The sequence below is a fragment of the Vidua chalybeata genome, chromosome 5 (assembly GCF_026979565.1).
Source record: "Vidua chalybeata isolate OUT-0048 chromosome 5, bVidCha1 merged haplotype, whole genome shotgun sequence".
Classification (NCBI taxonomy): Eukaryota; Metazoa; Chordata; class Aves; order Passeriformes; family Viduidae; genus Vidua; species Vidua chalybeata.
This window is the reverse complement of record NC_071534.1, coordinates 68,427,173-68,571,351: the sequence shown is the minus strand read 5'-3', so window position 1 is coordinate 68,571,351 and position 144,179 is coordinate 68,427,173. Positions and strand designations below refer to the sequence as shown.

The 144,179-nt window shown below is 44.0% G+C and overlaps 1 protein-coding gene across 1 annotated transcript; it reads right to left on the bottom strand.

Annotated features, from left to right (window-relative positions):
• Positions 1-25,243: 25,243 nt before the first annotated feature.
• Positions 25,244-130,113, bottom strand: SFMBT2 (Scm like with four mbt domains 2). Its single transcript, XM_053943881.1, has 21 exons — positions 130,050-130,113; positions 117,605-117,765; positions 112,856-112,950; positions 109,915-110,155; positions 85,570-85,658; positions 82,192-82,438; positions 77,210-77,307; positions 65,542-65,643; positions 64,739-64,886; positions 60,035-60,117; positions 56,819-56,945; positions 52,558-52,671; positions 51,237-51,279; positions 50,561-50,631; positions 48,760-48,899; positions 44,319-44,428; positions 37,230-37,405; positions 35,642-35,814; positions 33,651-33,899; positions 33,371-33,499; positions 25,244-31,383 (listed from the first exon to the last, which is right to left on the bottom strand). The coding sequence occupies exons 2-21, from the start codon at positions 117,708-117,710 to the stop codon at positions 31,243-31,245; spliced, it is 2,682 nt and encodes an 893-aa protein (XP_053799856.1). The 5' UTR covers positions 117,711-117,765; positions 130,050-130,113; the 3' UTR covers positions 25,244-31,242.
• Between the last annotated feature and the right edge of the window lie 14,066 nt (positions 130,114-144,179).

The window sequence follows — 144,179 nt, the reverse complement described above, 5'->3', positions numbered from 1 at the left end:
CTGTATGTAAAATATGGATTTCAGCATTAGATATTTTCTAGTCTGTGTCATTCATTTCCAACCAGGAAAGGAATAATTTCACACTGGAGTCAAAATTGGGTTGAGCTAACACACACACAGTTATAGTTGTCATGCTAAATGAGGCAGTGTTCATGCTGCATTAAATAGGATAACAAACTTCCTTTGAGTGGAGAAGGGAGAGTGGGACACTCTTCCCTTCTCAAATACTTCCAGATCCACCAGGCATTTCAGAGATATCTGGAGTAGTTGAACTTGTCACGGTGTAACAGTGTCCTGCTGCCAGATAAACACCAACACAGGCACTGCCAGGGTGTCAGGGGGCTGTTAATGGACATCAGGACCTGCCCTCTGAAGTCTTAATTAGTACTAATGGGGGTGGTCCTGAGCCAGGCCAGGAGCTGGACTCGATGATCCCTGTGGGTCCCTTCCAGCTCAGGATATTCTGTGACTCTGTGACCTGCAGGCTGAGGGAGGGGATTCTGCCCCTCTGCCCCACTCAGATGAGACCTCACCTGCAGAGCTGCCTCCAGCCTTAGGGCCCTACAGCAGAAGGACCTGGAGCTGCTGGAGCAGATCCAGAGGAGTCCATGGATATGCTTCAAAGGCTGGAGCCCCTCTGCTCTGGAGCAGGGTGGGAAGAGCTGGGGTTCTCCAGCCTGGAGAAGAGAACGCTCCAGGGAGAAGTTGGAGCAGTTTCCAGTACCTAAAAGGGCTCCAGGAGAGCTGGAGAGGGACTTGGGACAAAGGAATGTAATTATGGAACGAGTGGGAATGGCTTTAAACTGACAGAGGGCAGAGTTAGATAAGATATTGGGAAGAAATTCTTCCCTGTGAGGGTGGTGAGGCCCTGGCACAGGCTGCCCAGAGAAGCTGTGGCTGCCCCTGGATCCCTGGAAGTGTCCAAGGCCAGGCTGGATGGGGATTGGAGCAACCTGGGATAGTGGAAGGTGTCCATGGCAGGGTTTGGAACAAGATGATCCTTAAGATCCCTTCCAACCCAAACCACTCTGGATTCTATGATTTTGTGCACGTACGCCTTGCCCTGACAGCCCCCATACACTTAAACACACCTGGAGAAAAATGGGATTTGTTTTGTTTATGATCCATTTCAGCTTTGCTCAGTGAAGGCTTTTCAGGTCTCATAACAGACTTCATGAGCAGTCACTATGTACTCCTGGGTGAAAATGGGCAGCACGTGGCAGAACTCTTCATTGTGTGTTTTACAAAGCTGGGTTTGTGAGATTTTACTGCTGCAGTGATTTTTCACAGAATAAGAAAGATATGATCCTGTTTGCCTACTTGTTGACCATCTAAAAATGCAGTATATCTTCCATGCAACAGGCCATAAACCAGGTTAAAGATAACATGAGCTTGCATTTGAGTTTCAGACCCCTCACCTGACATTATCTCAGAGGGAATTTCCATGACTCATAGCACCAACAAGACTCAAAACATGAAAACCTCAGTCAGCTTCCTGAAATAAAATTTAGGCTTAAGAAATTATGTGATTTAAAAGCTATGAAACTCAAGGTTTTATTTCTGTATATTTGCAGCCAGGTGCTCTAGGTTCCTGCTTTTCAGCTTTTTCCTGTAATGAGAAGGAACACAAGGAAGATGGAGAGAAGCAACTCTCTTATCATTTCCACACTTGGAGATTTGCCAAAAAAAAAAAAAAAATCCCTCACCATATTCTGTGGTACTGCAATATACCCCTGGGACTTGCCAAGATCATGTCAGACAGGCAGAGCAGAGAGCTTTTGCTGTCACCCTCCCTGGCAAATATTGATTTTAAAAGTGAGCTGAACCTTTGTGAAGGCCCAGATACGTGCAGGTTGGATTATTTGGACAATTAACAGAGTTGCTACATTAAAACTGAGTCACCACCTGCTCCCCTAGAGTCACCAGAGGACAGGGGGCCCTCTGAAGAGCACAGTGTAACTCCCTGAAATCCAAATCAAGCCCAAGGGACTGTATTTCTCTTTGGTGATTTCACAGTAGAGGTTCCAAGCCCTTCTTCGAGTGCCAGACCTTGTAGATATTTTACACTGGAGATGAAGACCCTGAGGAGCAAATTCCCATCTATTGACTGCGGGCTGGAGCAGCTGTGTGTTACTTTTCCTGGCCCTGGTTGGCTTCCGAGCGCCCGGCTTGGGCACTTCTCATCGGGGTCGGTGCTCGCCGCTACTCCCGGGTGCTTCTGTTGCTGCGCCCCAGGGTGGGCTGGCCGCGCGTTGCCGTCGGTGTGTGGGAAGAAAGGAAGAGGCAGGGAATTCATCCAAATCCGTCCGCGTGGCAGCTGGATGCTTTATTGGCCGCGAGAGCTGCAATGGAGAAGTTGCAGCCCGCTCCCAGCCTCGCGTGGATGAATATGCCCCCGGGATTGGGGGGAGCGGGATGATATAGGGGTGGGACAGGGAGAGCAGGAATCTTCTCACCCAATGAATAGAGATGCCGTGGCGGTGATGTGGCCACAGCGACCAACAGGAACACGACAGGGGTGGATACGGGGCTTCGGGACAGTGGGACCGCAGGAATGGGGTGATGGGCATGGAACTCCCAGGACGGGATGGGGGAGTGGTCACAGGAGTGACAGGGGGAAACTCCAATGGCAGGCAGCCTGGAGCTAACCACGGTGGCACGGGGAGAACGTGGGGGACACACGAGGGTACACAGAACCGGCAAATTTAACAAAGATCAGAACTCCTAATCTGAACCCAAACCCAGGATGCAACGATTCCCCGCTTTAAAAAATATAAAAAAGACAGTTGCTTTGGGTTGGTCTCTTCTCCCAGCTTCTTCTGCTGCTGTGACTGCAGTGACTGCTTTGCAGATGGAGAGGGCCTGGAGATGATGCTGGAGCTGGTCACCACGGCTGGGGGGGAAAACCCGGGGGATGCACGAGGGTACACAGAACCAGCAAACTTAACAAAGATCAGAACCCCTAATCTGAATCCAAATCCAGGATGCACAGGCTGGCTTTCCTTAGTTGTCTTTTTGGGTTCCCTGGGATGGCTAAAAGGTGGCCAGCTCCTCCCTGACAGGGAGCCCAGGATATTTAGCTGTGCCTCTGTGCATTGTGCAGGATTATATGGGATGGATCCCAAGCTGATTGCTCCCAAAAGGATGCTCACTCTGACAACTTCCCAGAGAGGCTTTATATGGGAAAAGTTACACATTTTTGGATGCTCTTCAGTGACAAAGCTTCTTTCCAGACTCTATAGAGCCAGGAAGCTTGGAGCCAAGGAGAGGTTTCCAGACTGGATTGTGAATGTTTAAGATGATTTTGACTTTGACTGAGAGGCGTAGATGAGTTATGACAAAGGGATGCTCATGTGTCAGTGGTGAGAGGAGAGATCCATCAGCAGTAGCTGTCTTGGAAGTCATCTAGGAGACAAAGTGAGGGTGCATAAGGACAGAAGGCTTTCCTTGGTTGGGGTGAAAGAGGCCAGATTATAGCTAAAATTGGGAAAATCACTTTTTTCCTTGTTGCGTTTGGAGGAGATAAACCAGCAGGGCTTTCCTCTTTGTATGATGACAGAAGAGGGAAGGGAAGGGAAGGGAAGGGAAGGAAGGGAAGGGAAGGGAAGGGAAGGGAAGGGAAGGGAAGGGAAGGGAAGGGAAGGGAAGGGAAGGGAAGGGAAGGGAAGGGAAGGGAAGGGAAGGGAAGGGAAGGGAAGGGAAGGGAAGGGAAGGGAAGGGAAGGGAAGGGAAGGGAAGGGAAGGGAAGGGAAGGGAAGGGAAGGGAAGGGAAGGGAAGGGAAGGGAAGGGAAGGGAAGGGTTCTATTGATAAACATGGTAAAAATCTTGATACCTTTGACCCCTAAGAGTCTGGCTTTGAAAGAGATGGAATCTCTTCAGTGTTGGTGAGATGTTTCCCTGTGCAATGCCTGGGAACTGTTACTTCAGTGGCAGCTGAAGTGCTCCTGCAACAGTGAGGCGATACAGAGAATAATTTGGGTTTATTTTTCAGGTTGTATCTGCAAACCTTTTGTTGTTGTGCAAACCTTGTGGTAAGAATCAGATTTCTCTATTGACTTTGATACTGGCTGTTGGGTTGATATTTATATATTGGCTTGGGTGTGTAAGAACAGGCTTATCTTCAGCAGTGCCATTTGTTTTGGTTTTTTAGTGGAAGATGTTCTTTGTCAAGATGAGAAAAAAATCAGGTGGACATGAGAAGTTTTCTAGACTGGAAAAGTAAATATTTTGACACGCACGCTCACTTTTGAGAAATGCACATCTCTAGCTGGAGCAGCTGTGGCAGCCTCCCAGTTTTCAGCCTGTTCAATTATTCTCAGATTTTAGAGTGTAGAGATTAAATCAGGAGTTTGGCAGATGTGGCTCTGTAAAGCAAAACCACTGCAACCAGCCCCATTGCTCCTCCTCCGGGGCACACAGGGGATGGAAAGTAGAGGAAAGCCATCTGACTCTGCAGCCCAGGCAAGGGGGAATTAAACTGTTTCACTTTTAGACTGCCAAAATATTCATTTTTTCCCCCCATCTATTTCCCAGAAGCACAAAGCATGGTAGATGAGAGAAAAGCACTTTTATAGCTAGTTTAATCCAAGCATGACACCTGGAAACTTCTGTGAACAGCTGATGTTACACCACGATTCCTACTGAAGGTTGATTCTGAAATCTTTTGCTTTCCATTTTCGTGTCCCGTCAACAACAGCACAATTTGCTTTTTTATCACTTCCAAGGCTCTGCAGTGCGAGGGTACATTCATCCATGAGATCAGCACAGTCCAGCAAGATTATAGAGTCTGTCCAATCTCTTTTGCCGCAACTTGCATTTGAGGAGAGGCAGGTGGAGGTTGTGTTTTGATTTGCCAACTCTTGGATGCAGCAATTGATTTAATAGTTTAATAATTAATCAGGGAGCGAAGACTGAAGGCATTTTAAAGGGCTGGTGGGAAATCAATGGCAAGGAGAGCATGTTGCTGCTCAGAAATCAGGACTGGGCTGGGAAAAGTAATCTTGTGAATGTTCAGAGAGGCTGGAAATACTCAGTCTCACTCATAAAAGGGCTTTTTACCTTTGCAAGCAGAAGTGGCTGAAAAAACCTCTGGCTCTGTGAGGTGAAAAGGGGAGGACATTTGGCTCTGCAGTGCCCTGCTGCTGGTGATGGAGGCATGGCAAGGCTGATCCTCTCCCATGATTTTCTTTCCCTCCTTTCTGTGCTTGGTACCCTGAGAGACCGTTCTTTCCCAGGCATCCCATAAAGCAGGTTTTGTTAGAAGAGAAAGAAGACATTCTGTAGCTTCAGGAAAAGGACTCTGCACTGCCTTTTTGGGTAGAAATCACAATCAAATATCTCTAAGCTAAACTTTTGCTGCCTAATCCATTGTGATTTGGGGAAGAGATTATTAATGAATTTAATTTTAAAAACCCCCAATGCCAAATAAGAAACACAAAGGAAATGGTTTTATAATGTGCTCTGATTTTTCTTCTGCCCAGAGAAAATGTGTTTATCTGACTCATCTGAGCAACTTCAGCTGCCTCTTGGCAACTGAACTTGACTACAGTCAAATAATTTTATTTCTTTATTTTGCAGGTTTGCTTCCAGTTGCACTTTTTGGGGTTAAACACCAGCCAATGAATAGAACATGAGAAGCAGTTCCCTGGATTCATTGTCATTTGAATAAGACACCCAGCAGTCCTTACACTAAAAAAATGCACCAAACTGTTAATTGATTTTTAAAGGAGAATTATGGTGCTTTTAACAAGCCACTTATCTTGCTAAGCATTGCTGGGGTAGTGTATCTTCCCCCGAAATGGCTGTTCCACAATGTGAGTCCCTAATTGCTTATAAAGCACACTGTTTATTGAGTATTAGCTCTGGCATAGTTGTTTATTACAGGAGTGCATTGCTTAATGCTTGTAAAAAGCCATCCAACTTAAACATGCCCTGCCTTGTCTCTTACCCTCCGATGAACACACGCTCTCCATCCCTAAGTTTGCAGTGGGAAGGGAGGGAAAAGTATTAGCAGAGCTGTGGAGAGCTGGAGGAGGTTGCCTGGTAACTGTGAGGAAAGGATCTGACTCGGGAGCGTATCGACTATTTATTATCTCCTGCGCTCTGCCTACAATTAACGGGTCAGTGACCCGGGGAAACATTTCAGATGAAGTCAAACCGTCAGCTGGACAAATGTGCCTCGAGTGCTGCTGTGTGCTGGACCCCTCCAGGAAGGATGAATCAGCGGCACACTGGTCCTGCAGCCTCCTGGTCCAGGGCCACGTGCTGTGTTATCATCGTGAGACATGAAGCCTTCAGCTTGTGTGATCTACAGGCAGCAGGGATGCATTTGCCTTCCTATTCCCTGGGGATTTGTCACTCCTTTTCCTGGGATGGGTGGTATTTTCAGCTGTAGGGAGGAAAATGCCAGCAGAGAGAGAACACAAGGGCAAAGATATACAGGCATCATTTAGTTATAGCTCATTTTTCAGACCAGGAATGACTTCTCCGATTTGCTGCTCCTGTGATGAGTGAGGAGGTGGATTTATCATCCCCTAGTATCCCCTGTAAAACTGAAGCAGGCAGGTAGGAGGATGGCCGAGTTTGACACTCAGCTTCTGATTTCTTCTTCCCCATAAAGTTAGAAAACCTCTTTTCCTGTCAACAGAACTGCCTGAGCTGTAGGAGTAGCTGAAGTGTTTTCTGGGTTTGACTGAGATTGGTGAGCAGTGGGGTGGGATTTGCTGAGTGAACAACTCTAGTAATCATGTTTTATTGCCCTCTTCAGTTGGTTTTCTTGATCTCAGGATTCAACTTGCACTGGTTTTGTGGTGTTTTTGTCAGTGGCCATGTCCCAAGACTCTTCACAAAGGAATGTAACAAGGTGGGGGTTGGCTTCTTCTCACTTCTCACAGCTAGAGACAGAACAAGGGGAAATGTCCTCAAGTTGTTCCAGGGGAAGTTCAAGTTGGATATTAGATAAAATTTCTTCACTGGAAAAATGGTTAAGCATTGGAACAGACTCCACAGGAAAATGGTGAAATCACCATCCGTGGGAGTGTTCAGAAAACAAATGTATGTGGCACTTTGTGGTATGGTTTAGTGGGCCTGGAGGAATTTGTTCAAAAGCTGGACTTGATCTTGGAGGACTTTTCAAGCTTTAATGGTTCTGTGATTCCCAGAGATCAATCCCTGGTTGTATCCCCAGACAAAGAGGGTCTTGGGGGACTTGGCACTGGAGTATAATTTTGCATCTTAGCGTCTGTGTGCTTCTTGCAAATACAATTTCTCCATTCCTCTGTCCAGTGAAGCCGTTACACCATTGTGCTGGGAAAAGGAGACTTATATGAGACTGGTGTGTCAGATTCAGGTTTAAAGGCATCCAAGTGAGGTTTGCATAGAGTTTTCTGCTTTTTGAGATCTAGTCAGATCTTTGTTGATGAGCTGGATGAATTCTTAATGTTTCATCTGTCTTGTCAACCTATTCTAATGCAAGATTTCCCCCGACTTAATCTCTCAGACACTTTATTTCGTTAGCAGCAGAACACAGTATCGTGTTCCTTTGCAGTATTCTCAAGGGCTTTATGAATCCTCCAAAAGACCTTTAAAATTAGAAATTACCAGCCATCTTTGTACCACCAAAGCTGTGTAACAGTCAATTTCCCAACTGTTTGAAATCAAATACTGTTGCCCCACTTAATGCCATGATTTGGATAAGTTGATTTCTAAGGGAGCTCAGGAAGCTGCAGCAACTTTCTTTTAAGTGAAAGTCGCTTTGAAGGAGACCATTTGGGATTTCAAATGGCCTTAAATGGAAAAATCCAAATCCACAGTAAAACTAAACAGGAAGGTCTCTGGAGATGATGTGCTTCAGTGAGCTTCACTCACTAAGCTTATTAAGAAAAATGTCAGCAAATACAACACTGAAAAATCCACAGTGCATTTCTGCTACCATCAGAAATGTTACAGTCTGAGACTACACTGCTCTATATTTGTATTGACTGGTTAATTAAATTACACAGTGTTAGTTTAACTCACTGGGAAAAGATTTTCCTTTGGTACAAATATCTGAGTTAAATGCTGTGACTGCACCACAGAAAAGACAAGATTACACAATTTATAAATATAGAGAGATACCTAGATAGCTATTTTATTTCAGCTATATATATTTTTTACAGTTATCACTGCTCCAGATCAACAAGCTGTGCTAAACCACATCTCATGTTGCAGACAGATACCAATTCTTGATGTTGGAGTATTGTCAACATCAAGTTGACATCAAGTTATTAAAGTGAAAAAAAACAAGTATTTGACTGTGTACTCTCAAGACCCCACATTTGTAAATATTCTAGTATTTATTCACAACTTTTTAACATTTTAAAAATTAATTAAATTGTTGATCTGGAAAGGATTGCGGTTAGGTTGACTATGAAATCAGCCTGGAGTGCTCACACCTGTCTTGATCAAGATGCTTCCAGTACCTACAACCAAACTACTTGTCTAGACTAGTTTTACAGATAGTGGGGCACTGCACTTTCAGGAAGATCATTCATCTCATTGTAAAATAATTGTCTACAATCAGTCACATGGATTCTGAAAATGAATATTTGTGTCCATCGGCCCTGCTGGGAGCTGGGGGTTAACAGCTCAAATGTTGTGCTGCGCCTTGCATAGGTGGAATTAATCTAACACACATGGGTTGCATATCTGATCAGCTGAATTCTAACCTGTGCCATCTGCAGCCACTGGAAAACAAAGGGCTCTTCACAGAAAATCAAGTCACCATCTGCTGATGCAACCACAGCTTGTTGCCTTGGAGGTTTAGGCCTGGTAGAAGAAAAGTAGCAGAAGAAAGTTGGTGAGTTATCTTTGTGCTTGTCTCCTTTGCACACTCTGGCTCTTAAGCAACTGATTCCTACACCAGTTCTGACAGAATCACCAAAGACTTTTGAAGCAGAACTCAGAAAACTTCAAGAATCTGGGTGGCTGAAAACACACAGAATAATTTATCCTTATTGCTTCTTCCATCCACACCTCGTCTCCAGCTCTTCTCTATTGATGCTGTGTTGCTTGGGCCCTGGTGTCATGCTTCCTTCTGAAGCCATAAATGGTTCCTGACTAAAATTTTCAACAAGATCATCAGACAGGTAGGGAAGGACCTTTTAGATCAGTTTGGTTGCATTCCGAATTGATTGAATTGATCTATCACCTCCACTTGTGTAAAGGTGAAGTGAGTAAAAGAGGTTGAGAAATACAATTTTTGGGTTATCTTAGGTCAGAAGATACTCTGATTAGGCTTGTATAACTTGGATAACATTACTCTGTGCAATTACTCTGATCTGCACAATCACAGTTGGATGAGCTGATAATTACCAGCAAAAAAAAAAATTAATTACATGGATTTATTTGAGCTGTGGTCATAATAAACACTACCATGTGATGAGATATTAAAGAAAATCCCATAAGCTCAGCAAGATGAGTTGGGATGGGCTGCAGGTGCCTGCAGATGAAATAGGTTGGAATTCTCTTCTTCCTAGATGTCACTTGGCAGAGTAACTGTGGCTCTACTGAGGAGCTCTTACAGCCACTCTAAATATCATGAGCCCATGAAGTTTTGGTAAGCAGAGGAATATCTTTGAGTGGCATGGCAGTAGAGGTTGGGTTATGATATATTTGCCTATGTCCTACCCTGGGTGATCTTTAAGGACCCTTCCAACCCAAACCATCCTGTGCAACCTATGATTCTACTTTTACCAGAAGAGCATGGGATTTAAACCACAGATTTGGGGTTTTGTCTTACTATTCCTCCTTGAAAATGGCCACCTCCAGGCATCCCTGAAATCCTGTCTGGATTCATTTTCACTGAGGGAACAATAATGGAGGTTTCTTCATCTGGACTGGTCACCTATCCTCTTTTCTGAGTGGAGGCAAGGAGATTTTGTGCACACCTCATTTCCTCCTAAACTGACCATCCAAAACAGTTCATGCCTGAGGAGTATTTGATTCCTTCCATGATCTGTAAGAGCAGGGGCCGTTTCATCTCTACATTCATGTTCTATTTCAGTGCATGGCAGCGCTGCAGTACAATCCTTTTGGTAAAATCCTTTCAGTAGAATCCTTTTCTAGCACAATCAGGTGAACAGAGCAGCATTTACCAGCTCCAAACAACCTTTTCACAAACCAATCCCTCCCTTCTGCAAGGCCTTGCTCACGCACTGGGGCCTCCAGCCAAAATTCTCCTTCTTTTACTTCCTTAGGAGTTGCTGAAGTAACTTGTTTAGCGAGTCTGCTGTCAAAATCATGCTTTGATCTGCCTGTGCTTTCCTCCACAGTGTTTGCATGGATGTAATCAATTTGTAAGAAGGTAATCATGCTGCTTTGCTTCTTTTCCTAAGCCTGCAGTAGATAAATGCATTAACACTGTGATAACAATCTTGGAGCCACTTCTAATCCAGTATTAACTCTCCCACTGACCTGTTAGCTGTATTATTCATTGTTTTCAAAGGAGGATATTGAAGCACAAATTACCATTACTTTGCCTAAATCTGGACACACATCACTGAGAAAACCATGAGATGGGTATGGGAAGTCGGTCACAGGATGAGAAGGAATGGTGGGATGAACACAAAGGAAGAAATCCTCACACACAGGGACAGAAAACAACCAACCCAATAAACCCAACCCCAAGCGCACCCAACAGAGTTCCATTTTTAAATGACCTCAGAAGTGGTAAAAAGGAAAAACTGGTAGAGCCATCCTGAACCCAGCTTACCCCATCTGAAATGTTGTCCCTCTGCATTCATTCAGATGTAAAGCCAGAAAAAAAAAAAATAACCTTTCTATTTACAAAGAGTAGCTTTTGTAAACACACTTTTCTGGTGATGGCTATTTTATTGTCTGACTGATGCACTGTGGGGAGCACAATTCTAAGTTTTCCTGTAGGCTACATTTTTTATTTTACAGCCAGATGTCACAATAAAATTGTATAAGAAGAAACGATACAAATAAGATGCCAAATTGAGAAAAAATAATCAGCTCAGGGAGGAGAAAAACACATTTCAGTCTTCAAAACATCAGCAGAAACTCTTATAGTTCCATTATAAAAATAGATTACATTCTTAATGTAAAGGTCTGATATGCTCTGTAATATTATATTGTCCTGCACAGAGTTGTTTTGTGAAAAAGCTCTATTATAAATATTCTCTTGCTAAATCTTTTCCACTGTACCTTATAAATACATAAAATCTATTTGCAACTCAGTTTTGGTTACCATTTTGATGCATTTTGGGGAAAAGCACCGTAAGGGTTGATCATTCTCCATCATATTTGAGGGGTGACTTTTATGTGTTTACCACATATTTTGATAAAGGGGGCCCCAGAGGCAGCTGAATTACTGAAATTCTGCTGAAGTCAGAGCATTAAGAAGGTGCAGTGTTTTAGGCTTAGTATGTGATATTTATATCGCTTAAGATATTTAAATCACTTAAGGTGGGTTTTTTTGTAATCCAGCTGTGAGGTGGAAGACCAGGATTCAATTTCCTTGACCTGCAGGAATTTGTAATCACATTCATAATTTTTAATGGAAAGCCTGAGGTGTAACACAAGGAGGAGTGTTGCTCTCTCTTCTTGGAGACATACAATGCATCTTGAAATCTGTTCAAGGGAAGCAAAAATAAAAATCATGTAGGTTGCTAAGTTGAGGATTTCTTTTCTGGAGCCCTAGGCCACCATGAAAAGCAGGTTTGATACTTTTTTGTGCAATATTTATATGCCTCTACCCGATTGTAGAAAAACCTGTGAGAGGGAACTACTGGAGAAGGGAGAGTCCCTTGTGCTCAGGAGTCCCTGCCCTCTAGGTCACATCTTCAGCCCCTCTCCAGTGCATGTTTGAACATGTTGTACAAAGCAGAAAGAATCAGACCACAGAATTATAGAATTGTTTGGGTTGGAAGGGACCTTTAAGGCACAATTCAGAACATCACCAATCATTTATGGTGCTGGGTTAATGGTTGGATTCAATGTCCTCAGAGGTCTTTTCCAAACCTAATGACTCTATGATTTACATGCTCCCAGGCAGAGAGAGGTAGTGAACAACACCTGAGACTCTGGAGTCTCCAAAACCTGAGCTGTTCCCTTCCCTAGGTGATAAGAATCACCTTAGTCTACTCTCCTGTTGTCACAAATTATCAAAATATAAATGAACCACTTTGAATGAAACCTTTCTGCTAATTCATAGGAATGTTGAGTTAGGTGCCCCCCCAACCCTCTTTTTATTTTTTTTAATTAATATGAAAAAGAAGTTTATTATTTCTATCTTCAGTCAAGTTGAACTGGATGTTTGCATTATCTTCAATTTTGAGGGTGGACAAGATTTCAGCCTCCAGACAGTTTTTCATTTTGCACAGCCAACAGGATCAGGCACATGGTGTGAGTTTATAAACCAAAGCAGTGCCACGGTGAGTTCTGCATGAAAACCTGTTCTGAGAGAGCAAGAACACATTCCACTCAATAAAAGAATAATAAAGTGTCAGGTAGAAAATAAATATTGAAACGCATTTCCCACCAGGGAAATCTCTTTGCAGTAACTAATTTAGATGGAGAATAAAACAAAAAGGCCCCATATCTCAACCTTGGCAATAACCTGTCACCAAGCACCACTCACCTCTTGTCTCTGCTCAGACCTGACGCCTGCATGGGAAGAAGAGGTGATAACTGCTTTGCTGTCTCCCTTTATAAATCAAATCAAATCATATAAATCATGAATGAAAGGAGTTCTTGCAAAATAATAACAGTGCATTAGGGTCCCTTGGACATTCTTGAGCAGCAAGGACAAGGTTTTTCCTCTCAGTGCTGTCAGCAATTATGTGAGATGCCACAGGTGAAGGGATTGCTTTGGAAATCCATCAAGAAATTAAACTGCTTCCATGGTGAAGGCAAAGCCTTTCGGTTGCTGGTGGTGATTTTCTTGTTTAAACTTCCCTGGAGATTAAAACTGAGGCTGGGTGAACTTGTTAACCTGCTGGGTTCCCGTGGTGGCGTGGGCTGGAGACCATGACAAAATGAGTGATGCTTGCACACTTGAATATTCTGTTTTCTGTATTTTCCTTAAAATATTAATAGAGATGCTTGCACACTTGAATATTCTGTTTTCTGTATTTTCCTTAAAATATTAATAGAGATGCTCATATACCCATAAATATTAATATATTCCTACCTTAATAAAAATATCAATATGCTTATAAAATAGCTTCTTGCTGATGATGCATGCCTGAGTTTCTACAAAGAGCAAAGTTCATCCATCCAACATGAGATAACATATATTTATTTCTACAGTCTGAAAAATAACCTCAAATAATTAGGGTGCTCTGGAAATGAAGGAAAACAATTTTACTGCACAGGTAACATCAGTCCAGAAATGTCCATGACTGCAGGTGGAAACACCTACACAGGAAGCTGTTACAGATATGCTCTTGGCTACCATGGGAAATAGGGAATTGTAAAAGTAGCATTATTGATCTCACTGATTTTAAACATCTGAACCAGTGCAGGAAAAATCATTCTATTGGAAATGTTGCACCTCTCCAGTAAAAAGTCCAAATATCTCCATCAAGAAAGAAATGTCCTGTCCATTCCTGAATTCCCAGTGGCAATGCATAGCAAGAACTTCTCTCACCACCCTCACCTACACCTGGAGTGAGAGATTTCTTCATCTCATGTTCATTTTGCTCTGGCATCTCATCAATAATTCCTTATAAGTCCCAGGGATAAGGACACTTGTCTTCCTGCTACACCTGGAAGCATGATGTAATTCTATGTGAATGATGCATTAAAATAAACAACTGTGTGTTCCTGTGTCTAAGGGTCTCAAGCCCAGAAAATAAATTGCCCATCTCACTTTACAGCTTTACCATTGGCACCTTGAAGAAGTGGCTCATTAACAAGTGAAGGAGGATGCAGAAGGGGGGGGAAATCCAATTTCTAGCTTGCAGTATTTTGCTAAAAACGTTGATAACAATTTCTACTATTAGTCTCTGTCAGAAATGCCAGAGTCATTACTGAGCTGGTGTGGCCAGAGGGCACCCTGCATCACAGCTCACTGTGGAGTCTGAATAAACATTACCAAGCACTGAAAACCGTCTGTGCTTGGAAGTTTTCAAGTCATTAGAGGAGCATTCCTCTCTGTTGGTAGCAGGCAGTTAAGCTGAAAGGAAATCTCACCTTCTGCTTTCCATTTCTGAGCTAAATCAGTGTGGTTTTGTTGTTGTTGTCCCAGCCTGCCTCTGTGCAGGTGGGGCTGACTGAGACACACCTGAGTGTCTGATCCAGGCAGCAAATTCCATCCACACAGGGTCCCCTCTGAGCACATCCACTTTGGGGTGGGAATTCAACAAGCTTTCTCCATCAGGCGGTCAGGACTTGGATGTGAAGACAGAAGAGTGCTTGGCTGGCATGCACTGAGCTGTCAATCCGCATCAAAAGTCTTGCCGCCCCAAAGCACAGTAATTGTTAGTTGTGAGTGGCTGCCTGTGCCTCCATCAGGACCACATACCTGAGAGGAGCAGGAAAACATCTTTGAACATCTTTGAAAGTTCCCAGTATTTCAGACAAATCATAGAATATCCTGAGTTGGAAGGGACCCACAAGGATCATCAAGCCCAACTCCTGGCCCTGCACAGGCACCCCAACAATCCCACCATGTGCCTTTTTCTTCCCTTTGTGTGGTTTAAAATCCCAGAGCTCACATTGCCCAGGGATTTCCATAGGAGCTGGGTACTGAAGGGGCATTGTGAATATGGGTTTATATGTTCCTGAGCACAAAAGTACCCATCAGCTGCAGCATCCAAGAGGCTTGAGATCTACTGTCTTTACTGCTGACTCTCCTCTGTGTAAGTGAAGCAATGATTCACCTTTTGGACATACTGCAAGGATTAGTTAATGTTTGGGGAAGCATTTTAATGATATGAAGTGTGGTAAAAATGCTAAGTATTATTATTGTTCCACTTTGTCTTCCACTTAAATATAAAGAGGGATTGTACAGCTACTTCCCAAGTGTCTCCCAAGGGTGTTTCTAAAGCAATTATGTTGGCTGACACTTTCAAGCCTCAGAAAATGGAAACGATTCAGAGGCTGACCAATCAGCCCCTTTACCAGCAGATGAATCTAACGACTTCAAAGCTATTCATTAAGCAGTCCTATGAATTGATTACATAAATTAGCATGCTGCTGACAAGGCAGGGAAGGGAGGAGAAGACGGCAGAGGAGGCCGACATAACACATCCCTCATTTGGCAAAGACAGTGGTTATTAGGAGCCCAGAGCTAATGAAAGAGACAGATCCATTAGGCACGTGTCGCTGGAGGGGATTGATTGCTCCCCCTGAAAAAGGGCTGCTCCTCTTGCTACTGGAGGATTATATTTGTTCTGGCTTGTTGATTCAGGGACAACCATCACATTTAGCAAAAAAAAAAAAAACCTGTAGTTTGTAAAGAGAGGGAAGGGAGATGATAAACTTGCATCAAAACCATTATTGAAATCTTCTAAGCCCAAGCACTGCAAGGCAGCTTGGTTTAGTTGTTAAAAGGGAAGACGTGTGAGGAGGATTTCCTGTCTGAAGCACCTGCATTTGGGAGAATTACAGTCAGAACTGCTGGAAGCAGGAAGTTTTTCAGTGGAAACTGTGAATGACAAAATCTGACTGGTGCAGAACTCTGCCATCAAAGAAAACCACTCGTCCAGGTCTAGCACAATGCAAAGTCCACTGCATGGTGCCCTAAGTTCAGTAAGTCTGGACCTAAGGTGGGTCAACCATGAACTGTCAACATCATCTCTCCAGGCAAAGCAAGCATCACTTCAGAAAGCCACTGCCTCCCATGAAAACTGGAGAGGGATTGAATAAAACAAACTGATTTCCACGGTTTATCCAATTTCTACATTCAGGACTCTCTGGACAGTCCTGCCAGTATCTCCCTGTTCAGTTTATCCCAGAACATGCCTGTGTAACTCTAACTATAGGCATATCCTTGTATTGTTTTTTTTTTTTTTTGTGAGAAGTAGGTTTTTTCATCCATTGGAGCTGCTTCTGGCTCTGCTTTAGGGGAAGATGAGTTGAGTCATGATTTGAGTAATCTCTAATTAGAAGGGCACAAGTGTGTTGTTCAGCCCTTCAGACCCTCAAGTATATGCTTAAATTAAGCACACGTTGAAGAGCTCTTCTGAATCAGGAGCCTGAGCTCGCTCAGGCTGAATTTTCTGAAATGTATCTGAAAATTGCTGTAATCCATTATTCCAAATGCAGCTCAGGCAATGAAACCAAACAAAAGCTCCAGGAAAAAGAAACTCTTAAGCAAAACTCACGTTCGGCAGACTCTGCTTGGTGAGTTTGATGCTGCTGCTTGTCTGCAGGAACCAACACCTTGTCATTTGGTGACTGATGTTTGTTAAAATATTTTGTTCTCTTTAAAGAAGGAATTGATCTTTAAAGAAGGAATTACTCCACAGTGTCATTACCAAAGAGGCAGGAATCCTGGATGTGACATCCATTCAGATTTCTTCCAAACTTGCAGGAAAAATGTTGTGATTTAGAAAGGAAACCAGTTGCGAGCTGGAGAGCAAACTTCCCCACAGTTCTGGATGGCTTGTTGGTTTCTGCTGGAGGAAAACCTGGGTTTGATGGATCACCAAGAAAATCCATTATGGCATCTGAATGCTGATGGCAGCTGCACCAATTTAGAACAACTGACTTCTCGTGTTGCAGTAAAGAATTCAGCAAGATCAGGAACTACCAGAGCATCATTAAATCTGGATATTTAATGGAGCAGCTTTGTGCAACAATTGAACTTCAGAGAGGATTTTTCTGTCCTTCACCATTGAAATAATTTGGCGGATTTGTTATTAACCAAGGAAAAAAAAAAACAACTGGGATAGAGTATTTTGCTAAGTCAAGCTACCTCGGGGTTACACAGAGCCTGCTGCATTATGCAGTTGTTCCTTTGCATATTTCATTGGCTCTGGGGAAATATTAAAATTTGTAATTTCCATATTGCCAGATTATCGTACACTCTCCAGTGATTGTTCTCTCTATTTTTCTATAATCTGTCAATTTTCACACTATTTAAAAAGACAATTTGACTGCCTTAATGCCAGAAAAAATCTCACAGGGTATTTTCTTTCTTTTCCTTTCCTCAGCCAAGGAAAGGCTATTTTTAGGACTAGAAACCTTTCATTACCATTCATTGAGCACCTTGCCTTGCCATTGCAGATAAACACTGAGCTTAACAGTTTTTAGCCCTGAAAAAAAAAAAAATTAAAATTTTGAATCTGCTTCCAGGAAGTTTTTGGTAAATATCATGTCACTGTGGAGTGCCACATTAATAGAGAGTGTGAAATACAAGTGTGAAGTCTACGATATATCTATACCCTGTGCTTTTATATGTCATAATATTTAGTTATCCACAGCTAAGGAACTCACAAGATTCTTGAAGTGCAGTAAGCAACACTTTGCACATTTTACAGACAAGGAGATGGAAAAAATACGTGAGATAGATGCAGTGGCTGGCAGGAGGTGAGGCAGCTCCTCAAGAGCAGCCCCTGGTATTGATTTGCCATCTTTTGTCCCATGAGCAGCCCAGTGCCTCCAGATTTCACTAAAATATGAAAGAAATAATAAGGCTGGATGAGATAAAAGGATTGATAAGGGGAGATGCAAAGCTTGTCAACAGACAGACACTTTTTGCACAATAATTAATTGTGGGAATGAAAAGTGAATTTTTCAGCTGCTCTTTGAATCTCAGTGTCAATATTTTCTCCAGGTGAATTGCCCTTAAATTTATTTGCACAAGAACCTGCTGTTGGGAGGAAGAACAGCAGAAGTGGGTGTCCTGAAGACCTGTTTTGGTGGGTTCTGCCCCATCCCTGGAAGCATTCAAGGCCAGGTCGGATGGGCCTTGGAGCAACCTGGGGAAGTGGAAGGTGTCCCTGCTCGTGGCAGGGGGCTGGAATGAGGGGATCTTTAATGTCTCTTCCAACCCAAACCATTCAGTGATTCTATGAAAGTAATAGCAAAATACTCATCATATTGTGAAAGAAATGGAACTCTTCCCAGTGATGTGCCCCTCTGGCATGGCTGAAAACACATGGCAGGGTCAGAAGCTCTGAGCATCCTTCTAAACAGAGCTCAGTGGAAAACTCACCCCGTTCCTGCTATGGAGGAAAAAGGTTGTAGAGACAGAGAGTAATACACCCACCCAAGCTCTTTCAAGGTTTCATTAGTTCCTAATGGAAACTTTGCAGATGGAGTAGGCAGCAATTAACAATTAACAGCAATTAACAATTATTCCTCCAACTTGCTTCCTGCTGGAAAAGGGAGACAATTAAAGTCTCTTATGCTGTCCTTGTTCTTGTCCCTATCTACCTTGGGAATTGCATTATCAGGGAATCATCTTATTTAGCAAAGTACCTGTCTTGGCTTGTGGCAAATAGTTGCTCCCTTAGGAACAGTGTTTTAGAAGTGCCTGAAGATACAGCTGAGTACTCCTTTTTCAGGTTTTTGGGAGAGGAAGAGGGAAATCTCATTTCAAAATCATAAAGATTTTTTTATTTTAATGGAGCAAAAATATAGTGAGCCAGGTTTCTATCAAAGTGAAAAGTGTGGACAACTGAGCTGTGTAAGACACAATTCTCCTGCTCTGCATGTGGTGTGAAGAAATGCCTGCCCTTGTCCTTAGGACTGTGGCAACTTCTGTTCCTGATTCCAGTGTAAATCCACGTGCAACTGAAAAAGATGACATTTTCCTTCTTTCCTTCCCAAGTGCTTCTTCCTCCCCACACCAAAATACTGATTAGAAAGCTTGTAGATAGATTGGGAAAATCTATCCCAGCCAGCTGAGAGCTTTTCAATTAATGGGTTAATCTTTAAACCAGACAAATTTCCCAACTGCCAAAATATTGATGTGAGCATGAGGGAGAAAGGAGGGGATGGGACCACTCAGTGAAGCAGGAATTGCTCCCTCCTAAAGCCACAGAGTAACCCTGGCTTGTGGGTTAAGAGAATTAAATTCCTCCTTGTTTACTTTCAGCCACAAACGTATATTCAGGTAGTTGTGACAAGTAGAAAAAGCACAGAAGCCCATCCTAACTTCTTCTCTTCCTGTAACTTCTTCACACCTCTCTGCCCAGAAGCTACCAACCTGTTTCCATCCAGGGCAGGCTGACTGAGGAAGAGATATTGTGGGATAATACTGCGTGACTCACTAATACTAATCTGGGAATGCAAGAAATCCCCTGTAATTAATCATTTAGAAACAGGCCATTAATACTCCAAAGTCTGTAATTTATACAACTTCTGTCAGATTTGTTATCCAGATCAGAGGATAAAAGATAGGGGTTGCAAGGATCTGAGGAGGAAGCAGCCCACAAATCTTCACTGCAAGCTCAGCAGTGAGAAAAGCAGCATTAAACTGCTCATCCATCTTAGAGGAGCTGCCTGGACCAGGGTGGTTATCACCCCACGTATCCCTTCAGAGACAGAAACAACAAAGGCAGTGTGGATCTTGCTTCTCCCAGAAAGGATAATGGAAGTCTCCATGTCTGGAAGTATTTCAGCATCTATGAATGCACCTGGTACAGCCAGGGAAGCTGCACAGGCAGAAATCCAGGCAGGACATGAATGAGTTGACACAAAATAACTATTTACCACTACCTGAGAGATCTCAAAATGCCATTTCTGCTGCTCTAAGAGGGTGTGACTGTTCCTTGGCTTTGCCATCCCATTCATGTCTTGGATGCCCTGGGGTATCACAGTCTCCAGCCTTGGCTGGAGTCAGGTGAGAAACTCTCTGCCCAGGCACCTGAAAATTAAATAACACTTATAATTATTGCCCTGCTCTGCATTAGTGGCTGCAACCCTCAGCCCTCAGGTATCCTTATCAGCCCAGAATTCCCTGTTTTCAGCTCATAAAAGACAAACCTGTTCTGACTCCTCTCTGGAGTCAGAAGGGGTGAGATTTCTCCAGAAAATGCACAATGCTGGGTCCTCAAACCTTTTTCTTGACAGTCCCATCAGCCAGGCTTGCCTGCTCTTTTCTGCTCCTGGCCACATCTTAAAACTAGGGTGGTCACAGAATCACAGAATGTTTTGGGTTGGAAGGGACCTTAAAGATCATCCAGTTCCAACCCTCCTGCCATGGGCAGGGACACCTTTCCACAGGTGTCATCACTTGGTGAAATATCTGAAAGAGGCACTACTGAGCTGCAGGCTGAGATGTCCACTCTCTAAATTAAGATTTCCACCAGTATTTAATCTGCATTGTAAGGTGGTGCCTAGGAAACATCTTATGACCATTTCTTTCCAGCTTTGTAGATTTTCTGAAATGTCGCCAAATTTTATTATTATTCCAAAATTTAAAGTCTCTTTCTGTCCACTTCTAAAAATTACCCAAATATCCACCCAAACCTGTCCAACCACATGCCTGTCAATAATACTAATAAAAAATTAATCTAATTTTTTTTGCTTCATGTCCCTAATGCCCTATCAGTAAAAAAATTAAAGATAGATTTGTCTGAAATAAGTTATAATTGAGAATGTCTTTTCCTATTCTACATGAAGGAGCTCATCTTCAAAGCAATCTGCACAAATCCCATTAACAGCAATAACAGAATTTGTGCAAGTAACTCCCCAAACAGCACTTTGAACATTAAGCCCTTTACTTAATTCAATATCAGATAAAAACCACGATCTAAGGCAATGCAAAGACTTGATATTCTGGTTTGTGTTTCACAATGGACTGGAGACTCTCACACACAGAGACACATCCAGGCACATTGATGCCACAGCTTAACAGCTTTAAATGAAAACAGAAAAGCTGCTTCTTATTAAAGGAAGTAAATTGGGAAAAAAAAAAAAAAGAAGAAGGAAGCAAAAAAAAAAGAAAAAGGCCCCCAGCATCAACCTCAAATAGCAACTTCATTCCCAGAAGAGAAATAAGAGAGAGAAAAGAGAGAGAACCTTCTTTGACTGGTTTTCTTTTCCTCCTCCACCTCCTCCACAATCTTCTCCTTCCTCACCTCATTCTTAATGAATACTTGGGCTTGGTCTGGTTCTTTTCTACCCTGCCCTCCCACACACAGATGCAGTGTACTCCCATAAAAATTCAGATTTCACTGAGAAATGCCATGACCAAGGCACCACCCAGCCATCCTCTTAGGGACACTGTGTTCTTAAGAACCTGAAGGAGAGGGAAGGTTAAACATTGACTTTTTAAGTGTGCTAGAGACCCTGGATCAGGGACAAGGAGGAAAGAGATTCCAAATTTTTCACTGCAACACTGCATGATGTGCAGGATCATCCTGGCCTGACTTAGTGGTTCATGTGATAAGAGAAGACAGCAGGACTTCCCCAGTGAAAAAGGATGTATGAATTTATTCCAAATTCTTGGTTGAAGATATTCTCATCAATGTATTTATCACTTGTACTAATAGAGGTTAAAAATGAAGTCAAGCTCCAAGGCACCAGCAGTTGTAGATACTGAGCAAGCACAGAACTAAATGAGGTTTTTTCCCCCTCAATGAGATGACATTCCAGGGCTTTAATCCAGGCTTAAGTAGATCCTTAGAGGCAGAGAAGTCGTCAGATGGTCCAGGTTCCTGTTCTTCTCTCCTTTTGTGCTTCTCTCTATTGTCTTCATGAGAGAGCACAAAAACAAGGTGTCAAAGCCTGGCACTCAGGGGCAGGGCACTGAGTGGCTGTGGCTGGGGACCCACTGTGCTCGATCCCTCCTTGGCCAGGGAAAGTCCTGCTGTGGAGGCTCTGAATAGAAAACTGCACAAAAATCAATTTAGGTCAATCATACATCCAGGAGCTCAGCAGAGCTTGCAGCTTTCCTGTGCAAACCTAAAGTTTCACAGTTTGGATGTTCGAGGTCCTTCCAGCTACGAACAACAGTGAATTTCAGAGGAATGTTTGCATTTAAATGTGATGATCTCCCTCAGGATACCCTTCCCTTAGAGACAAGTGTGATCTCACCTTAAACCAGTGGGAACACAGTCCCTGATTTCTGCAAGGTCCCCAGGTCGAAGTGACAAGTCCATGAAAGTGATAACAACACTTTCTTCCCCTGAACAGGTCCCTTCCTTTTGCTGGCTGTCACCACAGGGCGCTGCTGATTCCCTTGTCAAGGAATCCATCCTTCCTTCCTTTCCTTCCTTTCCTTCCTTTCCTTCCTTTCCTTCCTTTCCTTCCTTTCCTTCCTTTCCTTCCTTTCCTTCCTTCCTTCCTTCCTTTCCTTCCTTTCCTTCCTTTCCTTCCTTCCTTCCTTCCTTCCTTCCTTCCTTCCTTCCTTCCTTCCTTCCTTCCTTCCTTCCTTCCTTCCTTCCTTCCTTCCTTCCTTCCTTCCTTCCTTCCTTCCTTCCTTCCTTCCTTCCTTCCTTCCTTCCTTCCTTCCTTCCTTCCTTCCTTCCTTCCTTCCTTCCTTCCTTCCTTCCTTCCTTCCTTCCTTCCTTCCTTCCTTCCTTCCTTCCTTCCTTCCTTCCTTCCTTCCTTCCTTCCTTCCTTCCTTCCTTCCTTCCTTCCTTCCTTCCTTCCTTCCTTCCTTCCTTCCTTCCTTCCTTCCTTCCTTCCTTCCCTCCCTCCCTCCTTCCTTCCCTCCCTCCATTCCTCCTTAATTTCCTTGAAATCTAATCCATTTTAACCACAATTTTTCTGCTTTTACTTTTATTAATTGCTACATTAATCACCAGCCAGACTGAGCTTTTCAAAATGAAATGACCATTCCATGGCAACATCATCTCTGTGGTTTTGCCTGGGAATATCATGCTTCATCATCCAAATGCCATCACTTTTTTTTGTTTTACATGCTGTGGAAAGTGCTGGGGAAAGGCTTGTTGCTTGAGGTCTTTGACACCCATCTGAAGGTCAGGTTAAACAAATGCCAAATACGAACAAGATTTGTCTAATTGGTCCTGCCTTGCAGAGGGAAACAGTCAACCTGACACCTCAAGGTGTCCTGCAGCACTATTTTTTCTCTGGTTTTAAGATTTTATGACATATTAGAGAAGACAGCATAATTACAACTTCAGCTGAGATGTAGTTATAAAATCAACTTACTGTAATTGAGTACAGACACTACAGCAAGAGGTGTATCAGTCTTAAGTAAATATTGTAGCAGTAGAGGGACTTGGAGGATCATTAAATTTCACAGAAAGGCATGAATCTTGAAATTAAAAAAGCAATAAAACTGCTATCAACAGCAGCAGTAACAGCAACAACATGGATATTAAAAACAATAATTATTTGCCTTGAAAGTCTGTCCAGAAAGCTTGGGAGTGAAATATAACTACCTGCTTGTTTTGTTCATTCTGTATGCAGGAAAGAAAATGGTGTTTCCTCAGAGACCTGAAAATATAATTTTGTTTTGTAGGTGTTTTTGTTGTAGGGATGGTTGACTACATGTTGGTGTCTTACATGACTGCTTGATTGTGTCAACAAATCAGATCAAGTATCTAGAAATTTTTCACAAATTAATTGCACATGAAAAACACTAAAAATGGACGTCTCTTCAAAACCTTGGTCTGTGATACCAGAAGCAAGACTGGTTGGTAGGTATTTTCCCCCTCAGGAAATGATATATGGCAACCATATTTCATGTGTTGATCATTAATTTTGAGGAACTCAGTTGGAGTATCTTGCCAGGGTTTGACTAAAATCACTTCATATTCTTCAAAAATTAGCTCTTTGCAGAGCTCTGAGTCTTGCCTGAATTGGGGCAGAAATTAAAAAAAAAAAAAATAGTGTCTGACTTTTGCATTACTTTTAAATGACTATGTAATGAGTTAGGGGGAGATACATGGATTTTTTTTCACCTCTGGATCCTGAAGAATACCATAAACCATTCAAGTTTTTGCTCTTTTGGTTTTATGTCACCATCAGATTCACCTCAGAATTATCTCCTTCAACAAATCCTTCCCATTCTCTACTTCACCTTTCAGTGAGCTCTTCTGTGGTCCAGCAGGACATTTGTCAACAGAACCCAGCAGAACCCAGCAGAACCCACTGCTCTGATGCTTTATTCCCAAGGCTGTCTGGACAGGTCACATCACTGACCACCTGCACTTTTGTCCCTCCCAAATCCTGGGCCTTAGTACAGTGTCATAAGGAGTCAGAACACAGGATTATCATCCCAAGACATTGTAAAATAACTATTTGATGGTTTGATTCTTTTTTAAGTCACTCTACCCCCATCTGCTTGCCCATGGTTGTGTTTTTGCCAGTCTTGATGAAATTGGAGAAACGATGGAGCATAGAAGGAGAAATTTTGTTTTTGCTGTATCCACAAGAGGCATTTAAATAGGATTGATGGAGCAAAACCAAAGAGAGTCATCCAAACTCGTTATCCAGTTCTGTGGACTCCTTGCTCACTTTCTCCCATGCACACATCAATGGAAGCTGTCAGGGTGCACACCACCCTGCTTTCACTGAGGCACAGGGGACAGGTGATGACCCCAGTGGCAAATGCTTGGTAGCCAAGCCAGCCCAACAAAGAGACCTTTAGAGCAGGACTCAGGATGTCATCGAGATGTCTGAAAGGTGCCAGGACATGCAAAGCTGGAATTTAAGCTCAGCACAGCCTGTAAGTGCAGGGAAAACATCACACGAGGCACGTAAGGCACACAAGGTTTTGTCTGGCAAAGCAGGTATGTCTGAAGCCCCCCCTTTGGAATTCACAAACAGCTATTTTTTCCCCACTGCAGAACGGTTTCCCCCATCTTCAATGGCTGCTGTGAACCTGGGGAAATTTTATTTTCTGACTCCCTACTTCATGTGCTGCTGTAACTCTCATCCTGCCACCATCAGCTCCGCTGTCACTAAACCCTCCTTTGCCTGTTGCTGAGTTATTTTCATTCCTGTCCTTCACCCTGCTCCATCACTTTCTTAAAATGTCCTTGGATGCTGTTGTGTCTCCTCACCACCCACCACCTTTCTTGTTTCATGTCCTGCTTCTGGGAAGAACTTCAAGATGCATAAACCCAAACTATTCAGCTTGGCATCTACAGAGAGGGCTGAGCCAGGGAGGCCGTGTTGTACCTCTGGAAGTTTGGGGGCTCAGTGAAGGCAAAACTGATCCCAGGCAGCTTGGACACACAGATACATCAAAGCCCTGTCAAACAAAAACCAAAAAACCAAAAACAAACAAACAAATAAAAAAAAACAAAAAAAACAAAAAAAAACAAAAACACAAAAAAACAAACCCAAAAAAACCAGCCTGGAGAGATCTATGACTTATTGTTACTTTATTAACAACGTGGCTTACAACTGTTTCAAGTAAAAAGGGATTTCATTCTGAATAAAAATTAAAATATAACTCTGAATATAGATTTTCACTTATTTACATGGAAACATATATACAGAATAGAATCTTACAGCAAACTGACAACATGCCCTTCGCCCTGGGAACTTTAAAAAGTAAAAACAACAGCATTGATTGATTTATATGTATATATATATACACATACATATACACACACATATATATACATATATATATACACACATATGTATCAACACACCAAAGGGATTATGTACACAAACTTGGAGTCAAAACCTTCAGTACAAACTGGAATGCAGAACAATTCAAAGTTTTCCAACATGCACCACCACGAACAGAGCGTTAACTGCTGGCTGTGGAGCCAATTCCTGCTGCTCCAGGAGAGGCAGGAGCGTTTAAGTGCTTGCCTTGTCCTACACAAGGCACATGAAAAGACTCAACTCCCTTCCAAGGCTGCATTTGAGACTTTCACCTCCCTTGGAACACACAGGACACCCCTGCCTGTGCACGTGAAAGTGCACATTCCCCAGGTGAGTGTTTTCCAGAAAGCAGGTCCCTGAAGGTGAAGGCTGCTGGAACAACTTGGCACATCCTGACCAGGTTTGGCAGAGCAGGGATTGGGAAATGGAATGCACACATTTACAATGTATAAATTATGGACATTTGTATGTCCATGATCTCCAGTGAGGCTGGAGCAACGAGAAGCTGGTGGGGTGCCCTGGGAATGAGCATTTTCATCCTGTCACATCACAACACAGAGCAGAGGGTTCTGCATATCCACAACCTGAACTCAGGGCAGTGTCACCTTTTCCTGTAGGACAGAGCTCAAGTTTTAACCTGGTATTTCCTGTGGAGGTCTGGAAGGTGCAAGAGGAGAGTATTCAGCCCCCAAACTCCAGATGACACACAGGAGTTGGGTACAATGAAGAAAGACTGATTTTCCCTCCTATCCAGCCAATAAGTCAGATTTCTCTATCTCCACTGGGAAAACAAAATTAGAACCTTTCAGCACTGTAGCTCTTGAGTCTACTGCGAGCTTCTTTCCCTCCTCTCACCTGGCCCCTGCTGGGACTCAAAAACCATCTCTGCTGTGAAAAAGAAAAGCTTTCAGGGATGATGCTCACAGACCCCAGCTGTGCTTCTGTTCTGAGAGGTCCCTCTCCATAGACAACTCAAGTCCAGAACTCCAGGCTCCCTCCTCTTGAAGCCCTCTCTCCCCTCTCCCACATCCTTGGCAGTGATCAAGACTTACCTTTTTCACTGCAAAAATTAACATGATAGACTAAAAAAAGAGAAAGGCCACGAGTATTTGTAACTATGACCCAGATTTGTGCTTCTCCAAGAGAATTCCTGTCCATGGCACCAAATCACTGCAAAACCACTCTTATTCTGCAGGACAGCTGACATTTAAAGCACTGCTGGGCTATAAAATACTCATCTTTGATGACTGGCTCATATTCTGTATGCAGCCATTAACACCATTTACACTTCTTGCTGGAGTATTGTACCAAAGAATAAATGAGACCATTAAAGGCTTCTGCTCCTTTATAGGGAGTTCATGAGCACCTAAGGACACAAGCCCTCTCTTGTGAAGTCTGACAGACTGCAGCTGCACTGCTGCCTGCTAGGAGAAGGAGGCATTTAAATTTTCTGTTAATTAAGTGCAGACTTTTTGACTTCTACGTGAGAGAAACTGGTGAAGAATTGGTCCCACAGCCCACACGTCACAAGGGCCCTAACACTAACCTCAGTTATTTCTGGATCAAATCCTGAGTAACAGATTCCTTTAGTTCTGCGTCAGCTGATGTGATAAAGAATATTATTGAGGGGAAAATATACATGCATCCACATTTTCAAAGAATTCTTACACAAATATACTGTATAAAACATCTTCAAAACACCCAGGATTGTGGGTGAAGGAGTATTTGTTGAGTGTATCCAAATTAAAAAATGTACAGTCACAAGAAAAAAAAAATCTAATATTCAAGATGTTGCAGATTACAGAAAGTATTTCCTGGAGTTAAGGAATCAGCTTTGCAATCCCAAGCAGTGGAAAATACAGCGTGATGTATCCTAGCACCAAAATGGAGCCCTTGGGACTGTATTTATCTATGCATAATAAAGCTGGTTTTAATGGTGCTCAGTTGCAGCATGTTGTTCTCTTTTGGCACTTGAATTTGGAAACGAGAGGAACACTCTGAGTTCATCGCTCTCCAGATGCACTGCACCAGAAAAGCACAAAGTATTTGAAGTGCCCTGATTGTACAGAGCTTCTGAACCATTGAGATGGCACAGCAGCTCTGCCAAATTTGATTTTGTGTCCTGAAAAGACCAAGGCAGGCTTTAAGGTGACTAAATGTTGATGATGGCAGCCCAACATTGCTTGGTTTGCCTTCAAAAGGCTGAGATGGGGACACCACACAACTGGGACTGCAACAGGCTGAAGGTTAAAGCCAAGGAATAGTGACTTTCCAGTTTAAGGCAAATTAGCTGTTTGCCCAGAGTAAAATAAAGGAGTTTAGGTGTCCCACTGAGAAACTTTTTAAATCCCAGCAGGCATCCAAATACATCTGTCAGGGTGGGTCAGGCCATCTCAGCTAGGACATGCATCTACAGAGTACTTCACTAAGGACAGGGTGTGCCTGGATTTTGGTGTTTTCTGAGGGCACACAGCATTTTTAGGAGGTTTCTGCACCCTGCAGGACCAAACTATCAAGGGTTATGGAAATAGGGGTAACACAAGAGAGCTGTAAACCCTGAAATCCTCTTGGAGCTGAAAAGCCTTTGTGCTCTGAGAGGTAGGAAAAGCCAGGGTTTGGTCATCCTGGCAGCTGTGTTTGTGAGCTGAAAAAGGAAGAAAAGCCCTGAAATCAAAGATCAATTTTTCTTGAAGAGCATCCATGACAGTAGGAGGAAGGCAGGACAACCAACCAGGAAATCATGGACATTCCTTAAGTTAATGACTTAATCCAATTTCAGAGATGGATGCTTAGGGTCTGAAAAGTGGGAATTGGCTGATTCTGCCAAGATAAGGGTTGTGAAGGGAGTGGGGACCTGCCCTGGATCTTTTCAGCCTGACTGAGTGCAAGCTCCAAAGAAGCCAGTGCAGATAAAGATGAGCAGGCACCACACACTCTTCAGCCCCCTATTTTTGTTCCAAGAATGCCCATCTTGGGTTCTGTGCCTGAAGAGAGCCCAGTAACACCAGCACAGCATTCCTGTGGGAGGGAAGTGTCTGTGTCAGTATGCTGAAGGTCAGCACCCAACAGCCCAGAAAGAACAGCAGGGCTGCTCCCCAGCCCTTGGCAGTGGCCTGGGATAACCATGAGTTCAGCACTTCACAGCAGTGGCCTTTTGCAGCTGGTAACACAACGAACTTCAGGCCTGGATGCCAAATTCAGAACGGGGAGGGAGATGTGGCTTCGCCACTGTCATTAATGCATCTGTGAAACTGCAGCAGCCCTGAATTTAACTTAGTATCAGTCAGGTCTGGAACAAAAAATCCCACAAACTTACAGTGGTTTACACTTCTACACTGCAAAGTTAAGTGGCATTTTACTCCAGCAAGATTGGATTTCCATCATCTCCTTTGAAGTACATTACTCCAAAGCTTGACTGATGTTCCAGAATTGAAATGAAGTCCAGGCAAGAGTAATTAGTTCCTTCTGATCTCTGTTCAATCTGAGCATATTGTCCATTCTCCACTTGTGTAAGAAATGGCCCACGAAGTTCAGCTCCAGCTTTTCTGGAAAGCAACCAATGCAAGAGACAACAATACCCCAATCCTGTATCTCTTCCCAACCTGCACACTAAAAAGAAATAGCAAAGCATTTACCACCCAAGGTAATTTTAGCATAAAGATTTCAGGTTATCAACTTCTCTGAGAGGACAGAAAGTGATAAATGAGGCAACACTGAAGAACAATAAAGTGAAAGACAAATAGTGAGGAAAGAGAAATCTGCAGAAATAAAAGAGCTGGCGCAAGATAAAATTAGAACTTTTTTTTTGTTGTTTAATAGTTCGAGTTTTGAATACGATTTAACTTCCCTGAACAGCCAGTAAAGATTCCCATGTTTTTAGCTCAATGGTTCATCCATTCCTTGACTGGCCAGCACTAGAGCTGGTTGCTCTCGAGTCTGTGTGTGTCTGCTCCCCAGTCATGCCTCCACGAGGAATTAGCTGCCATAGGAATATCTACAGTTACAAGGCTGATGAAGACAAAAAATGACATTTTTGCAGTGTATCCCAGAAGGCATGAAATGTCTCTGACAAATCCCAGAGGTCAGAAACTCCAAGAACATCAGAGCAGCAGAAGAAGCTAGATTTGATGAGTAAAGGATCAGTGCTGGGATGCTGTTTAGCAAACAGCCTTTCTGCTTCTCTTCCTTGGAATGTCCTCATGTGCCAGTTCTCCTGACAGAATCCTCCCAGGAGCTGTCTCCTGCTGACAGATGCAACACCAGGACTGGGCTGAAGTGAGGAGGAGCTGGGAGAAGCAGCCTCCTTGATTTTCTCAGCTGTTCTCTCACTTTGCTGGGTGCAATCCTTCTGTCTTCAGAGACAAAACACTGAGCAACACTTTCAGGGGACCCTGAGAGGGATCCAAAGTAGTTATCAAATCAGTTGCTGACACATTTCACTGCCACTGTCAGCAGGAAATCCAGTCTAAACCCCAGTTTTTAAAATATCTGCGCCACTACAGAACCCTGTTTCTGGATTTCTAAGAACAAAACCCCAGCATTTGATGCAGAGGCAACTGATACTGCCTTGAACTGATTAAAACTTGAAGAAGATCTTCAGAACAAATCAACAGCTAAGAACAGATCCAGTCCTGCTCATCTCCCATGTAAGAACATTTCTGATGAAGTCTCAGCATCTGGTCCAGCCTGCAACAGTTGCACCAATCCCATGTGACAAATCAGGAAACTTGCTGAAAGGCAAACTAGGAATTCCCAAGAGATGCATGGCAGAGTCAATGTATTCCAGAGTATTTGTATGTGAAGTTCCCCCTTCTTCTCCAAAGAATTTAAGAAGGAAACCAGTGAAGGAGAATGCTCCAGCTGCACAGGGGTCAGCCGGAGTCTCTGGTCCCAGTCTGCTGTCACCATATGGCTCAAAGACAGGCCTTTAAATTGACTTGAATTTAAGAGTTAAGATTTTGACTATGAAAGCCTTCACATTCCTGTAAAGAATGGAGCATTGTACAGATCCCACCACTGAGATATTCAGCTGATTGTGCAGAGCCAGCATGGCTCAGGATGTGCTGCTGCCCCACCAGGTCTTGTGTCACCCCTGTCAGTCCACTGCAATTTTGTCTGGTATCACAGAGACAATGGGTTGAGTCCCCTTTCAAAATTCAGTCAGGAATAACCATCATATGCCTGGTGTAACACTTTTTCCTTTTGTAAAACCAGAGAGGCAGAAGGAAAAAAAAAAAAAAAAACATTGATCACCAAGATCAAACTTGCAGTTAAACCCCAGGTAATGCTACAAATGATGACTTACATTTCAATATGAAAGAAGAGTGTCAGAGCTGTCTAAAAGAAATGTTCGTGTCCAGACATTGTCCTAGACAAACCATGATCACCTGGAAACATCTGACCCTTCTCCTTGGGAATGTGTCTGCCACTGGTGGGTTTGGTTTGGTGACAAACCACCTGATCCGTGCTGGCCTTGCACCACTGGGCAATGGGTTGGAGAGGCTCGTGAGGAGAGATGCCAGCAGTCTTTCCATGTGCTTTACAAGTACAGAAAAGTTAGTTCCATTTGTAGCTGGTTTCTTTTTGTGTTTGTTTTTCTTCTCCCTACAGATTGCTCCCAGTACTTCCAATTCCAATTGTTCTCAGAAAAGAAAAAAGATATGGGGGAAAAAAACCCCTTGAACAAGCTGTAGTGGTAAAAAAGACAGGGAACGAGGAAGGGGACAGGAAGGAATGCAGAAGTGCAGTCAGTTGGCGTATTGTGCATAGAAAGCAACTTTTACTCTCTCAATCTGGTGGCACAGTTTGATGGCTGGACCCAGCTTCAGCTCCATGCACTCCTGCACCGTGGGCAGTGTCAGCAACAAGAGGGCCTGGCCATCGATGTCCTGGGGAAAGAAACACAGGGAAAGCAGTTTTGTTTCTGGACTCTGGAGAGCAGAATGTATAAGCAAGTTTGGAGGAACAAGAAGGGCAGCTTGTCCTAAAAATTAAGTTCTTTTATCCTCTGCTTTTTTCTCCCACTTTGACACTGCCCATACCTCCTTTCCCTGAGATACAACATGATTTTTCAGAAGTTGTCTAGTGTCTCTTCATAGGTTCTCACCTTAACCCCAGCTTGGAAAAAGCCTCCCAGCTGCTGAAATGAGGGATCACCTAAAGAATCTCTGCAGAGTCCACAGGCATCTGATCAGTCCATTTCATGCCTGAGGAACTGAAACAAGGGGCAGGCTGCAGAGAGACACCAGGAGACACAGCCAGCTGAATGGAGAAACTGATGCTGGTCCCACTGCCAAGTCAGACCCTTTCCCTATCTACTCTGACCCACGATTTACTCAGCACAGGTTTATGTCTGCCTTACTCCATGCCCTGTACCAGGTACACTCAGGACCTGTCTTGTTCCACTGCTGAATGACCAACAGAGGGGCCTGGACCACCAAAAGCTCTTGCAATCTCTAATATCCCACAATCCCAGAATGGTGTAGGCTGGAAAGGTCCTCTGCAGGTCATATCTTTCCCTCAAGCATAACTATGCACCAAACTCCATGAACCAGCACCTTGGGTGAGCAATTTCATTGGGAACCTCTGTTGGCTTTATGATCCTCTTCTTGGTAAAGAGCTCAAGTTCTCTTTATTCTTTAATGGACTGAAATGATCAGGCCACAAAACTGCTTTTTACCCTTTAGGGAGCATCAGAGTCTATGCACAACAACTCACAGCCAACATGAACTCCCCAGGACAGCCCTGATTAGGCAGCATTGAACACAAGGAGGATTTAGACACCTGAAGTGCTGCTTTGATCAGACTGTCCACAGCTCAGGTCCATCCTCCACTGAAAGTTGACAGCACGAACCACTGCACCTGGGCTTCACAAGGAAAAGCTCCAGTCATCAGTGTTTGATTCAAGCCACTGTAAAACTCTCTGGCAAAGGAGAGACAGGGTTGGCTTCCAAGCCCTGGCATGGCTCCAGGCTGGTTAACAAATGGTTGGAGCTCACTGTGACACAGCAGCTGCAGCATCCTGCTCTGAGGAGTTTCACTCGCTCCAGACTCACCCTCCACCTTCTCCCAGCCACAGCAGCTGGAGTCATGGTGAAGAATCAAGAGACAGTTCAATGAGCAGCTGGCCACACCACTGACCAATTAACCACACTTGCTTCTTCCTAACTACGGCTTGTTAATGCTGCCCTTTACCCTCAGCAGTGGCTGTGACTCATTTGCCAAGGAATGGCTCTTTCCACATAAATTGTACACATTCACACAGGCTTGAGATGAAGAACACTGGCTTCTGCTCCTGCAAACCTATCTGCTTAATGGGGAGAAGGCTGGCACCTCCTAAATGTAAGTCATCCAAGGCCTGACTGGCAGAGGAAGGTACTTAGGAATTAGGTGTCTACACACTTTGGACATCTAGGTGTTAATGGCAACATTTAGACAGGCTGTTTGGGCTTCAAGCTGCACTTTTCTGCTTCCCAGGCCAGTATTTTAGAACAGGATTGGACCCATGTGGCCTGGAGAAAGCCTGGTATGTACCAGGTAACCACAATCTGTTTATACACTGACATTCCTACCTATAGGACATCAGTATGGCACCATGGACCTTGGCATGAAAGGACTAAACCTCCTGCTTTCCACAAAAGTTTTTCACAAGGCTGTTGAGTTTCTGGATTCTCTGAGGATCTGGCAAGGCTCTGACTCAAGTTTCTAAGGGTTTTCATGCCTTGCCAAAACTGGTGTTATAACGTGGCCTGATGGACCTAAAGTCTGGTCATAGTCTCTGTACCAAAGCCCCAAGCCCAGCCAGCAAGGTGGGATGTCCTGTAACATGAACAGGCACCACAGACACAAAGGGACAAGTGACAAAAGGACTTCTACCTGCTCCTGAAATATTTTGGCAAGGGGTGCACAGTCGGTGAGTTTAATAAACCTCACGACATCAGTCACAGTCCACTCCAGTGGGTTACTGTCCAGGACGAGCTTCTCTTCCTCTTCTTGCTTAATTTCCTGTGAGGAAAAAAAATAACAAAGAAAGGTTTTCATAAAGCAAACTACCTCCTGTGGAGAGTAAGGGCAGGGATGCCCTCCTCAAACCAGCAAAGTTTGGCACTGAAGGTTAATTGAGGAGGAACCGTGCTATGAAATGGGACACACTCACCTCCTTGGGTGGTGTGCCCTTCTCTGCCTCGCTGCAGGAGTGGGGCTGGGGCCTGCGGCTCCGGCGGGCTCTCTCCGTGGGAGGAGGCCTGTCCAGCTCGGTGCTGCTCCGCAGGGTGACGGCTCGCCGGGGCCGGGCAGAGGGCACCTCGGCCGAGGACGTGTCCGTCTGGTCATCGCGCAGCTCCGAGCTCGTCTCCTCGCTGCCCGTCTCGTCCTCCATCGCGTCCGGCTCGTCCTCCTCGCTCTCCTGCACGCACAAACAGCATCCAGGAGGTGGACACAGCAGCAAATCCAAAGGCACGGGGTCAGACTGCATTCCCGTGGCCGTGCTGGTCCGGGGTAGCATTTATTTTAACTGAATTACCTCGTTTTCATTACAGCGCTAAGTGAATTAGCCCTCGATTTAGGTTTGTTACGAAATGCAGAAGGAAAAAAAAAAAAAAAAAAGTACGTGGCAGGAAATACTTTTTCTCCTCCCAACTAAAGGTCAGCAGCAATAACTCATCTGGCACAAAATGTTCCTCCTCTCTTGGGCTGGTATCTCAAAACTTGTGGCGCTGCGGATGCGCAGGAGGAGAAATGGAAAATACTAATAGGAAAAAATGAAATTCAAGTGGACTGAGATGAAATAAAATCGGAAACAAGCTTGACTTTCAACTTTCACATCGCTTCAAACTGGTTTGGGTGTTATTGCTCCTGAAAAAAGGGAAATTTCGGTGCCTTTTGAAAATGTCTAGATGTCCAAGATTGCACTCTTTTAGTGGCATTATTGCAAAAGGACAGAGGATTTCACCCAGATTTCCCTGCTTTCAGCCCAACACTGAACACTGAACTGCTGGAGGTGAAGCCCAAAGCTCCACCAGATCCTTGTTATTTCTGTCACACAGGGCTTAAAGGCACTCACCAACTGATGGAAACTGTGCATTTTGAACTTTATATATGTATAAACTTGCCCAAATGGCTTTAACAGCTTATCTCTGATCCAAGTGTGAGCAGGCACCCAAAGCCATATGGTCAGGTCTTGAGTGAAAGAGCAATTTAGACAAAGATAGTTGTACTGGCTGAAAGGTTGAAAAACTTGGCTAATGATTGATTTAGGTTTAACATAAGTTTAAGTTCCTTTGAAGCAGGTATAATCTAAGGAAATGAAGCAGAACTACACCTAAATGAGGACCAAGCCATGAAGATGCAGGCAATCAACTGAAAGCTGAATAAAATAACCTACTCTAGCTGAAGTAGAGGGAATTTAAGTAAACTAATTTTATTTGACATTGCACAAAGCAGCAATCACTGGCACTCAGCTGAGGAAGTGAAACCACACATGAGGTCTCTTATTGCCACCATGGGAAAAGGCCCCAGAAAACAGCCCACACAGAACTAAGTCTATTCCAGGTTTAATTTGGACATGAATCTTTGCTGAGGCTCAGACCCTGTTGTATCACACAGCAGACTGGAAAGACTGAGCCCTCAAATTCCATGTATTTGGGACACAAACCATTTGCTTGCATGCTAAGGCTTGATGCTGTGAGCCAAAAATATTAGGAATACTTAATGAAAAAAATAAAATTCCTTGAAACCACAATGGCTATGAGCTATTATTATTTATTACAATACCTGGAGATCTTAGACATGGATCACAGAGCTCCTTCACTCTGCTAAATGCTGTGCAAAGCATCCAACAGGCTTATCTGCCTGATTTTAAGGAAGGAAATAAAATAAAGAGATATTAGGCAGCATGTCAGCCAGTGAGCATTGGGAAGGTGGGAACAAAAACCTGCTTGCTACCTCTGAAATCGACAAAGTAAAAATCCCCAAAGTGCCTCAATAAAACCAGTCTGATCTTAGAAGAACAGAGCAGCAAGGAAGGATCCAAAATAGAAACTGGAAGTGTTCAGGTGTGCTGAGAAGGCACTCAAATGAAAATGCAGAATGAGGGGCAAGAAGAAGGCACCAAGGGGTTTTTGCTGATTTATCCAGTGTGACACAAACCTCTGCAGAGCCTGCAGCATTCGAATCCACAGCTGATGATCTCCTTTTCTTCTGCACAAAGATGGATTTCCGCCTCTTTCTGCGTCTGGCTGGCTTGACATGGCCACTTTTCATGTTGTTATTTTCCCCAATCGGTGGCTTAATGATTTTTTTCCTCTTCCCATAATAATAAGCTGGAGAAATGAAGCACAATGCCCATTAAAAACTTTAACCACCCAAAGAAGGGAACCTTGGCTTGCTCCTTGCTACAGGCTCAGGACTATACTCTAAGTGCAATTTAAACTTTAAAATACATTGATTTAGAAAAAAAAAAAAGTACAGTATAAATAGGTCATGTTGGACTAGCACAGAGTGTTACAGCTCTTATGTATCCAGATTTATTGATGATGAATGAAGACTTCAGAATTTAACAATGTGTTTAGGCAGAGCTGAGCAGTGATTTGGAGGGAAAGAGGTCAACAAGTTCCAGTGCAGTTCTATGTGAGGTAAAGTTGTTAAAGTTTTCATCAGAGAGGGGAGAGGGCCAGCTAGCCTCAGTCACGTACAAAGGAATGGGTTATTATTACTTTTAACTATTTTGTGGTCCAGGCTGAAATTGAGGACGTGAGAATTCTCTGACCTTACATTAAATGTTTGAATTAAATGCCTTTTGACACACTCTGGGGATGAAAGACACCGTCCTTGACCAGCAAGGGTATCCCAGGACAACTAAAACAGCCCTTGGTACCCATGGCAAAGTTCATAACTGAACTGAGCCTTTCAGCAAATCATTCAATGGAGTTCTGAGAAAAAAATCATCCAGTCATATAAACCATCAACTTTGAAATGGGACCACCTCAGCTGGAGCTTCCCCAGCTCTCCATTTGCTACCAGTGGGAGCCAGGACTCCAGCTCAGGAGCAGATTTCTACAGAAACCTATCCCCAAGGGTCTCAGTATCCCCCTGAGTGCATTCCTCCTTCTACTGGCACCAAACTCAAGAGACTTGCTTTAGATCAATTACACTGCTTTTTGCAACCGTTGTGGAAGAAGGACAACACCCACTTCCACATTCCTGACCTGTTTAAAAGCCAGTAATACCAGTAATATTGACAACAAAAAGCACTGAACACTAACAACAGCCTTCCTGAACAGGCATGGTCATGTTTAAATATTAAACACTGTGAGTAGAGATTCAGTGTTCAAACCTTCCAGCACCTCAGCACTGCGGTTCTGGCCTGTATGCCAGAAACTCTTTACCAAGAGGATTCATCCCACCTAACAAAGCTGTCTCAGATGTAGCATGTTAAAATCTCAGCTTCCCACTGCAGGTTCCTTTTACGTGCTCCTTGTGTTAACTTTAGATATGAAGAAAATTCAAGACTTCCAAAAAGTGATGACGTTCAAACAAGATGCATTAGGATGGAGCGAGGGGGACAGTTTTCCGGTACCAGATTCTAAGTGGTGGTCTCAGGATTAAATAACTGCTCCTAGATGAGATGAATCCTCATCAGGATTAACATATCACACAACTCCTCTTCTTCACCACACACCATCTCCCACTTCTCTGCTTCCCAGCCAGCACCAAGAGGCATTTTTCCAATACTCACTGTACTTGGTTTTGGTGTGGATGGAGCAGTTCTCGGGGCAGACTTCAGCCACCAGCACAGGGCTGAAGAGGTTGGGGCAGCACTCGAGCTTGGCACAGACCCTCCTGCAGAAATCTGCCACCTGGTCCGACGTCCGCACGATCTTCACGGTCGCCCTGTACGTCTTCCCCCTGTACCTAGGGAGGAGTACAGCACCCCACGTCACCCATCCGGGAAAATCCTGCGGTGCTGCAGACCAGACGCTCCTCTGCCAGGGAGAGATCCTCCCCATGGACTTCTGGGAGAGTGTCTCTCTTGAGAATCCAGGCAGAACAAGTCTAATGTTTTTACTGGCTCCATTTCAGATGGCTCAAGGAAGGAAAGGGTGAAATAAATTGAAGGTGTGGACATGATTTGGGAAGGAATCTATGTGCACACTGGATATATCAGTAGATACGGCAAGGGAAGGAAAAGAATCTCAGTGGGCTTGGTGAGGATACTACACAGGACAGCAAGCCCTTATTGTGAACTGATGCAAAGGTTTTGGGAGAGGGATGCTGTCTCTCTTCATATATTGACCCATGATCAGATGCTTATACACCTTGCAGAGCTTTCTGGTCACCACCCTGTCTCTGGACTGAACTCTCTAAGCCCCAGTGCACTTCTGGTTTTCTCCAGTGCCGTCTTTCCTGCTCCCATATCATGTTCCAGCTGCCAACAATCCCCAAGACTCATGGTGCCAGCTGTGGCTATCAGGACACAGTCATTGTGAAGAAGTATCTGGGTGAAACAACTATCTCTGCCACCCCAGGACCAGATGACTTCACCACTCTGAGACGTGGGCACTACAAAACCTGAGGAACTCATCAGGAGTCTCTGGAGTTACTTAACAGGGGCTGCAGCAACAGGCCCTAAAACCTGATTCCTACAGGGAATGCTTGGAGCAGAAACCTGCAATGAAAGGTTTGTCTTAAATTTGCTATGCCACTAAAACATTTATTTTGGTGTTTCATATGAAGTGTTTCCGAGTGATAAATGGCTGAGAAAGATACAGTTACATCCCTGCTGTACTACACCGTAGATGTGAACCCTGGAAAACCAATTATCCCCGTAATTTATTAAACAGCAGCACCAAGCTGTTGTAAACAGTGAGATAAGGCTTTTAAAACATCTCTTACGCATCCTGAGGAATGCAACATGAGAAACAACTGCGCCAGAGCCCGGTGCTGGCATTACGAATGTGTTCAGAGGAGGGAAAAGTAACACATAATGAAAGAAAAAGAGGGAACAGTGGAAGAAAGATTACTGGATGGGAGGAAAGGAAAGACAAAGATACAGGCACCAGGAAAAATGAAACAAAGCAATTCTCAGTGTATTAAGATCTGCAGTTTCCTAGCAGCTGCTGATAGATATGGGAGAGGAAGAGGAGGTGGCGAAATAAAGATGTGACCAGAGAGTTAAAACATTCAGACAGCTCTTTCTGAAACAAAGGGGTGTGGGAAAAGGTTTGAAACTGTGGCACATGAAGTGTTGTAAAGGGGAAACCCAAATGGAACTTGGGTCTGAGAACAGCTCAGTCCAACCATCCTCAGGTTGCAATCCAAATTATCACCTCAGCATAAAACCTGAATGAGCATTCCTGCAAGGTGCCAGGCTCTGATACCCCTTTTGGTGCCAAGACAATCCTGGATTCATTCACCTGAATGCATGAATGACTTAATGAGCCAATTTTTCACACATCCTTAAAGACCTGGACAGATGAAATAAAAGGGAAAAGTGTTCCTTTCAGGTACAGAGCACTGTTATGGTCCCAGCTTCCCTGTGAAACAGCTGCAAAGGCAGGCTGGCTGAGCAGGGTTTGGCAATACCTAATACCAAAACCACTAAATGCCACAGGCATTTAAATGCATCTACTTATAAAAGTTTTATATTTCTTTTCAACGTGTTTGAAAAGACTGCACTTATTACTTCTCCAGGAGCCATTAAGTTTAACAACAGCCAGGATGGTTTGGTCAGTGAGTCTGCTCTCAGAGACAGGCTGCAGAATTTCACTGTGCTGCTTTCACCTGGACCCAAGTAACTCTGCTTGGACTAAACCAGCAGTTCCAGACAAGCACCAGCCTCGAGGGTCTCCACACTGGAAGAATCATGGCACAGGGAGCACCTCTACCTACACCTCATTTTATGTCTGGATGCATCCGAATTTAACTCACATTTATTTGTCCTCGTTCTGACTTTCACCACTAGGATGAAAAGACTGCATCTGGTTTTGTTTCCCTGAAAAAGCACTCTAATCAAATTGCCTCTTGATCTTCTTTCTTATAAGCTAAGAAAGCTGCCTGATGGGTATTATTCAAGGATGGCTGACTTTTTCTAACTGTGTGCTTCCTATTGTGTTTGGCTACCCAGGAAGGACCCATTGTACTACAGCGCCTGCTGAAAGGAAAAGATGAATCTAGGAAAATGAACAACTGACTGATTTCATCGTCTGCTTTGAATGCAACACACACTTTAATTAACAGAGAGGATGGCAAAATGGAGATCTCCATGACTGCAGCAATCAGTCTCAATAACCCAAGGTGTTAGTACTGGCCACAGCAATATTTTTTACATCATTTTGGTCTTGGCAGCACCTCTTTCAACAATAAACCAAGCTCTACTAATATTTTCCATATTCCTCACACACTAAAGATTTTTAACACAGGCACCACCAAATGTAATCTGAGCTGCTTCTAGGACAGCCATGTGGAAGGAGCTCCTTTGTCAGAAAACCATTTCCATTAGCATCTCTCAAAAATTTACCAACTACTGATGCTCCTATTTATGTTTTTATACCAGGGCTCCTATCTTCTCAATCACTTGCAAGCAGCAAGTATCTGCATGCACAGCATGGCAGTACTGGAGACTTGGAAAATTGCTATGTCAAGGATAATATTTTTTGTTTTCTTAGAATTCACTGTTCTTAAAAAAAAAAAACCAACACAGGTTTTTCAGCTAAAACCAAAAGAATTTTTCTCTCCTCTTCCCCCTTCTTTGCCCTCAGATCTCAAACTCAGAGAAAACCTTAAGGCTAGAACTATTTCCATGAAAAATAACTTGCTGATCCATGAGCAAAAATATTAAATGAACAGCACTTTGCAATAGAATTCTTCTGTTGAAGCTCCTTAAAATAGATTAGAGGTTCATGAGAACATAGTGCCTTCCAGAAGCTCCAGTTAGGGACTGCTGTGTGATGACACAGAAAGTCTTGTGCTGAAAAACTTCAAACAGCAAGAACATTGAGAACTTCATTTTCAAAAGTCCCATTCTAAGACGTTCCAACAATTCTTGAGACTAATTTGAACAACTCAGTAGATAAAAGTCTCAATATCCTTTTGGGGGACTGAAAACTCCTTTTGTCTGTCTACCTTAATGTCTGCCAAACATAAGTAGTTAACTTCCTTCAAAGCTATGTAATCAGTGGCATTTTGTACTCTTGAACATAGGATTCAGAAAGGGCACTGGAATGCTCTGGTTGTAAGGCCTTGTCTCATTAATTCTCCTGATTACAGAAATAAAAGGTTTAAGTCATTCCACTGATCCTGGTTTGGAAAGCCTTGCTCAAAATGAACACAAATTAATTCCCACTGTTTCTTCCTAAACCCCAAACCAGTTACCTCATCACATCAGGCACAACTCACCTTTTGCTTCTTGCCAGTCCCCTACTGGTCCTGCATGTTCTCAGAAATGCCTTCCAAGCGGATCTGGCTAATAACCTTTCCAGGAAAGTTAAGCTGACAGCCTGTAGTTACTTGGCTCCTCCTTCCTGCCCTTCCTAAGGAGGGGTGTGATAATTGCCTTTTTCCAAAAATTAGGATTTTTCCCTCATTCTCATCAACTTCCAAACACGCCAGCGAGTGGCCTTGCAAGGACATTGGCCGGTTCTCCAGGCAGAGCTGGCTGCATCCCAACTGCTCCCATGCACTCATGCACATCCAGTGTTTTTAGATTCCTTTCCACCTACTGTGGGTAACACTTCACTCCCTCAAACAGGATCAGGGCCCTGGGAAGCCTGAGAGCAAACCCTCACTAGCAAAGGCTGAGGCAAAGAAGATTTCAAACACCTCACCCTCACTTATCACAAGTTAAAGGCAGTCTTCTATAAAGCAGCTGCAGTGAAAAGGCTTTCTTTGAAATGCAGCCTCATAAATAAGCAATGATGTCTGGCATAGGGGTAAATATTCCTGGAGTTTAGCTACTGGATTTGAGCAGCTCTCAGGATTTCATTTAATGAAGGCGTCCAGGAATACTCATCTTTATTATTTTGATCAACTGGGCTTCATACAAGACCCAGGAGACAACCTTCTGCACACACTGCTTTTGTTTATGTCCAAAGTCCTGCAAAAATGGGTAAATCCAAACAGCCCCATTATCAGAAATGAAAACCCTTGAAAAGCATGAAGTCCCTTAAGCATTTTATGTAAAACTGGGAAGGCAAATCAAGATGTAGGCACTGCACTTAAGAGCATCAGAACTATACGGGTTGAATGCCGACAGCTTCAACTGGCCCTTGTGGGAACCCAGGAGGATCAAGCCTGACATTTCTAACTCATCATCACCAATAAATCAGGTTTGACTCTTCTCACACGGAGCCAGCAGCGCTGATGGGAAACAGCTGCCATCACACACTGCAAACACATCTCTCTGGACAATCTAAATTGTTTTATCTTCTTTGCAAGGTGAGCGTAATTGATTCCACAGTGGCCACTCATGACAGCAGAGTGAACTAAATGCAGGCCACCCCAGGACTGAGATAATGCATTCCTGGCAGTGCCAAACCTTGCATCTGGGACAGTGGGAAAAGCAGCTTTCTCTTCACCAATCCCTATGCTCTACCCTACTGCAGGCACTGCAAACAAACAGCACTGCCAAGATCCAAGGAGGTGCCAGTCCACATCAGAAAGAAGGTGACACGATGTGTCCCATCACAGCTGGCTCTGGAGCTGTCACCCTTGGCAACAGGTACCATCCAGAGCCCATGGAGCTGGAAATTGCTCATTGCAGGTCTCTGTTGCTCATCACACACCCCTATTTAAGATTCTGGAGCACTGTTACACCTGGTGGAAGGTGTCATGTGCTGTTTGTATGTTCCACAGTATCTGGTTTCATGACTGTGTTTTCTTTTTTGCTCCTGAACAACCAAATGCAATTAAAACTTCTGGATGGAGCAACTCAAGCAAACTAAAAAGGAAAAAAAGAAGTCCTAGGGTAGCCAGACAGTCTTGGGGCATGTCAACCCTCTGCCATGCACTCTTAAAAGTCCTCAAATTACCCACAGAGAAGCTGGCACCACCACCAAGCACTGCTCAGTCACAGAAGCCAGGGAGCTGCAGGAACCAGGCGCTGTCCAGCCCCACGAGCTTGGTCTCCGCAGGAGCCACAGGGCAATGCCACACTGGAGGAGAGAGAAGTGCTGCTCTCAGAAGGCATTTCAAAACTTGCTGTCAGGGCTCTGAGCCTGAGATGATCCATTCTGTGGCTTAACAAAGTTGAAAGATGCTGCCTGACACCCTGGATGAGGTGGATCCCTGCTGGGGCAGCCAGCACACAGGAACTCAAACATGGATGGCGACTGCGGGGGGCAACGTAAAATACTATCATGGATGGTCATTTAAACATTTTCCAGGCTGTCTCCCATTAGAAATATGGATTGCAGCAGCCTTAAGAAATAGGTATTTCTGCTTTTGCACAAGGCAGACCCCCACACTCAAAGGGGAAACCCCAACAAAATCCTACTCACAGTACTGCTAATAGGAAAATTGCCTGTAAGCTCAGTTCTTTGCAGGAGAGGGTGTTAAGTAATATAGGGCCTTACAACTTGATTTCACAACTGCTAAGTACCTGTAGGAGTGAATTATCTGATATTTGTAGCACAAGATGTGGGATCCTGGAATCAATGAAAACCAGGTCATGGACAAAGACCTGTTTTAAATGAAAATCTGCATGCACAAAGTTGACTTTTAGACTTCCATCCACAGCAAACACAAAAGCCTGACATTCTATATGGGTGAAAGCAGCAAATTAAAAATAGGATGTTTCTAGTAGATTTTCATTTCAGTTTGCAATCCTCTTTCAGGAAAGCAGATTAAGTATACACAGAGTGAAAGTTTTTCAACTCCCTCCCTCAACCATGAACTCTCTGCAATATCTGCATGGGCAAAGATCAAATACAGTAGCCATCAACAGTGCTGTGTTTGGCAGCTATTCATATCAAACAACCAAGAGAAAATTGCTTTTCTTTGAAAAGGAGTTACAGAGTTCAGTACAAAGGGTGAGATTCAGTGCATTTAACTGCAGTACTTAAAAAGTCAAGGTGACCATTAGTCAACAAAGAAAGCTTTCTTCAAAGAAATATTTATTGAGATCCATCTTCAAGTGGGAAGAATTATTCTTCAGGACTCTGGAGAGAGCTTAGGTGAGACTCCCCTCTTTCAGAGAGGCAACAATTGTTGAAATACATCCTAGGTATAGTGGCCATTACATAAAGAAGACATAAACAGGAAGATTTTAATGCTGGAAGGAGGAATTCAGTGTTCTTTGGTGCTGTTTAGAAGAGAATTGAAGAACATAATCTAGAAAGGCATCAAATCTTGACCTGAATCTCTGATCTGTTACTACGTTGCCCTAATCACACTCCTGCTAAAAAATGTGTCCCTGTTAATTTGTTTGAACTTTTTTTGATACCATTCATTCTCACCATTTTTTTCTGCATTAGCCTGACAGGCACTAATTTAAAAGCAGCCATACTCCTCCATTTAGAAAGTCCCGAATTGAGTTCATTCAGTAATAGCCAAGCTTATAAGAACAGCTTATCATAAAACTCAGGTCTTGACTTCATCAAGAACTGGATGGCTGCTTGGAGAAAGACAATAAAAATGAACCGTTCAGGTGAATATTTCATTTCTGAAGTTGCTATGGAATGAGTCAAATAATTCAATGAAGCAAAACGATAATTAGAAAAGTCAAACTCTCACAATAGAAAAAAACCCCTTTTCTTATCTTTTTTTCCCCCCACTAGTCAGTTCCCTTTCTGAAACCTCCCAAACAGAAGAACACACATTGAAGACTTACTTTGCTTTAAGTGTTTCCTCCTGGAAATTCCACTGAGGGTCTTCCACAAGCTGCAGTTCTCGTAAAACACTCCCTGGCTTGTAAGCTGCATTGATCACCATGCTGAGAACCTATGGGGAGATAAAACCAACAACAATCAGGGTCTAAAAATAGTCCTTGACCACACTGAATATGGTGCCAGGTGCTGCACAGGCAGGAGCAGCTTGCAGGTGCTTGTTTCTGTCCTGGTTGCACAGATTAAGTGCTGGATGCAAGGAGGAAGTGTCCCAGAATGGATCACAGTTGCCATATTATAGAGAATACCTGAGTCTGAAAAGGAAACTGCATTAAATGCTGCTGCTTAACCCCAAAAATCTGATAACCAGTGATTTTGTCTTCGTGACAGACCCTCTCACCCAAAGCAGATTCCATTGCACCCATCCATCATGGACCACTTTAATAAAAAAATAAAAAGAGAAATAGTTCTGAAGGCACAACCAGGTACAGGTCACGTGCATCACCACATTGTGAACACTGAAGGGGAAATTCACACATTTGAGGTCAGCAATGTGCTTAAGAGCCTGAGAGCTGTGTGCCTTGACTGTATCAACAGAATAGTAATGAAGTCTCCACAAAAAGAGTTTGCAGGAGGTGTGCCTGGAACCCAGTGTGCGTCCACTCCGAACAAGAGAACACATGTGCCAATCCTTTTAATCCAAAGTCACTGAGAATAAAAATGATTCCTGCTATTGGCTCAGGAAATCCAAGCTTTAATAGCCTACACTTGGCGTAGGGAGATAAACACAAGGAAAACAAATCTCTTAACAGCACCAGACCGTGTGTTTGAACACTCTGCATTGTATGCACATGAATGATCCCACAGTGAATCTGGATTGGTTTTCATCTAATTTAGCTCGTTACCTAACGCCTGCTCTTAATTCCTTGGGGGCCTGCAAATGATTTCAGTATGAAGAATGTAAAGTTTATCCAGCAACCATGAACAGAGTTCATCAGAAATGAAATAATAACTAGGTCATACTGCAGTGACCAATGTGTTTATGTTTGTTTGGTTGTTTTTTTCTGGGTTGGTCTTTTTTCCCCCCTCTAAATCCAGCAACCTGAGGATTTGCTAGCATTTTAAAAAACCTACAGGATTAATCATTTTCAGGCAAGGGCTTCACTTAATGCTGCAGAGTACTCTGTAAAATGGCACTGGCTGGAGTTGCTTGGATAGGTTATTTACTAGAAGCAAAATTTAATTTATTGTTGGGCCCTTGGAAACATAACTCAAACCACTCTTCAAAAAAGTCCACTTAGAGACACCAAACACTGTCAGAGGATAGATTTAGACTGGATATGAGGAAGAAATTCTTCCCTGTGAGGGTGGTGAGGCCCTGGCACAGGTTGCCCAGAGCAGCTGTGGCTGCCCCTGGATCCCTGGAAGTGTCCAAGGCCAGGCTGGCCAGGGCTTGGAGCAACCTGGGATAGTGGAAGGTGTCCCTGTCCATGGCAGGGGATCTTTATGGTCCCATAGAACCCAAACCATTTTAAAAGAAAAGACAGTTTCTGAGTGAGACCTTCCAGCTGCTCGCCCACATCTTCTCTTGCTGGTCTCTCCCCACACAAACTGAAGGGCACTGGCCTCTGACAGCTGATGTCAGGAAGCCAGAAGTAGGTTTTCAAAAACATCAAGTGCCTGCCATACACATTCACAGCTCATCAGGTGCCTTGATCAGCAAATCCAGGGAGTTATTGAACCCCTCTGCAGGAGTTTGCTGGGAAAGCTCTCCTTAAGCACACTTCTACACCCACCCTGCTGGCTGGTGGGACATTTGGGGCAGAAAGCATCTTGCTGACCAATTTCCACCAACAGTGCTGTCCTGCCCCCTCACCAGTGTAATGGTGCTTGTATGAGCTGTCAGAATAGCTGGGAAATGAGCAAGAAAAGAAAACCCAACCCTGCAATACCAGTGTGGCCCTGTCTGGGCGTTCTCCCAGACACCTAATCAACTCCAGCCCTGCACAGGCACCCACAGTGCCAGGACTTTTCTCAAAGCTGGCTTGTCACCAGCAGGACTCTGTAAACTTCTAAACTCAGTTCAAAAAATGAGTGTTTTGTAAGAACAATTATTTCCTTTTCAGGAAAGGAAAAAAATAGAATTAAAACCTCTGGCTTTTACTCTTCTTGTATCTCAAGTGAGTCACTGGGTTTGGCATTTTACCCTACAGCAAAGGTCCCTCATCACAGTAAAGGTGATACCTTCTAGCAACAGTATCACTTCATATTGCACTCTATTAAATGCAAACAAACAGAATTTTGGGAAAAAATTAACTGTGATTTAAACAAAACCAGTAAAGAAACCTAGACCAGTTTCCAACTTTCCCTGGAGATGGAAAATTACATCAACCATCTCAGACCGGTCAAATTTCCTTTGGCTGGAGCATGACCAGTTGGAAATTTTGGTGGTTTAATTTCATCCCTCTGCATCATTAATGGCTTGGGTGCAGCCACCTGTGCCTTGGATTAGGCACAGGGGGGGATTAGGCAAGCTCAGCCTTTGCTGCTATCCATCAGTGAGGTTTTCTTTTGGTGCTGCTGACTTTTGGATTTCAGAGCTGAGTGAGCTGGAGTCACACCAGTGAAGACCATCACAAGCCTCTGCCCCACCTCACAAGCACCTGATACTCATAAAGTTCTCCATGTCATGTATTCTCATGTGCACAGGGGCTCTCTTTTGAGTATATCTGGTGTGCCTGGTGCCACTGGGCAGTTCAGCACTTTTCTTCCCATTACAGCTCTTTGGTGTTCACACATTTCCCATCTCCATCCCCCTTGAAACAGTCTCAAGTTTTGAGATGGTTGAAGTTTTCTTAGGAAAATTCCTAACTTCCTTCCTAACTTTCAGCTGTCAAGGTACAGCTAAAAATATGATAACAACTCTTTTCTCCTGTTTAAGACCTCAATGATCAGCATTCTTATGAGGAAAAACTCAATTTCCCTCCTCTATCTGAGATATAATCCCACACTCCTACCTAACAAGAGATGCTAAATCCCAGGGTGGCTTCAAAGCAGGGCAGTAAACCTATTTTTTTTTAAACTTGGAATACTGATGTGTCTGTGGGACAGAGAGAGAAGAGCAAAAGAGTTATCTGGGATTCTTTTGTTAAATGATCAAGGATCTTAAAGTCATCTTTTGTCATAATCCCTTTTCTTTTTAAACAGAGAAAGAGCAAAGTGTCTTAAAAATAGGAAGAGCAGTAAGCAATGAAGCTAATTAATCTTTACAGCATATTTCTCTAATATATGGGGGGTTATAGATCATCTGGGGTCTTAAGAAGACACCTTGTTTTGTTTTACAACGATGCTGAGGAGCTCTTGGCATATATGAAGAACTGTTTGTGCTTCTTAGATATACTGACCCCAGAACTAAAACTAAAGCTGACAAAGTATTTATTTTAATTTAACTTCAAGTCAGCTTTTATTATACAGAACAGCTACCTTACAGTCACCACTTTTCAGCCCAGGTGCAATGGCTGGATGACAGGAGCTGATGTCTCCATTGTATTTGGCTCCAGGTTTCAACTTGTTTTCCAAGAAAATACCTCAGAAATGAGAAAAACTTTGCAGCTGATGTCAAACAACAGGCACTGCCACCGCACTTGCCTCTTCCAGTGAAAGAAACCACAATAAACCAGTGGTCCCAGCAGAAAACTTGTGCTGGCACTGGGAATAATGAACAGCGAGGCTGTAAAAATAAGTTTGGTACTAAACTACACAAGAGTTACTTGCAACTCACCTAAGACTTTGGATTCAAGGGTACACACACAGGATGATGCTTCACTGCATCAGTGGTGGAGGTAAGGACAAGACCTTGGGTGGAAAGGGCTGAGGAACATTAGGAACTTCAATTGTGCTGCAATTTTTTACCTCCATCCTGGCCATGGCTCTCTGTGCCGCTGGCACCTCTCTCATCTCAGCAACAGCTACCAGGAATCAGGCACAGCAACCCCCTGAAATGTTTTCTCTTCACCCTTTCCATAATTTGGAACTGGTTCCTGTGGCCAGAATGAGCTTCAGTTTATAGCCATAATAAGCTTGAATTTTTTTCTGCAAAGTATCACAGACCAATGCTGGGCCACTGCCATTGTCCTGCTCCTTGGGAAGTTGTTTATGTCTCCAAAACGAGATGCCCATGTCTCCATGACACTGCTGTTTGCTCCTGTGTTGATGGCAACCCACACTGAAGTCGCCTCCAACCAAGAGAACTCCCCATGTTTCAAAAACATCACCTCTCCCATCAAAACCCACAATGCAAAACCTGCCCCTTCTTCCTGGCTGGCAGTTTGCCTCATGGAAACCACTCCAGGACAACTTTAGGTGCATTATTTGCAAATTCTGGGTCTGGCAAGCCATGACTCATACTTTCCTGTGAAATCCCCCCAAAAGACAGCTGGGCCATACCTCCTTGAGGACCAGCACACACTTGCCAGGCCCCACAGACTGAGGTAGCTCTGCGATCCTGCCTTTGTTTAAGTATGGACCTGAGAAGCAGCGGTGGTTGATGTAGAGCTGGGGGCAGCAGTATCTCCCATTGATGGTGCCTGCAAGGAGAAAGCAGCAGTGAAGTGCCTGCAGCACTTTTACATCATAATCGAGGGCCTTTCTTTATTATTATCATTGTTTTAATGGAAGGGATGGAACTACAGTTGGGTTAAAAATTATTTGTTGTTTAAATAAAGATTAGTCTTAGAGGCTGTGAGATTTAAGAGAGTAAGTAGTTGGCTATAGCTCAGAATGGTCACAAGTTTTTCATTACAAGATAATATATAACTTTCTAATCTAATGGATAGTTGCCACAAAGTTTATTTTGTTTTTCTAACGTATCACCTTTACTTACTTCTACTGTAATGTGTATACATTTATCTAATGGGTTACTATCACATGTACACACATATGCTTTTATCATAACTTCTGAAGTACTAGCTTATTCTATACAATTACACCCTTATATTATAAACCCTTCAGTATCTTATCAATACAGTTTCTCACTTAAAACATATTCTTACTTATAATTATAGAAACATAAGTTTATGGTTTTTCTGTTTAATGTCTGTGTACTTTTTTTTTACATTAATACAAGTATTTCCAAGGCTGCAAATTAAACCCTCCTGTGTCTGTGGAAGTTTTTTTCTATTTTCCACACTTCTTCCTCCTAGATGTGGGAGGAAGGGGAGGAGAATAAAGGAGGCACAAAATTCCACCCTGGGATAGAGGGTAGGGAAGCCTCTGCTATTCAAATCTGTCCAGCATGGGAAAAGGAAGTGTTTTTAATAGTGACTGACTTGGCTGCACACCCTGCTGAAAGGAGGACTGAGAAAGGAGTTAATCCATGACATGAGCCAGGGCTCTCCCAGAACTCACACTGCAGGGGGACACGAGCGACTCACTGCAACCTGCCAGGAGGGGATGTACGAGCTGAGCCTCAAAGACAGGGACTCAGCTCACAGAGAACATTCTCTCAGTGAGGAGCCTTAGAAACCCCTCTTCAGCTCCTTCCAAACCCACAAGTCCTGCAGTGCCATTCCCTGACCCAGCACGGGTCTACAGAGCAGGTTTTTTGTCTGGGCTAATTACCCTGGGCTCCTTTGCAGACCATGGAGAGAAATGGGAACTTCTAGATGTGATTCACACGCCTTCCAACTGGCTATCCACTTTTTTTGGTTATCATACCCTAAAAGACCCTGATTCTCCCCATTTGACTGTAATGGGGTGTTGGCTGCAATGCCAACATGTGTCCCACAGCCTGCTGAAATAAATGAGTTAAATCCTGTCCCTGCTGCTGGGTTTACACCATTAATTGGATGGATATTGCACTCAGAGCCTCCTGCCACTGCTAAAGGGGAGAGGAATTTGCCTTTAGCAGAAGCAGCAGCCAACACCACACAGTCCTAACATAACACAGGGGATCCATCAGGTCCTGCTGTACCCCATTTCTTTAGTGTCAATTAACAACCTGCACCCATCTTCACCAGAGAGATTCATCAGCCTTGTCTTAATATCATCATCTGAAATGGGCAAGCTCCAGGGGAACTCTGATAGCCCCAGCAAGACACGTGGAGAACCAGACCCTCATCTGCTGTTCACTGCACCTTACACCCTCTAAGGATGGGGTTCCACCTCCCCACCCCTATGACAACTCACTGCCTTTTTGGGGTCCTCCCCTTCCATACAGGACATGGGTCTTTGAAATAAGGATCCTTACCTGTTGTGTCTAGCTGAGGAACCGGGCAGAGGTCATGAGGTATTTTCTCAACAGGCACTGTGGATGGTAACCTGTTAAAAGAGAAATTGGGTGTATTTAATAGAGTTTTTGGTGTATTTAATAGCATCAGACAGGACAAAGGCCAGCACCAGTCCCCAGGCTGGACCAAAAGCTACACCAGCAACAGCCTGGGATGAGGAATGGAGATGCCTCCAACACAATTCCACTTCCACATGGCTGATCACAGACCAGGGCACTGCAGATGAAGGAGCCAGATCCACCCCTTCTCTAAAAATACACTCTGATGTGTCAGCTTTAGACCTCCAGGCTTCAAATATCCTCCCTTAAACCCCTTAAATTCAAGTTTCCACAAACTGCAAGAGCAAGACAGGGAAATGCCCTCCTGGTATATGTCCATCTTCCCTAAGCATCCCTTGCTGGCCATCAGACAGGGGCTGTACAGCCCCAGCCAGCAAAAAAATTGCTGTTACAGAGACTTTCTAATATGCTAACAAATATTTCAGGCTTAAAAGAATCCTCTTGTTGGCTGTGCTGCAGTATCTGAGCAGTAGTTACTGAGCCACATAGCTGCTGTGTATTATCCCCCCTGGAAGACCCGATGCATTCCTGTGAAAACACCACTTTAAATAACAAAAAAAACCCCAAAACAACTTACTGTTTTTCTGGCTGCACAACTGCAATTCTCCTCTTCCTTCGCACTGCAAAAATGAAGCAAGAAAGAAAAAAAATAGTTTTGTATCCTTCTGTCCTGTTAAGTACACCCAGAATGCATAAAAAGCTGTGTAAATGCACTGACTATAAAACGACTTTGAACACAATGAAATGGTACTTAATTACTATCACCATCTTTTCTTGGTATTTTTTAAGTAAGTCACTACATCATTAAAACCTACTTTAAGGATGTAATAATACACTTAATCTTTCCTCTGGAATGCTAATATTGTGTTTTATGGGATCAGCATAAAAGAAAAAAAAATTAAAATAAAAACACAAATATTTTTCCATACAGGAACACATAAGGATAAGATTACATTTTACAAGCATGATTACCTCCAGTGTAATTTATCCCCAGCAATAACTTGTGATAAGGCTGTATAATGTTGCCATAGCACTATTCTCCTAAATTAGGCTCTGGCTGCCTAATTTTTAACTTAAGCATATTTAATTCTTCGAAAGGGTTGATACATTTTAAAATTTGCCTTTTGGATTTTAATTAATATAAACAGTGAGGCCAATTTTTCACCTGGTGGCTTGAGATTGGATATGCTGGAACAGGAGAACAACACCAAGCCACTGGGTTCTGATGAACTGTCTTCAAATGCAAATAGAAAGAATTTGTCTTAATATGCACTGGAGGGAGGACAAAACACTGTGGGCTTAATTGTGCTGTGGGGGGATTTAAACTGAACACTCAGAAAATCTCTGAGCTGTCAAGGGCAGTGAAGTAAGGGACAGATACCCTGGGAAAGGGCAGAAATTCCATCACAGAATGGCAGCAATTATTTCTCCATTTAGATGGAGCAGATCCTGTTTCTGAAAGGGGCACCTGGATGGCCTCTGTATGTCCATTCCACATGACATTTCATGTTTGTTTTTTTTTTTTCCAATTTGAGGTCTTTGTCCCTAATCCACTCAGCTGCCTGAGTGAAGCTGGCTCAGCACAACAAAACCTGGTTTCCCTCTGACAACCCCACTGACCAACAACCCCTCTGCAAACCCACAACCCACTGTGCAATCCCAAACCACGGAACAGCCTTCCCCAGCACACACAACACCATTTTGGGAGGGGCTGATCACAGAGCAAAATACAAATTGCTTCATTTTGGTCACTAAGTAGATTTATTATGATTTATTGCAGTACACTTGCAGCCTGGTTATTGGTCTGCTGGGTAGGTTGATAGTGTCAAAAATGGGATTATAGACCTTAGGAAAAATCCCTGATATCATCTGCAATGCTCAAGTCTCTATGTACTTACAAACAGCTTTGTGTGGTGGGGTGAGGTTATAAGCATTTGCTTCACACCAGCCAACAGGGAAAATGTCCATAGACTCCACATCAACAATGTACTCCGGAGAGGGCATCTGTGAACCTATGAACACAAATTTATCATGGGATTTAGGCATGGGAACACCAAGCTCAGAGCCACCCAAGCATCCATCACGAGCCCAGGGAAGCGAATGATGGAACGTGTGAAAATGAATCTGCTTCCCTGCACCAAAATCAGGCACCATTTCACCTTCAGCTTTGCACAGACAGCAAGGATGGGGCTGCTGCATTTACAGTGCAATGTGGTTCAGAGGAAAACCCCATTAAGATCACTTTGAGGGTGTGCAGTGAAGCAGTCAAAAGCCAGGGAGGTTAAACATATATAACTTCCCTCGACAAGACAGCCTGGCTGACCCCTAGATATTTTGTGAAGTTCCATAACTGAGAAGGACTTGTTGAATGCTTGTTCTTAATAGTAAGAGAGTGTTATCCAGGCTTTCCCAGGCTGGTAGCTAATGTGAGAGAGAGGCTTTTATGTTCCAGTGCTTCCCTGAAGCTTTTTTGTGCAACTCTGCCCTTGAGTCCCATTTTTAGGGGTGAGAGGTGGCCACTCTTCTGTCCAGAAGTGCCACGAATTCTCCTAGGGTTCCTCATATGAAACAAGAGCTGATCACCCAAAAGGAGAGAAGCAGTATGAAAATCCCAAGTGGGAGACATGCACCAAGGTCTCTGGCACGATGCTGACTCCAAAACTTCACCTGCAGTCTCTAGTTAAAGCAATTATCTTCCAGTTTGGTTATTACAACTGCTTTAGAAGATAATCTCCTGTCTTCATTTATGTGGGTCCCACTCATAGAACCAAAGAATTATTTAGGCTGGAAAAGACTTCCAAAATCAAGCCTAACCACTAACGCATCACTGCCAGGCCCACATCTACATAACTTTTAAACACTTCCAGAGACAGTTATTCCACCACTACCCTGGGAAATCCGTTCCAATGCTTGACCACTCCTTCAATGAAAGAAATTTTTCCTGCTTTTTCCCCCTAATTTATCTGATTTCCAAAATCCAATGAAGATATTCCTGCTGGCTTTGAGTTCTTTCAAAAACAATTCTTGTGTCCTGAGTCAAGGCACTATTTAACTACTCCAATTCAAGTTCAACTGCGCTGGCACAGCTGGGCCAGCAACTTCACCTCCTCCCTCTGCCAATTCCACCCCAGGACAGACAGCTCCAGCACCAGCATGGGGTGATCTCCTAATAAAAGGGACCAAAGGATCAGCAGCTTCCCCTGCATCACCCTCGCCTTGGCATCTGTTAAAACAGCTTTGCCTCCTGCTTAAGGCAGCAAGTGTTTGACTGTGCTCAGCCAGATGACTACAGGGAGTTTCCCACTAATGTATGTTCATCAAGGGCTTGTGGTGTAATTGAAACAGTAATTGAACTTTGTGATGGGAACAGCACTGAGGCTGAGGTGCAGCATTTGGATCAGTAGTAAACCTGCTGCTCTGAGAGTGTTTGGCTGCATGAAAAACCCCAAGGAGGCAGGGAAATAGGTGCTGGTGATCACACTGCTGGAGGAAATAATGAAAAAATGCAATCATGATGTCTGTGTAGATCCATGGATGTCTTCAAGGTGTTTCTCTGAGCCCTGCATTGTGTTCATGCACTATCCTTTGAAAATACATACTGGAATATGGGGAAGAGAATGAGATGAAGGCATAGGGGAGGGACACAATTTGCTGAAGACAAGATTTCAGCAGCTGAAATTCCCTGAAAAACCATTTCCCTCCACAAGACAATACCATGTGGTCACTGCTCAGTTTGAACCTGATGAAAGCTCCAGTGGGGAGCTCCATTTTCACCTGACACCACAAATCCAGGCAAGGAGCCCACGTGACAACAGTGAGTCAGTGGCAAGACATGCACACAGTGAGCAAGCTATGGCTCAAGCCCCAAACAGGGCAAGAAATCAACACAGACCCCACTGAAATGTCACCAGATCTGGGAAAACCAATTACTTCATTATTGCAATGGTGTTATTCTGATGAAACAGACTCAATTATTTTAGAGGTCCTTTCTAATCTTAATTATTCTACAATTCTAAATTATTATAAAGTAACCAGATGAAATGTACTTTCCTGTATAGAAGCAGGGTAAATGAGACATGAAGGGTCTTTTCCAACCAAAATGGTTCTATGAACATTCTGCTTCTGAAGTTTACAGCTGCAGCCACCCTGAGGAGCAAAAAAGCAGCACAATGCCCATTCTCCTGCAACACCTTGTTCCTCTTGTAAGACCTATTCACAGCTACTCTGTCCTCCCTGGCACTGCTTCTGCCCTCTGGCAATTGATAACCCTGCTTTCCACTGCCAACATCTTACTGCTTCCTTTGGCCTCACTCACAGGAGTGGAAAACAGCTTTTTTGAGACTCATTAGTTTCATCTGTTGCGTTTTATGCCGCTCCCTTCTCAGAGCAAGAAATGTCCATGGGAATTGGGAGGTTAAAGGGCAAACAAGGAGACTAGAAACAGGGTGAGGAAAATGTCTACCATGAATTTTACAGGATGGGTAGAACAAAGCAGCAACTCTAGAAAACTGTAAAAGGGGAAATTACAGGAAACCTCCCTGGAGAAGTGATTAACCAAAGGGTTTTCCTCAAATTCCTGGGCTGTGCAGGAAGCGTGCATTATTACTTGTATAAATTCACACCAGAAAGCTTCAAGCTCTAAAATCTAAAATGAACCAGTAAAAATTAACAATGCAGATGATGAGTAATAAAGTAGCAGAGCATCCCATCAGTCCTGAGCTTCTCCTCCACCACGGGGGAACCGCACTGCTGCTCATTAAACGCTCGCCCTCGAGTTTAGGGTTTTGCTACTGTACAAAGTGTGATTTATCACACAATGTTCCCTCACGTCTAACTCAGCCCTGCTTAACTCCTGTGTTCCTGGTTTATGGCTGCAGCCTGGGCTGCCAAACTGGGAAACTGGGAGGGCAACAATGAAAGCTTCAGAGGCGCCTGTGATAAATGGTGGGACCTGAGGTCTTCCGAGAGGGGCTCCCGTGGAAGCTGGGGAGCCTTGCTGCTTCCAGAATATAAATAATCAGTTAGAAACAACACTACATTAATGGAGTAAAAAAAAAATAAATAAATGCCACACTTCAAGCCACATTTATTTTACAACTCTGCAAGCAGGGTTTTTTTTTGGTTGTGTTTTTTTTTTTAATGCCTGCTCTTTGCATAACACTGTGCATACTGTAGTGATGTATTCCTACAGCAGCAAAGATTTCTTTCTATTTTCTGCAGTCTTTTGCATCTTTTCTGTTTATGACAGATCATTCAATTCCTGGTATTGAGATATAAACCAAGCTTAAAGCATCTATATATCGGAGCTCAAAAGAAAGTAGATGCACACAAGGTTTTTTTATGGTAAGTTGTAAAAAAAACATCCTTTAAGAAATTAAAAGAGTAAAAGGCAGGAAGAAAGAGGTGAGGGAAGGAAGCAATATAGGAGTGTGTTGCCCTCTTCCTGCATCTATCCACATCTTTGGCATATACAAGTGAAGGCACCTGGTCGTTTAAGAAAAGAAGTTGCCAAAATGGGTCAAATTCCTTGATCAGATGGGTGTAAATTCAACAACAGCCTTAGAGAGAATGAAATTTCAAACAATTGTTGATTCCAGCAATTAAAAAAAAAATATTTGCCCTGTGTCCAGACCAGGCTCCAGATAAGCTTTTGCTACCTTGGGCTAGAAGGCAAACCATCATCTTAGAGTTAAAAACCAAAACCTGTCATTGCACACAGCTCTACCAAAAGCAAACACGCGGGAGGAACTATAATACTTTGGGTTATCTGGCAACATTTTTACCAATTTTAAGGGCTTTGATTAGAGACCTCTTTTCCTGTACAAACTGTCAGGTTGGGAATTGCTGTAGAAGTCTCAGCTGCACAAGTGAGGCAAACTTCTGCTCCTAGGATGAAGGTGTATGATGGTGGCAGGGAGGAGGTTGTTATGATGGTGATAAAGACCACGTGGATGGAAAGGTGAAGGAACTTGCAGCTCCTCCAGAGAAAGAGCACGTAAATGTAATTCCCCTGGTCAATGTGTATAAAACTGAAAAGTTGGAGAGAGCAATTTTGTGCAGAGAATAAAGGACAAAATTGAGTGAGTGAGTGAGTGAGTGAGTGAGTGAGTGAGTGAGTGAGTGAAGCAGACAAACACAAGCAGCCTTTACAGCATGTACCTTCCAGGTGCAGCCACATCAACCGTCCTTTCACCGAGGTGATGGAAGCCACACAAATCTCTGCAGGGTTCCTGGGGTTCACTGCCTCCAGCTTCATGTTCTTGGTGAAGCCACGGCTGAAGGATGTCTGAAAGAGGCAAGAGACAATGCTGAAACACAGCACTGCAGCACTGCACAACTTCAACCAGACTGTCTGCTGGGAAGCATGAATTTAGCATGGTTTGCTTTCTGCTGGAAGGGCAGAATACCCTGAAGAATGCAAAGGCATCCAGAGCCAAATCAGAGCTGTGCTGGTGCAGCCCATGGTGAGGCAGCTGTGCCCCTGCAGCACATGGGGGTCTGCAGGGGAGCAGAGACTGCTGCCCCTGGAGGATCCCTGTCAGAGGAGATGGACACCCACAGGAGGCTGTGACCCTGGAGAGAGGAGCCTATGCAGGAGCAGGTTTGCACCAACACCCAGATGAAAACTCAATGATGAAATGCATGTCATGTTCTACTCCTATCCCTAACTCCTGGAGGACTGGGAGGAGGTTGCTCCACATCAGCTCCAAGGATGTTTGAATGTTTGCCAGTGATGCATTTTCTGTTAATGTGATACTACCCAGAGGCTTCCCAGAACTCCTGTGCTTAAGCATCTCTCACCTTGCTAGGAGAAATCTTATAAAGCAAAAAAACCATCTTGCTCTGAGACCAGACCTCCTCATACATTCAGTCACCCAAGCTGACTGAAGCTGAAGATACCTGAGTAACTTTTTCAAGTATGTTTTTCTTAATGGAATTTTCATGGATGGGCCCTGAGCAACCCGATCTAGTGAGTGGCAGCAGTGCCCATGGGATGAGGGGATTGGAATTAGACAGTCTTTAATGACCCTTCCAACCCAAACCATCCTGTGATTCTATTTTAAACTCAATGAACAAGGCTTTCAGGTACATTGGCTGGAGTGCAGATGGATCCAGTTGTGTTCACTGCCACTGTTCCTTCCAATGTCCCCTCATGTCAGTCCCTTCCCAGTATCTCCCCCACCACTCTCCCTGAAAACACACTAATGCAATACCTGTGTGCATACCAGGGCTTCCTCTCCTTGGATTTCCCTCCCCTCTGTTCCACCTGCTCTGCAACTATCTGCACACAGAAAGGGTTCCCTCTCTGAGATGAGATTTTTTTGCTAATAATAACTGGGATGGGTAACAACTGCCACTGACTCCAAATGACACCAAACCCTCATCCTATGTGAGAAACTGGAAGCCAGGCTCAAATTCAACCCTTCTCCTACTGGTACAACACCAAGAACCATGGGCACTTCACCTTGAACAACCACTGAGAGCTCTTTGAGAGACTAAAACCTCATGGCTTTGGTCTCTTTTCCATCCAAGAACACGCTGCTACTCTCGAACACACCTTGGACTGCCTCAAGCCTTGCTCAGCACACAGATCAGCTTCACCCTGCAAAAGCTGCTAATGGCCAGGGCTGCAGGAATGCAGGCTGAGTTTGTTTAAATGCCTTTTATGTTGCCTTACAAGGAAATGCCATTTATCATCACCCCGGCTCCTTTCATTGCAGTTCAGTGCTGGAGGCTCATTTATACAAAATCAATGGCAAAACAGTTAGGTGGAGTTTATTTTACTAAGCATTTGGGCACGTCAATCCATTTCATAACTGCCTCTCCTTGTTAAAAATCCCTCCTGGGGAAACAGCTACAGCACCTCCACTGCCAGCACTACGTCTGGCTGCACGAGGTGGGAGATGCAGAAAAAGCTTCCATCAAAGAGCCCCTCACAGCCACAATTCATGGGGACCAGCCAGCCAGGAGGCTGCACAAGTGACAACAGAGCAGCTCCCTCTGAAAAGAATTGTGTTATTAAGAGTGGAAGAATAAGAGACACATGTTCATCTGGTGAATGTTTCCTTAAAAAAAAAAGAAAAAGGGCCAAAAAATGCCCAGACCTGACTTAATCTTAGAGGATATTATGCAGAGGCTTTTCTCAAGGCTGCCACTGCTGAGAGAAAAGATCCACTACTTGGCAAAATGAAAAGAGATATAAAGAAAAGGTGGGGATGCTTGCAGAAGAGAAATGCAAAAATAGCCCCACTGTATTGCTGTGATGCAGCTTCCCTCAGGACTGCTGGAAAGCTTTGCTTTAAGTCCCTTCAGGAAGAGGGACTTTATGGGGCAAAGAAATCCTCACTCTGGTTTGACTCCCAAGTCAGACTCTGCTCATGGTACAGTTCCTCTGAGTTCATCAATAAAAAAATCACTATTTCACCATCAAAGCTTCCAAGCCACGCTGCCCCTTGGCCACCACAGATGAGGAAGGTCATGGAAAATCACAGCTGGTGCCTGTCCCCATTCTGCTTTCCATAAACACCCCATCCCTCAGTCCTGTGACTTCTGAGCCCAGTGAAAAGCTGTGCAATTCCTACAGAAACCTGTCTGTCCATCAGTCACAACACCACTTTATTTTGCAAAGCCTTCTGTGCTCATTTTAGGTGCACCACTAACATTTAGGTACCACCATCAGGAGTATTTTCAGTTATTGATGGGATCTCAACCTCCATCAGTTGATGGGCACACGAAGGAGAGCACCAGGCTGCTGGAAAAAGCAGAAGGCTACATCTGCCTTTCCCCAAGCAATGAATACCTGTCAGATCAAGCCACACAGGGCTGTCATTGCCATAAAACAGCCTGCAAAAGATTATTTCAAAAGCTGTGAATCTTAATGGCATCCATCACTCTCACATCACTGTTGCTGGAAGGAAGGACATGAACTGTCCCAAGGCCCAGAGCATCCATGAGGGTTAATCATCCTCTCATACATTGTCAACATTTAGCATTTTAATACATGTGGTTTAGTTTCTCTGTATCCCTGGGATACAGATAAAACACCTAAAAGGTAAAAAGAAAAATGATACCATGCAATTTCTTTACCTAAATTATTTTTAGTAGCACTTGAATTAATAGCAATAACCAGTTGAGATCCTTTTAGTGCTGTAGAGAACCAGAGAGGGGATGAAGAGCAGGATAATTACAGATAAAACAAGACTAAAATAAGGGTTTTTTCTCTTTCAGGGATGGAGACTTGGAACACTTCTCCCAGTTTCCTTCCTAAGGCAGCCTCATGGTGCTCTGGAGGAACTTTTCAAAGCCTTGCAGCACCTTTTCTGTGCAAGCTGTTTTGTTTCGTGTGGATGGACAGGAGCAAAAGGAAGAACTTACATTTCTAAAGCACACGTGAGGTGCTGCCTCAGCTCCACACTGCTTCTGGTAGTCTGCCCAGTCAAAGTCCTGGCCAGAGTAACCTGCAGGAGAACAAAACAAAAAGAGCCATCAGCAACCAGTCCACACCACAGACAGAGGACAAAACTCACACACCTCCTGCATTTCACTGCCAAGTCTCCATTAAAAAGTAGTAAGACATAATTATTTTCCCTATTTTCCGTTTCCTGTGAGCATCTCCCAACTTTTAACAAACCCATAACTAATCCAAAGTGCCACTGTGCCAAATGTCCACATGGGGCTAGTTATGGACTTCTTTCTCCTGCTTTTAGCTGTCTAAAAGGTGGACAAGGTTATGGAGCTCGACGTGGGTTATTTGCTGCTCCCTCAGGAGTGGACAGGGAGGGGATCAGCACAATCAGGAGCTGATCCATCCTCCCTTTCAAAGCAGGAGATAAATTCTCCTCTCTTCATTCATGTACCCTTCCTGACTGGCTCCCCAGCAGCTCAGGGTATGTGAGCTGAATCCCATCACAGTAAAAATGTTACAGAAATCTGGAGCAGAGCAGGAAAATGAATGCAGATCTCCCTCAAACAGCCCCAGCAAACAGATCATCCCTTCAGCCTCTGCTTCCAGGTAAAACAAAGGGATTCCTTTATATGAGCATCTCTCAAGGAGTCTCATCACAGTCAGACCTCTGCTCATCCACTATTCCTACTTGGCAATTTAGGCAATAAATTCTTGGGACAGATTTTTTTTTTTGAAATTTGCTTTTGGAGGCCTTTTTTTTTTTTTTTTGCCTGCCTCTTAAGTCTCTATTTTTGCAGTGCTTGAAACCAGTGAGTGCTAATCCTGTCCAGGGGCCTGTGGATACTCTAATGACATTAGTGCAGAACTACTCTTACTGGAAGGTTTCAGGAGTCACCAAAGGCCAAATTCTCCCCTCAATCTCCCTAGAAATCTCATCCTGACATCATTTCACAGAACATCCCTAAATGCCTTTTGCATTGATAGTCAAAAAGGGACACTCAAGATCAAATGTGAATGAATCATTTATGACAATGAAAATTGTGACTTTTTTTTACAGGCAAGGACTAGAATACTGAGTGCAATCCCCTATCGGTCTGCCAGATCCCAAAAAAAAGGAGGTAAAATTTTTGAAAACGTGTCAAGCATCCTGCTAAGATCCAAGTATCTTGGATAAAATGATTTCTAGTCCAAGTAATTGCATTCATGACAAACAAATTACCGAGATAAAGCCTTGAGCTACAATGCCTGTCTCTGTGGGGCATTAAAGTGCATAATAATTAAAAAACTAAACATGCACAGGGAAGGAAAAAAAGGGCAGTTACTTATAAAGAATGTTCTTTTTTCATAAAAAAAAATCCTTGCAGCGTTTTTTAACAATTTCTGCAACAGTATTATCTTCACACTTCTTCTCCATCTCTACTTTTATCTCAATTTAAACCCCTCACGGACGGGTTTTGCATCTCGGTTTTAAACTACACAGATCTTGTCAGAGTGGATGGAAAAGGCCCATTAGAGGTGCTTTGGTGAGCTACAAAAACGTGACTGTGCTGTCACCACGCAACCGCCCCGCTTGGCCCCAGGGAACCACTGGAAGCCCTTTTCCTTTAGCCTTCAGCAGGAATGGAACCCGGGAGGGCAGCTGGGGAGTTCAAAATAACTCACTGCAGCAGCACAAGGAGGATTCCAAGAGGGGAACACCCAAGAATTGACTTCAAATTAACCCTGACTCGTCTGTGGCCTTTTCATGGTGAGGCTGCACCTCAAGGGCTGTGGCCGGTTCTGGGCCTTCATGGCCAGAGAGCCCTGGAGGGGCTGGAGCCGTCCAGGGAAGGGAACAGAGCTGGGAAGGGTCTGGAGTCCCAGGAGAAGCTGAGGGAGCTGGGAAGGGGCTCAGCCTGGAGCAAAGGAGGCTCAGGGGGGACCCTGTGGCTCTGCAGACCTTGACAGGAGGGGACAGCCAGGGAGTTCAGGCTCTGCTCCCAGGGAACAGGGACAGGAGGAGAGGGGTCAGCACTAAGCTGCACTAGGGGAAGGTCAGGCTGGGTATTAGGAAGAATTTCTTCACTGAAAGGGTTGTCACAGGCATTTGGGAATGGGAAGTGGTGGAGTGCCCACCCCTGGAAGTGGTGAAGAAACAACTGGACACCCAGTGCTGTGGTCTGGTTGACGAGGTGGCGATCAAAGGTTGGACTCCATGACCCAGCTTGCCTGGAGGCCTTTTCCAACCTCACAGACTCCCTGATCCCACTCTCAGCTGCCTCCCTCGGCACACATGGAGGTACCAGGTGCCCAGTGCCTCCACCAGCACACGGCACTCACACCCTGCCATCCTGGAAGGCTCAGCCCAAGGGACAACACTGAGAGCTGTGTTTGCACAACTCAGCTGCTGCTCCTCAAACATGCAACACCTCCACCATGTTTGCCATCTGGGCATGGAAGAGCCCAGTATTAGAAGCTAATTCAAAGCAAATATAACAATACAAATGCACTGGAGGTTTTGGAATTGGCTTTTCCTAAGTAAGCCTTACAACGAGGAGCCTTATCAAAATGTTTTTCCCCCCACTTAATAATAGCTCATAAAACAATGATTGTTACTCTAAAGGGAAGTAGTCTATAAATCCTACTCTAATAAATATAAACAGAGCTTGTTCAATGTTTATACAGCAGCAGTTAATGGGTATTCATTTTTGGCACTGTGCAGGAAAATACTGCTCTCTATTTTGAGTAGCAAATATTTGCACCTCCTGTTCATGACCCATTTACTCTTTGTTTGTCTTCAATAAAGCCCTGATAAGCAAAAAGGAAAGAGAATGGATATCAGGCAAATAAAGGACTCCAAACTCCAATAACCCAACCCGGCATATTGTTCTGATGAAAAAAAATCAGTTGATTTTGAGATCAGAAAATCTCCTTGTCAAACCTAAATTAACCAGGGGTTTGGATGCTTTTCACTTTCCATCTGCATTCTTTTTCTGTGAGTTATGGGTTTTTGTTGTATTTAGTTTGTGTTTATTTTCAAATAACTCATTCTAATATCTGATTACATTTTAGTAACTCAAAGAACGTGTCTGCCTAAGGTGCTAAAATTCAGTTTGGACATGCAGCCCTTATACACAGTATAAAAAACACAGCAATACATAGAATGCATCTATCTGCCACTGGCTTTATGTCTTTTTAAGAGCTTCCCCCCAGGACTTCTGATCTCACAGCAGAAAGCCAATTTGATTTTCTCCAGGCTTCACCAGAGACTTTCTGCCCTTCCTCACGTGCCCAGGTGGATCCCAACAACCAGGTGTCACAGGAGATCACAGAACCATAGAATCACAGAATGGTTTGGGTTGGAAGGGGCCCCAGTTCCACCCTTCTGCCATGGGCAGGGACACCTCCCACTAGACCTGGCCAAGCTGAAAAATATTCACATGACAGATGCTTCAGATACGTCTTAAAATGTTGCCATCTCAAATAGAGTTCACTATCCACACTTGATCCATAAACCATGATCTCAAGACAGGTTTTGTGTCAGCATGGATTGGAAATTTTTAAGCCTATGGTCCTTTCAGTTAGTTATTCTGCCTGGGCAAGCTGCATGTGAACTTGGGTGGAAAAACCCCCAAAATATTCCATTTACTTTGATTTCTAGCAAATTTTCTGGCCAGTATCAGTGAGTGCTTACACAGGCATTATCATTACACCTGGGTTTCAGCAGGAGAGAGCTAAAGCCCCAGGCAGCAGATTTATTTCATCAGAAGCAGCAGAGCAATCATGGATGCAGCTGCAGGCACAGGGCTCCAGGACTTTGGTGGGAATTTCAAATTACATGTGCTGAAGAAGCACTCTGGATATACATAAGAAGATTCTGAATCTGGCAGGGAATAACCCTTCCCTTCCCTGGGTTTGGCAGCATCATGCTTTTTCCAAAATGAAGGCAAAAGTTCATACATAAAACTTAACTTGATTTTTTTTTTTTTTTTTGTGGCATTTTTTACTACCAAGCAACATCGATTTTTGGCAACAGACCAACAACCTAGCCAGCTTCAAAAACCTGAAATTCCAGGGAACCAACACATTTTTGCAAGCAAAGAAATACTGCTAGGGCACCACAGGTGGTTGTCTGAAGTTGGGAGTAATTAACTGCACTGCTACAAAGTTGAGGAAGAGCAGGGCTGGAGGCTGCTTCTCCTGGCTCGGACCTGAACACTGCTTGCAGTGTGCCCTGGGATTTGTTGAGACAGCCAAGGAAAATCCCTCCACACTCCTGGGCAGGCAGCTGATTTTAGCTCAGACATTCAGATTTAGGAGCTTTGCTTGGCCTCAGTATTGTACTGAAGTGGATGAAACAGGGTTTGCCTCTACAGCGATTGGACTTTTAATGCTCCTTTTGCTCTCTAAACACACAAAGAACTGCTAGGATTCATCCCACAGGAATTCACGAGGATTTCACAAGCCTTAATCAGACTTCAAAGCCCAGGGACATCAATCCACCAGCTAGAAACATTTCTTGAGATGTTCATAGGCTGGTAGGAGCCAGAGCAGCCCCAATCACTCCAGAAAACTACTCTGGCTTGAGATACTTCAGCTGCTGCTCTACAGCAACCACCACAATTTAAAGGCAATAATAACAAAACAAATGTCCTTCAGAGTAAACCCAAAAATCACTGAGAAGGAATACAAACCCTTGGGAGGTGTGAGATTGACTCCGTTTTTAAGGCACCACTGTATTGGCAAGATCCCCAAGGAATCTGCATGGCAAAGCATTGAGATTTTGCTGGATTCAGGTCTCAAGTCATCAATGGTCACTTGTAAATAATGACTGTTAAAAACCTAAGGGGTGAAAAAGAAGAGACCAAAATCAGAGGTTAGATTTGCTGCAACATTAGGTAATGTGGAAAGCTGAAACAGCCAAACCTGGGGATCAAACAACTGAAAATAATTTGCTCTCACTTAAACCTTTGCATCAAAGTGTTTCTACCCAAGAGATCAAAGCCTGAGTTTTAGAGATGGGTGAATAGAAACAATGGAAAGCGCTGAGGTTCAGGGTCCTACAGCTGAGCAGTGACTGGAGATGATCCTGAAGACCCCCGAGCCTTCATCCCTCTTGCATTTGAGTGTGTGGATTAAATATCCAGTTACCACCTCCATTCAGCTGATTTATTTCCAAAGGTTTCTCAGATGTGCAGGGAAAATACATATGGATGGAGGGGAGACAAAGACAAAAGAGGGATCCTTTTTTTTTTTTTTTGCATGCAAGTGGTAGATTAACGTGCTCATCCCCATTGGTTTTAAGTGCATGGAATCAGCTGGTAATGTATGTGGGAAAGAAAGAATTAATTAGGAACATCTTTGGATTTTAAACCTGGTTCTTAATGTGTTCTCCGGCCACTTAAGTACCACTCTTGGTTTTTTTTCCTAAATGTAGTGAAAATCAGGAAGGGTTTTCCGGACAGGCTCTTTCCATCCCTCCTTTCTGAGCACTCACCTTGGTCACTGATGCAGGACAGATATGAAATGGCTCCCTCATATTCACTGCCTCCAGCTTCATCCCCACAGTGAAGAAGTGGTTTCTCAAATCAGCATGGTCCTGTGGGAAGAGGAACACGTGGTGACATCAAGAAGCAACCAATACATCTGAGAATCTATGTGAAAGACATCCATGTGTGGGTTTTGTCAACTTAGCTGGTCCTACGTTCTTTTCATGCCAACCCAGCCACAGAAAGAGAGGGGACAACCTCAGCCCTAGAGGACACATCTACAGCAACCAAGCCCATCATACCTAAAGCACAGGGTATGTCCATCTCAGCATCCAACCAGAATTTGGTCCACAAGGGGATTGTGCTCACCAAAACGAGCACTTGGCTGAGAAACTGCTGCTTGAAAATCTCCCATGGGCAGAGCCTCTCCACCTCTGACAGCCACTACCCTCAGGGAGAAACTGAGAGTCCAGAGGTGCCAAGACTCAAACTGAAGGCCTCCAGGGTAATGCACAAGATGGATGCAAACAGCTCAGCATGGCCCTGATTTACCCTGATGGATGTCCAGCACCTGCAGGGCACCAAAACAAGCACTGGGATGGTCTCCAAGATGCAAGATGGAAAGGTATGTTTTTCCAGCCAGGAGACTGGAAATGGATTAGAGCTTGGACAGTGAACTCAGACCCAAAATGTGGGCAACCAGAGAATATGATGGTGGGAAAACAGGCAGCTGTGTTCAAGCACATCCCCAACTTCCACTTCCAGGGATAAAACCTGGCTGCATCCACAGGCAGAGGGCTCCACAGCAGCTCTGGGGGTGCAGAATGCAGTCCTGAAATTCAGAAGCAACCCAGATTCAACTCCCTGGTTTGCCATCAGTTTAGTTTAAAACCTGATTACTCCATCCCTTGTGACCCCTATCTAGCAGTCACACAAGCTGCCACCCTAATTCCAGGGTAATGACTGCATTTTGTGTTCGTTCAATAAAAATGTCCCACAGTATTTCTAAACCACTGGTGCATTAGCCAATACAAGCATAAAGGGAGATGATGCTGTATTAGCACACACTCACAGACTACTCCAAAATACATGCAGAAAGCTTGCTATCTAAGAAGTGGTTAGCAACAACAATCCCATCTACATTCATTGCTACACAAGGTATTCTTGCTCTAAAATGATTTTCTATTGATCCGAAGTTGTGTTTCATTGTGCTTTCTTTTCCCAAGAACTGTCTGCACTTCTAAAGACTTAACAACTTCTATTTTGGGATCGTACATTCCAACTGCTGCTAGAGATAAGGATTTTTACAAGCTCCAACCACAGCTAAATGAATGGCTGTTTTCATCTTACCAACCCTGCAGTGTTACAGAGCCCTTCTCGGTGAGAACCAAAAAGCAGAAAAAAAACACCAATGGAAATATAATGAATTTTGTCTCAAAGCAGAAGAAAATACTGATGAGGAAACTGAGGAATATTTAAGAATAATGGCCCAGAGCCCAAGGAACTAATGGCTGACGATGGAGCAGACATCCAGGAGTTTGAGCATCCTTTTCATAAGGGCATGCAAGGATAGGATGAGGGAGAATGGTTTTAAGCTGAAAAAGATATTAGGAACAAATTCTTTACTGTGAGGGAACTGAGTCACTAGGACAGGTTTCACTGAGAAGCTGTGGATGTCCATCCCTAGAAGTGTTCAAGGCCAGCAACCTGGGATAGTGGAAGGTGTCCCTGCCTGTGGCAGGGAAGTGGAAGGGAGATGAGCTTTAAGGTCCTATGGAAAACTTCCACCTTTAATACTGAAAAGGCTTCAGAGGGAAAAGATCATGGCTGCAAAACTCCAATCTCACCCGCACTGAATTTTAAACCCCTGAAGGAAAAACAGCATTTGGGCTGGAGGGCTGCCTCCTCCTGCCTGAGAACACACACTCCCATTCTCTTAATCCTTGGGGCAAGGTTGCAAAGAAAAGGCAACTTTGCAAAATGTGCATCTGGAATCAGCATCTCCCCACAAATGTTCCATGATTCACCTCACGCTCGGATGCAGCCTCAATACGTAATAAGCCAAGATCCACCAAAGTACTTAATCATGTTTATCTTTAAACACGCAAGTAGTTTAATCAACTTTTAAAGTGATTTGTTGATTGAGACCAAAATATACTGACACCAAACCACACTGCTTCTCATTTTATCTTAACCATTTTCTTTGGTGTTTTTCCTTTTATTTGTTTTGGCTTTTTTTTTTTAAATAATCAGGGGGGAAAAAAGCATTAATAATATTTAAAAGTATTTTACTTCAAAAGCACTGTGTACCTTGGGAGCAAATTTCCCTTGTCTTTCAGCATAGCAAGTAAATATTTTCCCCATTAAATTAGTAGCAAGAGTGAACTCACAAGGGGAGTTCACAGGATCTCAAGTATGTCTCCCTTTTGAGGGTCAAAATCCTCTTTGAAGCAGAAACATGCATTTCTTTGGAGAAATGCCGTGGAAGTAAAAACCCTTTCTGTGTTAAATGTCATTTTTCAGATGTAAAAGCTTTCATGGAGAAAAAGCCTTTGTATTGCACCTCTCTGGAAAATGGTCAGGGTCTGGATATTTGATCTGTCTCATATACTGGCTAAAGAGAATCATCAGAATTTACCAGAGCAGCTGTCTATTTTTGCAGCCACAAAAGCAAAGAAGAAAGACTCCTGATGCCATTCTCCGGTTCCAGTGCTGGAGCTGCCTCAGCCAGCAGGGAATTACTTAGGATTTGGCATATGCTCCTCTTCAAAACTCCAATTAATTTACATAATTTCTAAGAATAGGTTCCAGAGAAGTGATGGCAAAGCTTTTAATTAGTATTAGACTCAAAGTGATACACTGGATAATGAACTGCTCTCTCTTCCCTTTATTCACATTGACAGGAACGACGCCTGTTTAATAAAAGCAGCTACAAGGAGAGGACTGGAGGGGTGAGACTTTCTCCTGGTCCCCGCCAGGCTCTGCAGCTGAACAAAAGAAATGCCTGACATGATAATGGGTGGCAGAATTCGACCCTTTGCTGCTATTTCACACAGCGAGGATGTCAGCAGCCATTATTTTCTAGCAGCTTCTTCGAGTGACTCAATCTCCTTTGAAATGGAGATCAACAGGCAGAATAGTTTTGACCAGCTGGAGCATTTTAAAGCCTCAAGCATGGTGGGCCTTTACTCCTACGGGCAGTCAGTGCTTCCCAGGAGCAGCCTCGCTGACCACACAGAAGTTTGCTCTGGGTATTAGGAAAAATTTCTACACTGAATGGGCTGCCAAGCATTGGCACAGGCTGCCCAGGGAAGCATTGGAGTCACCATGCCTGGAGGGATTTAAAAGTTGTGTAGGTGTGGCAATTGGGGACACGGTTTAGTAGTGGGCTTGGCAGTGTTGGATTAATGGTTGGACTTGATCTTGGAGGTGTTTTCCGAACTAAAAGAGGCAATGATTCTGTGATTCTGTAATTTATACCAGTGGATAGCCTGTCCTGGGGTTCACAAGCCCTGAGAGGGCAATGGAAACACCCTCTGGCTGCTGAGGAGCAGACAAGTGACCTGGACTGACAACTGATGAGGATGCAGGAGAGTCCCTTAGAGCAAAGGGAAAAATCATGCCACAAAGCATTCAACAAATTAACGTGGCACGGGCACCACAGCTGCTCACTCCAAGGGTCACAGTCTCTAACATGATGGATTACAGCTCACGGGTAATGAGTGGAGCACTGCAAAAGCCCTCAATGAACGTCTGTCACTCACAGTCCAAACCCACTGGCAACAGCCAGAGCTGTCACAGCTCTCACTATAATCCCAAAAAAAGCAATTAAACTCAGCCCCACACTCACAGCTTTAGAGCAGGGGGTGCATTTGCAAATGCACAGGCTGTGACCCTCTAGGCCACCTGAAAGTCAGCCCGCTTTGATACACATCTGCACAATGATTTCCATCCTTACATGGCTTGTGTTTCTGTAATTATTCTGCAAAAATTACTGATGGGCTTTGTAACAGCTCACTGCACCCAGCATCGCACACAGGGCTGGGAACTGCAACATCTAGAGGTCAACTAACAAGTCAGCCTCAGTGCTGGGAGCAGAAACAGGCTCCAGATTCTCAGATTAGGGAATTAATTCCCTTCCCAAATTCCATTCTTTCTTTAGGGTCTGAGATAGCCACATAATTTTCTCCCTCACAGCTAACAAGCCACCAGCAGTGTGGATTTCAGAAATGTCAGATGACATGGCAGCCTAAATGTCACTCCAAAAGAGATCCACCAATAGATTTAGAAAAGCATTGATACTCTTAAGGATGTGAGTAAGCCTTAGGGAGGTACCTGTGTGGGTGACATGCTGAAGTCCTGATAATTAAGTCAGGAAGTATGAGTTTTAGGTGATGGACTCAGAAATTTCAACATCATCACTGCCATTTGCCCAACCTGGTAGCTAAATACCAGGTCAACAAATGTAATTTCTGCTAAAAAATGCCATCTGGGTGTAAATAAACTCAATTTTGTCCATGTCGCAAGAGTGGAGCTCAGGTAATTTTACAGTGCACTGGGTAAAGCTGATAGAGCAAGGGGACCTGGCTAAGCTGGTTTTGTCTGTGACACTCAGGGAAACTGCACTCTGGGCTGGTTGCTCTATCTGTGTCCCCAAACCCAAGGAAGGGCATCACTTTCAGATTGTGAAATGTCCATTCTGCTCAAGACCACTGGAGTAATATAATTTTAAATGCAGCAGCTTACACAGTGTATAGAAAAGAGCAAAAGGCTCTCATTTGCGTCTAATTTTCAAATTTCAGGCTAATTTTCAAATATTCTTGAAAGTCAGGGCTCTTTTGGTCCATGACAGTCAAGATGCACACAAATTACAAAACTGCATCTTCATTCAAAATTCAGAACTAAGTTTGAATGCTGAAAAGCTGCAAGGTTGAGTCTGGTTAGAAACACTGACCACTTAATAAATTATTGACCTGAGCCTCCTTTAACTGTAGCAGTGTGAAATATTCTTGCCTTCAGTCCCATCTCTCCTGGTTTACCCTAATAAAGGACACAGAGGAGCAGGTCCCATCTGGTATAACTGGGAACGGATTAGTTGATTTGGTTTTTATTTTCGAAGAAATCACTTCCCCTCTGTGTTTTCTCTCTAATTTCTCCAAGAAACTGGCTGTTTCTAATAGCCTAATTTTAATCACAAAGCTCACGTGTGGGAACCAGTCACAAACACAGTAATAGCAGTGGTTAAACTGCCTCCACAGGAATCTGGCATTTGTTTCTTTAATTGAGGGAGAAAAAAAAAAAGAGGAAATAAAGAAAGACATGCTACCCAATGCAGCCCTCTGCATTATTTGCAGATGAATCAGTCTTGTTTGTGATTCACCAACTTGCTTTGCTAAACACGGAGCCGTTTTCCCTGAAGGCGCACTCTCTGCAGGGAGACAGAAATCCCTGTAAGGCACAACACGTGCAAACTGACCCCTTGTTGAGGCAAGAGCCATCAGAGGAAGACCAAAATGTAGAGATGTGAGGTGGGATGACGAGGAAAGGGTGCTGGGAGGGAGGTTTTAGAGGCACCACAACCCTGAAGCAACGAGAGCCAGCTACAAACTGCACCCTACTGAAGAAGCCCTTGAAAAACTGCAGATGCTTCTGCCGAGGATTGGATTTAGCCCTACAGATTTTAAGCTCCTCTTGTTGAATAAAAAATAGTTACCATAGAAACAGCAACATCGCAGAGTAGCCGGTCGAAATCCAAGCACACCTTCTCCGTATGGCTCAGGCCGCCGCAGATGGCATTGGGGCAAAGATCCCCTCCCACACAGCGCCTGCTTGGCTCTGCCTGGCCACTGGAAGCATGGGCAGAGGTAAAAGAGATGGATATTCATCCACGTGGGGCTTTTTTTGATGTGTTTGGTTTGGGTTTTTTAGCATCTCAGAGCCACAGCGCTTCACAAGCATCGGTGAGACCCGGTTGTGTTACACGCCCACGTCCCATTTCACGGAGGGTAAAGTCACACAGAAAGGGTGGCACAGGTGGGAACAGCTACTTGAGCGCTCAGAGTGAAACCAGCAGTGTCTCTGCTCGCACCCCCTCAACACACAGCCCCTCGACTGTGAGGAGGGACTGAGGCTGCCCGCGGTAACATCATGGCAGGAATTGTTACTGAGAAATCAACAGGAATTTGTGAGAGCAGAGAGGAACAGGAGCCCATTCAATGCACATCGTGAGCTGCAACCACCCTGAGAAACAGCTACGGACCACAGCTGCTTTTGCATTCTTTGAGGACATTAATTCACCTTTAGATCATACAATACTACTGATGGAATGGTTTGGGTTGAAGAGACATCAATGATCATCTCATTGCAGAGCTTCTGCCATGAACAGGGACACATTCCATTATCCCAGGATGTTCCAAGCCCCATCCAACCCGGCCTTGGACACTTCCAGGGATAGGGCAGCCACAACTTCTGGGCAACCTGTGCCAAGGCCTCACCAACCCCACAGGAACTAATTTCTTGCTAATATCTGACATAAACCTTCCCTTTTCCAGTTTTAAGTCCTATCACTACATGGTCTTGCAAAATGCCCTAAAATGGGTGACTTTTGGGTATCACCACCCTGTACACGGGAGCAGATGCTGCTGTAGGTGCACAACAACCCCTCTCAGTGGAAAACACTGCCCAGGGATGTGGAAGGCAAGAGCTCAGGATGTCACAAACTCCTTCACACCACGGCTGGATGCAGTGATTCAACTAAACCAGGCTCTTTTGTTGACCTCTCCCCATCCTGAGAGACCCCAGCACGCAATGAAGGAAACTACACGGGCCAGAGGGGTGAGGAAGGCTGAGGGACCTGGTTCTCACTCATCCCATCTGCTTGGCTTGAACTGCCTCTAGCATTTCTCTCCCAACCCTGACTTTCATACGGTGCTGCCAGACAGACCCTAGGAGCACCTCAGACAGGGCTTGGCTTCACCCACCTCCTTGGATTGCTCTCCCAGGCCAAACCCTTGCACAGCCTTGCAGAGTCAGGAGGGAGCTGGAGAGGGTCAGAGCTGTTCACTGCTCACAGAGGTACCACCAGGCTCCATCTCACCCTTTGCTATCAGAGACATCCTTACTCCCTCTGTGGTGTCCCTTGGTTCTTACAAAAGATAAAGGGTTTTAACGGAGCTGAGGCAGGTAGTGGATCAAAAGGCAGAAGAACAGCAGAGGGATTGGGAAGCCATGCATGTCTCCCAGCCAGGCCAACAACAGCCATGGAAAAGGGCTGGCGAGCCCACGGACGGGGAAGAACAGATGGAGTATAAATAATCTGGCAGCCCGCAGACAACACGGCAACTCGCGGGTTATTAAAGCGCGGCGCGCGGAGCCAGGGCCAGCCAAGCCATCGGGGCATGAAGGAGCTCGGGACTGGGGCTTGGCTTCCAAGGGGAACCAAAGGCACGCTCGTTTCAAGCTGCTGCATCAGCACGTGCCCATCCACTGAGGGGGGATGAAGACACAAAAGCCCTGTTGGACTTCAAGGCTACTCATGCAGCCAAGTCAGGGTTGTCTATGAGTTGAAAGGATCCTGTGGGTTCCTCTAATTTAAACTCTTCCAGTATAGAAAAAACACTCTGAAACACCCACAATGTTTACTAAATTCTGAGAGATGTTGTCTTCCATTAAAAATAAAAAAAAAAAAATCAACATCTTGGAGAAAGTGTTGCTCTTACTCTCACTACTAAAATGCATAGCTCATCCAATGGGAAAAAAACTTTTTTTTCGTAGGAAGGAATCCTGTTTAATATTTGTGCTCAGGCTTGTGAGTGCAGAACTAGAAGCACCACTCTGTCCTGAATTTCAGGGGCAGTTCTTGGCTGGGTGGTGGATGGTCCCTCCATCTGGTAGATGAATGGGCCCAAAGGCTATAAATCAGTAACTTCCACCTGTCTTAGATACCTAACACTTCTCTCTCCTAGGTGCTCTCCAAGCAGTTTATCAGGATTTGGTTTAGGGATGTGGCTGGTAACAGCTCCATCCAAGCCAGTCATCAGGATTCATTTCATAGGAATTGGGAACAGGATGCCAATATGCTAAATCCATGGAAAGATGATGAGCACCCCAAATCCTGGGGAGCATTCAGTTGCCTAAACAGAGATGTCTGAGGTGAGGATCCACAACATCTGCATGGGACTCACAGATCTGGCACAGGAGACTAGAGAAAGCAGAATGGGAGGTCAGAGAGGATATCCAGGATCTCCTGCCTGCCTCTCTCCAGGAAACTAAACCCATTCATCTTACACAAGCTGCTGGGCTGTAACTCTAAAATATGCACTGGTTTGTAGTATTAGGGCTGTGTTTGGAGCATGGCTCCCTCTTAGAGAGCACCAGCAAGGCCAGCACTGAAGCAAACCACTGAAATTGCTCCACTTAACTTGAAATCAGACCCCAGTAACATTCTGACCATCTTTATTCACAACAAGCCCTGACCATTTTATCAGGTGTCACCTGAAGCCCAAGCCATCATTTATATCCAGGACCAAACCAAGTGTGGAAGCATCCCAACAGCAGCTTGAAATCAGAGCAGATACAGCAAAGGACACATGTCCTTGGGTTGTGGCCTTTTGGAAGGATTTGTGCTCCTAAGCCATTCAAACATCCTTGAAAACCCTGTCTGTATTTATTTTTCTTCAAGGATCAACATGTTTTCTGAAAAGCAGGGAACGACAAAATAGCAGGTGCATTGCAAAAAGCTTTTGTGAGGAGGAAAATTTATTCCAGGATGTGCAGTTTCCAAAACACTATGTTTAGTAGCTGCATAATAGCAGCATTTTGTGACAGTTAAACATCATGTTCCTTTCTCAAAGGATCCTAAAGCATTTTACAAACACTTCCAACATATGGCCAAGTGTAAAACAGCACCAGGAAAAAAAATAAATAAAAAAGAAAATCCTTTCTGCAGCCTTCTCTCCTGATTTTTGCAACCAGCTTCTGTGGTCTGGTGTCCTCTCCCTGGATGCCAAGAGGGGATCAGGGCTGTGCTTCTGCAAGGGGTTTTTGGAGCTGCTGCTGAAGACCACCACGTGCCAAGCTCAGCTCTGCCACACTTCCGAGCATTGATAATTAAGGCTCAAACCCATGGTTTTTGAGTCCTCAGGCAGAACCCAACCCTGTGACACCAAAACTGAGGAGTGTCACTGCTGACAGCAGCAATGGGCTGACAGACCCCTGAGGGCAGCTGCTTCTCACCCTACAAACGTGGCTCTGCTCTGCCAGTGCCACCTCCTGGGGACAGCTTGATGGCACCACAGTGACACTTCCCTCAGCCATGGAGAGCTTTAAGGACAACATGGATTTAAGTCATAATCCAGCCCAGGGGACGTGCTCATGAAGAGCAAGCACGCACCCACACCCTGCTCAGCCACGGAATTCTGCAGGGAAATGTGGAAAAGGCAGAATGTAACTGCTCAGTGTGCAGTTACCATGCCTGCCAAAGTAGACATTTTCAGCTTTCCAGAAGATCTCTAAGAGTTGCCAGCTGTCAACCTTGTGTTTTTTATCTCACCTAACACACAACAGCTACAACAGCAAGGAGCCCCAGGCACCGTGTAGAGACACTACTTCTGTGCTGGGTTTGTAAATAAAATTTAAAAAACTGTAATTGAAAGGAACTTATAAAAAACACCTTTGGATATGACACTCTTTGCAGGGACCTGGGATTCTACTTGAAGGTCCCACACATAATCCTTGGCTTTCTTTGCAAGATCAGTTGAGTTTACTCCCAGATAGTCTCCTAAAGCCTTAACTCATGTTTAGGTCATTACTAGAAGAAGACTTGCTGACAGGCACAGATGACAGCTTGTCTTTTTCTCCTTAATTAAGATGTACTAAATGGGGTTGATTCACCCTAAATGGGCAGAATAAAGTGATGCCCACACACAGAAAATTTATTCAGTCTCCTGCCTTCTCAGCACTAGAACCAGGGCTCAGACAGAACCAAAATCTGAATTCTGCTCATCTTGTGCTCACCTTCCACATTATGATAAATAGAGAAGTCCTACTGACCTAAACATTGACATTTTTGCCACATTTGGTCCCAAAGTAACTGTACTCTTGGGCCATTCAAGCACTCCAAGGTTTTGCATTGTCCTCTAAGAGGAACACCTTTGCAAGCTCTAAGCACACAGCACAGCAACTGGGATTTGCTGAATTCAAATTTATGACCTGCATGTAATAATTAAAATAAATGGGTATAAGTCTGGCACACTGGGAAGAGCCAGCAACACAGCTGTTAGCTATAAGCTTTTTTTTTAAAAAGGATGTTTCATGAGCCTCATTAGAAACATTCTTCACTCTTTCACACAGACAGGAATAAAATTTACACATTAGAAATTCCCTTCTGTGATTTAATCCCTGCCCCACACAAAGCATTTTTGATCTTGAAGCTGCCAATGCAAACTTTTAATAGAGCTGGCAGATGGAAGCCTTGGATGAGATGAATGGCAGAGACCCAGAACTCTCCACACGCCACTTCCATCCCAACACAGAGCTCCTCAAGCCCACATCTGTGCCCAAGGCCAACACCAATCTTCCCTCTTCTCCCAGCACAGCAGAGCTCCCACACTGCCAATGAGCCTGGGCTATTAGCAAAGTGTCCCCAAATTAACGTTGCTAATTTGAGTGCGTCCCAGCTGGGCGAGGAGCCTGGATTCCTCACGGGAAGCTGCTGCCACATCCCTGCAGGGAGGGTGAAGGTGGCACCAGGGTTTTTTGGCAGCCAGAATGGGACATGGTAAGAGCCTCCTTCCAGCTACAGAACCACCAAATTGTTTCAGTTAGAAAAGCCCTCTAAGATCGAAGTCCAGCCATTAACCCAGCACTGCCAAGGCCACCGCCAAGTGCCACATCAACAAATGAACTGCACCAATTCCAGGGATGTTCTGGAATATCCCAGTGCAGTGCTGCTGAAGGGCTGGGAAGGAACCCAGAGGGTCCCCAGGCTGGTGGTGGGGAGGGCAGCCTGCTCCACCAGGTCCTCAAGCAAGAGGTGACACCAGAGCACAGCAGTGCCCCACACACCTCCCTGAGCATCCTCTCACGGCCCATCCCACCCCAGCCAGCATGGAACTGCTGGAAACCAGGCAGGCACACTGTAAATCAGGATTATCTGGAGCCACCATGGTTAACAGCAGTGCAGATTTACATGGGAAATTAAAGGCAGTGCCTTGGGGCTGAAGCACCAGAGTGAGAGTAAAAAAAAAAATATATAAAAAAGTAAGTTGGAACAAAATCATCTCTCACTTCCACTACAGGTCCCTGAAGGAGGTTTCTCTACCTTGTGGCTTGTGATCAGGTGAAAACTTTGATGCAAGGCTCACAGAAATCTGTCCAGTTTGTGTCAGCTTTTATAATCACAGCCGTGCTATTTCAGTTATGTATGATGTCTTTGTACAGATCTAACAGAAAAATAACTGGAGAAATCTCTGCTGGTCACCCCCAGCCCCCAGAAAACACCGACCAAGAAATAAGTCCACACATAAAATGTGTTTTATACGAACATCCAACTTGTGACCTTCCATGGTTATGTATTATAGCAAAGGCCTTTCCAGAAAAAGTTTAAGATGAGCTGCTAAACATGGCATGATGTTAATTCATCACAGGTTCCACAAGCAAAGGAAAAGTAATTTTTACCTTGAACACTTCCATTGGGAGAGGAAAATTTGCTGCATCATTTAGGGATTTTTCCAGAGCGCATTTCCACTCAGTTATAGTCTTCAGAGAATAGATATCTAAAGGGATGACAATAACAAAAAGAAAAAAAAAAAAAAAAAAAAAAAAAAAGAAAAACACAACAAAACCAAGAGGTGACTGTTTGGAGATCAAAGATTTTTGGAGGACTAAAGTTCTTAAGTCACATGAATGGACAGAGCAAGTGAAATGAACAGTGTCTATATTCCAAGCTGTGCAGCATGGATAAATTCACAGAAGCACCTAGCAGGGGCACGCCGGAGGAAGACTGTGTTTTATAGCTTGGAGTAAAACCCAGAAAAATTCACATCCTTCAAATACTGCTGAAGGAATGAGAATCGTATTATCTCATTACTTGAAAATAGTGAAAAAACTCTCCTTTGATTTTCATTTCTCAAAATACCTGATGTTACCCAGCTTGAGGAGCCTCAGGTCTTCAGGCAATATTAGTCATATTTGAACAAAACAAAAATTATCATTATTAAGGCACCTGTTCATAAGAAAGTGTTTGGATTTTGTTGGGTTTTTTTTTTTAATTGCAGGGTTGGGGTGGGTGTGGGAAGAAACACTTCAGCTGAATCTCTACCCAGACACAGTTTTTGGTATCAGACTCAAACCAGAGCATCACACCACAGCAAGGACTTACACTTATGAATTTTCATCATTACACTTTTAGGCAACATCATTGTGCAGCTTCACATTGCTTCCAGTAAGTTTCTTTACACAGGTTTGATATTATTAAATCATGATATTAACAAGCCCTTTATGGTTCAGTTCAGTGAAATGCCTATGAATCATCAAAGGGAACAATGTAGGAAACAATACTGTGATGAGGAACATTATATTGGATTTACTCCTGCCCTAGAAAACACATTGTTATCTTGCACCTAACAAGTTATTGCAGAACATTCATATCAAGGCCTCAAAGAGAGAAGATAGGTAGATAGATTGCAACAATTATTAAAATGGAAATGAACATTTGCTCAGTAATAAACTCGAACCTTGATACAGAGTGAAGAGTGTGGAGCTTTTCTTTGGCCAGTCTGGCTTCCCACATTCACATCAGGGTTCAATTTGGCCCAATTTCCATTTAAATCCTGTACATCTAATAACCATATATATTTACTAGCTAGCAGCAGATTTACTGCTGTATCTTACAATTCTGAAGGAGGGAATAAAAAATATGTGTAAAAAAAAAAAGGAATTAGCAAGCACTGTTCCCACCTAGCACTGATGGTACAAGAGAATTTTATGCTCTGAACTCAACAGCTTCAAGATTTAAGACCTTATCAAAACAGGATTTGCAGAATCACTCACTGAAGTGGATGTATTTATACTTCCACTATATCAAATCTCACTACTTCAGAACAGACATCAAGGATATGCATATGAATTTAAACACACTTGAAGGGGGATGTTAACCTTTCAGGGCAGTGTTTTTAATTCCTCAGCTGTCTGGTTATTAAGGGGAATACAGATTTCAAGTCTTTGTTTACAGCGTGTGCAGCGGGCACAAGTGTTAAGAAGTGCACTCTTTATCTAATTGTTCGTTGTTTTATGGTTTTGTTGCCCCACTTCTCCCTTGCTTGCAGGAATTCTGATCAGCATGAAGGGCAGGGAGGGGGACGACTCACCTTGTTTCTTTCTTTTTTGGTTTAATTTACAGGGAAATACTCAACACAATGTGATTTTGCCCCATGCTGCAGCCAGCCTGTTATTTAAAATCTGAGTTCACAAAAACTGTGCTTGATGCTTCCCTGCTGGAAACAGACCCTCATTTTCTATTGTGATGCCAGTGAAGCACAGGAAAGATGAAGATTTTGGGCAACTCTGGCCAGGTTTTGGGCAACTCTGGCCAAAATCAGTGAAAACAAGCAGCAACTCCTCTAGGAACTGTCAACAAAATTCAACATACAGAGGCAACTCCAGCGGTTTCAAGGGCCAGCAAGGAATATCACATGCACAGTTAATTAGTGGCATCTCACTTATTCTGGCAAGTGTATGGACACTAAATTGCATGGTTAAAAGAGCATAAAGCATTTTATTTAAGTGCCAGGGCTCCAGGTAATTGAACAAAGTGTACTGTGTCAATTTGTATTAGGGTTCACAAGTAGTGAGCAATTAAAATGACTGGCAATTTGTCTTTAAATAGAAAGTAGCATAAAACGGGATGATCTCGTCCTGCATAAACAGCTGAGCTCAGGCCATCAGTGGCTCTGTGTCAAGCAGCCTGTGCCAATTTGCACTAGCAAGGAGGCTTATTTCAGACTCAGATACACATCTGAAGGGAAAAATAAGCTATAACCCCTTTGCTTCAGTTAAGTGTGCCTGTGACATATACAGAGTCCGTTTGAAGAGGACAGCTGGGATGCTGTTTGATAGAATCACTGAATGGTTTGGGTTGGAAGGGACCTTAAAACTCATCCAGTTCCAAGCCCCAGAGGACCCTCTTTCACATTAAGTTGGTGTTAGGATGTGGATGGCTTCAGGAAAGAGACCCCTCCATCCCAAATATTGTTTGGGTCCATGGGATCTCCTTTATCTGAGATGCTGTGCATCCTGAAAGACTGACCTGGAAGTGAAACCTGGCAGGTGCCAGAGGTGGGTCAACAGGGAAAAATCACACCCCAGACACAGAGGGAAATAAAGCTCACGGTGGGTATGTAGCATCCAAGTTGAGGGCAGGCAAAGCACTGTCACAAGCTGCAGAAGTGATGTATAAAAAACACCCTTGTTTGATAGCAAGGGGACACACAGCCTGATTTGGGAGCAGCTGCATGTCCTCAGCATCTCTTCAGAGGAGATTCATAACAGCCTTGATACACAGTCTAAGGCTGCTCCCTTTACCAATCAAGGAGTCGCCTTAACTGGCTTCAGATGTTCAAAGTTTAGGACAACCAGGTGTGTGTTCATTGGTTTCAACCCCCGTGAGTGAAAAAAAAATAGGCTTAAAAAGATGTCATGTCATCTTACCTACGTTAGGTGTGTCTTAGCACCCTCTTTTCCCTACCAAATATAAAGGAACTTCTCACACAGAACTGTCTTTTGATGCCTGCACCATGGCAGGTGAATCTAATCCCCGATGTGCAAAAAAAAAAGGTACTGCCCACAGAATCTCTGCTTTCTAAGAAGGTCCACACTAGGTCTTTCACACAACAGACATTTTCCTAGTCCAAATGCTCTTCCCTAAAGAAGTCACATGGGGATGTACCCCTGACACAGTCTCCAGGCCTCAGGTCCTTAGGAAACTTCATTTTTTGAGTTTGTGTTTTAAAAGCCTCACCCCTGAATTTCTTTAGAGCTCTCTGCTGCCAGCATCTCGTCCTCACAACTCACTACTGCTTCCCTGACTGCTCCAAGATTCCTTTTGCAGAGCTTTAATTTGAAGCAGATCCCATAAGACCAGCCACTTGGGTTTTTTTCTGTCTTCTTACTCTCAGTTAATATCTCATACACTTCATTAATTCATTATGCCTCCTGGACACGCTGGATGGTGGGACGAGAAGATCTTAAAGGTTTTTTCCCAACCTTGACGATTCTGTGACTCCATGTTAGGTGGACATCAAACGACCAGGAGTGGAACAACCAACATTCCTGCCTCCAGAAACTCCTCAGATTTCCACTCCTGACTGGCTACTCCCTGCAGTGCTGAGCCTGACAGCTGGGTCAGAAGGGGGAATCAATGGAAGACCCCAGGAGCAGTGATCAGGAGAGGATTTGGGCAAAAACAGAGGAGTGCAGACCTGAAGGGTGTTTTCTCAGTAAACTCCTACAAGGCTCAACTTTAAGAGATATAAAGTAATGAAGTCAAAATAATTTAAGTCAAAATAAGTCAGGAAGAAGATCTGGGCATTGAGTCCACTAATAACAATGTTGACTAAAAAGTGAATGGCCAGAGAAATGAAAGGCGAGGAAACAGCAATCAGACGAAAACAGGTAAGAACAAGAGACAGAAATTTTAAAAGTTAAATCAAGGAGAGGGGAGAAGAAAAGTAAACAACTCCAGCAAATAAAGAGTCCAGTAACAAGTTCAGAGAAAGACAACTGAAAAAAATGAAAAGAAAGGCATGAGGAGAGGGGAATCCACAGAGGAGGATGTACAACTGGATAAAAGGAGAAAAGAGTAGAAAGCAAATGGGATGAACAAAGAGGAAGCACAAATCTCCTCTGGGCCATTTCTATAATCACCAAACCTATACAGGCCAAGAGGGTTGAGAGATGGTCAATGAAAAAGTTGTTTCTCTGTAACACAAAGACTCTGTAAAATAACAGTGGGTGATATTCATGCTCTCCAGCATTCACATCTAATTTAAAAGTGATGGGGAACATTGATTCCTACCTACCAGTGAAGAAAAACACACACTTCCAAAAAGCACTCAAGGCCCAAGTCTCAGACAAACTTGTGAACACGAGAATTGAACATATTGGGGTCAACTCTCCTCATTGGGCGTGAGGGACAGAAGCCACATCAGAAACACCTTCCCAGAGGAGGGGAACTTAATACTCATGGAAAAACTTACACCCACAGCACAAAGAAAATGAGGCACAGAGCCGGACACGTTGTTAACCTACACAGGAGAAGGTGGATCAAGCTGTGATCCCAGACTGGCTTAACTGCAGCCCCAATCCCTTTCCATCCGAGCTGGTTTGAACACTGAACTCAACCCTAAAGAGCTTCCTGTCCAAACTGTAATCTCTTGTTTCATACAGTCTGACAGACTTGCAAAGACTTCAACTGAATTTATTTAATAAACAACACAGTTCAGCTGACCCACTCTGACCCAAATTAGGTGGATTTCACCTTCCATCTGTGCCACAGCCAGAAACTACTGACAAAGCAATGTGAATGCTAGAAAAGAACAAAGTATCTCAAAACATCAGTGAACATCCACGAAGGGAGACAATATTTCAAGGAGGCTCTTTACCTGCAGGTGGGTCCATTCTGTATTTATTCTCTTGACACCAACCGACTGGTCGAAGTCTGCAATCCAAGTAAAACAACCACTGGTCATAGGATTCAGTCTCCTCCAATCCCACATAGCGAAGGCGTAATCTTCCTCCAACATTTTCAACCACACTAACTATCCAGTACTGAAAGGGATTCTGGGAATCCTGCAGCTCTATTAAGGAATCAACTGTAATGAGGTCTACAGGGTTTTTTCCTCGCAGAGGCTGTTTGAATAGAAGCAAAACTCCTTATTTTAAACTTTATTTGAAGACTTCTCAAGGAAACAGATGACAGCAGAAGATTATTTTTGTTTTTCACACCATCATCCAAGCGATCAGCAAACAGTCTGTTCTTCTTCTATTTTACCCAATGTCTTCCAAGTGCAAATTCAGAAGTAAAACAGAAAACAACAGTTGTGCTAATTTCTCAACCGACATCATCAACAACAACAACAAAAAAAGAATAACAAAAGGTGGAACAGCTTGTAAGGCACATCCATTTAGGATGCTCCTGAACTACTCAAAGCCCAGTTGTATTGAAGGATTTTAAACAAATTCTCATTGATTGCAGCTGATAAGAACCAACCACAGGACTGGACCCTAATATTTACCTAAAAGGTGACTACTTTGTGTTTGACCCAGAAATTTCACTCTGGGTACTGATCTCTTTCACCAAAGATAGCTTTATCTTATTCCTACTGGCATGGAGAGCAAATTATCCCCCCCAGCCATGGATGCAGGAGTCTCTGGGGGTTATTCCAAAGCTCAAAGCGCACAGCAGGTTTGGATCCAAGCCCAAGGCACACAGGATTTGTTGGGTCAAGCCACCATGCCCAAAAAATCCCAGTGACTGGGGTTATTTGCTTCCACATGGTTATTTTCTGGGATCCCAGTTTTGCAGCCATTTACATGTGTGTAACTTTCCACCTGCAAGCACAGGCATTAAAAAACCACGAGATGCTCTGCAGAACAACCCTTTTGGGGCTCAGTGTTTTTGTTTTGTGAGTGTGAGCATCTCTGTGTTCTCAAGCTTTAACAAAACGGTTAGATTTCTTATTTGTTATTAAATACAAGTTTGAATTCTTATGCAATGTCTCCATTCAGGGGTTTTAAGAGCAGCATTAAAATGACCCCAAGACTTGGAAGGATTGGTCCCCAAAGGAGATGCTAAGCAAAAGCAAAATACATTAAAAACAAAGACTTTTTTTTTCCTGTATGTTTGTCCCACTTTTTCTTAATTAAACCATATAAACATCTCACATTACTTTTTAAAATATTAATTCTGTAAATCAAGAGTCAGTCCAGGATGGTTCTTTCTAACAGTGGCTACAAAACAAAACAAGGAGAAAGCCTTGTTTTTCAAAAAGTTATTTTTCCTACTGAATATTGAAAATATTGAAATTTTGAGATGCAATCGATTTTCATACATCTCTCTTAATCCAAAAAAACAGGCAATAGCATGAGAATATAGTAAAAAAAAGCAATTAAAATTAACAAAAAGCTTATCACATGTACAATTTTAAACAAATTTATGATTAATAGATATTTCTCAGAACAATATATTTGCAAAAATAAGCTACTTTTCTACCGTGCAAGCTGCAAGCATCTGTATAATCTCTTCAAATATTATTTCATGGCAAAATGCAGTGTCAGAATTTAATAATACAACAGAAATCCACTTTAAGGTGGATTTTTTCCCCTCTCATACAACTGCTCGCAACAAAATAGTCTTTAATATGAAACGATGGTGTAATGATTTAACTTATTATAATAAATCCCTGGCTGTATCAAAGTGAATATTGCTTCCCTGATTTGTGTGCTGAATTTTAAGCCAATGGGCTGTCACTTACCCCATGAGAACTGAATGGCTAGGATTAATAATCGCCTTGCATGAAACATTAACATTTACCGTAATGCAAGAACCCTTCACACGCAAAAAAACAAGATTTAAAAAGTAGCACTACATATTGATTGAACAGTCTAACAACAATCTGCAGCACTCATGAACAGCAAATCTGTCAACAGGGGCCAACATACATTGCACGACACAGACAGCCCTGAGCACATGAAACACCAGGAAAGGGTCAGAAACTGTTTCAAGCCAACACAGCGTTTTCTCTCTCTGCTTTTCTGCCTCTCTTCCCTGCCTGCACAAAGGGGAGGTTTGGCACACACCAGAGATGGGGGTTGGACACCACCAGAATTCTGCATATGCCACCTGGGAGTAGTCCAGGAATGGGGATGCAGCAGGCCTGAGGATGTGGATTATCTGGGGGCTGCAAGGCTGTTCTTCCCTCACACTGGGCAGGGGGGGAAACCCTAATGGTACAATATTAATTCTCCCTGCCAGGTCCATTCATACTGCTTGGGCATGTGGAAAAAGGATGCAGCTGCGGATGGTGGAAGTGACCAGGGACAAAATGATCAAAAACAGTGCTTGGATGCACACAGGCTTCCCACGAGCCAACATGAGCACTTTCACCAATTCCTCTATGCCCCTGCTCTCAGGTTAAACACAGAGGGACAAAGAATGAGGGGCTCCTGCAGGATCATCTGTCTCCTCTCCAAATGTCCCCACATGAGAGCAGGGCAGGCCCTGATGCAAAAGCTGCCCGTGGTTTCAAGGTGAGGCTGTGGGCTTTTTGTCCAGGATGTCAAGGCACACTGAGGCTGTCCCAGGTGCAAGCCACTCCATGGATTTGCTGCACAGACTGGGCTCTTGGCCAAATGGGTGCATCTAAAAAATTAATCCTTCTGCTCTTCTGAGGCCACTTCACCCAACAACTTCCCTGCTAAATGTGACTGCTGGATTAGGTGGAGGGAATGTCCTTGAGGGAGCACTTCCCATGTAAAGATAAACCTGACACTGCTCCCCACAACCTACTAAACCCCATCTCCAACCTGTGCCACAGAGTCACAGAATGGTTTGGGTTGGAAGGGACCTTAGAGATCATCTAGTTCCAACCCCCTGCCATGGGCCGGGACACCTTCCACTAGACCAGACTGCTCCAAGCCCCATCCGACCTGGCTTTGAACACTTCCAGGGATGGGGCAGAGATGGACTGGCAGCTCAGGTCACCAGTTTGATGGATCTAATGGGGCACTGAAGCGCTGAGCTCTCCGTTCTGCGGATCCCCTCCACGCTCTCCTTCCCCCACCAGGCCTTTTTTGAGCACCCAACTTTCCAAAGAACTAAAAGGCAAAACAAACTCCCCGTGACTGGGTGAGAAGCAGAGCCAGCAGAGTCCAGGCACTGCTGCCATGGATTTTGGGGCAGGGCTGGGTCAGGTCCCAGGGCTGGCACACAGACACTGCAAGCACACAGCGAGGAGGAGGAACTGCAATCTAATACATACACCTTCCAGCAAATTCGCTGGGGCCGTCCTGGCGCCGGTCAGATCCTGGATGAGAAACTCTGTCCAGTCCATGTATTTCTCCTTGATTGCTGGGGAAGGGAAGAGAAGAAATGCTTAGCACAGCAGGCTGCAGAGACTTGCCACATGTGTGTCACACAGTGGACCCGGTGTTATTTATTAAGAAGGAATTCTTCATTATTAGAGGCATGAGGCACTGGCACAGGTTGCCCACAGAAGCTGTGGCTGCACCATCCTTGGAAGTGTCCAAGGCCAGGTTGGATGGGGCTTGGAGAAACCTGGGATAGTGGAAGGTGTCCCTGCCCCTGAGATGATCTTTCATGTTCCTTCCAACCCAAACCATCCTGTGACTGAGTCATTTTAGAAACATCTCCTCGGGATTTACCAGCTCTAAAGTTTTGGATGCAACTGCAACTCAGACAAGGAAAAAAGCTGGTTTGTTGTCCAGTTCTTTGGGCAACCTGTGCACACAGTTAAATCCCAAAAAAAGGGAAGGTGTTGCTCCACTGTAGCCACTGACAGTGATTTACAACACCGTGGCTTATCATCCCCATCTCTCCCACTCAGAATTGGCCACTGCTTGTGTAACCACTCGTTTCCTGCTTATCACCTGGGCTCAGATGTGATTTATAAAGTCTCTCTGTATGTTCACTAATGACCTCTGGGAAAAAAAGAAGCTGTGCAAACTTTCAATTCCTTGACAGGAGACCAGAAACTCCAGGTGCTTTTCCAATGAAGTAGAAAAATCAACCCTGAGAACATCATGTATCAGCTGCTGAGTCAATACACTAGCAAGAAGAAAGACTTAAAGCCTTTCCCTTATCAGGAACTTCTGTTTCATTTAGGAAAAAAAATTAATAATTTCTGAGGTAAACACTGTGAACCAGTGTTAATTTAGGACATGTATGCAGTTTTATAAGATTTGAACTGAAATATATAAATTTTGCCTCTAGGATTCACATTCCAGGTCAGTTCTTGTTTAAATCAGTGGACACATGAAAGCAGTAATTCAGCATATCTCAGCTTGACAGACAGAGATGCCTCTTCAAATGCACTGTGCAGCTGCAATCAAAAATCCAGAAATTCAACTTTAATCCTACCTGCCTGTAAATGAGAATTAAATTACATCTGAAACTTTGTTTTCTCTCCAAATTTATCTTACTTATGTGTGAGAGAATCATCAGGAATGCAGTTATGTTGCTAACTTAGAAACACCTACAGAAGGGAAAAATCACAAGCATTTGAAAATGTAAACATTTCCTCTGAATAAACAACTAGATAAGTCGTTTAAAGACCATCACCCCATGGTAATCCACAGGACTGAGCATGGATAAAGACACAAGCCATAGTGCACCTTACCTCAACCTTATTTCTGAGCTGTGCTCCTTCCCCAAAAGCCAGTCCTCCCAGCTTGAGCTATATATTCCATTTAGATATCTAAATTACTTTAAATGTGCATTTAAATGTACTTAAAATTATCAAACCTTGCACTGCTGGACTTGAGCCTCCATAAAGTAGTGTCTGAACTTGCCTGGAACCATTCTAAGTCTTTTGCAGCATCCATTTTGCATGATTTCCAGAAGATTTATGACCTTTGCATTATTTAAGATGAAAGAACAGCCTGAGAAGAAAAGGTTTAGATATGGACACTTTCTCTCTCAACGCTCCTGCTGTGTACACCTCATCAGTTCCTGTCCACCTGCCTCAGGATAAAGAAAACAAGCTGAAATTTGGCATCAGGGAGAGGACAGTAATTGTGGTAATGAATGAGGCTGGAGTCCCTCTAGCTCAGACTTCTGCCTCTCCCTGAGAACAGCACTGGGTGCAGCACAGAAAGGTGCAAGTTGAACACAATTCTGGCTCGTTCCCACAAAGTTGTCAGCCAAATTTCTGAATGCCAGAGCTTCACTACCAAGGAATGACAAATGTGATAAAAAGCACACACTTTGAACTTTCAAAGCTGGCAGGAGTGGGGGGGAGAGAGATGGGGGGAGAATAGGATTTTCAAAGTTGACAACAGATTAACAGATTTCAGGGGCTTCCACTTCCAGATGCCCAACTGGAGATGTCATAACGATGCCTGATTCACAGATCTGGCTGTCTATCAGTCAGTCTCCCAGCGCCTTTCAGAGAGGAAAAAAAAAAAAAAAAAGATCCCCTGTCCCTTTTGAAAGACTTGCACCTCACAGTTTGACATCTAAATAAGCTCCTCTCCTCATTCAGATCTGGATTAGAGGCTTCCCAAGTCCAAAAGTCACAAGGTGACCCCTGTTTTCAGACTAAACAGGCTCAGCTGAAAAAAAAAAAAAAAACTGAGCTATTCTCAGTTTCTAGGTGGTTTCAGAACCATCCTTCCCATACAAATCTAATTTCTAGGGTTTTCCTTTATTATGCTTTTGTGGCATAGATGAAACGACTCTGGAAACCTCTGAGAGACAAGAAATGGCACTGGAAGTTGTAGGAACAGGGATTTGTAGCTTCCTCTGTGCCTACAGAGCACAATCAGCCTTCTCAGTATTACAGTTCAAGTCACCACAGTGCAAATATTAATTTTTAGTAGTAATGAAGTGAATCTGAATGATCACGATATCTCCAAAAGCCTTTGAGGACCGAGCAAAATGTTAAACAAATATATTCAAACCAAGGAAAATCTGCTGGGTAAATGAGAATAGCTGTCAGTGCAATGCATGGGTGCCCAACCTGAGCATCCCTCTCAGAAATGCTGGTCCTCTCTGGCGTATCAGACTCCTTCAGCACCTGGGGACTGAAGCAGTGAACTTTCCATCACTATTTCCCATTTTTCCTCATTAGCTACAGGAAAAGGCTCTGCTGAACCTCTCCTACTGCTGGATGGGCTTGGAGAACTCTGTTTTTTGGCTTTTTTTTTTAGCTGGCTGGCCAGCTGGTGGGAAGGGAAGGTGGCCAGGCTAAAGAATCCTGCTCCATGGTGACCTAAACTCCAGTAGTATTCCTGTTTTCAACACATTTTCCCTGCCTTCAATTAATTCAGTGAGTCAGGAGTGGTCCATGGGCTTCATACACCTGAAAAAGATCCCACATTTCCCTCCCAAAATCCTGAGGAGCAGCTGTAGGGATACACCAGTTCCCAGACTCAGTGATGGGCTGGTGAAGGGTGAGCCACTTCCAAAAGACCTCAGTGAAATTATCCACACTTGCAAAAGTAAAAACAAACAGGTCCCTGCAGCTCACTGCCTCCTTCTATGAAAATATGATTATTTCAGAGATCACCTTCTAGTCTGGCAAATATTACAGCAAATTCTTGAATGAGAAAGAAAAAGGACCTTTCTAACATTAAGACTCAGGTTATAAAATTGAGTGCCCCTTCCAGAGACCTGAACTCCACCAAAAATGGATCATATCCAATATCCCTCAAATTCTTCCCACTTTTCTCTATTCAATTCACCTTGCCCACAACACCTCTGGCTCCCATTCCTCCCTCCCCTTCTGACCCACTGCCATTTCCTCACTTTTACTCCTTGGTCTCATTTTCCTAAGCTGCATCTTGAGACTCCAGGCTGCAGCTGGACCTGGCATCACCTGAGGAGCAGGGGCTGCTGCCAGCTGGTCACTGGCTGATGTGCAAAGCCCCATTAGTATTTATCATCAGGTTTTCCCCATCAGCTGCTCAAGCCCAGCCCTTTCCCCTTGCTCTGTGCCTGCTGACCATGGAAAACCATTCCAAGTGCAGCTGGAAATGCTGGAGCAATGCACACCCCATCCCCTCCAATCCCCCTGAACACGTGCCCCAGAGCCAGGACAGCAGCTTCTTTCCCTGTAACCCTGTAAATCTCTGTGCCCTGCCTCAGCCTCAGCACATAATGGGTTCAGATTTATCTGCCTCTCTAGAGAAATAAGAGATTAAAAGCACATTCGCAGTCCCATGACAGCACTGAGGCACAGGCACTCCATTCAATGAATATGAGATACTATTATCACATTAGCAACTCTTGGGATTTTATCTCGTTTTCTAGAAGTTGCTGTTTTGCTCAGAGACACTCCTCTCAGGTTTACATGGAAATTCTCATTTTCCTTTTTTTTTTTCCCCCTCAAGAACAGGACACTGCAAAGTGCAGGAAAAACCTTGAAATCTGAAAGACCATCAAGACAATGGGAAGAACGCGGTTGGTTTTTTATTTTTCTTGACTGCTTTTTTCCCCCCAAGGCACCCACTTGACTGGCAAGAACAAAATTCAGGGATCTGAACTGCTGCATTTGGTAAAATAAAGGAATGGTAGCATAAATAACTTACAGGCATACAGCACCTAAAAATAAGCTACTCCTTGGAAACACCTCAGCATGCCCCATGGATACATGTGCCCAACAGGCAGTAATAGCAAATTATGCTCATTTTTGTCCATACCTAAAAAAAAACAACAACCAAAACCCAAAAAAATGCTCTTCACGTTGGGTTTTTTTTTTGTTTTTTTAATAACCCAGGATCACCAGCAACCTGTCGACACCTCTACTGGAAACCCACCCCTGGAACCCATCAACCTCTAAACAGCAGAGTTTTAATTTTCTCATATGTGAAGAACAGCATCTTAAACAGTTTAAGATCTTTCAGATTAATCTGCTAAGTGACAACACTCTCAGTGTGGAAACTATTTTTATCATTAAAAATTTAACTCTTTCCTAGGACTGGAACGAACAAAAATAGTTAACAAGGGGAATTATAGCTGGGCAGGACTCAGGCAATTCTTCTCCCTCTACTGTGAAATAAACTAAAATACCAGAATCTCATTAAAAGATTAATTTTCAGGATGTTCAAAATTTAATACAGATACACAAATTAGATATACATACATACATACATACATACATACATACATATATATATATATATATATATATATATATACTAGATATAAAAATAAGATATACATTTAAAATACATTAAAGTGAAGTTGCTGGTGCCAGAAACAAATGCCCAGAGCCTGGAGAGAAGATCCCAGATCAGCAGGAGAACACCTGAAGGACAACACAAGGGAATTCCAGCCACTCCATCCAGCAGGGATGGGTGACATTATAGTGGAGATCTGCTACAGGTCACCCAGCCAGCAAAACTAAGGCTGGAGCATCCAAAGTCTACTGGAAGTGCCTCTATCCATGGCAGGGAGGTGGAAAAAGATGATCTTTAAGGTTCCTTCCAACCCAAACCATTCTGTAACGCTGTGACAAGATATGCAGTTTTTTAAAAGCTAAACAGCATATTGCAAAACTATAGAAAGCTTACAATATTGACATTTTCTTTTAATTTTTAAGTTGTCACACATTCAATGCAATATTTATAAGTTACAAAAATATTAACACATAAATGTTGTAACTATGTTATAGAGGTCTAAATGATGGAGTTGAAATGAGATGTCTTTATATCAAAATAACATAGAATGCTGAAACAATTTGTTTAGACTTCACTCATCAAAACAATTTGTCAAAACTGACATGTTCTCACAAAATATTTCCATTTTGATAAAACAGCATTTTGACAGGAAACGGTTGAATCCCCACATTTTCATTCGTCTTGCTGAACTATTTACATCCCAGTGAACCAGACTGGATGTGAAAACAGGATGGGGGTTGAGTGCTGTCCCCAAGTAAAGGCTCAGGCTGTTTCTGAACCCTCCCCAAGACCTTCAGGGCTGGGAACTTCTCCACTGCACACCCTACAAAGCCAGATCCCCTAGTAAGAATTTCCAAATTAAATTAAGTAAAACCTACACTAAAAAAAAAAAAATACTTAGTTAATGACATTTTTAATAAAAATGACTATTTGCTTTGAATTCTTTTGTGGGCTCCCTGAAAAAAAGCCAAATGGGGCTAAAGACATCTTCAAACAGTTTCTTACTTCAAACTTCAAACAGTCTTCTGTTCTCACAGCAACAGAGTTCTGTGGTTTGAACTGGATCACAAAATAATGCAAATTCAGTCCAGAAAAGAAAAGAAAGTGCATCAAAAGCTGTTGATCTGATTTCCTTGTGGTGCAGCCACCAATATCATGAGACCCCAATTTCAGAGCTCAGGCACTGCCTTCTACACACCTGTCTTATATAAGGTATTCAAGGAAAATATTATATAGAGAGGATTTTCATGGAAACCAGAAACCATAAGCAGCTGTCCATCAAAGAATGCAGGTGCTCAAAAGACACTTCTGGACCAGCAGTACTCTGTGGTCCCATTCATGTGAATTTACCACAGGCTCATGAAGAGATGCTGGAAGCAAGTGTGAAGTCTGTAGGAGAGTGTGTAACTCCTGTATTCTGTGAGTAGATGATCCTTTAAGCTGTTGACTGATCTGCTTGCTGTTAATTATCCCACTTTTGAAAAAATAAAATGGAGTAAGTGCAAACTTCAAATTAATGTTTAGCCCATGTGAGTTACTTAATTTAATTAGAATATTCTGCATGTTTTTAATATTTTCTTCAAGATATTTGGTGCCCTCTGATTTTTCAGGCTACCCAAACCACCTTGATCTCATTTCTAAGAGAATATTGCATTGTAGTTTCTGTGGTCTTGACCCAAGAAAGGGCCAACACACAGACTTTAATCCTTGCACGCCCAACTCTGCATGAAAAAGCACTCTTTGATTAGAAAAAGTAGAGAGGAAAAAAAAAAAACAGATAAAGGCATGAACACATGCTTTAGGGTCTCACCTGAACAGCTCCTTTACAGTTTTTTCTATTAAACTACACTGAATTTCAGTACAATGCGACTTTTATCCTTCCTGCTGCCATTCAGGGTTTCCAGAAATTAGGAGCTTATATCCTCTGGGTCAAAACAAGCAAGTTCATGAGCAAAAAGCTGCCTCAGTGTCCACAGGACACTTTGCTTCCCAACATCCTTTGAGCCCTTCACAGATGTGCACACCATTCCCCTCGGGTTTCTCTAGTCTTTAATTAACTGCTATCCTTTTAACAATAAAAAAGCAGCGGGTGGCTTGGGAGTTGCTTTTTCATTTTTTGAAGCTTGCACTGGCTACAAACTCCAGCCCAGCTGCAGGAACTGTGGGTGGAAGAGGTGGATGTGGGATGCTGTGGGAGAAAACCATCAGTGTATGCAGACAGGGCGACTGGATGCTACTATACTGATTTTTTTAAATTATGCAAAATCTTGTAAAAATCCCCTCCATTAACTCACTGCAGCTCAGGAAGCTGAGCAAGACACTTTGTCCTGAAGTGGTCACCACCAAATACTGGGGCACTCCCACGCAGTAGGATCAGCTGTCTTCACCCCAAACACAACATTATGGGTACAGACACACTCTTCTGACATCCCACTGCTGTGGCTTTCTGCTCCCAAGTCCAACTGCCCAAGATCAGAAGAGAAATTTGCCTCCTAGATCCCAACAGCACGGTGTGCCACAAACCCAGACCAGCCTGCCCTGACTCCCTGAGCACAACAGCCTCAGGGACCCACCCAGCAGAAAATTATCTACTCATAAGTAAATCATTTTCATAAGTACTGTGATTAATTACCTCCCTTCACTCAAAGTCAACACTCGGCTTGCACTGAAGCATTTAAAGTAAATTTTTAGAAAAGGGGCAAAAAAGAGAGGGGTGCTGATAATGGGAAGGGTCTCTGCTCTGTCTTGGTGGCATTAATTATCAATTGCAATCAAATTACATAGCTAAGGAACAGCAGCAAATCCAACAGCTCCACCTGCACTTGTCACATCCCTTTGTTTCAATGCTTAAACCAAGAGTGATCAGCACCAGCCAGACTGGAATCACCCAGACACAGCACTGCTCTCCCTCATCTGGGAATGGGGAATGAAGGGAGAGAGATGCAAGTGGGACACGGCAAGAGGAAAGGGGAATTAATCTCTTCCCACCCTTCACTTTGCAGGGATGCAACCAATTCATTCTCCTGGTCCTTCAGCATAACAAAAAGTCACCTGTGGCCATCCAGCCTCAACAGGATGGAATTTAATGATGAAGCATTCAACTGTTTAAAGCATTTTCCACGTATTTATAGCCAGGTTAATGGCTGGGCTCAGTGATCTTTTCTAACCCAAATGATTCTATGATTTTTTATTTATTTTTGAAGCGTTTTTACACTGATTTCACCTGAAACACAATTCTGCAACGTTGTCACCTAGACTAGGTACCAAAATCCACCTTCATAAACACCCTCAAAAACTGGGAAGGGAATGCAAAAATATCTGCTGGACACAACCATTTTTAAGTGGGTGTCCTGGTTTAGGACAAATTTTGCGAACAAACTTCTGAAGTGGTCTTTTCTAGAAAGCAAATTCAAGCAGCCCCTTTCCCAACCAGTTCTGGAAGTAAACCTCCTTCAAGAAAAGTGGAAAAAAACCTGTTTATGTAACAAGCAAAGTACTCACAAGCATAAAAAATTAATAGTATTAAACAATGGAACCTCTCATTGTTCTGAAGAGATGGCAAATTCAGAGAGTCCTTGTCATGGGGCGTAGCTCAGCTCACTCAGTCTATTATCAGTCTCTCCTGTGCTGGAACATGCCAAGTCCTGGGCCCCCAGTGGGTCACAGGTGTGAGCTCCTGATGTTTTTCTGGGTTTTCAGTCCAGAGCAGGCAGATCAGTTCCAAGAAGAAGAAAAAGCCACAGTCTGGGGAACTTCTCTGCCTCAGCTAGCTAAAAACTAACTAAAAACACAGGAGAGCTCTCTCCTGCTGTCCATGCTGCAGACAACACAGTCTGTGAGAAGGAGAGCTGACATTTTTTAATACAGCCACCTCTGACATTCCACTGCTTCTCCTTCTCCCCACCTTGGCTCCCAGATGTAGTTTTAAAAGCACAGAACTCAATATCCAGCATAAGCAGACCAGACAATTGGGGATACAAGCAGCATAAAGTCACCCTAGGACAGTGGGTCACTTATCTGCAGGCATGAATGCAGGCTGATTATTCTGATTTTGTCACAGAATCCAACGTGGCAAAAATGGGCTGATTTTAGTCTCAGTTACCTCTGTGATGAATTAGGAAAAAACCTGAGGTGTAACTCCAGAATCTGAGTGTTTCACTCAGAGTTAGTGGTTTGTGCTCTTCCAAAATTTCTTACCTAAACAGAAACTGCACGCTCTTTAAACAACAGCACTAACACTGCTCTCTGCCCCACTCAGTTCTAGGAACAAGGTAACTAAATTTCATTGTTGCCAACAACAGTCTTAGAAACAAATCAGGACTGGCTAACTCAAATGATCTTGGATGCGTACACCGAGTTCCTGAAAGGCATTTCTGAGAGCCAGGCAATGCCTGGATTTTGAAAGCTCTGCACACACCACATAACCATAGGGGTTCTCCCATCATTAGTATCAATGACCATTAGGGTGATGGCTCACTGTGAAAATGAGCATCCAAACTCTGCAGCTCCTGGCACTTAACCCCAAGCCTCCACGCACATTCCCTGATTATTTTTTCCTTCCGTGTGCATTAAGCACCGTGCCCAGGGCTCAGAAGAGATGGATCACGAGCACTGAGAGCTCCAGCTCCCAACCTCCAGACCCAGGAGCCTTAATGAAGGCCTTGTGAAATCAGCAGTTTGGGAGCTTTCAGGGAAAAGAGGGGGGAACCTGGTATTGTGACTGTAATTTCTACATCAGTTTTTATCCCATAGAGATAAAAGAATAATAGCAATAACATTGTGAGAGCGCTGTTATTCTTAGGAAAATCAGCATCTTAACCAACGTGCTCAGAAGCAAAACCAGATCACAGAGCTCAGAGAGACTGCATGAGAAGGTTATGAATTCACCTGTGTGAGAAACAAGTACATACACCAGATTCCTTGCACTTAGCAGGCATTTATATGGTTATTTCCTTCCAAATTGTAGCCCCTCTGGGTGAAAACCAAAAGATAATCAGTCATCTTTGCAGGCAGACATTTACTGTGGCAGGCAGACTGAAACAGCCAGACAAATGTAACAGAAATTGCAAAATCCCAATTTAAAAGTTTTGAAAGCCATGGGGGAGGATCTTTGTGCTGCTTTCCCAGCCATCAACCCTGGTAAGGTCTTCCTGTAGCAGTCCACAGCTCCTTGTGTTAGACTAATTCCACATCAGAAACGCAAAAAGAGAAAAAAAACTGTGTCTACAAAGCAAAATGCTAAATTCCTAGATAAATCCCCATGCAAGTCAGAATTCCTAGCCACAGCCAGAACTATTGCAAGCCAGCCACCAGCTTGGTTCAGAGCTGAATCAGTATTTCTGGGCAGCACTGGGCACACACTGGCCCATGCCAACAGCGGGTACGAACTGGGGTCTTTCACAGAAAAGGACATTGCCCCGGGTGTCACTGATGCCACACACCAAAAGGAAGAAAACCTGGAGGTTTCCTGAACACCAAACAACCTCTCCTTGGCTTGCCTTGGCATGGACACAAGAGGCAGCTCCATGCCCTGCGCCTTTGGGATCTCACAGACCAGCCCCAAATAGATTTTGTGCCATAACACCACCTAAAATTTATTGGCCATTCCATCCGGGGATGTCACTGCAGTATAAATATCCTGCCCAGGGCTCTGACCTCACACCTCCAAACTCCATCCAATTATCCCCCATACTAAGTGACTCTTCTCACTCCCAAACCCCACGGTCGCTTTCTGAAGGATATTCTTTGGAAACAGCTCTGCAAAACCCAACAAATTTACAGCAGCACGATGTTCTTACATAAAGCATAAACCAGTTCACTGCACAATTGTGTTGTTTTTCCCTGGTAGTGCCAACAGTCTACAGCAAATATCCACTACAAATAAAAGCATCAAAACATAGGAGACAAATAGAGGGATGTGATGTCCAAGAAATCCTTTCTGATTTGTGGTTGGGATTTTGGGTTTTTCTTTTTTTTTTTATTATTTTCTGTATTCTACAGAAAGAGGAGAAGGAGTGAGAATGATGCTTGCAGTTTATTGGATGCATTATACTGTTTAATACAGAACAGAAGAAAATTGAAAATTTTCCAATTGGAAAATTCACCAATTGAAAAAAAAAAAAAGAAAAAGGACTGAAGTTTGAGTTAAAGCTTAAAATTACGGGAGTTTTTTTTTTTTTAGAATGGTTTGGATTGGAAGAAACCTTAAAGATCCTCTTGTTCCAACCCCCTACTGTGGGAAGGGGCACCTTCCACTAGACAAGGTAGCTCAAAGCCCCATCCAGTCTGGTCCTGAACACTTCCAGGGATGAAGCAACCACAACTTCCCTGGGCAGTATGTTCCAAATTTTTTCCAATTTTTTTTTTTTTTTCCCAGCAGTGATTTCAAAGTGAAAAGCAAGCCATTACCAGTTTCATCCTGACACCCCCAGCACAAAGATGCACCCCAGAGGCAAAAGGGATTTTTTGTTGAAAAACTGTCAGAACTCAAGGGGAGGCTGGTGCCACTGTGCTTGAGTTAGTGAGGAACTTATGTTTAAAGAGGCTGACCTGAAGGAATAAAGTAGGTATTTATTAGAAGGCCTTCAAAGGATACACCTTGGGCAGTACAAGAGCCTGGCTGTGGGCTCCAAGATGGACTTGTAAGGTCTGATTTAGGATTTGCCTGTGACTCTCCCCAAATCTCTCTGCTTACCCCCAGAGCTTGGGACAACAATGGAAATCTAACCATTCCCATGACCCAGCACACTCCCAAATTATCATGGAAATAGCAAACAAGCCTCATTCACCACGACTCCAACTTCTGACACCCCATGAAGCAGAAACATATGTTTTCAAAAAAAACCCATCAAACTCATTTCACAATTTACAGTGCGTTCTGTAATTAATCACATTTGTATTGCCAGCTCCTAATGACTGAATCCCGTTTAATCACTCCGGAGCCTTTCGGCTGTGTGATGTGAGCACCACAAATCAGAACCTGCAGGGCCTGATGAACATTCATCGTGCATCCTTCCCGAAATTAATGGTACAGTCAAAGCACAGCCAGGCCCCATGAGGTGCTCAACATCCTATGCACAAAATGTAAATTCATAACCATCATCACAACACCATCAAAGAAATGCTCCATCAAGGCTCATTTTGTGCTTGCTAAACATGTGTTTTCTTCACTTGGAAACAGAAAAGGGGCTTGAACTATAAATCCCAGGATCAAAAACATCCCCTGAAACTTTGAAGAGTTTAAACCTGATTCAGAGATCAACGTGGAACATTATGCAAGACAATGTGTGAAGTGAGAATAACAATGTGCTACAGGACCTGAAACAGGAGCAGCTTTTCCACAGTGCTCTAAATTTCCTTTGAATTATAAAACTTCAGCTTCTCCATCAACCTGGGATATTCTGACTGGAGATGATGATGCTCCAGTGAACCCAAATGCCTTCACTGCTAAATCAAATATTAGTGCAGAGCCATGGTTCATTCAACTGGTTTGTGAGCCCTTAATCTCATTTTCATCATACAATGCTTCCTCTTAAGTTTTTCTGGCTTCTTTCTAAATAAATTTAGATGTTCTACATGAAGAGACCTTCCCAACTGATTCACCTGCTGAAAAGGTCAAGGTCAACAGCAGAACTGCTCAAAGCAAAGCAGGAGTCTATGGAAAAGGTAATTTCAGCAGTCAAAACATTCAGGGTGTAGATGCTTCACATGGGCAGGGACTCCTCAGTGACCTTCCCAGAGCTGTTTGGCACTGGAGAATTGCAGGATTTCCTCCTCTCTAGGTTCTGTACTCATCATGGCAGAGCCTCTTCAGTAAAACTGGTACAACACATAGCAGGATGACTTCCCGAGTCTGGAAAGGTTTCCCCTGGATATAATTAATCTTCTACATCAACTCCAGCACTTTAGGAAGTAGCTACATTTTTACACTTAAAAACGCTGACTTTCCCCTTGTTTCTTCATTCCCAAGTGACAGCGTGGGGAAAAAAAGAAGCTTTTTTTAGCTACAAACGCAGGAGGTGGATGCTCTGCCTCACAACACAAAATAAATCATCAATCAGAATGGGTTTCAGCATGTCCTTAAGCTCATTTGTGGGTCTGGATTTTATTCCTTCTGCGTCCAAATGGAAGCGAGAGCACTCACACAGAGACACAGAAACAGATTATTTGGGAATTCAGACCAAAAGTTCTCCAATGTCATGCAGAAGGGCCAGAATTAACCCAGAATTTGGTATCTGGGTTAGAAGAATTGATTTTCAGTAGTCATCAGGAAAATGCTTTATAGGAGCATCCCTTAAACCTCCGTGCTGTGTTATCAGCCACCTCCACGGGCTCCAGGAGCATATGGTCTGCTTCAGGAATCCAGCCCTTTCCACGGTGACTGGGAGCCCACATTATCATGCATAATGAAGGAAAAATCAAGTGCAAGTCACAGCTGGCTCGGGATCATGCTGGTGCTCGCATCTGCCACTAGCAGCTTCCCAAATTCACTCCGCGCCTGTTCCTCACAAATCCGAGGTGCACCTGAAGGAAAGCTCTGCTGAAGACATGGCACTGGACACGTTGGTTTGTCCTTGGCCTAAAAGAGCTCAGAAAATCCTCCCTCAGCTCAGGACTGAAAGGCATAATTTAGTATTCAAACTGATCCAAAAAGGTACACTGCAGGAAAGTGCACTTCAATTTTGGCATGCTCTGGATCAAATCCCTTGTGCTACTCATCCTTCCGAGTTCCTATCCAATGCACCAAAAATATCACCTCCTTCTCTGATCTGAACACCCCAAAACTGTGTCTAACTTAGAATATCAAAGACATGGGGGTTTTTTACATCTCCACAGATGTCTCCACTAGAGATTAATTAACTTTGACCATGCTTTACCTATTATATCATTAACTACTGAAGTCTAGTCTTACAGTTGAGGTGGCATTTCCATTCCAGAACTCCTCTGGGGAAAATTACAGGAGACTGAGGAAGGGAAATTAAATTCAATTATCAAGAATGACTATTTAAAAATCTCTCAAACTAATAACTTTTTAACAGTATTTTATTAAAAATGCATTTAGCCAGACATTAATTAACTGACAATTACAAAAATGAGTAGTCTGCACCCACTGTTATGCTTTCAGGGTCAATCATTCCGTTTTTCTGTGGTTTCTGGGTTTTTTTAGCTCCACTGCAGATGTCCCAGGACGTGGTGTGAGTGTGGAAGAACAACTGTGGATATTCACTGCTGGATATTCAAGGTGTGGGGATCTGCAGAGTCATGAGCAAGGTGCACATGTCAGTGGTGTTTGCTTGAATAATGACACTGTAGTCTCCTCAGTGACAACACACCAAGCCTATAAATGGGGCTGTAATTCTTCTGTTCAATACTGAACAGATTCTCAATTTTCTGCATTTTGTTTCATATTCACATGGTCTGAACGAAGGAGCTGGATGATGTCAAACACTGGTTAAACTCAAAGCAACAGGGCCAGTAGTTCTTCAACTTTTTTTTTTTTATTTATTTTAAGGAGCCTCAGAGAGGCTGATTATTAAATAATTTCCATCTTGGCACTTGAACATATTGGGATGAGGATTCTGCTTTTTCATTCAGTGGATGGAAGATGTTTTTTGCAAGAATTGTCAAAGGGAATTTTTTTTCTGAAATGGTCTCAAAGGTACCATCCAAAAACCCACCCTGCTCCACTCTCTGCTAAAGAAGGATGAAATCTCAGGAAATCTCTACTTGCAGAAAAGTCTGGTGTCTGCTCACAGCCTTTTCCTGCAGTATTTCCTTAGAAATGCAGCCCCTCATTCACAGTCTCTGCCTCAAGCTGCAATTACTCCTTTCCTGCCCTATCTCTGTTCCTCCAGCACAACCTGCACTAAACATCAGGCTCAAAACCAATGGTTTGGTCACGGTGGAGGCTGCAGACTGTGATCAGAATCATGAGCAACAGAAGGCACAGCCATGGGGTCTCAGCTGCTCACCTCAAGTGCTCCAAGCATCCTGAACAGAGCCTGAGTCCCACTGAAATGAGCTTTCCTTGCAGGGGGTCAGAGGCTGCCACAGAAATTGGTTCTGCCAACATTTTGGGCTGGATAAATCAGCTGCTGCAGCTCAGCATCACTTGCAAGGAGTTTTGTTCCATCAGTATTTGCTGAAGTTTAATGCTTTTGCTGTGCAATGGGCTTGAGCCTTGATCTAGAGAGACAGAATCTCACACAATGCCTAATAACACTACCAAAAAAATGGAACTCAGATCTGTGTGGGTTTGGAGAAGCAAAACTCCCTCAGTTTCTAACACAACCTCTCTTCTAATACAAAGCTCTGCTCATATGTAACAGAAACCTCACGGGGCCATACTCCATCCACCCAAGAGGGATAAATTTCACTTCCCAAAGCTGCCCACTACCAAATCAACTGGTTGCACAGAAGCAAAAAAAATTAAATAAAAAAGAAAAAAAAAAAGCACTTTTGCACCTTCTCATGGCAAAAGCAGCTAAGAAATGCCTCATTCCACACAACACCAGCCTCATCATTCCATACAAAGTGTGGGGTTGAGAGGATCCCAAACTCATGCTGATGCCTTGTCAAAGTTAGTGCTACTCCTCCAATCACCCTTGCTTTTATCTCCCTACTTGCCTCATTTGCTTTTCACTTGCTGGTCCAGCTGTGAAAACATCAACTGGCTTCAGTCCTGCTGTTCCCAAGGAGAAATCACATCCTCAAGGATTTTTTAGAAATTATTGTAAAATACATGGAACACAGAGCTAATATACCCTGATTTCCTAATCACATACCCTGATTTCCTCCTGGCCATTTGTCATGACTGCCAACCATAAAGAAACTTCACCAGCACACTCAAGCCCCAGCCCTGCCAAGAGCCTGAGCTTGAAGAGAATTTCCATCTCCCTGCATAAATCTCTGATATCTAGTGCAGAAGTGTCCAAGCCTTGCTGGCCATATGGGGCCAGATTCCAGAGCACTTTGGGCTAGTTCTAGTCCTTCAAGCAGCAGCAAAGTGGGTGCTGAAGGCTCCCAAAACCCCAAAAAATCCTACTTGCTTACAATCAGAAATGACCAGCATGCTCAAGTGATTTTCCTGCTGGATAATGACCTCAGCTGGAGTCCTGAAACACCTCCAGCTGTGATGGTACAGGATGGATGGCTCCTCAGGTTTTAGGGAAAAGTCAGGAGTTCTCTGCCTTGAAAACCCAGATGCACCATAAGGGCAGGATGAAATGAATCATTCTCTGGTATTCAAGCATCTTCCAAAGAGCGGAACAGGCATCAGGAGAAAACAAACAGAACCGAGTACAGTGCTGTGTACAGAAATGAACTAATATCAAGCTTGACTGAAAAAGTTGATTAAATTAGTTTAATTTAAAAGCCCAAACAAACCCTGAAGGAGGTTCTTTGTTTATTGCTTTTTACCAACAGCACACTTTACAGAAGAAGCACCATGTGGGCATGAAATATTCATTCATTAAATCTTTCATAAAGCTCCACACTATTGGTTTCACTCAGGATATATTTATAACTTGTCAAAGTCTCCGAAAAATCACTGCTTTTCCTTCTCCCCCCCTCCAGACTGTTTATAAAAGGATTAGGCTTTCAGTTTTCATTGCAATATCCCTGATCCTCAGCTCTACTGTTGCTTGTACACAAGGTGCTGCTTCCTTAATCATAACAGGATTCATTGCTCAGCCTTCCCTGCACCACCCAAAAGGGACCCACACAAAGCTGCCAACCATCCAGCTGCTGTGGGAATGGCAGCACCACTCCTTCATGGAGGAAGGCAGCAGCATGTGGAGATAAAAGTCACAACAGAGAGTCCACCCAAGCAAGGGAAAAGCAGGCAGAGAGTGGATTCATTTCAGTAGGGCCATGTCTGAGTCCCTGGCTTTCAAACCTCATCCACTGGAAAACCACTTCTTGAACCCTCCCTTGGCTGCCAGCCAACCTCCAGATTAAACCCGTGCTCCGAGCTGGGTTAATAACACACTAGAGTAAACAGTGCTGCATTATCCTCAGTGTTAGCTGTAAAACTAAGTAATATTTTTTACAAGGTTTGCTGGCTACATGGCTCAGTCCAGTAGGGGAACAAGGACAGGCTACAGCTACAGATTAAAAGTATTTCCACCCAGAAATCTGCAAAAATCCAGGGTTTGCATTAGGGGACAACTGCATCAGTGAAACTGTCAACCCTCTAAGGCCTTGCACTGATATCTAATCTAGGTGTAGGCAAAATCTTGATTTTTCCAAATTAACCTTAGTAATACTCTGCTCTGTAGAAGCCCGTGGCAGGGGTTGGAATGAGACCAGGAAGATCCCTTCCAACCCAAACCATTCTTGGGTTGTATGATAAAAAAAGCACCCAAATACAGGTGCAGAACAGGCACTTGAGGTGCACTGCAGGTTCCTGAGCAGTTCTGGTGCCCACAGACACTGCACACATCCCTGCCTCGCTGGACCACAGGCTGTCTGGCCAGGCCTGCCTCCTTTTTCCCTTCCTCCATTTGTTTGTGAGCATAAATAAATATAAATACAGTATAAGCAGATGTTGTTGTCCCTGGAAACTAGGCTTGCTGGGCATGTTTCTGCTGAAACGGCTTCTTACTGGAAAATTAGGTTTTGATAAAAGTGTGTTTCTTTCCTTGCTTTTAATAAACAGAGCCTACTTCGTGTGCGACTCTGGGCTTTCTTTTTTCCACTGGAAAACTAAACAATCTTGCATGGTTTCAGTTCTTCTAATGCCTGATCCTCAGCAAGGGCTGGGTTCCCCAGGCACAAGAGCATCTCATGGGGCATGGAGGAGAAGAATCTCAAGATGAATGCACAAAGAGAGGCCAAAACCTCCCGAGACAAAATCTAACCCAGGCAAAGGGACAAGGAGAGACCAGCACCCACTTTTGGGGTGCTGAGCCTGCTGCAACTCAACTCAAAGACAGTTTTTTGGGTGTTTAAACCAAAGACAGCCACCCTAAGGTTCTGAGTGGAAAAACGCTGACATTTTCCTGAAGGAAAATACTGGCGAGTACAAAGCGGAGGCTTTGAATTTATGGTTTCAAGAAGGGGAAAAAGGAACCTTTCTAAGCCAGTTCCACCAGATACTCAAGAGAAGCAAGAAGAGTGACCCCAGCTGATGAGACTTGGCCTCAGGGAAAACTTTCCCCTTAGCAGAGAGCTGAGAGTGCCCCAAGGCCACGTACCTGAGCCACAGGGTCCCTGCAGCACCTGGCAGTCTTGTCCACATTCCTAAGACCACTTCTACTGCACTCCCAAAACTTAAAACAAAAGACAAAACTTTAAACAAAAAGACCTGTGTTGAACCAAACATTGTTTTTTTCCCCTCGATTTTCTCCATCACTCACAGAGCCACAGCAGTGCACACCTCGCACTTCCCACTCAGGATGTGTTTTTTTTTTTTTTTTGTCTGAGTTTCACAACTGAAATACCAGGATAAATCATCTACTCCCCACTCCACCTAATAAACCTGCCAGCATCTCATCCCTGCAAGGCTCTCTGCAGTTATGCCTCTGGACCTGAAAAATTATATTAAAAGGAAAATCAAAACAGAAAATGTTGACCTCAAGCCCAGCAGACCTGGAGATGACCAAAACCCTCTGCATTTGATAAAGTCTACAACTCAAACTTCTTGCAAAGCCTGACCCACTGGGCAGGCTGTGCCACATTTACACAGTAGCTCAACAATTAATTACATTCCCAAAAGACACGTGGGGGGCTGTTATGCTCAGTTTACCCCAAAAGGGCCTCACTTGGCAGTACTAAGTCTTTTGAAAGTAACTAAAGCCAGTAGCACATGAAAAAGATTTGCAGTTTCACACCACAGTGAAAAGAGCATTTTCCCTATCAAGACAACATTATCCTGATGCCACTCAAGCCACGAGCAGACTCTTGAATTTTCACATCCCAGGCTGAGGGATCTGAGTCATGCCAAGGAAGGGAAGGAAAAACTACTGAGGGTGCTGTAATGAAAATGTTTTTCTCAAGAGCAAGTTTGCAAGGGGCTACGAGGGGCTGTGAGGAAATGCCAAGCCATGACATGCTCCAATGAATTCCAGCTCCTGGAAACTCCTAAGATACACCAGAATCAACTGACTTGACTCCTACTACAGCAAATTTCAGCCAAACCCAGCATTTTTACCTCCTCTCCTTTGCTGTCGTCAGGAGAGCTAAGGAAAAAAAAAATCTATTTTTTTTATGTGCTCATTAAGTATGATCTGCTAAATGTTCTATGCCAATGCATAAAGCTGCCTACTATGCTAATAGAATATTTAATTGACATTTATTTGCTGACTAGTTATTTATGCTAACGTCATCCCTGCATAATTAATAGGCTGCTGAAGTCGACTTGAAAAGCACACATAAAACACTGTACTAAGAGTCATTTGCAGCACTTAAAATAAAGAAATCCTGCCATCTATTTACATTAGGTTAGTCTAAACTCAGTTTTGATGGAATAACAGGATAAATATCAGGCAGAGATTTTAAGAAACAGCCCTGTATACTGCTTTAGAAACACCCACAGGCTTTGACAGTGCAACCTGCCAAAGAAGATTTCCGAGTTTCATTTTACTTGGCTCGAGGGCCCAGTTTTTAGCTGATGTAAAACAGCATAAGCTCAGTGAATGCCTACTTATTTTCTCCAGCCTCAAGCTCTTTGGAAGTAATATTTCAGGTGAAAGAGCTAAACTGGGGCCAGATCTGCTCTCCATACCAGTAAAAAAGCAAAAGGAGAAGTCTACCCTGCCCATCTAATCCCTCTACCTGCAAGTACAATTTAATTTTTACTTCTTCTGGGATGAGATCACCAGAGGGAAGATGACTCCATTAAAAAAAAAAAAAAACCAAAAAAAAACACCCAACTATATCCATAACTGTATTTTCTGAAAGGGAATCTCTGAACACCCACATCCATTGTCAAAAACATTGTCTCTGATCTCTGTGTCCCTCTTTTAAGAGCCCATGGACAAGCTTTGCATTCAGCAAGGGAGCTCCAATAATGATGTTGAAAGCCAAGGGTATGGGCCACATCACCACCACCCTGAGCTGTGACCCCAAAAAAAGCCTTCTGTGTGCCTTGGAGAGACATCAAATCCACACCTGCAAGACAGCAGACCATCTTCTGGCCATTCAGAATCATCCTGCTGTAAATTTCACCAAGGCCAACCAGATTCATTTCTCCCCTCCTTTACACTGCTGACCTCAAAGAGCAGGATTTTGCTCTGTGATAGATTCACATGATAATATATAGAGCCAACCAAACAAAAAAAAGCAGTAAGTTGTCATTTGAAGGCAACCCAATATGCCATGGCACAAGTTTTAGGTCCCTTTTTCAACCATATCCTGCCCAGAATCTGACCCAGCACTTGGAACCACAGCGAAATTTCCTTCCTTTGGCCTACATCTGGGATAGGAGTTATTCTCACCTGAGAGCCACATGAAAACCTGTCTCAAATACTGACCAAATACTGACCAAATGATGGTGTTTGCCTTCACAGAAAGCCTGGGCAGGCAAAAGTCTACCCCTCTTAATTGGGTAATTGATGACTAAACTTTATCAAGTTCAGCACCATGAAAGAGAAGATTATTTCAAGCCAGGATCAGACTTCTGAACTTTAATCCTCCTTGTATTGATGCAACAGGGAACTAAAAGCTGCTTTCCTACACAGAATCACAGTGTGATTGATCTTCTTGGTCACCAAGCCCAGGTACAGCCAGTGTTCAGAGTTTTCCCCATCCACTCCAGCCCACCACAAAACCAAAATATGGACCTGGTTCTCTCCCTGCTGTGTTTCATTCCATCTCCACAGCCTCCAGCTCACAAATCTGCACACAGAAATGCCCTGCCTGAATTTCCACCTGTCAATAACATCAAAGCAGAGCCACTGCTGCAATTCCAAGTGTGCAAAACAATCCCGTCATCCGGTGTCTTTAGCTCATTCCAGGATGCATTACAACAGTGCCAGGAGAGCCTGGGCTCTGTCAGCTCAGCTGGAAATCTGCAATCTGTACAGAAACCCCCGAGTGTCAATCACAGGACGTCCCTGCTCTTTCACAATGCATAATTTAGCTACTACACTTGTCAGGTTCTCCACGCCGCTCCTGCGCCCGATGGCGGATGCGTCCATGAACTCAACTGTCACCAACAGAGGAAAAACAGCACATGGAAATGAACAGAACACCTCTTTTCCTTTCACTAGTCAGGAAAGTTTAGTTAGGCTTAAATTGTTAATGTTCAGTGGGTAAAAGGGATGAAGGATGCTCAGTCCAAGGCACAAAGGATGGCGATAAACAGCTGCACTTTGAGGAGGAAGGGAGTTTTTGGGTAAGACACAGGAGGGGATAAATGCTCTCTGTGTTTCAATGCAGGCTGATGCAATGGGGAAATTTTAACTAAATGATGGAAAATCCACCTCACATCCCATTCCTTGTCTAGGAAACAAAGCCTCCCACACCACCACAGCACTGCCACTGCCAGTGAACTTGGAAGCAGGCTGCTCTACCTCGTGTGAATTACAATTGCTGAAGGGCCTTGTCAGAAGGGATGAAAATTTCACACTCAGCTACATCAGGCTGTAGTTACCCACTGCTTACACCACAGTTAATATGCAATAAAGAAGAAATCTCTGTCCCAGGACGTGACATTAGAGCTGATCAGTGCCAAAGCTACAGACCATAAGGACAGCTTCACACTTGCCTCAGCTAGTTCATGAATAAACATCCAAATCATTCAAATGAGTTCTATATTAACTAATTTAAATAATTTTCATTTTGCTTTGAATGGTAAACAGATCTATTCTGCCAGGATAGTTGAGTTTGCAATTCAAATTACACACCGATTTGTAATGAGAAAAATATAATTAATGGCAAAGCTTGAAGTAACTACAATTTTACTCCTTTGATTTCCTGTGAAGGAGGGGGTTGGAGCGTGAAGCTCACAGGCACACGTGCACTCACAGCATCCTGCCATAAACCAAGACATTTTATTGCCACCTCAGGTATTCCTGATGTGGTGACTGCACCATCACGTCACAGGAGGACAGAACATGACTTGACATTTTACTCACAGGCCACAGGCACCATGATGCAACTAACATCACCCCATAAATAACAGAGCAGCCGTCTGCAACTTAATCAACTTCCTTCGATTTGGATCATAAACTACAATTATTTGGCAGCCGCCCCTTAAAAGCTCTGTGTCTGCTGGACTTTAAATCAAGTTCTATTGACCTGCTGAACTGAACCAGCCCATTTTGTTGCATCTCTCTCCCATCTAATGAAATTCTTTGTCCCATCACTCTACCATTCTTGTCTGGCATCGCATTTACGAGATGAGCACCCGTCAGTCCAGCCTGACTCGTGAGCAGAAAGAAAGCACTGCCCCAGTGCTGTCATTCTGGCTGTTAAACAAGTCCATTTTGGCAACTCTGCTTTTTAACCAAACCCTTCAGCCCCTGATTAAAATCACAGCCTAATGACAAACAACCAGCCCCAGCCATGCTGTTTGTTTGCATGGTCTAGCCAACAGATACAGTCAGTGTAATCAAGATGTGCAGAACCGATGCCTTCAGAACTGGGTCTGTGCAATTTAAAGCTGGTTTTTGTTTCTCCCAAAAGTCTGACAACAAAATAAAGAGGTTTAAAAAAATATCCAGAGTTCATAGAGAACATAGTTTCTCGTTTACCAATGCACCGGTCCTATGTTTTTTAAGTCCTGAAGGCTCAGATCCCCTTGGGCATTTTAGATGCCTCATTCCAAAGTATGAGCCAAGCTCTCAAATGCTTAAATCTTTTTTTTGAAATAACAACCCATGTATTTAATTTATTCCTTTTGAAAATTATACTGTGACATATTCAACAAAGTTTATTCACTGAAAATGGGAGTGGGAAAATAAACAAAAAAAAAAAAAAAAACCCCTCTGAACTAACAGGGAAGTTGCCCACACTGAGCACCCTGGTGTACAGTTACATCACCCACCAGAGAAGAAGGCATGTAGGACACATTGCACACTTGCAGTCACTCAAGCAAGGCAATTCACACAGAGTGGTCACGACCCAAAGGGCAAATTCCAACAGATCCCTGAAAAGCAGTTGCCTCAGGTTACAAGGGAATTGTTATTTTCTATTATGACATTCAGTAAATTCTCTTACCCCATTGACCCTCACATTTGAGATTTAGTCTGCAGCACTGTACACCTTTCCGGTATTGCTGATTGTAATCCACATAATAAAATGTAGTTTAAGAGGCCAATAAAATAAAATACCTCAACCCCTCTCACATCAGCTTGATTTACTGGTACTAAGCCAAGAGATTTCTCAGCCCTATTTATCTTCAAGACTTTTTTTTTTTTTTTTTTTTTTTTTATAGCAATCAATCTTGTGTTTATTCAAAACACACAGACCAGAACAAAAAGACAAGTTTAGCTCACAGTTGGGCACATGCAAGGCAGGAAATGTCAGCCTTGATTCAAAGACTGTGTCTACAGCTCACTTCAGGAGGAAGTCAGGGAACACTTACTCCAGGAGAATTCCCACATGGCACACAACTGGCACATGCACTACTTCCAATGGCCACACGTAGCAGAAAGGGAAAGAGTAACTTCAGCAGCAGAGCCCTTAAATGAGACTTTCCTTAAATGTATGCACAAGCTGGAGGCTGAATACTCATCTCTTCTTCCCTTGATCCAGAATAAATGGGATATGTGGCAGGAATACTTAGGAGCAACACTGACAATATGCCTCTGCTTGGAGCAATGTAGTAGCAAGGATAAACCACAGCTGCTCTGTTGATGCACATAGCCTGTATATACAGATATATATATATATATATTTATATTTTTATATTTTTATACACTGGGGATCAAATTGTATTATTAACAAACTGCTCCACATGGGCCACTCGGGAACCTACAACACTTCCATTCAGCTTTTGTGCACCTAAGAGCTGCCAATCAGGACATGCCCTAATGAATAATGATCAAATTCTGCTATCTTTAATCACACTGATCTACCACTGGAATTAAGAGCTGCAAGAGTCTGGTGATGGAAGGTTTTGAACTTTCAGGGCAAAGCACTTTGGAGTGCAAAGTCAGCTTCTGATTTTGGTTACAGTCAAGCTGATCTTGCTTATTTTAGTTTGTTCTCACTCTTGAATTTCACCCCTCCTTTCTACAAGAACAGGACAGTTTTCTCCCCAAAGTGAAAATCACAGCATTACAGTTCAGCAGTAAAAAGACATCTCCCTATGGAAGTGCCTTCTGTTGTTACCAACTAGGGCAAAAACGCCTTTGGCTGGAGGCTGACTGGCAAACTGAATCCTGTGGGGACACGACCCTGCCCACATCACCCAACACCAGCCGAGGACCCGGAGTACCCATCCCAGACCAACCAGAAACCTGGAGGTGAGCCCACAGCCCAATACCAGAGCAGAGCCCAACAAAGCAGGCAGGACTCACCGTCTGGGGGCATCAGGACCTTGTTGTTCTGCGTGCACCAGCCCACGGGGTGCAGGTCTGCTGTCATCACGTCGCACCAGAAGTCTGCCCTGCGGTCGTCCCCGTAGCCACAGTAACGCAGCAGCAGGAGCTGCCCGCACGTGGTGATGATGGTGGCCACCCAGTACGTGTCTGGGTTGCTCTTGTTGGCCACTTCTAGTTTCATCCCTGGCTGGAAACTGCTCTGAAGGCTGATTTCAACCTTGCAAAATGAGAAAGGAATGATGGTGTTACTTTTTCTGCAGGGAGATCCCCTCCCCTCCCCTCCCCTGGAAATGCTGCCCTTAAAGAGCAGCCCTGGGATAGAACATGAGCTGATTGTGCTTCTCAATCCAACCAGCTCCTTCTTCACCTGTCTGGGCAGTTCCACTCCTACTTCACTGGCTCATATCCCATCATGGAAGTCCCACAGGCTCCAAAGTGCAGGAGTGGCACCTTCAGGTGTACTACATCCAAGAGAGGACTGGCAATCATCTTCTCTCCCTAAACGTCCCTAATGCCTTGGATACAGTCAGCATAACTCAAATGAAATTTCATTTCCCACTGCACAGCTCCACCAGGCAAATCACAGGACACAGAAAGGCAGGTACAAAGCACCTCTAGGAGTCAAGCCCAACTACAATATTTAGCCACATAACAACACTGAAGCACCTCTAGAGGCTTGACAAGCATCAAGGACTGAATGCTGTACCAGGAGAGTATTTCCACTGCACCCATCCTCAGCAGCTCAAGCCTCACCCAATTCCCCCTCCCAGCACCATGGAAAACGAGGTATGACCTGCCACTGAAAGAAGTAAACAGTCTAGGTCATTGTCCTGCCATCTGATGGAGATGTCACTTCCACTTATCTCAGCAGTGAGAGGTCACCTGTAACTTGCCTCAGGACACTGGAGATGCTAGTGCATCTCTTTTGGGACACTGCTGATGAACACCAGGGCCTGCTGTAGCACAACCTGTGTTCCAAGGAGCAGTGGGATGCCTCTAGCTGCTGCTGATAAAGAAGAGGTGGATGCCAGTACACTGGTCAGGTGCCAGCCTTGTCTTCACAAAACCATCCAAAATGTAACCTGCCACTCCTCAGGAGATATTTAAGGACAGGTTGTCACAGGTTTCTTAGAACCTTATCAGCTACTGAATCCAGAGGGATTATAACTCTAGGTAAGCTTGTCTCTGATTGCTTTCCAACAGAAATGGCAGTTTTAAATGACTCTTTTATTTACAAAGACAAATATAACATGGTCAGGATTTCACAGATGTGGGGATGCTGAGCTGCTGAGAAAACACTCCTGTGGCCCACCAGCAGTAATCCCTCACTCATGCAACTCCAGCTTCTGACCCCAAGGGCTGCCCAGCCAAACCATTTATCATTTGCACTCCACGTGCCTTTCCTTGTGTGGGCACTTCCAGCAGAATCAATGCCCAGAGTCACAGAACAACTGAGAGGGACCTCTGGACATGCTCTAACACTGAGGGTGGCCTGTGACATGCACTGCTTTACTCAGTGCTAAAACAGGATCTCAGCAATGCTCACAAATAATCCAGGCTACAGAATAGCCCATGTCCCAGTACAAACTGGATCTCCTGGCCTCCTCCCAGTACACACTGGCAGCTGCAGCTCAAAGCACCTGAGCCTGATGCCTGCAGAGATTGATTCATTTGTTGGTTCTCTCCCTGTGCTCACCAGAACACCAACAAGATACTCTGGAAGCCAAGAGACTGGAAATCACATCAAGAGGAGAATCACACAGACAGATAATACAATCTTCTCCAACAGCTTTCAGGTTTTTGGCCAGATTTTTGAGGATCAAGTTTCAGATTGTGAAGCAGTCACCAAGGGCTGTTTCCAGCACCAATTTGTTCCACACTGACACTCCCAGGACTGAGGTGCTGTGAGACACTGCAGTCAGCAGGATCAGCAAGGCATCTCTACACAACTGAAGACATTCTTAAGGGCTTCATGAAGCACAAAACTTTCTACTTTGAGCCTGGAGCAGAAATCTGCGACAAGATGCTCTCTCCAAGCAGCTGCTGGATCAAGAATGAACTCCACAATAAGCTTTGCCCTGCAAATCTCCAATATAGAGAAGTATGGTCCTTCATCCTGCAATACTCTGGGTTAACTGTTGTTAAAATGAAAGCAAAATAGGGAATGGAGGACTGTACTGGTTTTTCAGACTAGATAAAAGAGAGGCTTTTCACCCCTGCAGCTCCTTTAGCACTACAAAACAAGCCACAAAATTACCTGGAGACAAAGGTGGTTTGACCAGGTGATCTCCAGAGGTGCCTTCACATGCTGCTGGTGCAGACACAGAGCAGAGCACAGACCTGTCACTACCACAGCTGCCTGCACACTCCATGCTCACCCAGGAAAAGCAGCACCTGCCCAGGTCCCTGCTCCCCACACTGCTGAGACAGCACCTCCAGCCAGGAGAGATGGTTTCCTACGAGCCACACTGAACTCTGGTGCTGAGTGACTCTGCCAGTCAGTAAATCAGGCATTAAAAGGAGCTTTGGGCAACCACGACACTCTTGTGAGATTCATCTCTGCAGGCTGGCATGGACAACAACGAATGCAGAGGGGAAAACAGGTGAAGGGAAAAAAATGAGTGCATTAGAAGCAAAAGGAGAGCAACACAACCCCTCAAAAACGGAAAACTTGATGCAAAGGCAGAGGATAAGGGAGTGGCACAGACACAGAACTCCAATCTGTGACTGCAAACACACCAAGGTCACCTAACACCTGCTGGGAGGCTATTCCCACTCAGGGAATATACTCCCAACATGTGTGGAGGGACAATTTCTCCCCAAAATGGGAAAACTCCACTACAGCTCTCCAGGGAACCCCTGAAAAGCAGAAGAGGGAAGGTGTACAACACCCACAAGGCTCAGAGGGAGCACGTACGTGTTTGAAGGAGGTGTGGGGAGCAGCACTGGCTCCTGTTTCCTCCAGGAACTCGTCCCAGTTGAAGTCTGCGTCCTCAATGCTGGAGCCCTCATCTGTTGAAAAGTAAAAAAAAAAAAAAAAAATAAAAATGAGAGAAAGAAAAGCAGTCTAAAACACAGCCAAAGAAGGCAAAAGTTGTGTCAAAGAGTTCAGGGTGAGAATAGCAACCAGTATAAACATCAACAGAAGGGAAAACAGAAAGCTTGCTTTAAATATCTGTGTTTTGACCAGCTCTTACTATGAATTCAGCAGACTCTGGGATTTTAGCAGCCAACACTGAGACCAGAAATGACTCTGCTTCCATGGCAGTGGGGGCACAAAACTGTCAGAGACTGCAAGAGGCACTTGTGCTCTTCTATTTTGCATTTGATGACTCCCTGGCTGCGAGGGAGGTGGCTGCCTGCCCACCATCACCGAGGTGCAATGTCCTTGTGCCCTCAAAGTGGCTCCCCCAGCACTGGTAATCACAGCAGTGTCCCAGTGATAAATTAGAAGATGCTTCTGTTGGCTGAGCCAAGTGCAGACCAAACACCCCAGGCCCTGGAATGAGTGAAACCCATTTTCACTCCTGCCACCCCTTCTCCTTCCTCAGCATCACTGCACCCATAAATTTCAGATAAACCCTTTTCCCCCAAGGCTACAGTTGCTTTCCCCAAACCTCACTAGATCCCCACTGCCTTCTTACTCCCTTGCTCCCCTTCAGATTTGGGGCTCTGTGTCCTCTCTCCCCCATCCACACAATCCCTCCCCACAGCAAGGGCTGGACATGACCACTCTTCCTTTTCTTCCTTTGTAACCACACTGAAGCAGAGCCAAGGCCCCAAACCATCTCTGAAAGGCACCCAGCAATAATTAAAAATAAATCTTTCACTTACAGAAAATCAGCCAAATCTGATTGTTTTCATTTCGTTCCCAAGCAATCTTGCAAGCCCAGTTTCATCCCCAGAGCAAAAATATTTACAGTCTAGCAATGAGCTCTTTGCAATAAGCATTTATCAGGCAAACTCTGTGAGACCTTTTACCTGCCCGAACATTCATCAGTGTGGTCATGATGTAATTAAAGTGACTCACGACAAACTGAATTAAGAACCCTCCCCAGACAGTTTTATGAAGAAAAAGGCTAGGTTAATTTATTGCAATTATTGCTACAGGTCTCCAGTTTCCAGGGCCAGAGAAAATCATGTTGTGCAAAGGGAATCTCTCATTATTAAAAGGGGAAGACACAGTTTTTATTTGCTGCCTGTGGCACCAAGACCCACGTAGGTGAGGGTGAAAAAAGGGGATCAGAAGAGGGTTTTTGAGACAGAGCTGGTAGAGAGGGTAAAGATCTGTCTAGGAGTTCAAAGCTGAGCTGTCAACACTGCTGTCAAACACTTGCATGCTGCTGCATCAAGTCTGACTCCTTGCCCTAAACTCAAATCATCTTCTTAAATATGGAGATGCCAATCAACATTTACTCCAGTGATAAAGAGGCTACCAGATGACTCTTCAACTCAGCAAGAAACAACCCAATTCCATGATTACAATCCAAAAATAGACAAATTCATGGCAGAATAAAGAATGGGCTTTGTTTTGATTTTTGCAATCATTGCAAAAACCTCCAGGCTCAGAAGCTGGCTCTGCTTGAGATATCTGACCCAGAATGAGGGGTTTGTTCAACCTTGACTGAATGATAAGCCACAACTTAACCACAAGGTAGGAACTTGGTGTAAAAATTCTGTATCATGCAGGCAGGCCATTTAGATGAACAGGGATATTTTTCAGCCTTCATGCCTGCAACCCTGCAGAGTTAATGTTATAGAGAAGAGCTGTGTGCAGAGCTTCCAAAGGCTGAGCCTCTAAAACCAAGTATGTTAGTCCATCAGTAGATGGGCAGATATGATTATCCATTCCAGGCTTAAAATTGCTTAAGCAACTTTTTACCCTGAGCACAACCAATCTCCATCCCACCAAAGGTCAGAAGCACCTGACATGAAAAGCTTGAAGTGCATCATTCCCCCTGCCTCATCTCCTCCTGTCCCTGCATCCACCTGTGTCTGTGGGGTTGGGATGGGCTGTTCCAACAATCCCAAGGGCATCTCCACCTCAGGACATGGACAGGACATTTGGAACAGGCTGCCCAGGGCAGTGGTGGAGTCACCATCCCTGGGGGGGGATTTAAAAGGCACAGAGATGTGGCACGTGGGGACATGGCTTAGTGTGTGCTCTTGGCAGTGCTGGGGGAATGGCTGGACCCAAAGTTCTTAGAGGTCTCTTCCAACCTTAATAATTCTGTGATTCTATGGCTTTCAAGTCAGCCCTGGGCTCTCTTCTCTCCTGGTCAGGCACTTTCATTTCAGAGCATTTCCCTTTCCTTCCGCCCAGGATGCTCTCTGTGTACTCAGTTTTATTCCTGTTTTTGCTCTAATCTCCTGTGTGAGTCTCTCCTTCAGCACGTGTCTCCTTTTCTCCAGCTTTCCTCAGCATTCTTACAGGCAAGATTCATTCCACAGAGGTTTTCAGTCATTTTAGGGCATAATCCCCAGCCCTTGCAAGGAGTAATGTCTCCATGGGGGTCAGAGTCTTCTCCAAAATTTGGAAAAAGCTTTTTAATAAATACAACTAGATGCTAGTTATGGATGCATCAAGTCCTTCACAACCTTATTCACCCTGACCTACTCTGCCACAGGCCAGCACAGAGACTCGCACTGGCAGGTTCTTTCACATCCCCAGCAAAACTCATACCACCACCTGTTGAATAAAATGCCACCCAGATTTCTCCTTTCTAAACCCAAATAAAGAGGCTTCAAGGCCCAGAGGCAAGGCAGAGTGAGAGCTGCAGCCTTCCCTCGCTGTCAGCTCATTCCTCTCTGACACATCACCAGCCTGGCTCCTCTACCATGTTTTATCTGCAGACTTTATCAGGAAATTACTTTTACAAGGTCTGTAAAAATAATGTCAGAGTACTCATTTATCACAGCATCAGTGGTTTATTTTGCTTCATTTCACCACAACGGATTCTGAAGGCACTGTATGTTTTCAAAATGTTTTTTTAATGGACTTTATTCCCTGCTGGAATTCTGGCAGGGGGGCATCCAGAGCAGACACAGAGTGGCACAGGGATGAGACCAGCCCGAAGGACCCAACACCCCCCAAACATGCAACAGGGCTGCACACAAATCTCCTCATCCATCACAAAAACCCAACTGCTGAGGAGCACAGGACACCCTGAAAGGTGATAAATCTGGCATTAAACCTATTTTACATACCAGCTCCCTTTCCAATTATTGCTACTTAGGTCCAGAGCTTTTTCTTAATGAAAGAGTCAAGGCTGGCTGGTTTACAATACGGTGATGTATAAACAAGCCCAGGATGACAAATAAAATCAACAAGTCATTATCTGCGAGCCTCTCAATGGCTTTAAAGTGCTCATACATTGACACTATAAAAACGCAACTGTTCCAGCTGTTAACAGCCCCCTGGAATGTTCAGCTATGGGAAAAAAAAAGGGATAAAAGACCCAAACCCTGTGGCTCCAGAAACACAGATTTTTTTTTCCCCAGGCTTCACCATAGGAGAAAGTATTTAAGGCAAATTGCTTAGACATCTTATTTATTGCACTTAGATACACATACATGACTTTTTGAGTGAACAGAGCACTGAAATGCTCCCACAACAGGTGTGGGGAGAGGGAGACACACAGACACCTGATCAACCACAGACCTCTGGCACAGCCTTGGCAGACCCATGAAAATCCTTATCCCCACCAAAATTTAGGCACTGCAGGGCACTTCTACTCATTCCCAAAAAAAAAAAAAAAATGTCTATGGTTGGCCAACTGAATCTCATCTTAGAGATTCCTATCTCTCTACCACAGACAGATCCAGTGGTGACTAGACCAGCCTAGATGTGTCCAATCTGGAAATCCAAGGATCTGGTGACCAAGGAAACAGGAAAATCACTGAGCTGCTACAAGAAGTGAGGAAACTGAAGGCTGAGTGGCCGAATTTCTGACGTGCTGAGGGAGAAGCAGGGAAAAGCTTGGCTTCAGAAAGAAAGTAGGTTAGGACTAGCCATAATGTACTTTTCCATCATATGACACAGTCTCCTCCTGCTAAGGCTGCATATGGGAAGTTAAAGCATCTGATTCCATCAAAAATCACCAGAATGTAGTATTTACTTTTCTGCATCTACCATAGAACACCCAAAATTAGCACAGCAGATCCTCACAGCTTCAGGAGCCCATCCCAGAGCATTACAAAGCATCCAGTCATGAGCACAAGGACAATGTGTGACCAGCTCTCCTCTCCTCAGCACTTGTGAAGCCCCCTCAACTGAAGCACTCCAAAAAATAGTGAAGGAAATGAGGGGGAAGGTCAAAACAAAGCAGAAATGCTGTAAATTTATGACTGTTTGTTCTATCTCTCTTAACTACAAAACTTCAACAGAATAAAAAATGCTGGAGAAGCTGGGAGAACATAATATGATGCCTTGGGAAAGGTTTTCCACGGCTGTTTAAATTTTGAATAGCTGATACATACTGCAGATGAGATCCAGAAGAAGAAAAGCTCCTATTTCCCATCAGTCACAGAACACAGTCCAATCCCTAAGACCCAAAAAGAGGCTTGGAGCTGTACAACCATTCCCAATGCCTCCCTGACTCCCAGCTCTACCTCTGTGAGGAGCTGCAGCAGTGACAAGGACTCGTGGGGGTGAAGGGGAGCTCACCTGAATCAAACTGCTCCCCATCACCGTTGGCTGGGCTGGGATCCTTCTCTGGGGAGAGCTGCTGGGTCTCTCTCATGCTGGCAATGAAAGATGCCCTCGTCTCCATGGCTCAGAGGAAGAAGCTTTGCCTTCCTAATTCATCCTGCAGCAAGGAGGACAAGCTACAATGAAAATTAAAAAAAAAAAAAAAAAAAAAAGCAGTGAGTGATTTATTGTACACCAACCCATTCCATTCCCTCAGCCTTTCCCGATGGTTTTCATGTCACCCCATCTTGATACAGTTGGAATGAAAGATCTTAGAGGTCTTTCACAACCTAAATAATTCTATGACCCTCTGATGGTGACCCTTCCATCCTGCTCTTGTCTCCAGCCTGAAGCTGGAGTTGGATGAAAACGACAACAAAGGACCTTAGTGGCAATAATATCATAAGAGCAACAGCAAAAATAATTACAACAGAGAAGATAATAAGGCAATAAACAGCATCCAGAGACTTCACATCTCAAAGTTCCCTCCAGCTCCCAATGCTACCAACAGAGAGAGAAGGATGAACCCACAAGGCAGCACAACCCATGCTAAAAAAACATCTCCACCATCTTCCAGCCACTTCAGCCCCTGATTTCCAGGGGTTTTCTTGATGACTAACGCTGTGTGAGATGTATTTCACTCCATAAATATTCAAATTTCCAAAGGGGGAGATCTGTGATAATGAAACAGAGGAAACACTGAAGCAAAGATACTCATAAGAAAGTGACTGGAGTAACTCTAGAAAATAAAACTGAGCATGCAAAATGCAGATACCTTCGTGAAATAGTGCTGGCTGCAACTGTTTATGAGGACTGACCTAAGGTAACTGTACCAGTTTTAATATGCAGAGCAGGAAATACTAGCTGATTTTAAATTGGGTTGTGTTAGCAGAGGAGTTTCTTCTAGTAGCAGTGACCACAGTAAATTCAAAGTTGAATTCAAACACACAGAAATGAAAAACAGTATGAGGAAGGGCACCCAGGCTGATCAGATCTTGCATCAGACACCAGACTAAATGAGAACTGTATTTCTAGCCACACTAAGCCACCAGACAAGCAACACCCCAAGATACACCTTTAGGAATAGATTAAAAACAAGTCCAAAGTGAGCTTTTCAGTAAAACTCTGAGATGCTGATGAATTACGAGGTGTCAAAGGACGACTGAAAAAGAGAAACCAAGAGCTGGGGTTATGGGCACAGAGGGAACCAGCTATTCACACAAGATATGCTAAAGCAAAGCCAGGCAGTAGGGAAGGTGTGTGTCCAGAATATGTGATGGGGAGGACTGGTCCTGTTTATTACAGGAGCCTTCAAATCCTGCACGACAGAGAGGACTGTGCTGGCAGCACCAGAGCCAACTGCTCTGCAAAACGTGTGACTAAAAGTAGGAAAGAAGTTTACTGCCAGAGGCCAGGCAAAGCAGGATGTAATAAGATTGTAAAAATATATGGGATTTTTTCAACTTTTACTACTCTGGAGGCATATTCTAGAAGACTAGATATGATGGTTATAAAATAGAAAGGAGGAGAGCGTTCTGCCGTGGATTTCTCACTCCCAGTTTTTAAGGCTGCTCCTATGGCAATTTGAAAGAAGAAATGGATGTGTGTGAGCAGTTATATCAGAACTGAACAAGACGAGGAGCATGTCAAGTGTCTCATATCCATTAGTAGGACTGTCTGCTGGAGCAATCACAGCTGCAATTAAAACCTGCAAAAGCCATGGGTGTTTCACAGAAAAAATCACTGGTGGAAGCAAATTACCAAGGCAGGTGATTCGACCTCCATCGAAAGTTGTTCAGGCAAAGTTAGAAATTTTTGTTCCCCTCCCCAAAGGAATCTGCTCATGAAAGAAAAAAGAAGTATTTTAAAACAAGAAGATCGTAACCCAGCTCAGGGCAATATGGTTGTTGGTCTCTTCACAGAGTGCTCAGCATACATTAAGTACTCCACAAATATGACCCTTTTCCCACTGCCATGGCCACTACAGCACTACATCTTTATTCTTTGTTGACATGAGACTTGCTAATGAATTAAGTGTATTATAGACTCCAAGTATTCTGAGTGCAGCTAACCTCAGAACATACGCATCACTCATCCCCAGTGTATATTAAGTTTCAATTAACCACGAAACTAGAAGCAGTCAGTTTACTGAAAGTCAAAAAAAAACCCCACTTCTCCTTTGATAGAGACACTTCTGTAAATATCATTAATAATAAATTAGCTAAGTATCAGGACTTTACATCAAGCTTGTTAAATGTGAGAGGAGGGGAGATGCCAGCTGAAGCTAAACCTTGGGGGGATGTGGCTGTTTTAATTTTTGCCAGGGACTAGACAAGGATGGAAGATAACTCTACCAAAAAAAATCAAAGAACAGAGAGAAACAGAGGTATCAATTTAAACACAACAAATCCATCATCTTAAAGAGAGCTCAGGGGTAACAATATAAATACCAAGAAGAAACATAATCCTCTTGGTATTGTAGTTAAATCTTGTGATGCTTCTATGATGCTGATAAAACAGAGTTATGAGCTGACAAAAAGCTGAAGGTGCCCAATCAGACAACAACACTATTTGTTTTTTGCTTTTTTTTTTTTTATACAGCCAAGCCCCAAATCTTTCACCAGACCCGTGAGAGGGACTCAAACTCCTGGATTATGGAATTTCCCATGAGAAATGGAAAGTGGATGGGCAAATCAGCAGGAACCTGCCCAAGGTATCAGCAACACAACTGGGAGCCATTCTCAGTGGCCCCATCTGGGACTGGGTTTGAGCCCACTTCAATTAAAAGGAGGAACTGGAGAATCTCTGAGGCACATTCAGCAGCATCATCAACATTTTTGGGGTTTCAAACTCTATTTTAATGTATTTTTTGCTTAAGCTATGGACAACTTAACTGATTTTGAAACGTCATGTTGAGAACATTCACATCCCAAGGAAACTGGATCTATCAGAGGCCATTACTTGGCTTATTTTGGTAATAACAAGTTTACCAGTTGTGGTAGGAGAGCACTTCAGTATTTTCCCAACAGCATGTGACAACAAGACCAAACTCTTATGCAAACACCAGCCTCAAAATAGCGCTGAGCTTTAGTGTTGATATAACTAACTAGCAAAGAAAGCTGACACAGGGTATTAATTTTTCACTTCTTATTAATTGCTGCTAATTAACACTTCAAACAGAGTCCCCAGCCATACTGTTAACAGTAGCACACTGGCTGGCCTGCAATCATCAACATTACACAAGCAGCACACACCACTGTACTCTAATTCCTCTGCCAGTGTGAAATCCACTGGAAACCAAATCAAGGACCACAAGCCAGCCTGGGAACAAGGTGATGGCAAACAGCACCAGAAGAGGCTCAAGGTGACATTACACCAGGCAGAAGCACAAAGGAAAATCCTATGAAATGCATTTGAAAGAGCAGGGAGGGGGGGAATTCCCTGGTTTCATATCCCTTGCCTATTGTTTCTGCACAGTGGTGGCTCAGACTGATCCGATTCTTCCCCCCACGCAGCTCTCATTCCCTTGGTATTTAATTCAGATCCAGGCTCTTAACTCACAGGCAGGAAAAGCCAGGCAATGTAATAAAGAATTTCTTTTATTTCCTTCTTCCCATGGCTGTCAGTCTCAGCTCTGCCTTTATCTCCAACGTGCTGCCTTGTCATCTGTATCAATATTGGCTCTTTGTACAAGCACAGCATTGGCTTCCTCGCACCATTTTGCACTTCTCATCTCCTGTCACCTCCATCCTGGTTTTTCTTCCTTTGGAGTGATCCTCTGTAGGGAGAAGTCCCTCACCCACACGCAAATCCAGCACCCCTAGGGCTCTTCCTTAAAGCTACTCCTGAAAAACTTACTTTCTAACTCCTATGCATGCTTGGTTCATCAGGACTGACACAAAATAAATCCTGCATCCTTGAAACCTCCAGCCTGAATAGTGAACCAGGTGTGCCAATGTAATGCTGAGTCCTGAATGGTACAGAGATAAATTCCACTGCTTTCCCAGTGATCTGGGATTGATTTTGGCCCCTCCAAAATCCAGCAACAGACACTGACTGGAGATGGTGCCACCTCTCAGCACGGTGACACTTGAGAGTGGCAGTAGGGCTGCAGGGTCAGAGAATCACAGAATGTCCTGAGTTGGAAAGGACCCACCAGAATCATCAAAGTCCAGCTCCTGGCCCTACACAAGACAACCCCAACAATCCTACTACGTGCCTGAGTGTTGTCCAAACATGTTATGGTCTCTGCCAGGCTGGGTGCTGTGACCAATTCCCTGAGGAGCCTGTTGCAGTGCCCAGCCACCCTCTGGGAGAACCTTTTCCAAATATCCAGCCAAGAAAAGTCACATCCAAAGGATGACTGACTTAAGTGGTCCAAGTCAGACACCTGAAATTCAGATGAACAACCCTCAGGGGGTTCCTGCTCTTGCACAGCACCTGCTAATGTTTTAAATACCAAATTTCCCAGCAGACAAGCTGAATCAGAGAATGGTTTGGATTGGAAGAGGCCATAAAGATCATCTGGTTCCAACCCTGCTGCCACGGGCAGGGACACCTTCCACTAGACCACTAGTGAAGGGAGATGCTCAGATGCCACGTTGTCCTGGTCCTGCTCATGGAGCAGGAGGAAGGGGATCTCATCCCTGTGGGACATGATCCAGGATGCACTGCTAGTGACAGCCCCCCACAACACTCACATCCCTGAGCATCTGCACAATGCAGTGGAAGCTCATTCAAAAGGGCTACTGAACACATCAAGTAACAGTTTCACCTCCTAGAAAAAGGGCCTGTCTCTCCTCTCAGACAAAGCACCAGTTGGAAACCTTTAAAGGACCTTTTCTTCCAAATTCCTGTGAGGGCTTTTTTATTATTTATTTGAGAGCTTCCCTCGCCAAATGTTTTCACTTATATCAACTGACAATTTCTCTTTCATATTGAAGACACCAAAGGATTTTAATAAGGGAAATTTACTGCTTTGAACAGCTCTGTGTTGCACTCTGGGGTGGAAGAAACAAATCCCATGTACTCTGGAGAACCAGGAATGTTCACAATACTCAAATACATAAAAAACAGCTGAATGGGGAAAGAATATAATCTGTTTTCCATGTTCTTGGTGGACTGAAGAAGGCAGCTTGGTTGAAACTGCAGGGAGGGGACACGATTTGGGCAGGAGAAGAAATCACTTATAATGAATCTGGTGAAGAAGCAGGATATACTGTGGGAAGGGCACAGAGCTCTGCTTTTTGGAGGAGTTAGGATGCTGATGTGTCCAGAAACTGATCTTGGTAGAGTTAATCCCACCCTGGGGTAAGGGATGGTCAGTCCAAGTCCCCTTCCAGTCCCCCTGCTCCAGCCACTCAACCGGGCTCATCTTTCTGCTCCTGAAGGTAGCATTTGTCCAGCAGCAGAAAATGAATGAGTAAGCCTGGAGGGAAAACTTGTAAAAACAGGAAAATTAGGGAACCACCAGAGTAGGGATAGTCTGGATTGTCTATCTCAAAGTCAGAGAAGGAAAGGAACCAAACTTCTCTGAAGACACATGGTGGGGAAGGGATTGTGCAAGGTGGTGCCAGCCCCTGTAACTCAGCCGGTCCTTGCTCTACTCTCTTCTTGCACTGGGGCCAAAATCTTCACATTTTTGATGCCAACAAGGCAAAACTGTTCCACAAAGCAATTTTCTCACCCTCCCTACCTGGCACACTCCTGAGTCCAGGATACACACAGAGATAAATGGTAGAAAGATAAGATAACAGAAAGTAAAATAAACCTAATTAGAGACTCTTAACTTGTTTACTGCAAAAAGCCCTGCAGTATTAAGATAAAAAAAAAAAAAAAAAAAAGAGAGAGAGATGACAGGCAGGCACCCAGGCTTGGGTACACATCACCCTCTCAGCTGTCCTGTGTGTAAATAAAACCTAAGGACCTTGAGATGGACTTCAAGCCAAAACCTGCCACAAATTTCTCCAAGGACTAGATCAAATCTCAAAAATTAAAGCACTTTTTCACTCAATTTTCCTTCTCCTGAGGGAGATCAACGTTTTATAAGCAGGGGGAAGGGGGCATTGCTGCCCCACCTGTACTCCTGCCACTGCCCCTGTGAACCCTGGACATCCCCACCTTCAGCACCTCACAAAGCACGTCTCCCAGGGACAGGGAGGTCACCACATACTAATCTTGCCTGTTCCCAGCTGTTCTGTCACCCAACAGGCGTCTGCACCTCCTTCATGACCCAACAGGCAATTTCCATGATGTTGCCCCCCACTTTGGTAAAGAACTTCTACCCATGCTAAGCACCCAACATACACCAACTACTTGGAAATATGGCATATTTAAATTTAGGCATCTTCTAAAGCTCTCAGCTGAACCAGGGCCATGAAGAAGATTGGGACAATGTCCTTGATGCCCTTTATAACAGGAAAAAGAACCTCAAGGAAGAAGCAGAGCAACAACCATGTGCAACACTCTGTCTTCTCCCACCTCTGTGTTTGAAACGGAGCTGAAACCAAGAAGCCTTTGAGATGGGTAACTTGTAGACACAGAGCTGCTTTATCATCCTGAGACACCTCATCTTGTTAGGCAAAATCACAGAACACAGTGGAATGGGCTGGAAAGGACCTTAAAGATCACCGAGTTCCAACCCCCACCATGTGATGCTTACCACCTCGAAAGAGCAGCCACATGCACCAAATTAATCAGTCAGACCCCCTGAGTGGGACCAATCAGCCCAGAGACAGAAGTCACCCAGCAGGAAACACAAAACACTGTTTTCACAGACTTAATTTAGAGCCCAATTCAGAAGTCCCTCATCAACCAAACTCCCATTGTCCAGGGCAATCAGTTCTGCCTTCTACGTCTTTGCAGCAGTCAGAGCCGTTCTCAAAAAAGAAAAAAAAAAAAAATACAAGATGCAAGCCAGAATCCAGGAAACATCTGCCATCTGACTCCAACACTTTTTAGGAAAAAAATGACATTTTAGATCTTGGCACTGTTTGGCTCATTTAAACAGCACAGCTGATCAGCACTTGGGCTTAGTCCTACACGCACTTACACCCCTGTCAGTGCTCTACATCCAGAAGCAGCTTCACTGACTGGCAGGATCTGCCAAAAAAAGAAAAATTTAAAAAAGATCCAGCCCTCAAAACCATCTCCAGCCACCTCACAGCACAACAGCAGGAAGAGGAGGACCCTTCCCTTCGCCAAGCACATGTGAGGGCAGCCAGCAGAGCCCTGCCAAGGTCTATCCAGAACCAAATTGCACAAGACATTTTTAACTCATAGAGTCCTACAAGGCACATTTACAGGGCTAATTCCACCCCATTTCTCCAAGGTAAAACAAATTGGATTCCCTTTCCTGTGAACATGAGAGCTGCTGCAAAACATCCAGGTTTAATGCCTCACCACCATCCCAACAAATATCTTGGAGCCTGATCTTACACTTGCACTGAGCTCCCACACTCAAAACACCTTCCAAGAACCAGTTAATTTTTGCTTTTTCCTGAACTTTCTTTAAAGATGTATCTTTGATGCACGTAGGAGAGCTATGGCTTTCTACCCAAAAGTCTCCACAAAGGACTTACGACCCTTTAGACTTTAAATATCCTCAGCCTGTGGCTGTCTTGTCTGATCTCCTACACAGCAGAGGCAGGCATAATGTCACCTCCTGGATTTTAGGAGGGAATTCCACTTCCTTGCCAAGCAAATAAATGCAAGACTTTCTAATTAACTTTTATTCAAATTGGGTCTCAGAACTTTACCCAAGAAAAGAAGGCTCTTTTGCACAAGCCACCCAGTGATGCTAAGAGTATTAGTCATGAAAGCAGGAATTGGGAGTAAAAATAGCAAGGATTCTGCACATACTTTTTTTAAGCCTCACACCTACTCAGAATTGATCCCTGGGTCAGCTGTCAAGAGCTGCTTGGTTTTAGGCTTTTTTTCTTTCTTTTTATTACTATTTTATTTTAGATCAACACTTCTGATTCATAGAAATGGGAGTAACTGTGAACACATTTTCCAAATCAGCCTTCACAAGAATGCTTTGTTGAGGTCTTACAAAAGGCCAATCTCAAAATAAACTTTTTCAGGAGTTTTTTAAATGTCAGTGGAGAAGTCTTCGCTCTTATTTCTGCATTTCCTTATTTTGCAACTCCAACATTTTTAACCTCTGTAGGAGTCATACCCCAAGAAACAGAAAATAAAGGAAAGAGAAATCTTTTGCCAAAAAAAACCGCCATAGGATGGATTTGACAGGTTTCATCAGGGTCTGTCATGCAAAGATCAACAGTTTCAAATGATGAGTTTTAAATATTGGCAAGGTACCATCAGCTACTCTAATCCTAAAAAAAAACCCCTTGCTCCTAGGGGCCAGATGTTACAGTGACAGAACAAACCCACATTTGCAGGTGGCATCACTATTATCAACAGCATTTCATTTTCAGCACTGAGGACCCTGCTGCACCAGCTGATCGACTCTGCATCAATATTCATCGTAAAAAAAAAACTTCTGACACCTTCAGGTCATCTAAAGCATGGACCCTGTGGTCATAACATTATTTTTTTCGTTAACCCTCATGAACACAACCCTGGCTCCTCTGCTTCAAGTTTTGGGTATCTGTCACAGGTCCTGGAGTTTTTCACAACTCCTTTATCACTTGGACACAGTCAGGGACAAGCCACCTCCTTCAACCATCACCCTTCTTGTAAACCTCCTCAGATGCTCTCCATGCCTCTGCTTACCCCACACCAACACGAATTTAACCAGTGAAATGCCCTTGAAGATTCACAGAACGGTTTGAGCTGGAAGGGATCTTAAAGATTATCGCATTCCCAACCCCCTGCCATGGACAGGGACACCTTCCACTATCCCAGGTTGCTCCAAGCCCTGTCCAGCTTGGCTTTGGACACTTCCAGGGATGCAGGGGCAGCCACAGCTTCTCTGGGCAGCCTGTGCCAGAGCCTCACCACCCTCCCAGCCAAGAATTTCTCCCCAGTATCTGCTGGACAAACAAGGTGGCACCTTCTCCACCATGTCCTGTCCTTCAACAAGGTTAACGTCACATCCCCTCACTCATCTCAGACCAGCATCCCAGGGCTCTGAAAGGCCAGAAACAGTGACCCAAAATACACCAGCTCAGCACAGCACAAGCCAGGAGAGGGGGAAAAGCATCCCCAGTCTGAAGTGTTGGCAGTTGTGGTGTTTACCCTATTTCTAGTAACGCTTCCATAAAGTTTTAATAAATGCTTCATTAAAACATCAACTGCCTGTCCAGCCAGTCAATTATCACTCATAATCACAGCTATATAAAACTGTATACTGTCTTCTGCAGATGTTCTTACATCTGTGCAAAACACACTCTCCACCTCTGCCACATGTAACATCTGTTGAATATTTGCAAATGTTTCCTCAATATAGAACTGAAATTAGACTCTCTTTCTTATAATGTATTTACTGCCCCACTACCCTGTGCACCCCTTAAAAATCATTAAAAAGGTATTTCCTTGCTGTGTACAAGGTACCAATCTCTCGATAGCTCTTTGCTGCATTTATTTAAATGGCTTTTAGATTTTCACTTAGTAACAGATTACACCAAGCCTCCATCTTATCACAGGAGTTATTAGGACCTAATCCTTTATAAGCACTGAAGTTATTAGACTTGTGAGGATATTTTCTCCCCTTTCATAAAATAATCTGTTGGAGAGAGGGGGAAAAAAAAAAAAAAGGAGGAAAAAAGCCACTTACATCCCTGCTCACCTAGGCAAGAGTCCCAACCCCAGAGAAAGAACCTGCCTCACTTGCTCTTAATTTGCCAGAAGCAAAGGAAATAAAATCTGTTTTCACCTAAAGGCTTCTAGAGACAGAAAACAAATTGCACTAAATCCTGGCCAGCACCCTTCTCAGTGTAAGAAGAAGAAACTCCTTGGGGAAGGTTTGCCCCAGGTTCAGAAGGATCTCCACAGACCTTTCCAAATCCCTTCCATCTCCACATCCCCAGCACACAACCAGGTGAAGCTGCTTCTCTGCTCAGACACAGGGTCACCACTCTGCTACCACACTTTCTTCCCCAGAGCACCACGGGCACAAACTGATTTTAGAGGCTGTCCTGTCCAAGGGACAACAAAGCTGGGGATGGGGAGATGCAGGGGGGGGCAGAGAGAGAAGATAGCTTCTATTCTGCAAAGTCTCCATCCCAAAGAAAACCCCACTGCAGCTCTTGGATTTTGCCACCCAGATCCCACCACAGTTTGATAACTGCCTTTCAAGCCTCTTGCTTATAATTAATGTCATTTTCTTCAATTTTCATAAGAAATCACAGTTTCTCCCCCATCTTCTCCTCTGCCACCCTCCCCACCACCGTACCCTGTGATGTGAGTTTGCTGGATCCCTGAGCCAGCTTGGTCCTGGCAGGGGCTGGAGAAAGGAAGGGGAAATGTGTGGGCTGATGGATCAGAGCCCTTTTGGAATGGGAAATCTCACCCTACACAACAAGGTGTGCAGACAGCATCACCAACCAGCCCTGCTAAATAAAATCACAGCGAGGTTCTGGGCAGCATCTCCAAGAGGCACAGGGAAATGAGCAGCACATCAGCTCTTCAGCCACTCCTGGATCCTCCCTGGCTCCTCCATCCACACCCAGGCACTGACAGCCTGAGGTGCTGGAGCATCCCATTGCCTCCCACACTTCAAAACAAAGATGCTTCAAAGTTAACACCTTACAAGCACGGTGAAACAACAGCAGCACCGAAGTGCTCCCTGCACGCTATCGGGGAAGTTTTCCCTGCCTCTGAGGCAGCCTCACTCCTCCACTCCCCTGGAAAATACATTTGGAAAAGGCAGCCGGGAAGAGCGCAAACAACTCCCGGAGAACTCTCTGCAAACTCCTTCTGCGATTCGTCTCCGTCCCCGAGGGGTTTTTTAGGGTCTCACTGCAAAAGAGATGCAGCTCGCACCGCCCAAGCCGCTTGTCTGCCGCCCGAATTTCCGCGTGGAGCAATTCCAGAGCGTTTTTGCTAAACAAAAACATGCAAAAAGCAAAAAAAAAAAAAAAAAAAAAAAAAAAAAAAAAAAAAAAAACAAAAACCAAAAAAAATCCACCCCAGACATCCCCAGCTGAATGCGCCCAGGAAGGTTTGACAGCTCCAACAGGACATCTCATCCCACGACATGTCTACTGCTAATGCAAAATAAATCAGCGCTCCGTCTCCCGGCGCATTATTTAATTTTATTTTTTTTTTTTTCTTCTCATGGCACGCCTGCGATTTTGGCATTCAAAGGCAAATCGGCCGCGGTTCCAACTCCACACGTCCCTTCCCAGCACACACAAATGCCCCAGTACTTTTCCCACCGCCGGGTCCTGCGGGGGGAGGACCCCGAATTGGGAATCCCATCCTCATCCCTCCGCACTGAATCCAGCAGCGCACCTCTCCGAGCAACAAAAGAGAGTTGAAGCAAACGCGTGGCACCCCGCCTTCCCTCTTTTTTCTCCTCTCAAAATGTTTATTTGCAGTTTTTGAAGACACCTTAACCCGCCATGTTGAACAAGCTTTATAAATATTCATTTACCGCAGTTCGGGAGCGCTACGGGAAAATATGTCTAGATCAGGGCTGCACATTTTGGCACAGCTGATTGCTTTCTTCTCTTTTCTTTTTTTTTTTTTTTTTTTCCCTTCCCTCTCGCCTCCTGCAGCAGCTTTTTTTCCCCGCCGCCTCCTTTTCCCCCGCAGATTCAGAAGAAACCCACCCGCACACCCAAAATAACTCTTTCCGAGAGATGTGCATCAGCCTTGTAAATCTGAAAGGAGGTCGCACGAGCGTTTGGCAGGAAAGCAGAAAAACGATAGGCATAACTTTAAAAAAAAAAAAAAGAAAGAAAATAAAGATGGGGAAAAGGAATAATAGAAAAAAAATAAAGAAAGAAAAAAAAAAAGAAGAGGGGAAAAGCAAAAAAAGGGGAAAAGGGAGGGGGGAAAAGGGGAGCAAAAAGGAGATGAGAGCATCTAAAATGCGATCTGTCGAGGTAAAAAGCAAGCCCCGCACGCCTGCGATGCATCCGAGAGGCAGCGCGGAGCCTCCCGGCCCGCGGGGCGCAGCCGGGGAGCGGCAGCCGCGCTCCGAGCGCCGGTCCCGGCCGGGGGCTCAGCCCCGGCACGCCAGCACTTCCAACAACTCCACCGCGGGCTCACCCTCTGGAAAACATGGGGGGGGGGGGGTGGAAAATATCCACACCCATCTCTCACGCTTTAAAAAAAAATAAAAAAAAAGAAAAAAAAAAAAAAGAAAAAAAATTAAAATCATTTAAAATACATCTTGGAAAAGGGAAAGCGACTTTCTCCGCCCAAGCGCTGCCAAACCTGATAAATAAAATAAAGGGAAATGCCAGCCTGGAGGGCTCGGGAGGGGTGGCTGCCGGGCGCTGTGCCTTACCTGTGCGAGTTTAGCTTATTTTGGGGTGTTTTCCCCTTTTTTCTCCCCGCGGAGCGGTGCGCGGTGCTGCGCGGAGCGGAGCCCAGCCGTGCCTGCGCCCGCACCCGCGGCAGACTCATTCCAATATGGCATCCGCGCAGTGCGCATGCCTGCCGCTCTTTTTAGGGCTTTTTTTTTTTTTTCTTTCTTTCTTGCTTTTTTTTTTTTTTTTCCCTTTTAATATTTAGCAGTCAACTCCTTCCTTGACCTTTTTCAGCAGTTTCAAGAAAAGGGATTCAAAAAAAAAAAAAAAATCCGTAAAAATAATCACGCGCGCATCCCAACCCACACCGCCCCGGCTGCTCCGCGCCCGCGGTGCCTCCGCGCCTTGAGCCGCGCCTCCGCCGGGGATTTGGGCTCCGCTGGCGAGGGCAGGGAGGGGATCCACGCGTGGAAGTGATGCCGCGGTTCGGCCGCGCTCCGCGGCGCGGGGCAGCGCGCAGCGGCATCCCGGGCTGGCCGCCCGCGCGTTAAATGCCATAAAATACCAAGCCTTCAACAGCGGAGCGCTGCCTCCCGTCTTGCCCTCCCCACCGCTCACCGCAACCTTTTATTTCGCTTTTCCTCCTCGTTTCGTGTCGCCAAGAAACTTCCAGGGAGGGTGATGGGGGAAGAAGACGGGGAAAAGAGGGAAAGGAAAAAATGCGGTGCATCTCTCAGCCCGCCCGTTCCCTCCGCCTCGCCGCGCTCCGGCATTACCTGCTTATTCCCTGTTGCAGAAAATAAATAAAATATATCAAGAAAAGCCGGCGAAGGCACAAGGCGGGATGTAAAATCAACTGGTGGGCACCTTCCGCCCTCCCGGCGCGCAGGGACACGCACAACTTTCCCTCCTTTGCTCCTCAGGTTATCGGATGGGATTTTTTTTTTATTTCGGGTTATTTGATGGCTTTTCCTTTCTTTGGAGAGCGCGGGGGATTCACGGCGGAATCGCGCTGCACGCCGGTGTGCGCGGCTGTGCTGGCGCGGGGGTGTTTGCACGTACAGCCACACTGCGGGATTTTTCAGATTGCATAGATATTCTGCCCTCCCCTCTCGAGAAAATCAGCCCCGCTGCAGGACTGGGAAATCATGCCACACACCACTGCCCGTGCCCCCCCGCCCGGCTGATCCTGCTCTCGGGAGGGGGGGTCAGAAAAATCCCCTGGGATGGGAGGGAATGGGATAAAGCCCCGCTGCTGCTGCCAGGGTTTCTCGGGATGCTCCGACCGCCCGCAGATCCCAGAGCTTCCCCTTCCCCGGTTTGCTCAGCAGCGGGGCTGGGGGTGAATTTTGCAGGATTTTCACCCCCCCTCTTGCAGCCCTGCTCAGGGACTGTGTAAAGCATCTTTGATGGGGATTTTTGGAGCCCCAGCTCCCGTCTCCCTGCAGGCACGATTGGTACGATTGAGGATTCAAGATTATGCTTTTGGAGCATCCTCCGAGGTGGGGGTTGGTGCAGGGAACACACATTCAACAGGTCTAGAGGAGAGCAGAGGGAAGGGACATCCTGGTTTTGAGGCAGCAACCAGTCCTGGACTTTGTCCTTTCCACAAATTCCTTTTGGAATTAACCCCAAACGCTGCTGTGACCAGCCTCACACCTGGACTGCCAAATTTACATCAACCCTCGTGCTGTCTCCACTTGCCTTTCTCTGGTCATTTCCGAGATGAGGTTTGAAGTTTCGAGGTTGATTTTGTGAGCATCCCTTCTTGCAGGAGCAGGGAGGGTGATCTCTCACACCTGGGGAAGTGCTGGTTTCCCACAGGTGACCCCAGCTCTTCTCTGCCCTATTGCAAGCACCAGCACCCTTTTCACTGGTTCTTGCTGGGGATTCATTACTGAACCTCCCAAATCCCTTTCTCTTCCACTCTCTCCAATCCCCTTCTCTTACACCAGCCTCTCATGGATTTTGTGCAAGAAGACAAGTAAGGAGTGGAATAAAGATGAAGAAATATTTTGATTCTGGAACACATTTGAGAAGATAGTGAAGACTGGGAAAGAAGAGCAAATATTGCAGAGTGTTTCTTCACCACAATCCAGGTTCTTGTCATTCACACTCCGAGAGGCCATGGGCATGGGCTCAGCCTCTCCTGTTCCAGCAGATTTTCTGGAAAATGTACAAATCAAGCAGTTCCTATTTTCAGGTTTTGGGCTGGATGGGATTTCAAAACAGCAGGGGAACACTGTCAGAACTTCAAAATAAGACCAAAATCCCAACTAGATGCCAGGAGAGCATTGAAGTCCTGTTTATCCAGATGATTGTGGAAGTGGGTGAAATTTTCAGTACAGTGACATTTCAAATTTTCAACATACTTTTGAAAGGAAGATGCTCTGCAAACACCATATCTGTGTTCTCTCCTTTTAATCTGCTCTGGATTAGGTTACACTGAGATTCCTCTGGCTGCAGCCTCTCTTCATCTAAAGCTGGTGGCATCATCCAGTTTTGGGACAGACACATCCACAGTGGCTCTCACAACACTTCAGGTGTTTCTCCATCTCCTTTTAACACCAGATGACTTTGTGCTTTATGTCCATTCAGGCCTAAGAGGTTTTCCCAGAAATTTTGGTTCCACTGTCTTCTCTGGAGCTTCTTCTTCCCTCTTCACCTTGATTTTCTCTTTTAGTTTCATTTAGAGAGTATTTCTGAAGCACTGATGGTTCAATTGGCCCTATATGGAGAGATGTGGAAGAAAGAAGCCTTCTAAGTGTTTCTGATCTAAATTAGGTCTGTGGATGGTGTCCAAAGAGGTAGTTTGAAAAAAAAAAAAAAAAAAGAAAATAATAGTAACTAAAGCTGAGGAACAAACTTCCCTTGGAACTTATTCTAAGTGGCCGCCACAACAAAGCTCTCAGATATGAATGAAAAGGTGCAGATTTATATCAGGTCTGAGCTGGAGATGACAGTAACAGCTCCTGTTGGCAGCAAAGATTTTGCATCTTGCTCATTGCTGAGAATACAAATTGGTTTAGTGGACATGAACTTGCAGTAATTGCTGAGAGATTTCATTGTAATACTAGCTTTGAGAGCATCACTGGGGAAAAAAAGAAAGTGCTTTGAGAAATAGTGAATTGTGCCAGTGTAGTATCCCAAGATGTAAAATGGATTTAAGCCCTGGCAGAAACCCACACTGAGATCAGCTCCAGTTTCAGACTCAGTGACACTCAGGAATGAATCCTCCACTGATCTAAAGCAACTCCATTAATTTCTGCTGTCCATGTTCGTTAGTGCTACATTTGCTGGCAACTATGACCCCTGATCTTTTCAAGTTGTGAACAGAAGTTTCACATCTGAATTTTGTTGTTGTTTTTAACTAAAGCATTTTTATGCAAGTAGCACTGATAAAAAAATTTACCTGAGTACCAAGTACCCAAGTTGTAATGAACATCCATCTGCTGTTGCCTCTGATGATCACTCCCAAATGACATAACTGTTCACATTCCAAATTTTCCATAGCTGGACACACGAAAACTCTCCAACACAGTGAAATTCAGACACTCCCATTACTTTAGATCAGATATTAGCAGTTCCTGATCTCCAGGATAAGATTACTAAGACAGAAACATTTTCCCATTTTCCAGGTTGTTTCCTTCAGCAGGTTCATGTTTTTGGAGGATAGATGGAGATGTAAAAAGATCCCCTACACAAGGAGGCACAAGCACACACACAAACAATTATGTTATATGCCATTAACAGTCCTAATTTTTCTTTTTTCTCCTGGCTTGGAAAGAGAAATGCTCTGGGGGACATTATGGGATTTGTAGGTGGTTGTGTATTTGGTTATCCCTTTCTGGCCCAAATTTAAGCAGGTGCCTGAAGGACTCAGAGCATCCCACATGCTTAACATGGTGCTGAGATGACATTTGTGTTGATGAGTAAATGGCATTAGCCTTGCAGACAGAGCAAATGGGGGGATCTGAGACAACTTTTCTAAAATGTAGGTAAAATAGCAAAGTTGAGGCTCTGGAGCTTCGTCTGTGATAAATATGAGAGTGGGCAGAAGTTCCTTGGTGGCAGCCAGGTTTCCTTTTAACCCAAAGCATGTGGTTATCTCCACTTCTGGAGCTATTTGCCTGCTTTTGGGATGCTGACACCAAGCTGCCCTGCACTGGAAAGGGGGCAGGGCTGTGCAGCCGACGCTGGGGAATTATTTGGGGCTGGTTAACAGTGTCCAGCCTGAGTGAGCTAAAGGGTGGAGAGTGTCAAACAGGAGCTTGGTGTCAGAGAGGAGACACAGGACATCACCTGGGGCCACCTCCACAGTCAAGTGCAGTTCCTATTAGTTCCTCTGCCATACTCATTTCCTGGGACTGCTCCTGGGTTCACAGCAAAGCTTCTCTGCATTTTCCCTCTCCTCTCAACAAAGTGTGGCCTTCAGCTTCCAAGTTTTCACCCCACCTTATCACAATCTTTACAGGAGGTAAAGACACCGTCAGGCCCTTATTTCATAACAGCTCCTGGGCCAGGGCTTTCACTTCTACCTTTGTCTTCTTTTTATCCATCAGCCCTAATTCAGAAAGAAGCTGGTCCCTGGGAGGTAGCATTAGGATGCTGAAAGACTTGTTTCACAGTGCCATCTCCTGGAGATCATATTCAGGCTGAATTTCTCTGATACCTTTTCCTTTTCGATGTCGCCAAGCTTTCAAGGCAGGTGTTTAAGGCATGATCTAAAGAAGAGATTAGCATAAGTGAAGTTAATCCAAAATTTAAACTCCCTCTTTATGCTTCACAGTAAAAGTCCTGCCTCTTGAATGCTGTGAACAGCAAAGGAATTGCTGGCTTGGGATTCATAAATATTCATTGGGTTATGGTCTCACAGGCTTTGCACCTCTTGGCAGCATCAGCCCTGTGTGCAGTGATTGCAGAAGCAACACATCCCCTGGAGAGGTAAATGGTCCCTTGGTGTAGCCCTTCTCCTGCAGGAACTCAAGGAATACCAGGGAAAAGGGATCATCCCCTCTCAAATGGGAGGTCTCAGGGCCAGGCACCCCCACAGCCTCCAGCAGCAGCTGTCCTGCACACCCTGCCCCAGACACAAACCCCATGTGGAGACCCACACACCACCTCCATAGCCCAAAGCACTTTATTTAACCAATTTTAATTTATTTTTATTGCCTGTTGATTAGAAATCGCTGTGTAGGGGTTGTGGCTATTCAGCAGAGGGGCAATAACTGGCTTTAATATTAACTGGAAAATCTGAGCCAGCACCTCATGCCTGCAGCTCAGGAATGCCCAGAAAGAGTGGTCTCTGTGCTAAACAATAGCTTTCCCACCTTAGCAGTAAATGAAAAGGAAGCACGTGTTATACCAAATAAATCACAGCGCTGAGGTTCGATACTGAGGCTCACAGCAATGAGCCCTATTGATCGTGCCAGCACTACAGGAGAGATCCACTCTCCTATCAAAAACTTGCTCTTTTCTACCATTTACTAACAGCTTCTTTGTTTATTTCAAGTATTTACAGGCTTTGCCTTGGCAAAGCTCCTCCTGGTTTTTAGCCTTTACGAGCTGGTGTTGGGAGGGGAGGCTGGGGAAACTGAGGCAGGAGGAGCCGAGCTCTCACACACAGATATGCAGTCCTAGGGAAAGGCTGTGACAGTGGAAATGGATTTAGACCTCAGATGCAGCACTGTGGTTACAGCTTTCACTTAACAGGGGTGTTTCTGCCAAGTTCTGTGGTGTCAAACAAGTAAATTCTCCATTTCCCTCCTGTTTCATACAGGGATATCCATAATGGCAGAACAAGACCAAAATCTCTGACTTACAAGTATGACCAGGAGCTCATGTTTCATTAAAGTGTAAATTATGCATCACATCTGCATTTCTCATCATTGCTGCACGTGGAATGAATTCTGTATCATAGTCTGCAAAATATTGAGCTGGTCTGGCTCTCTCAGTGCCCTCCTTGCATGGTGGGCTCAAAACCCAGCTCAGGCACTTCCATGGTTTTGGTACCTGATAGGATTTAGGAGCTGGTCAGCTGTGGGCAGAAATGCCCTGGCACATTCCCACAACAGCCCAAAAGCCCATCCACAACACAATTTGTGCCCAAAATTTCTCTGGCAAACATCTCACCATGCAACAAAACCTAATATTGCAGTTACCCATTTGACCTTCTCCTCCCTCCTTCCAGCCCCCTCTCAGCACCGCTCCCAAATTCACAGCAAAGTATTAAAAGGTCATATCAGTACTTTGAGGGATTTTTTGACAGTGCTAAGATGAAAATGATGCATATAGAAGTGTCTCTCTGAAGCTGACTATGAAAAGGGCTTGTGGATGGCTTTTGCTCTTTTAATGGCTCCTTCTGTATTAAGGAGGAAGATTAAGAACAAAATGCCACTAATTGCACATAAAGGCCCCAGCTTCCACAACAGAGTAACTGTACATTGTATTCAGCTTAATCTCCATCTGCCCCTAAGAGCATAATTGATTTTTTATTTTAATTTGAAGAGGCTGACACTTCTACTTCTTCATTGCCAGGTTGCTAAGCACATTTAATAAGGATGCATACGAGTGGAGGAGTCTACAGTATGCCATTAAAGGTAATAGGTAACATATTTAAGGTCTTAATGAGCTCAGGACTGAGTATCTCAGTGCAGGGATCAGGAGGGGAGGTGTATAAATAAGAGTTCTTACCAGAACTCTGCTGAGCAAGACATGGCTGTGGGCTTGTAAGAAGGAAACAGAGGGTTTTTTAAATGAAGTGAATCTTCTGATCTCATTTCAGACCATGCCCCCTTGGTAGATCATGTCCTGCCTGCAGGTGACCATGGTTTTCCCCTAAACTGGCTGACCCTTGACAAGTGACAGCCTCTGTGCCTCAGTTTCCTCACCCCTAAAATGAACAGAAGAATAATGCCCTGGTTTTATAAACCTTTCGAAGAATTTGCTGCTGAAAAATGCCATATTCTGCACCTTATAAGTATCCTGTACTTTGGAAGCACTGTACAGATGGGAGATTGAAATCTAGGCAAATTAAAAGCCAGGTCCATAAAAAGATTTAATAATTTTAATCCCTCTTGGATTTCCTATTGCAAATAATAGGTTTTAGGATTGTAGGGAGATTTTTAAGGAACTCAAAAAGCTGCAAGCAGCTTTGGGTATGACTCCAGGATCAAGATTAATTTTATTATGACATTGATACCCTTTTCTTCACTTTTAGACTCTCAGTAAGCCTGCCCAGGACATGTCTGGTTACCTTCAGGCACCCCCAGGCTGGTAGGAGCCCCAGGAAGATTTGGTCCTAGGGCAGCATCTGCTCTGTTTGAAATTCACACCCGCTCTGAAATCCCGCAGAGAGACTCAGCTCCTACGTCTGTCACAGACTTGCAGCCAAAACCCCCAGAAAATTCAAGCCTGGAAAAAAATTGCAACTGCTGCCACACGTGGAGAGGGTGAAAATCCTCAGCACCCATCCTGGCTGCTCAGAAATTCCTGCTAAGGAACATACAACTTCAGCCCCCAAACCCAGGACTCTTACCTGAGTATCCCATCAGTTAAAAGTGACTTGGGTTTTGGTGGATCCCAGTGGGCACAATAAAGGCTGTACTCTTGCATAATTGACATACAGGAAGGATCATAGGAAAAAAACTTGTTTTTTTGGCTGTGTGCAGACACCCTCACACAGAGCCCACAGCGCCAGGAGAAGAACGTGCCCTCAGGCACCAACTGTGTCATCTGAGTCAACCACTCTGATTTATGTGGTGGAACTGATCTGAAACCCTAAAACACAGCACGGGGTGTGCTCAGCAAGAGCTGGTGATATTTAATGAGACAGAGATTTTGTGCAATTCTACCTAATTACTGATTCCCTTTTGATTTTATCAACTGGCACTGCTTCAGGCCAGGATTTACAGTCTGAACAGGAGTCTTTTCCAGTGGGCATCTCCAAATATCTCCTAAATTCTGACATTCATGCCAGCCCTGTTTTTCTATGCGTTCAGTTGTAACATGAAAAAAAAAAAAAAAAAACCTCTCAGCTTGTTCCTGTCACACATTATAAATATTAACCATCTTTCAGGTTTTCTTTTGGATTGAACCAGGTTGTTCCCTGATTAATCCAGGGTGCATTCAGGAGTCACTTGAAGGATTTCCCTTTGTCCATAATGTGACTGAGAGTGAGTTTTCCTTCCTGGCTCTCCAACACTATCCCAGCAAGCCCCAAACTCAAGAACCCTTAAGGGGATTCTGCCAAGTTCCAAAGGGAGGGATGTGCCACATCAGTGCCACCCTCATGGGTTGTATTTTCAGTCTTTTTGTTCTGCAAATTACCTTTTTTCTTGGGGATAGAGAGATGCCTTATTAATCCCAGAAGAGACCAAGGTAGACATGGCCAGTGGCCTTGGGAAGAGGCCAGCCATGAGCTGGATGGACAAGATTTGTCCTGGAGGCTGGAGATCTGCCCTTACAGCAAACAACACTAGCAGGGTAGATTCAGGTAACATTTCACTAGCACTGGACAGGATTTGGAGGGTCTTCACTGGGGAAGGTGTGCTTCCAACAGCTAAAACATTTTAACATGAAAAATTTTTTGTCCTTCCTTGCTTTTTGATCACCTCTCATTATACATGCGAGGTATAAATGTAAAAGCTTCTTGGCATGGTGTTGAGAAAATAATAGGTTTTAGTGCTCTGAAAAAAACCCTGGTTTTTTCTAAAGGAACACAACTCTTTACACAGGAAAAACCAATATTTTTTTTTTTGCTCAGCACAAACAACTGCTGCTTTCTTGCTCACACCTACAATTTCATAATGTAAAATGAGAGAATGCTTTACCCTGACAAATCTTTTTAGTCCTCATCTCAATGTCCTTTAAATTGCCTCCTTACAAACAAAAGGATGTTCCTGTCAAGAGGAAATGCTTGCTGACAGGCATTGGATTTAAAGTACTGTTTAGGTAAACAAATCATGATTGCAGTCAATTAATTGATTATGTTACTGTCTGTGAAATATCCTATTTATCCAAGATCCACAAAGGCAGCTCATTAGCTATTAACATAAACAAAGAGTGAAAAGTAGGGACAAAGGCAAAAGGGGACTTTGGAAGAGATGCCAACAAGACAGGGCCAGGGAGAATGATTTCTGTTTGAAAAGCAATGTCAAGGATGAAAGTTCATGTGAAAATGCCTTCTAAAACTGGCTAGTGCAGTGTCCCTGTCTCATATTTGGAATACCTCAATGGATGTACCCAAGACTGCATTCTGAAAGATGGAATTGTTTTTTTTTTCCTGTGAAAATGTCAATATTTTGGGGATATTTTCATGCTCTATCCCTGAAAGGGTTCAAGGCCAGGTTGGATAGGGCTCTAAGCAACCTAGTCTAGGGAAAAGCACCCCTGCCCATGGCAAGGCTTTGGAATGAGATGATCTTTGAAGTCCCTTCCAACCCAAACCATTCTGTGACTCTGGATCTCTTATGTGCCTCTATTCCTACGCAATGGCTTGTGCCCAGCCCCGTGGTAGGATGGGAGCAGTGAGAAATGTCCATGGAGACTGACCCAGATCTGATCAATGTGACAGCACAGGGCACAGAATATGAATTCTGTTCTTCCTCTGCTGAGTTACAACAGGTGTCCAGGTAGGAAAGAACTTTGATTTTCCTCATGACAAGTTTTAAAATGCATTTGATTTTCAGCCCAGCTTTTCAAAAACTGGGGCCAATAGAAGCTTTTTGGACAGGAATGGGATCACACTTTCTGGCAGAACAGGCTCCAAAGGCTTTTCTCCAGCTCTGCCACAGAAAAAAAAGGCAGAAAACTCAGCATGCAAAGTCATTCAAAGGCATTTGCACAGCAAAAGCAACACTCTCAAAGGAGACAGAGAAAACTCAGACCCAGTAGGAGAGGGTCAACCTTTCCTTTGGACTGCTTGGAAAATCCTACCTGTGTGTGCTCCGAGAGGTGGGGGCAAACCACACAATTACAGAGAAATATCCCAAAAATGATTAGTGCCAGCGCTTGCAGGTCGGAGGCACAGAAAGGTGACTTCCCCACGTGGCTGGTCACACTCCAAGGATCCATCATTAGGCCGTTCTGCCTCCCCATTTTTCATCTCACCAGGTAGTTTTAATGCTAATCTGCTTAACTGCCTTTTTATAGCTGGTAGCTGGAGGCTGGTTGAGTTAAGAAACCTTTACAGCTGTACAGTCGTTTACAGGGCTGCTTTAAGACATGGTATATATTATGTATGAAGCTTTATAACAACCATCCATATCAGAGCTGATGGAGAACATGAAAGCAATACAGCACTGCTCCTTCCTACAGCACTTTGTTACAGGTGACAAGAGATAGGAGATCCAAAGGCTCAGTAAAACTGAGAGCAGGAAATTATTTTCCTGAGAGACTTCTAAAGGATTTAATGATAAATAAGACTTTTAGAGCCACGGTGAAACAAAGGGCTGCTTTAATTAAAAAGAAATCTGATCCCATGAAATGTTGAAGGTTGTATTCATCTGTCTGAGCTAGGAGATATTGAGATAAGTGCAGCTGAAGTATTAATCCCCTTTGTAACTGGGGGGAGAAATCATCGCAGGGACCTGGAAAAGAAATTCATCTCCCTCCAGGGTAAATAGCAAATATTTTATCTATGCTTGAGACTATCAAATTCCACGTTTGAGTATTAACTACGATCTGTCTCAATAAAGCAAAACTTTATTGGTTTATTGGTTTCCAGGCCCAAAGCAGCCTGTGAGACACCTTGGTCTGGACCTTTGGGTGAGAAGAGTCCCAAACCCAACCCAAAGCCAAGAAGAAACCCTGGTCCCACAGATTCCAGCAGGGAGCAGAGATTCCCCATAGGATAACTACTTGTATGACAAAATTTTGCAGGTACTTGTGAGGTTTGCTCCACTGGAGCTACACTGTTTTGAACTTCTTGGAATTAAACCCTGCATGAGTGTGGAAACTGGGAAGATTTTTTTCCTCCCAGAGTCCGAATCAGAGTCTGCAAAACTGTATTAAATTCACTGTCACTGTAATCCTTCCCAAAGCAGACAGAAGTTTAAATCATCCTCCCCCCTACCCCAAAACAAAGCTCTCAGCTCCCATCTCCATTTCAAGGCTAATTATAAACAGAAAGTCTTGCTCCTCCTGGAGTTTAATCAGTTTTTCTTTCATGCCAAAGACAAGCACAAAAGTTGAGTTTCATTCTTAGTGATTCTGGGCTTTTTCATTCTGGACAGCTCAAGAGCCAGCTCCTGGAAATAAAACCACTTTCCAGCACTAAATACTTCTCATTTCCACCCGCAGAGCATCTGGGGCAGCTTTTCCAAGAAATCCATTTGGGTTCTCACTCCTCACCATGACAGAGCATACACAAATGTGTATAAAGGCATTATAAGAAGTTCATGAGAAAGACACATGGTGTAATGATACTAAATGAAAATAGATGTAATGAAAGCTTGGAGAAAAAGCATTCACACACTGGTTACGAAGAGCTAATGTCCACTTTAAGTGGTATCAAGAGTTGGAGCAATTGAAAGATAATAAGGAGAAAATGAGTAATGAATCAATTTTATTGTGTGCCATTGAGCAGTCCTCACTGGAAGAGAGTGTGTTGATACTGCCTGATAAAAGGGATGGATGAGAACTGACAGCAGCAGGGACAAGTACTCCCACAGTTTCTGAAGAAATAAATGATTTCTGGAGTTATTTTTGCCTCAGCCAATAGGATCCCACTGAAAAAAAATTGAATGTTTTCTTGTGGAGATCCGTATAGACACAGCAATTGAACAGCAAGAAATTTATGGAGAGTGAAAATTCCGGCTTTATTGGAGACACAAACTCACTTTGCATTTTTCTTGAATTGGCTGTGCTGGCTCCCCCAGGAAAAGGGACACCCACCCACTCCCTATGGGACTCATCTCTGCTGGCACATCTCTCTTTTTATGCACTGTGTAAAGCCTAAGCCACCATGTTCCACTTCAGCTCTTTGGTCTGGTATGGGTTCCAAATTCACTCTTGCCTCCCTGGACTCAAAGAATGGTTTGGGTTGGAAGGGACCTTAAAGACCATCTGGTTCCAACCCCCTGCCAGGGGCAGGGACATCTTCCACTAGATCAGGTGTTACAAGCTGCTGCAGGAGGTGAGGGTAACTCACCTTGGTTCTTGTTAATAGAACAAGGGGCAGGTTAGAGGGAAATGACACCACACACCCAGGAACTCTCTTCCTCCCCCTCTGGGGTGCAAATCTGACACCAGCAAAGCAAAAAAGGGCAAATGTTGGAATCATCAATCCAAAACATTTCAGTGTCTCACCCCAGGCTGCTCAGAGCCCCATCCAGCCTGGCCTTGACCCGTGCTGCAGACACACTCATCCAGAAACCACAAAGCTGCTGTAGTACATTCCCTGTTGAAAACAGAGCAAAATGAGTCCACACAGGCATTTCTTCCTGCTACAGCAAGACTGATTCCTGTAACAAGCTGATTTGGGTGTCTTCACTCCAGCCTGAAGGGTGGAAGTCTATTAACAGTTGTCTTACTGATTCCTATGTTTCAGTTTTTTCATCCCTGTTTAATTCTTCATCAAAGCACCAATTATGCTTAATTGTGGAAATCTGAATCAGTTCTGAATCTCACTGACTAATATTATTTCATCCATGTGTTAACTTGCAAACATCTGTGATGGCAAGCAGATGTCTTCTGGCCTTTGGAAATCCCTGGGCATTCAGGGGTTTGTATTTCAACTGTAACATCCAGAAGTGAAGAGATGGGGAGGAAAAGAACATATGGCCTACATCAGCACTAAGCTAAGGGGTCACCCATCAAAACAGCAGCCCTTGATTAGTGTGAGGCTAAAAATAGAAAAAATACAGTAGAAGAAAGTAGAAACACGGTTTTGTTTGAGTTTGAAATAAGTATTGGATTCAAAATAATTTCTTATTGAATGGTACAGGCCTATTCCTCCCAGGCAAGGAGGAAAAGTCTCAGGCTTGGGACCTCCACTTTGAGCTATGCCAAAAGCTAAGAAATCTGCAGAACTCATGTGAGTCACTAGGCACAAATCTCCTCTAAAAAATTAGCTTTTCAGCCTGTAGAGTTACTATTCTGGCACAATAAGTAAAATTTAGGCCAGTTAAAAGCCTTTGTTCAATTGCATGTACCTGAAGGTGATTGTAAAACTCCACCCCTTCACTGTCAGAAAAACTTTTCAAGAGCAGATCTGGTGTCAGACACAAACAGTGACTGGGAGTTTGTACATCACTCTGCAAACCAGTTTTCTAATTTTTTTTGTTTGTTTGTTTGTTTGTTTGTTATAAAAAGAACTTGTAGCTGTGTTATAGACTCATAGAATCATTCAGACTGGAAAGGTGTGTCTTGCCCATGCAGTTACAGAAAGCAAGAGCAGGGCTGCATCCAGGTGGGATGGATTTGTAGGACCATCTCTAGCATGCTGCTGCCTTGCTCCTTCAAATATTTTTCTCTTCTCATGCTAAAGCTGGAAATGCAGTAAAAATATGACTCCTCTGGGATGCAGCTTCTCTGGGATACAGCTGCCAGGCATTTTGTACAGCTTTGCATCCACACAGGGCTGGGCTTCAGAGCCACAGAAAGCTTTGTCTGCGAGCTGCGCTCATGTGAGCACTGGGACTTCTCTGTAAATAACTTTAAGGATCCTTCCAGAAGCTAAATTCAGGCATGGGGTGAAAAGGCACGATTTGAGGAAGCCTAGAAAGCAAATTTTGGCTGCAGGGCTACATCTCAAGACCTCAAAAGCAACAGACCCAGCTCCCTGCAGTTACAGCCTCCCCTCCAGTGCTGAAGGAGGCTCTGAGTTCAGAATGTGTACAGATCTATGCTGCAGTAATTCTGCTTGAGAAGGAGCTGTACGTTGTGGCATGTGTCCAGTGTTTGGGAACTAAAATGTGAAAACACAGCTCTGGTAAACGGATTCTTTCAGCTGAGATTGTTTTGTATCAGATCTCATCTAAGGGTCGGATTTACACATCTGATCTAAGGCCAGCTGGAATCAGGAAAAAAGATTCCCCTTGAGTTCATAAAACACAGGGCTGACCAAAGCAACCTCACCACTGTGCTTACTGCTTTGGAAAACCACTGGGTATCATCGCGAAAAAAAATAATAACAGCTAAGTTGTTATTTTAAACGAAATGCATAT

Bases quoted from the DNA above. Each gene is read 5' to 3' on its own strand.
- SFMBT2 (XM_053943881.1), bottom strand. From the start codon at position 117,710: ATGGAGACGAGGGCATCTTTCATTGCCAGCATGAGAGAGACCCAGCAG. The intron at 37,406-44,318 runs GTAAGTCTTCAA...ACTCCTCCCTAG, and splicing joins GAGGAAACACTTAAAGCAAA to GTACAGGGGGAAGACGTACA. The intron at 33,900-35,641 runs GTTTGTGTCACA...TTGTGCGTGCAG, and splicing joins ATGCTGCAGGCTCTGCAGAG to GAGAGCGAGGAGGACGAGCC.